Source organism: Gorilla gorilla, chromosome 5, assembly GCF_029281585.2.
Source record: "Gorilla gorilla gorilla isolate KB3781 chromosome 5, NHGRI_mGorGor1-v2.1_pri, whole genome shotgun sequence".
Taxonomy (NCBI): Eukaryota; Metazoa; Chordata; class Mammalia; order Primates; family Hominidae; genus Gorilla; species Gorilla gorilla.
In genome coordinates, this window is record NC_073229.2 from 151,426,374 (window position 1) to 151,570,552 (window position 144,179).

A 144,179-nucleotide genomic window follows, 5' to 3' on the forward strand; every position below is an offset into this window, starting at 1 on the left:
TGCCAAGATCTTTCTGTCCATTGTTAGGTATCCTGTGTTCAGTCATCTTATACTATTTAGGGTGGGAAATCCCTTCTTCACCAGTGGGGTGAGTAGAAGGTCATCAAAACAGTATCAAAAACAGCCCTCCATCTGAGACCAATGTAGCACCACTAAAGTGATACCCTTTCAATAATTCTATCTGATGCTTCGTTTTACATGATCTTTACACATTCACTGCTAGAACCATGAACAGCTCTCAATTCTGTATGAATTGTAGAAATTATTCTACCTACCCCTTTATGGCGAATCTTTCTGTGATCCTCGGGTAGTTTTCCTTTCACTCATGTGTACATCACTTAGCTAAAGACTCAAGGGGCACCTCTAAAAATCCCTGGAACTCCTTTTGTGCAGTTTTCTCTTAGTAATCTCACTAGCAAATTCTAGCCAGCTCACCTCCCCAAGCTCAGATTTTTTTTTTAATTTTTTTTAAATTTTTATTTATTTATTTATTTATTTTTGAGACAGAGTCTGTCACTCTGCCGCCCAGGCTGGAGTGCAGTGGCGCAGTCTCGGCTCACTGCAAGCTCCGCCTCTTGGGTTCACACCTTTCTCCTGCCTCAGCCTCCCGAGTAGCTAGCAGGTGCTACAGGCACTCGCCACCACACCCGGCTAATTGTTTGTATTTTTAGTAGAGACGGGGTTTCACCGTGTTAGCCAGGATGGTCTTGATCTCTTGACTTCGTGATCCACCCGCCTCAGCCTCCCAAAGTGCTGGGATTACAGGCGTGAGCCACCACGCCCAGCCTTTTTTTTTTTTTTCTTTACAACTTAGCAAAACCACTAGGCTCTGTTTCGGTGTCTATACCTGTACAACAGCATGAAAACTGCCTCTAACCAATAAATTGGTAAAATCATAAGGCTCACTTTGTTTATTTCCTTTCTTTCAGGGATCACAGTACTGTGCTGCTTATTGTCCAATCTCTAAAAACTTCTGTGCCCCATGTATATATTTTTGTAGTTTTTAAAGGCAATAGATGTGGGTAAAATCTGGTCCCTATTAGTTAATCCTGAACAAATTCAAATTCACCAGAAAAGTTATAATTTAAAATTTTTGTGTATTTTTAAACAAATATTTGTTTGCTCATAAATCTTTCTAAATGTTTATTTTTCAAATAGAAATAAAAGCTAATTCCCCCTGAAGGAATGCTGAGATATTTATAGATGTATGAAGGACCTCGTCTTAAAGGCTTACTTTGAAACCCTAGAAACTCAGTTTTCACTAAGATTTGTTATTATTAGTGTATTTGTTATTCTTTAGCAATGCTTCCCATTTTTTCTCAATTCCATCTTGCAGATCTTTTGTCATCGTATATCACTGGATTATCTAATCTTTCTATTTCTATTCTCGACCCTATTTTCAATCTCTTGCTCATCAATGCCAAACAGATTATTATTTATCACTATCTTCACCATAATACTATCCTGTTCAAAACTGATAGTTTTCTAATGCTTACATAATTAAATCAAAACTTTAAAAAATTTGAGTTGCCTTATAACCTCTACCACAAAACAAATGTTATCTACTAGTAGTATTATATTCTGCCCACATTTCAAAACCCTACAGAATGTGTTTCTAACTTATTTCTGCTAGTAGTGACGGCCACAGATTTAATGGTATTAAACTAAAATATGGTTAGCTCCCCATTTTTAAACATCTACTCGTCAGTATTTGAATGCTGCTTTAAGGGATAATTCTTCTTGCTTTTTGATCTATCATTTATTGAATGTTCATTATTTGCCAATTGCTGTATTACATGATACATATATGACATATATGCATATTACATATATTATAATATGCATCTGTAATATATATTTGTAATATGTAGTATATGTCATATGTAATATGTATAACACTATATATTACATATGTATATTATATTACACATATAATATAGGTTATATATGTGTTAAAGTACTTTACATATAATAAAATGTTAATTTTAATACAACACTGTATAGTAGATTCTATATCCATCTCCATTTTATGGTTGAGAAAATAGACAATTAAAGACATACACCAATATACACTGTAAATATATCACGGGACTTAAGATGTGTATATGGTTTCTCTGTTTCCAGAGTTGATCATCTTAACCAGCATGGGCAATGTAAACAGAATATGTAAGTGGGTAATGTAGAAAATATAAAGGATGCAATTTTTATTTATTTATAGAATCTTATATTCTATAAATAAATTCTATTATAATTCAAGCAACAAAAAGTAAGTAGAAAAAGGGTGATGTATGTGATAAAGAGTAAAAGCTCCAATGACTACTTAATAGTCATGTAACTTTACATACCATTGCATCTCTTACATACCATACCACTTTTTTCTAACTTTTAAGTTTAGGGGTACATATGCAGGTTTGTTATATAGGTAAACTTGTGTCGTGGAGGTTTGTTGTACAGATTATTTCATCACCCAGGTACTAAGTGTAGTATCCGTTAGCTATTTTTCCTGATCCTCTCCATTCTCCCAACCCTCTGATTGGCCCCTGTGTCTGTTATTCCCCTCTATGTGTAATGTGTTCTCATCATTTAGGTCACTCTTATAAGTGACAACATGTGGTATTTGGTTTTCTGTTCCTGCATTAGTTTGCTAAGGACAATGACTTACAGATGCATCCATGTTCCAGCAAAGGACATAATCTCATTCTTTTTTTATGGTTGCATAGTATTTCATGGTATTCTACTTTTTAACTAATATATCTAACTACCATTTATATAAATACTGTTTATTTAAGTACCATTAAATATATAATGCAAAAAATAGTTAAAATTAAATAATAAATTTTTAGAAGTACAAAAGGAGTAAATAAATGCACCATGTCATTCTTAAGTCATAAATGGTCAATTAGATCAAACATTATGAGTATAGGGTGTACCTGAATAATTTTATAAATAAGATTCATTTAATAGCTATGTATTGACTAAATTCTGCAGAAATTACACTGCCTTTTCAAGCATCTTTGTAATATGAAAAAAAATTTTGAATGCAGGATTTTGCATTAGCAAAACCTTAACAGAATGAAAAAATTGGTACAGAATAGACATAGATATAATGTGACACTAAGCAAATGATATTCAAAACATATGCCCCTCCTTAAAAAAGTATTTATAGAGAAATCAATAGTCTTAAGTGCCTTTATTAAATTAAATACAAGGCTGGGTGTGGTGGCTCATGCCTGTAATCCCAGCACTTTGGGCAGCTGAGGTGGGCAGATCATTTGAGGTCAGGAGTTTCAGACCAGCCTGACTAACATGGCAAAACCCCATCTCTACTAAAAATATAAAAATTAGCCAGGTGTGGTGGCATGTGCCTGTAATCCCAGCTACTCAGGAGGCTGAGGCAGGAGAATCGCTTGAACCTGGGAGGCAGAGGTTGCAGTAAGCCGAGATCATGCCACTGCAATTTACCCCAGGTGACAGAGCAAGACTCCGTCTCAAAAATAAATAAATAAGTAAATATTATATACAAAGTAACAAGGAAATAAGGGTTTACATCTAAGAAATTAGAAAAAAAGAATAGCAAATGAAAAATAAGAAAGATGCTGAGCATTAAGGCATAGGGAAAATAAGAAAATAAATAAAAAATAAAAATAAGAAAGATACAGATGAAAGGAATTAAGAAGGCTAAAAGTTGGGATTTTTATCTCAGTAAAAAGATGAAATGGCAGAATTGGAAAGCATGAGAAGAGCATGAGCAAATAAAGCCAGAAGAGCTGGTACAGGTGCTTCTCTCTGACTATAAACGTAGAAAATTGTGGAAGAAATAATTTTTTAAATGGCTTAATACAACTCTTAACTTGAAAGACTCTAGGAACCATAAATTAAGTAAAACAATTACAGAGAAGGAAGATGAATCTAATATCCCAGCCCATGGAGTATTCAACCAGGTATTTCAGTAGGGCCTGTTATTCTAAGGCAAACAAGCTGACTGAAGTATGACAAGGTGTCTAAACAGTGAAAAAATCTTCACACACTCCTCTCAGAATCTGAGAGTCAAAGCAGGTACATTTTTTAAGGATAAGAAGTTTTGAGCAACAAAATTTATAATTTAGAGAACAAGTAGGGAATGCAGATTCTTTTTGAGCTCAAATGAGACATTTTTTAAAGCTGACTAGTTTCTAAGCCACAAAGTAGTCTCAACGAATGCCAAAAAACTGATAAGGTATATACCACATTTTATAACTACTTGGCTCTAAAACAAAAGTACTAATGAAAAGATAGCCTTAAAAAACAAGCAAACCAACATCTTAGTGGAAAACATCTGGGCATTTAAAAGAGCAAAGTTCTGGACAGGCCATGAGTCAAAGAAGAAATCATAATGGACAGTGGTTATTATTAAACATTAAGTCATGAATTACAATTAAACTCCCATATAGCAAAACTTGTGCAATGTAATTAAGGCAGTTTTTAGAGAAAAATGTAGTCTTAAAATGCATGTATTACAAAATAAGAAAAACTAAGAATTAATGAATAAATAATCCACCCAATGACTAAAAATAATAATAGGGTAAATCCTAGAAATAGAGCAAATAGAATAATAAAACTAAAATCAATTAACAGTTAATATTAAAAACAAAGATACAAAACACAGAATAAAATAAACCAAAAATTGTTTTTGAAAAAACTAATATAATAGAAAAATCTATAACAAGTTTGATGAGAAAGAGAGAGAGAGAGGAAGACAAGCAAGAAGAAGGGAAGGACAGAAGTAGACAGCAGTAGAGTTGTGCTGGTAAACCTTCTCTCTCTAGGGTGGGGAATAGGTTCCTATTCATAGGGGTCTCTGATTTCCATAGTGTAGATCCTGCCACAAATGCTGATTTTAATCTACCAACATGATGCCACTGAATGCAAACTGGGGAGAGATTCATAGACACATGGCTCTGGGCAGCCAGAACAAGTCAGCTCCAGCACACCACTGGAAAGGTCACAAAGAAATAAAATTAGAGTGGAAAAACAGGAGCTAATGGAATAAAAATTTAAAATATTATAAGAATATTCAGAATAACTCTGTCAATATAAATGAAAACTTGGACAAAATGGACAATTTCTTAGAGAAATGTAACTTACCAAAATAGATTCCAATGGAAACCTGACAAAAAGAAAATTACAGCTAGATAAGAAGAATAAGTTTTAGTGTCCTGTAGCACTGTAGAATGACTATAGTTAAGAATAATATATTATATAGTTTCAAATAGCTAGGAGGAGGATATTGAATGTTTTCAACACAAAGAAATGATAAATGTTTAAGATGATGGATAGGCTAATTACCTTGATCTGGTCACTATTTATTATATGTATCACAACATTGCTATGTACCCATAAATATGTACAATTATTACATACTGGCACACAAATATGTGCCATTTTAAAAAACTTTTTAAAAAACCAGATCATTAAGATAGTGAATTAATAGCTTAAATAGTGAAGATAGTGAATTAACAGTTTAAAATACACCAATTACTTAACAAAACAAGCAAAATAAATGGGCCCATCAGATTTTTAAAATGAGCGTTACCTAATTTTATTTTATTTTAATTAATGAATTTATTTATTTTTGAGAAGGAGTCTTGCTCTGTCACCCAGACTGGAGTGTAGTGGTGCACTCTCAGCTCACTGCAACCTCCGCCTCCTGGGTTCAAGCGAATCTCCTGCCTCAGCCTCCAGAGAAGCTGGGACTACAGCTGCACACCACCACACCCAGCTAATTTGTTGTTCTTTTTTTGTACTGGAATTACTGTTTGAAATAAAAGATCAACCCCAAATTATACAAACGATTTAAGAGGATATAACAAGAAGAAATTTCCCTGTAGTGATCTCATTTTGTCAGGCCAAGATAGCTTTACCGCAGAATCAGACATAAATACTATGAGAAAGGAAAATTTTAAGTCAGTATCACGTAGGCCTCTAAATAAAATCAGCAAATGGAACCCTTCAATGTTTGTTCATATGTCTCCATCTGAGTATACCATAACTAAGTTGGAAACATCTATATCAAAAGTTTTTTTGTATCGGTAAATCTATTACTGTAATTTCCACATTAACAAATTAAAAGAGAAAAATGATATGATGTCTATAGGTACAGAAAGCATTTTTGATAAGTTTCAATAATCATTCATGATGATAATAATAATTGTAAACTCTTAGCAAACTAGAAATAGAAAAGTATTAGCCTGACCAAAACTATATATTAAAACTTTTAATAAATATAATATCTTTAAGGAAATTATAAATATGTTCCTTTTAAGTTAAGAATAAGACAAGATGTCTGCCATTACCACTTGTATTCTGCACTGTACTAAAGGTTGTAATCTGTATAGTAAAATAATAAAAAGAGACAAAATGAATATAGAATAGAAAGGAAGAAATATAAACTTATTATTTTTAAGTTATATTATTGTGAATACAAAACTTTTAAAGACCTAATGAACAAATTAATTAAGTACAATAAGGTTGCTATGAGACCACTATAAAAAATGAATAGGGTTCCTTTGCAATAGCAATAGATCCCATTCGCAATAATTTTAGAAATGTTAAGTCACTTCGGAATAAATCTAAAAAAATAAGCAAGATATACAATCCAAATTATTTAGTGATATAAGCCCTAAATAAATAGAGAGTACATCAAGTTTGTGAAAAGGATGACTCAATATTTGAAAGCTGTTATTTCTTCCTAAATTAGAGTTGCCATGTTTGGCAAATAAAAATACAGAAAAGCTAGTTAACTTTCGAGTTCAAATACATGAATAATAATTTTTCAATACAAGTATGTCCCAAACATTATTGCATCCTGTTGAATAAAAAATTATTGCATAGGATAAACAGGCAGATAGATAGATAGATAGATAGATAGATAGATAGATAGATAGATAGATACATACATACATACATACATACATACATATATACATAGATACATATAGACACGTAGATAGATAATAGATAGAGGTGGAGATAGTTATATATAAATATACAGATACACAGTCATGTGTCACACAACAACAAGGATACATGCTGAGAAATGCATCATTAGGTGATTACATCATCTTGTGAACATCATACAAGAACCTAGATGGTATAGCCGACTACACACGTAGGCCATGTAGCATAACTTTTTGCTTCTAAGCTACAAGTCTGCACAGCATGTCACTGTATTAAATATTGCAGGCAATTGTAACACAATGGTATGTATTTGTGTATCTAAGCATAGAAAAGATGCAGTAAAAATACAGTAGTATAATCTTATGGGACTGTTCTTGTGTATGCAATATGTCATTGACTGAAATGTCATTATGTGGCACAGGAGTGTATATAAAATATGTTTACTTGTATTTCAAATTTAACTGGGAATCCTGTATTTCATTGGGCAACTCTATGCTAAATTAATCTATCAATTCAGTACAATCCCAACATAATTTTTTGTAGAATTTAAAAATAATTCTAAAACTCACATGGAAGAGTAAGGCATGTAACATATAAATACAAAAATTGCTTTTCCAAGAATAATGGGTAGTTTTTTGCCTTAGACCTGTATGTTTAAAGAGACACTTCTAGGAAGTCTAACCCCAAACACAGGAGTATCTTTCTCAAAGATAAATTCAATATTTCACCCCGGACTCAGAAACCTTAGCTCTGTTTATAACTGCATTGGACTATTGATTCCTTCCAGGTTGCAACAAGAGGGGAAAGGAGAACCACCATGTCACTGGTTCTTTCTTTAATTCATATTCTCTTCTCTTTCTGTCAAAGAATCAGAGTGCTTCCAAGTTGATGCAATAAAATACAAATATAAAACTACTCATTTTAATTGAAAATGAGTCATGGCAATCATTTGACCTCAATAACCACATTTCAGGTGTGATCCTGTCCTATTCCCTACACTGCTATTAGATGCAGCATCTCATGAGAAAAGTAGACCAGATAGACAGCTGATATTGGTAAGAAGGTAGAATTATTTTACAGCTCTATCCTGGTAGATAGGTGAAACCTAGTAACAGGAAATTTGGGAAAATAATACGCTTACCTAAAAGTGCAATCATGGGTAGAACTTGTATCAGTTAGGATTCCTTAGGTGTAAGAAACAGAAATCAGCTCGGCCTATCAAGCACATAGGAATGCATAAGAGGATTGGAGAATATAGGACACCTTTACACAGTCTTAGGATCAGTCCTGAAGAAGTCATGAGCCAAAGTATCTCTGGGGAGAGGAGAAACTAATGGACAGTCACGGCCAGCTGGGATTAATCATCACAAACTGCTTTCTCCATCTTTTTCTGCATTTCACATGAGCTCCAAATTTCAAGGAGAGAAAAGCATCTGATGGTATCACTTGGGTCACATGTCTATCCCTTGGCTAGGAGAAATGGGGACATCTTGATCGGCAGTTCTATGGCTGCCAATAGTGAAGGAGTAGCTTTTCCAATATAAGTTCAGGGCATCATTTCAAAAGAAAGGGAAATGAATTTTTGGCAGGCATAAACAACAGATGTCCACTGCATGACTGAATAACACAGATTTTGGGAAATGCATCCATGTAGAGCAATGTTACGATTACCAGTTGAACCTTGGTACAGAAACCCTCTTTTTTGATAAAAGAAACGATTCTCTCAAGATGAATCATTCTGGGAAGTGGTTAATAGTAGATTAAGAAATGAGGTGGGCCTTTATCTGGGGGAGGAGGGGTCTTTCTTCATTCCCTGGGGCTGCAGGCATTGTGCTGAAACCAAGATGTTCTTCTAAAGCTGCCCCTGACCACGGTGGCTGCTGAGTACCTCTGTTTACTGTGCGAGTAGCAACAACATCAACCATGAAGAAAGATAAGCTACTTTTTGGAGCTTCCAATATCCATGACAGTGTTTGTGGAATCCTCCCATGTCGAGAAAAGGTACCTCTGAGTGAGTGGTGGATAACTGGTGCATGCTGCTCCCCACACTCCAAAAAAGAAAAAAAAACCGACACTGCCCTTCCCATCAAAAAACAAAACAAAAAATAGTCATTTGCACTCTAGGAGAAAGTTTTTGTTGCCCAAGATCAAGATGAGGTTTCACTACTGGTGAGCAGGGGAGAATCTGGCCAGCAGAGTAACCTTCAAGAGAATCAGCAGCAACAGTAACATAGTATAGATGCAAGATGAGAGTGCTAGAGTGAAAGAAAGCACTTCTTCCAGAGCAACTTCTAAACTCCACATATTCAGTGAAAATCCATTTAACCATTCTTGTATAATAAGGTAATACAAAACCCTATTACATACAAAAACACTAAGAGGAAAACAGAAATACATATATGTGTGTGTTTGTGTGTATATATATATAAATAAATAATAGTACAAGGGTGGTGGCCAGTTTTCAATCTTTTGTTCATGTATATACATATATACACACATATATGTACACACACATACATATAAAGTTTTGAATCATGTTTTATTATATGTAATAGAACAAGAGAGAAATTTCACTTTGGAAATATTTGCTACTAATATTTTCAAACAATTTTTTATTCCCTTTTTATTTAAGGTATTTTTGACGTGAAAAAGCTTCCAATTTTGTGACATCAATAACATATCCTTTTCCTCTGTAATTTCTTCCATTTCTTCTATGTTCAGAAAGTACTTCTGTTCAAAAGGCCAATGCTGTGGTCTCTATAATTTATTTTTTTAAACTTTGGCATAGACAATGTGCTATTATTTACGGGACAATTGATTTAAGCTATGCTTTATATGGGATCATTTGCCCTAATCAGGAATGCTCATACAAAAGGCGATTATTTAGCATTTAATCAGAAAGGCTACATTTCAAAGACTATAAGTACTGCATCTAATTTATCTTTGATGAAATCGGTACTTACTGATGAAATTAATGGTATGGGAGATACATACATTGAATAAAAGATTTCAGAGACACTTCCACAAGAATTCAGGGAGTCATATCCTACTCACTTAAGGATGGCACCAAGGCGTGATCCCTACTGAGATTTTTTTGCATGCTTTCCAATGGATGTATGGGTGGCAGAATTTGATCTGCATTTGCTTTCTTCATAACCTGATAGGTTGTGGGGAAGTAGTTAAACTTCATCCACCTCTAAACATTGGAGGCTACTACTAGATTTTAAAAATAACCTAAGAGTTATGCAAGATTGAATTGGCTTACACCAGTTCATGAGAATCAGTTAAATAGCCACCTGTATCTTCTTCTCACTTATTTCTGAGTTTTATCTTTTATAGCCAACTCTTGACCCACCTGAAGTTTTGAATCTCAAATGGCTACAGGAGCGGAGCCATTCACATAAATGTGTGAGGCAAACTGGCATAAAACAGGAGGTGGGAAGAATTGTGCCAAATTGCAGAGCACCAGGGGAGCTGACACTCCTCTGTTCTTGCCAAATGCTGCCATCTGGGAATGTGAGTCCAGTGTTGCTATATCTTCTGTTTTACTTTTTCTTCCCATATTAAAAAAGAAAAAACAAAAAAAATTATAGTTTGTTGTAATTTTTTTTGAGTTTTATAATACCATGCAACAAACCATGTACATTTGTGGCTCAGTTATATTACAAGGGTGGTCGCCAGTTTGCAATCTTTGGTTTATAGTATAAGAGGTGAATGTTTTATACATATATATGTATGTGTATATATATATATACACACACACATATATTTATCTCCAAGTAGGCAATTTTCCCCCGAAATTGTTGGAAACAGTCTTTCTCATTAAGATCTTGTCCTTCCACCACCAAACACTGTATACTTGTATACTAGCAGCTGTCCTACTAATGAGTATATTCTTCCACCACTTCCATATTATTTTCATAATAATAAATTCCACAATTTTAACTATTATTATTTTTGGAAGCATTTTAAAAACTATGAAAAAATCCTCATCCATTTAAAAACCAGCAGCCCTCCACTGGCATCATTTTTCAAATTTTTCTTTCCTGTACACTTAAGTAAATTTAAGAATAACTTTGTGCATCTTCAACAACATCCTTTGATATTTTAATTGAAATTTTATCTCCTAAATGGTTATTGCCAATATATAAATATTCTTTTTATTTATTTTGTATCTGAACATTTGACTTATATTCTGGTTTTAAGAATTTTAAAGTGTATTCTTTTAGGTTTTCTAAGCATATCATTATCTGGTCAATTGATAGCCCATTTTCTGGGCTATCGAACATTTTACATAACATGAAGAGTTTTGAGTTATAGAGAGCTTGAAAGTGTTTGACAGCAAACTGTCGTGCCTGAAACTATTTTTTTGAGGTAATACCATGATTATTGGATATATTTTTTTGTGATTCTACTCATGTTTATTTCCTAAAAATCTATTTACTTAAGACCTTTATTGATACCAAGTATGTGTCATTGTTCTATGTGCATTGGGTAATAAAGACACACAGAGGGGCCTTTCTGTGTGTCCTTATATATGAAAGGAATATATATTCTCAGAAGAGAAGACAGATAATAAACCAACACATAAAATTTTAAAGTATCAGCTAATGATAAATGCCCAGGTGAAATTAAAAGAGTGTGATATTGTGCTGAGTGACAGGCTGAGGGATGTTGAGAAACTATGGGTAGTCAAAATAAAAACCTCTGAGAAAGTGACTTTTAAGATGAGACATCATTGACAAGAAGGAACCATCAAAAATCCAAGGAAAGAGATTCCATGTAGATAGAAAGCACAGTTAGTCCAGAGTGTAGGAAACATTTATTTGTATACAAACATTGGCATGCTCCAAGTTACCTATGTGACTGGAATTTTCAAACTTATTAGTACAATGTAATTCAATACTATTAACTTCCTCCATGTCTTTATTTTTTCTTTTTCATCCTTAATAATGCTTGTCTTTGACATCATTCTTAATAAAATGTGCCTATGATATAGCTGCTACATTATGCATTTATTTTTAAATTAAAATAAAACTTTTGGATTATCAATTCCACTTTGATTTTTATATTTAGACTTTTTCCTCTATTTTTGTTTCCTATTTAAAATTCTTCTTATTTTTAGTAATAAACATTTTTTTACTACCAATATTCCCTGAGGTAAGTTTAGTCCACGGTAAAAAAAGAAAAATGCTAATGCCTTGTGTTGTTTCTATTCTTGTTTCAAAATTGTCTCATATTATAATATTATTTTTATCATTGGCTAAGATAGGAGATTTTACTTTGAACTTTTAAATGATAAGATATTTTATTCCCATCTAATAAATTAATATCCAGTGAATTCTATCATGGTCAGAAAATATGAATTTTTGATTTGAGAAATGTATTGAAGTATTCCTTTCAGTCTAAGTACATGAGTTTATTTTTTTCTGTCTCTTTTTGGTATTACATGGGCACCTAAGTAAGTTATATTCTTCTCTTGTGGATATAAAGCTTTAAAACTTATCGTATATCTATTGATTTAGCCTTATATTATCACGCAATTTCTTCTTGTCATCTTTTTTTTCAACTACTTACTCTAACAAAGGTTGAGAGATGCATCAGTTACCCAAAATTTTTTTCTTCAAATTTGCCTTATATTTTTAACAGTCTAGTAGGAATGAGAAAATACGAGAGCCAGAAATGTGAAAGTTTGTAGCTACAATATGAAACTATTTGTAGCCAGACCTAGGACCTGCAACACGTATAAGGATGTTTCTTGTTGTGAACACTACATGAAAAGCTAACTCAAGCTGACTTAAACAATATTGAGGCTGTATAAGCTCACATAATTGAGAAGTTTAGAGAAAAGGCAGCTTTTAATTGTTTTAATGAGGCCTCCCCATTCTTAGCCCCGCTGTTCTTCATGTATCAGTTTCACCTTCAAGTGGTGTTCTTCACAGCAGCAATATGAATGAGCCAGCTCCAGGCGTGACACCTGCACTTGCTGCTAACTAGAGGAGAAGAGAGTCTGTATCCCAAATTATTTACAAAAGTTCAGGAATTTCACATGATAGCAGAGGTCAAATGGTCACATCTTTATAGTCACTAGCCCAGGGGTTGGTATGCACTCACTGGCTTCATCTATTTTACATGCTCCACTTACAAGAATGAAGTATTGTTTCCCAGAATGTCATGGCCCCTCAATGGAAATCAGGGACAACAGGTGTATTAGTCAGTGTTCTTCAGAAAAAAGAACCAAATGGCTATAAATACATATATAGAAAAAAGATATATTATGAAGGAGTTCCTCATACAATTATGGAAGCTGAGAAGTCCCACCATCTGCCATCTGCAAGCTGGAGGCCCAGGAAGCCAGTAGTGTAGTTTCAATCCAACCCCAAAAGTCTGAGAACTAGGAAAGCCAATGATGTAAGTCCCAGTCATGTCTGAAGGCCCAAGAACCAAAATCACTAATGTCATCAGGCAGGAGAAAATTAATGTCCTAACTCAAGAGGAGAGAGTGGATTTGCCCTTCTTCCACCTTTTTGTTCAGGCCCACAACAGATTATATGATGCCCACCTGCATTGGTGAGGGTGATCTTCTTTATTCAATCTACTGATCCAAATGCTAATCTCTTCTGGAAACACCCTCACAGACACACTCAGAAATAATGTTATACCAGTTATGTGGTCATCCATTAGCCAGTAGAGTTGACATATTAAATTAACTTTCACAATAGGGAAGAGAAAAGGGGAAAACCAAATTTTAGTCAGTGGAATAGAAAATTCCTAGGTCCGGCAGGGTGCAGTGGCTGTAATCCCAGCACTTTGGGAGGCTGAGGCGGGTGGATCACGAGGTCAGGAGATCAAGACCATCCTGGCCAACATGGTGAAACCCTGTCACTACTAAAAACACAAAAATTAGCTGGACATGGTGGCACAGGCCTGTAGTCCCGGCTACTCTGGAGGCAAAGTCAGGAGAATCGCTTGAAACCGGGAGGCGGAGGTTGCAGTGAGCCGAGATTGTGCCACTGCACCACAGCCTGGCAACAGAGCAAGACTCCGTCAAAAAAAAAAAAAAATTCCTAGATCCTTGGGCATGGGCCTCTGAAGTTAAATAGAGAAGAAAGTCATTACAGTTGTGAATTTTAAGGAGCTTTGTATTTAGAATACTATAGTTATTAAAAATTGCAGGGTGATCATAACTAAAACAGACCAGGACAGAAACTAGAGAGTACCAATACTACTTAAAAGCTTTTTTTTTTTTTTTCCTTGTTAAGGATCTGACTCTGTTGACCAAGATGAATTCTACCTATTACTGGCCAGCCATGGTGGCTCACGCCTGTAATCCCAGAACTTTGGGAGGCTGAGTGGGGTGGATCACCTGAGGTCAGGAGTTCAACACCAGCCTGGCCAATATGGTAAAATCCCATCACTACTAAAAATACAAAAATTAGCCAGGTGTGGTGGCAGACGCCTGTAATCCCAGCTACTCGGGAGACTGAGGCAGAAGAATCGCTTGAACCCAGGAGGTGGAGGCTGCTGTGAGCCGAGATCACACCATTGCACTCCAACCTGGGTGACAGAGCAAGACTCCATCTCAAAAAAATAAAAACAACAACAACAAAAGAAAAATCTACCTATTACTTCAAGAAAACTGATAATATTCAGTCTGAAGTAATTTGGAATAAAGCTTGACTCATCCAAAAATTTGAGCATTTTAAAAAATAAGAAGATAGCAAAAGTTGCAGGTTACCCATATTTGTTATTTAATAATACATTATTCCCTTCCCTGGTACAGGGATGTGTGCAGTCCTATAATTGCAACAGGTCCAACATTTACTTGAGCCATGCATTTCAAAAAGATAATTTCTGAGGGGTGGGGGAAGGAAATATTGCCCTAGAATAGCAATAGCACAAGTTAAATCTGAAAATCTCTAGCATGAGCCAAGATTACAACATCAAAGGTGATTATTTCCTTAATTCTGTCACAGTAGCTAATATTGTCTAAAGAATAATAATGACAAAGTTTAAGGGTGGATTACCATGACAATTCTGTTTATGAGCATTCCATATTATGCAAAATAAAGTTTATTTTTAGGTTTTCCTGAGTGCAGACAGACGTTAGATACTCCTAAAGAATCTTCCCCAAACTGAAATTAGCAGAATTAAAATTGAAACTTTCTATATTGAAGATGCATCCTAAACAATGTAATTACTAAGGTTTAAATCTTATTTATGAAATCTTATTTATGAAACTAAAATGTATAACCTATATTACTGAAAATGTCAAGAAATTAGATAATGGATTTTACTCAAAAAAAAAAGAAGAAGAGAAAAAAAGAAAGAAAAGAAAAAGGCCGGGCACGGTGGCTCATGCCTGTAATCCCAGCACTTTGGGAGGCTGAGTCAGGTGGATCACCTGAGGCCAGGAGAGCGAGACTAGCCTGGCCAACATGGCAAAACACCATCTCTAGTAAAAATACAAAAATTAGCCAGGTGTGTGGTGGGCACCTGTAATCCCAGCTACACAGGAGGCTGAGGAAGGAGAACCACTTGAACTCGGGAGGCAGAGGTTGCAGTGAACCAAGATTATGCCATTGCACTCCAGCCTAGACAACACGGCAAGACTGTCTCAAAAAAAAAAAAAAGATACAGATTTTAAATTTATATTTCTTGGGAAATTATATTTCAGTTTAGAAAATAATTTATTGGTCCATTCCAAGATGGCTGAATAGAAACAGCACTGGTCTGCAGCTCCCACCATGATCAACACAGAAGACGGGTGATTTCTGCATTTTCAACTAAGGTACCTGGTTCATCTCACTGGGACAAGTTGGACAGTGGGTGCAGCCCATGGAGGGTGAGCCGAAGCAAGGCGGGGCATCACCTTACCTGGAAAGCGCAAGGGGTTGGGGGATTTCCCTTTCCTAGCCAAGGGAAGCCGTGACAGACTGTACGTGGAAAAACGGACACTCCCACCCAAATACTGCACTTTTCCAATGGTCTTAGAAATGGCACACCAGGAGATTATATCCCATGCCTGGCTCAGCAGGTCCCACACCCACGGAGCCTTGTTCACTGCCAGCTCAGTGGTCTGAGATCGACCTGCAAGGCAGCAGCCTGGCAGGAGGAGGGGCGTCTGCCATTGCTGAGGCTTGAGTAGGTAAACAAAGTGGCCAGGGAAGCTCGAACTGGGCGGAACTCACCGCAGCTCAGCAAGGCCTGCTGCCTCTGTAGAATCCAACTCTGGGGGCAGGGCATAACTGAACAAAAGGCAGCAAAAACTTCTGTAGACTTAAAAGTCCCTGTCTGACGGCTCTGAAGAGAGCAGTGGTTCTCCCAGCACAGTGCTTGAGCTCTGAGAATGGACACACTGCCTCCTCAAGTGGGTCCTTGACCTTTGTGTAGACTAACTGGGAGACATCTCCCAGTAAAGGCTGATTGACACCTCACACAGGCAGGTGCCCCTCTGGGACAGAGCCTCCAGAGGAAGGATCAGACAGCAATATTTGCTGTTCTGCAGCTTCCAGTGGTGATACCCAGGCAAACAGGGTCCGAAGTGGACCTCCAGCAAACTCCATGAGACCTGCAGCTGAGAGAACTGAGGGTTAGAAGGAAAACTAACAGAAAGGAATAGCATCAACATCAAAAAACATCCACATCAAAACCCCATCTGTAGGTCACCATCATCAAAGACCAAAGGTAGATAAAACCACAAAGATGGGGAGAAACCAGAGCAGAAAAGCTGAAAATTCTAAAAACCAGAGCTCCTCTTCTCCTCCAAAAAATCACAGCTCCTTGCCAGCAATGGAACAAAGCTGGACTGAGAATGACTTTGATGAATTGACACAAGTAGGCTTCAGAAGGTCAGTAATAACAAACTTCTCCAAGCTAAAGGAGGATGTTCGAACCCAAAGCAAGGAAGCTAAAAACGTTGAAAAAAGATAAGACAAATGGCTAACTGAATAAACAGTATAGAGAAGACCTTAAATGACCTGATGGAGCTGAAAAGCATGGCACGAGAACTATGTGATGCATGCACAAGCTTCAATAGCCGATTCGATCAAGTGGAAGAAAGGGTATCAGCGATTGAAGATCAAATGAATGAAATGAAGGGAGAAGAGAAGTTTAGAGAAATGAACAAAGCCTCCAAGAAATATGGGACTATGTGAAAAGACCAAATCTACGTCTAATTGGTGTACCTGAAAGTGACGGGGAGAATGGAACCAAGCTGGAAAACAATCTTCAGGATATTATCCAAGAAAACTTCCCCAACCTAGCAAGACAGGCCAACATTCAAATTCAGGAAATACAGAGAACACCACAAAGATACTCCTCGAGAAGAGCACCCGAAGACACATAATTGTCAGATTCACCAAGGTTAGAAATAAAGGAAAAAATGTTAAGGGCAGCCAGAGAGAAAGGACGGGTTACCCGCAAAGGGAAGCCCATCAGACTAACAGCAGATCTCTCAGCAGAAATTCTACAATCCAGAAGAGAGTGGGAGCCAATATTCAACATTCTTAAAGAAAAGAATTTTCAACCCAGAATTTCGTATCCAGCCAAACTAAGCTTCATAAGCAAAGGGGAAATAAAATCCTTTACAGACAAACAATGCTGAGAGATTCTGTCACCACCAGGCCTGCCTTACAAGAGCTCCTGAAGGAAGCCCTAAACGTGGAAAGGAACAACTGGTACCAGCCACTGCAAAAAACATGTCAAATTGTAAAGACCATCGAGGCTAGGAAGAAACTGCATCAACTAACGGGCAAAATAATCAGCTAACATCATAATGACAGGATCAAATTCACACATAACAATATTAACCTTAAATGTAAAAGGGCTAAATGCCCCAATTAAAAGACACAGACGGGCAAGTTGGATAAAGAGTCAAGACTCATTGGTCTGCTGTATTCAGGAGACCCATCTCACATGCAAAGACACACATAGGCCCAAAATAAAGGGATGGAGGAAGATCTACCAAGCAAATGGAAAGCAAAAAAAAAAAAAAAAAAAAAGCAGGGGTTGCAATCCTACTCTCTGATAAAACAGACTCTAAACCAACAAATATCAAAACAGACACAGAAGGCCATTACATAATGGTAAAGGGATCAATTCAACAAGAAGAGCTAACTGTCTTAAATATATATGCATCCAATACAGGAGCACCCAGATTCATAAAGCAAGTCCTTAGAGACCGACAAAGAGATTTAGACTCCCAAACAATAATAATGGGAGACTTTAACACCCCACTGTCAATACTAGACAGATCAACAAGACCAAGGACTTGAACTCAGCTCTGCACTAAGTGGACCTAACAGACATCTACAGAATTCTCCACCCCAAATCAACAGAATACACCTTCTTCTCAGCACCACATTGCACTTATTCCAAAATTGACCAAATAGTTGGAAGTAAAGCACTCCTCAGCAAATGTAAAAGAACAGAAATCACAACAAACTGTCTCTCAGACCACAGTGCAATCAAATTAGAACTCAGGATTAAGAAACTCACTCAAAACTGCACAACTATATGGAAACTGAACAATCTGCTCCTGAATGACTACTGGGTAAATAATGAAATGAAGGCAGAAATAAAGATGTTCTTTGAAACCAATAAGAACAAAGACACAACATACCAGAATCTCTGGGCCACATTTAAAGCAGTGTGTAGAGCGAAATTTAAAGCAGTAAATGCCCACAAGAGAAAGCAGGAAAGATCTAAAATCGATACCCTAACATCACAATTAAAAGAACTAGAGAAGCAAGAGCAAACAAATTAAAAAGCTAGCAGAAGGTAAGAAATAACTAAGATCAGAGCACAACTGAAGGAGATAGAGACACAAAAAAACCCTTCAAAAAATCAATGAATCCAGGAGCTGGTTTTTTGGAAAGATCAACAAAATGGATAGGCCGCTAGCAAGACTAATGAAGAAAAGAGAGAAGAATCAAATAGACACAATAAAAAATGATACAGGGGATATCACCACCAATCCCACAAAAATACAAACTACCATCAGAGAATATTATAAACACCTCTACACAAATAAACTAGAAAATCTAGAAGCAATTGATAAATTCCTGGACACATACACCCTCCCAAGACTAAACCAAGAAGATGTTGAATCTCTGAATAGACCAATAACAGGCTCTGAAATTGAGGAAATAATTAATAGCCTACCAACTAAAGAAGATCAGGACCAGACGGATTCACAGCCGAATTCTACCAGAACTACAAAAAGGAGCTGGTGCCATTCCTTCTGAAACTATTCCAATCAATAGAAAAAGAGGGACTCCTCCATAACTCATTTTATGAGGCCAGCATCATCCTGATACCAAAGCCTGGTGGAGACACAACAAAAGAGCACTTTAGACCAATATCCCTGATGAACATCGATGCAAAATCCCCAATAAAATACTGGCAAACCGAATCCAGCAGCACATCAAAAACTTATCCACCACGATCAAGTGGGCTTCATCCCTGGGATGCAAGGCTGGTTCAACATACCCAAATCAATAAATGTAATGCCATCACATAAACAGAACCAATGACAAAAACCAGATGATTATCTCAATAGATGCAGAAAAGGCCTTTGACAAAATTCAACAGCCCTTCATGCTAAAAACTCTCAATAAACTAGGTATTGATAGAACAGATCTCAAAATAATAGGAGCTATTTATGACAAACCCACAGCCAATATCATACAGGATGGGCAAAAACTGGAAGCATTCCCTTTGAAAACTGGCACAAGGCAGGGATGCCCTCTCTCACCAGTCCTATTCAACACAGTGTTGGAAGTTCTGGCCAGGGAAGTCAGGAAGGAGAAAGAAATAAAGGGTATTCAATTAGGAAAAGAGGAAGTCAAATTGTCCCTGTCTGCAGATGGCATGATTGTATATTTAGAATACCCCATCGTCTCAGACCAAAATCTCCTTAAGCTGATAAGCAACTTCAGCAAAGTCTCAGGATACAAAATCAATGTGCAAAAATCACAAGCATTCCTATAACATCAATAACAGACAGAAAGCCAAATCATGAGTGAACTTCCATTCACAATTGCTACAAAGAGAGTAAAATACCTAGGAATCCAACTTACAAGGGAAATGAAGGACCTCTTCAAGGAGAACTACAGATCACTGCTCAATGAAATAAAAGAGGACGCAAACAAATGGAAGAACATTCCATGCTCATGGATAGGAAGAATCAATATCATGAAAATGGCCATACTGCCCAAGGTAATTTATAGATTCAATGCCATCTCCATGAAGCTACCAATGACTTTCTTCACAGAATTGGAAAAAACTACTTTAAAATTCACATGGAACCAAAAAAGAGCCGGCATTGCCAAGACAATCCTAAGCAAAAAGAACAAAGCTGGAGGCATCACGTACCTGACTTCAAACTATAGTACAAGGCTACAGTATATACAGTCTACAGAGATATAGACCATTGGAACAGAAAAGAGCCCTCAGAAATAACACCACACATCTACAACCATCTGATCTTTGACAAACCTGACAAAAACAAGAAATGGGGAAAAGATTCCCTATTTAATAAACGGTGTTGGGAAAACTGGCTAGACATATATAGAAAGCTAAAACTGGATTCCTTCCTTACACCTTATACAAAAAATTAATTCAAGATGGATTAAAGACTTAACTGTTAGGCCTAAAACCATAAAAACCTTAGAAGAAACCTAGGCAATACCATTCAGGACATAGGCATGGACAAGGACTTCATGACTAAAACACCAAAAGCAATGGCAACAAAAGCCAAAATAGACAAATGGGATCTAATTAAAGAGCTTCTGCACAGCAAAAGAAACTACCATCAGAGTGAACAGGCAACCTACAGAATGGGAGAAAATTTTTGCAATCTACCCATCTGACAAAGGGCTAATATCCAGAATCTATGAGGCACTTAAACAAATTTACAAGAAACAAATAAACAACCCCATCAAAAAGTGGGCAAAGGATATGAACAGACACTTCTCAAAAGAAGGGATTTATTCAGCCAACAGACACATGAAAAAATGCTCATCATTGCTTGTCATCAGAGAAATGCATATCAAAACCACAATGAGATACCATCTCACACCAGTTAGAATGGTGATCATTAAAAATTTAGGAAACAATAGATGCTGGAGAAGATGTGGAGAAATAGGAATGCTTTTACACTGTCAGTGGGGTGTAAACTAGTTCAACCATTGTGGAAGAGAGTGTGGCGATTCCTCAAGGATCTAGAACTAGAAATACCATTTGACCCAGCCATCCCATTACTGGGTGTATACCCAAAGGATGATAAATCATGCTACTATAAAGACATGCACACGTATGTTCACTGCAGCACTGTTCACAATAGCAAAGACTTGGAACCAACCCAAATGTCCATCAATGATAGTCTGGATTAAGTAAATGTGGCACATATACACCATGGAATACTGTGCAGCCCTAAAAAAGGATGAGTTCATGTCCTTTGCAGGGCCATGGATGAAGCTGGAAACCATCATTCTGAGCAAACTAGCACAAGGACAGAAAACCAAACACCGCATGTTCTCACTCATAGGTGGGAATTGAACAATGAAAACACTTGGACACAGGGTAGGGAACATCACACACTGGGCCCTGTTGTAGGGTGGTGGTTGGGGGAGGGATAGCATTAGGAGAAATACCTAATGTAAATGACGAGTTAATGGGTGCAACAAACCAACATGGCACATGTATACCTATGTAACAAACCTGCACGTTGTGCACATGCACCCTAGAACTTAAAGTATAAAAATATATATATATAGACTCTATAAAACAGAAAAAGCAAATAATTTATCAGTTTTTGCCAAAAGACAATAGAAGTTATGAAATTATAGGTATTTATTCTTACGCTTTCTAGTAGACTGAATGAGAGGCTCTGGCGGAACTAGCTCAGAATTTGAGACAGGTCAAATAATGTAATTGTAATAGCTAAGGTTTTTCAACCTTGGCCAAGTACTTTATCTTAAATTTCATTATCAAATCTCTGAATAGAGGTGATAATTTACCCGTTTTATGGCTACATATAAAAAAATTGACATTTGGATACAGTAAGTAGCATGCCTGAATTAGTTTATGGCGCTCCTGATCCTAGGACTCATCGTGTCTTTACCGAACCTTTACTGATGCATGTCCATATTCCCCTCAGCTGGTCTCTCTCTCTTCACCGTGGTTCTACTCTGGGCTACCTGTGAACACTGGTAACCTCAATGAGTTGCAGTTGTCTCATAGAACAATGATGAAATGATATTCGTGGACCTGGATCATTATGGTGAAAAAAATGGTTTGTTAAGAGCTTAGAAAATAATAGGCAATCAACTATTCTAGTTCTTTCCATATTTCAGAATATATATCACCTTGAGCAATATAATAAATCATTTTTCAAACTTTTTGAACCAGATATTTGATGCCCAGTCTCACAATGGCATTTCTATGTTCTGCTTTATATCTAATGGAGCTGGAAAAAGTTGTTTTTGAGAATCCTTTGACAGATGGTTTCTTGTTTAGTTTTGTCAACTGAAGGCAATCACATGGAAAAAGTAAGTGGAAAGGAGAAGGTGATTTCTTTCCTATTCGTTTCTGGTTCGGACATTGGAGTGGTAGGTGACTGCTTATGGCTGTGAGTTCCTGGACTTCTGCAGGCTCAGTGTGCATATGGGACCCTGACTTCCTATTATAGCAGTTCATAAAAAGTGCTCTAGCATCCTCCAGGAGCTCCCAGAACACCCTTTGCTCCTCCAAACTTAGATGAGCTAGTGACTTTCTGCAGTTACTGATTTCAAGGTATCTTCATCTTTCTTTTTTGGTTCCTACAGTTTTCTAACACTTTCACCACCATTTCACTACATTAGAGTCTCTGTCTGAAATACTTAAGGTGGTTTTTGTTTTCCAAAGAGAATCTTGCTTGACAAACTTCTGTGAAAATACTTCAAACTTTTAGGTTATAATTATATTAAACTGATACAGGAAAATGTGACATTGCAAAACATAGTTGCTGCCTTGATGACCTTAAGCAATTTCCTTTATGTGATGGAGTACATTGTTTAAGGGACTATTTTGTTAAAATAATAAGCTAGCTTAAAAAACCTCCACTGTTAAAATACAGCATTTATTCTTATCTTTTAATACTATGGTCAATGAAAGGTTATGTCATTTAATGAAACAAGCATGGACTTTGGAGACATCAAAGCTACTACTGTCAATATAAGACATCTAAAAATTAATAAACACATATTATATACATACAACCAGGTTAGGAAATAAATGTATGGTTGACTTTATAGTCAAACTATAAAGTTTGACTCAGTGACTCTTGGGGCTATTTTCTAGCCATACATTATCCTAATTCAGTTGTAATGTCTGTGGGCAACGTAGGAACATTAAGAACCATTAGAAGAGAAAGCATTGATAATCACATTAGGTAAAAGAAAAACACAAGCTAAACTGGCTAGTATACTATTATTTGCAAAGGAGTTCTACTAGAAAATAATATACTGTTTGATTACTGTAAGCAGAACATCAAATGATAGGACAGAAACCAACCTATGTATCAGCTCTGGAAACAAAGTTTTTAATTAAAATAAACAAAGTTTGCTTTCCAAAGCTTCCTCTTGGTTTGATTTCCATTCATCTGCTAGCTATAATGACTGGTACATTCCTGAATCTGGTTTGTTCTGTTTCCAGGCATATGAGAAAGTTGTGTCCACAGCTATCAGATGGTTGCTGGCATGTGAAAAGGGAAGAAATTTAACTTAGAGTTGGTAAGCAAAATAGCCCCAGACAAGCATTCTTATTTGGTCTCAGGACCCTTTGACAGTGCTAAGTTATAGAAGACCCCAAAAAACTTTTATGAGCTAATCAATATTTACCAAATTAGAAGTTGAAATTGAGAATGGTTTACAATATATACTAATTCATTTAAAAATAAGACTCATTGTATTAACATACTTTATTAAAAAAAAAACACTACATTCTCCAAAACAAAGCTAACTGAATGAAAGAAGAGTGCAGTTTTCCTTTTTTTTTTTTTTTTACATCGTTTTAATGACTGGTTTAATAGATACAGTCAAATTCTCATATCTGCTTCTATAATCAATCTATTGCTACATCACATACCATGTAGCTTCTGGAAAACTCCACTGTACATTTGAGAGTGCAAGTAAACAAAGCAACTAGAGTCTTAGTATTATTATAAGAACAATTTTCCCTCAGACACTTCGCAAGAGTCACAGGACCCCTATGGGTCACTAGATAACACTTGGAACACCGTCGCCCTAAACTAGCCACATCAGTGGTTTCAACGTACATTCTATTGTAACACATCATTTTCTCATGCATTTTCATGGATGTCTTCAGATATTAAGTAAACAAAAAAAATGCTTTGATCCTTAAGTAAAACAAATAACACTGGACAATTTTTGAGTGTTGGAAGGATAAATGGAGAAGAGTAGGCGCCTGGAGATGTGTGGTATTCAGGAAAGTATTTTGTAAGTTGTGGGAAACAGACAATAAGCTATAAGCAAACAGGCAACTGGGTAATTCCTAGCAGTCAGCTGCAACTTCTTTACCTTTGATTCAATGAAGCAAAATGGAATCCCAGTGACAGTAACATTATTACAGAAATACATTGAAACTGTTAGGCTCTGATTTATTTAAGCAAATAATTTGAAGTTTTGGTACTTAAAATTACTGGAAACCAGTTACTCTTAATTACTGGAAACCAGCACTCTGACAATGTTGAGAGGTGCTGTCCTGTGTTATTCAAAGATATAAACTTCTATCTTTCTTTCAAGTGGCTGATGGAGGTAGGGTGTATAGTATTCCATCCATTCAATTCTGCTTTTCATATGCAACTACTGAAAAATGAGAAGTTCACTTTTATTCATATATATATATATAAATGGGGATATATATATATTCATATATATATATATATATAAATGGGGATATATATACACACTCACATACACAAATGTGGTTTTTGGGGTTTTTTGAGACGGAGTCTTGCTCTGTTGCAGTGCAGGCTGGAGTGCAGTGACACGATCTCGGGCAACTTCCGCCTCCCAGGTTCAAGCGATTCTCCTGCCTCAGCCTCCCGAGTAGCTGGGATTACAGGCGCGTGCCACCATGTCCAGCTAATTTTTTTGTGTTTTTAGTAGAGACAGGGTTTCACTGTGTTAGCCACGGTGGTATTGATCTACTGACCTCGTGATCTGCCCACTTCGGCCTCCTAAAGTGCTGGGATTACAGGCGTGAGCTACTGCCCGGCCATGTGTGTATTCATTCATTCATTCATTCATTTACTCATTCATGTAACACATATTTACAGAGAACCTCTTTAAATGTGTCAGGCACTATTCCTGGCGGTTGAGATACAAAACAGAACACACATTCCTGGCCTCCTGAGTCTTGCGTCCTAATGTGATGAGAAATATGATGAAGATTAGTAAGTAAAATAAATTATCCATTACACTGTGATAAGTATTAAAAAGTAAAGGAGGAAATATGAAATATTGGGAATGGGAAACATCATGATTTAAATTATGCTGACAAGTAGAGGGACTGACTGAAGAGTTGGACATCTGAGCACATATGGAGGGAGCATGATGGGGAAGAGTGTTCTAAGCAGAGGAAACCACAACTACAAAGACTATGAGGTTGGCAGCTTGTGGAGAGCTTTCTGGGAATACAAAGCTGGGTAAACAGTCTGTGGGGTCAAAGAGGTAATGAGGGGAGGATTTTAAAGCCATCGTTAGGACTTTGGTTTTTACTTGTGTTGGGAAGCCATAGGAGACTTTGAGCAAAGGAGTGGTACGATCTCACTTCTTTTTAAGTAGATTTATTTAGGATTCTGTATTAAGGATAGAGTCAAAAGACTAGTTCTTGGTCTACCGTAACACTATAATCCAAACAAGAGATGATGCAGATTGTAGCGGAGGTGGTAAGTAGTTGGATATACTTTGAAGGAAGAGCCAACAGGTTATATGCCAAATGCATATAAGACATAAAAGAGAGGAGTTAAAGATGGGTTTCAACAAGGAAAGATGCAGCCATTTACTGAAATACAAAGACCTTGGGTATGAGCGAGAAGGGGTTGAACTAGCTGACATCTTACAATCTGTGCCTGGATTCAAATCTCAGCTGTGTGTGTCTCTCTCTCTGTAAAATGGGAATAATAATAGTGCCTACCTCATAGTTTATTATGAGAATTAAGTGGGTATATATGAATAAAGCACTTAGAGCAACACCTGGCACATTGTTAGTTAATATTAGCATTACCTCTTCAAGCTGGAATCTTCGAGCACATATCAAATTTTAGCTATTCTCTGTTCATGGGCTGTGTAGGATAGAGGGACAAAACTGAGTGGCTAATAAGAAGATAAAGATAGAAAACTAAGCTTAAAATTAAAGGATATACACTTCAATATTTCTACATGTATAGAACAGTATTGCATACACGCGCAAGCATCACTGAACTAGATGCACCCTTCAAGAGACTGGGTTACATATTGATATATATGAATGAGAACCCTGAAATAAACTGATTTCACAGGAATAACAGAAAACATATACATTTCTATACCTATAAGGACACTGAAAACTTCCAATCCTGAATCAGTTAATGAAATCCCAAAATGCAACACTAATGCAAATGAGAAGACGCTGTCATAGAATGTTGAAATACATACTCTTCTAAAGATAAAAGGTCTGCTCTTGCACCCTCTTCATTTTCCTACAAATTAGGAAAATTTAATCAGTTCTGAAAAAGGAAATGTACATGCTAAAATGGTGAATTACTGCTAGAGTTCTGATGTTTAAAACCACAGGCTTGCGATCAAAATAACCTCTTTAATTTTAGATTATCATGCAGATTAATTTCTTTCTTCAGTTTCTCAGGCACTATTCTGTTTTTTTAAAAAAAGGGGGGATTTCAAAAGAAAACTAATACTCATTTTTTCCCCGATTAAATTGCTCAACCATTAAAAAGGAGAACAAATTGGAAAGTCCTACAGTACTCTCTCCCCTCCGTCCCCCCCCCTCCCTATTTTTTTTCTTGAAAGGGAACAAGCAGTACTTTTGCTAAGGGATCTTTAAGCCGAAACTCAGCTAGGCGCCCCAGAGCTTCCTCAGGATAGCAAAGCTGGATTTTTGAGCAGCACCACCTGCCGGTCCTACACACGTTTTACTTCCTCCACCCCAAATCTCTTTCTGCTGGAACTGCATTCTTTCAGAGCCTCTGGGCCCTAATACAAAGCAAGCACACTCTAAAGAAGCCAGAAGAATGCAAGCAGAGAAGTCGCCGCTCCCCACAGGTAAGAGAGTACCGGCAGGCAGCGGCGCGAGACAGGGGCAGAACGATGAGGCGCCGGAGCGAGCTCGCCGGTGCGGGTACGGGTGCGCGGCGCGTCGCGGCCCCTCCTCCGCGACGCGCCGGGTGGTCACGTGATGGCCGCGCGCGTTCCCGGCAGCTGCGAGCTCCGAGGCCAGAGAGAAAAGACTGCGAGGTGGCCGCAGCTGTGGCCGGAGAGGTGGGAGTCGGAGCGAGGCCCTCTCGGGGGAACAGGGTGAACGCCGGCCACTCTAGGATCCTCACTCGGGGAGAGGAGGCATAGCTCGCGGTGTCACCTCCAGCCGCAACGTACTCCGGGTCGGCCTTGCGCTCGGGGCCTGAGAGGGGCGGCGGCGGGGTCAGGGGCCGGTACGTAGATGGACGCCCTTGGGCTGGCGCGGCCCCGGCTGTCCGCGCAGAGGCGGGATGGGACAGTTCAGCCCTTTCCGCCACCCCCGCCTTGGCTGCTGGGGCAGGCAAGACGACCGTGACAGCCCCTGCGCTGCCCGAGGGCGCCGCAGCCCCTGCCCTGGGTGACGGCCGGAGCTGGTCTCGGTCCGGGTACGAGGGGCGGAGCAGCGGCCATTACTGCGCAGCCTCTTCCGCCTGAGCCCGCTTCGCTGCCTCGGGTGGCAGGCGGGTCCCTCTCCTCCCCTCTGGGCCGTGGTTTCAGGCCTTTACCCGGGGACCTTCTGGCCTCGAGGTGTAGGGGCGGCGATGGTTTTTCGGCGGTAGACTGCTCCATGTTTTCCCGTGTGGGGTCAGACAGTTTGGGCCTTGGGTCAGATCGAAGCCAGGGCGTACAGTCTGCATTTTTGCCTTTTCCCGGAGTGTCTCTGGCTGCTGCTTTCTCTTCTCTCGCTCTTCCTCCTTTTTTTTCTCCTGCTCAGTGTCTCGGTCTTGCTTAAAACGAAGAGAGCAATCCCTGCACCTTGTCCTAGTGAAGCCCAGCGCTGCATATTCTTAGTTGTTTTTGACGGCTGTTGAAGCATCGGAACAATTAAGAGATCTCAGAATATCCCTTGAGCCTCCAAACCGTCTGCATCTTAAAAGCTGAGGCTGTTGCTTTGTTCTGATTGTTGGGTGGGGAGTTCTCTTCCTACCCTCCATCCCGTCTGAAGGAGTGTGGGTCTTCCATTGTTGTCGCTATTTATTTTGCTAAGGCTTCTAAAGAATGTAAAATTGTTTTAAGAGTGGAGACGGAACCGTCCTCTCCACAGGTAAAACCTACAGGACTGTAAGTTTACACACACATCCTGGCAACTAGAATCTTTTCTCGTTAATCATTTTGGTATATGTTTTAATTTCTTTTCTCTAAGTGCCATTTTAGTGAGCACTTATTTCTCAAGTTTTGAACATTTTGTTTAAGTAATATTTTTGTAATATCGAAACAGTGTAGAACTGAGGAGAGAAGAAAGCCCAAAGATGATAGGGAACGCTTTGTTCTTTGTATGATTGGCATTTCAGGTAGTGGGCACGTCACCCCCACCTCGTGTGTGTACTTTTCAAATGGGATGTGAACGTATAATATTGGCATTCAATCCAGTATATAATTATAGAATTTGGAAGACTTAGGACATTTTAGTCAGTGAATCTATATTTAGACTTTTCAAAGACATGGCACGTAAGGACACGTGGAGAAAATGTCCCACACAAATAACAGGATTTGTGATTTTGGCTTTGCTGTTTTATGACTAGCAAATATTGTTTGTATAGAGTGTCTGGGTGCCCTAAAAACACATGAAAATAGGTCAACTAAATCTCGTTTTAAAGAGAAAACCGGAAGAGTGAACACCACTCTAAAAATAGATTTTGGATGTGTTTGTTTTGGTGCCTTGTATATCTTAAAGTGGAGGATGTTGTTCAGCCCAATCTTTCATTTAGAATTTGTGTCTCAAATGAGCCAGTGTATCATGTGGGCAGAATGGAAATACATTTAAATATTTTTTTTCTTCGCTGGTTGTTCAGAACTTGGTAGAATTATAATTATCAGGAAAACTCTCTCCAAATAGCTGGTCTTTTAGACAAGAGAAGAAAAAAGAAATAACTTTTTTTAAAAGGAGATGTCAACTTACAAAGTGTTTTGTTTCAGTCTCCACCAACCTAACTTGTCAGAGGAAAGGAACAGACTTTTTTTTTTTAAAGGATCCAAAACGATATTTTGAGTCAAAAGAAGAAAAGGATATTAAATCTTTTGTTTTCACAATATCGATCTTTTTAAAGAATATTATTTTATATGTTAACCATATACTACCAGGAAACATCTAACAGCACTGACAGTTGGGAATTCGAATGCGTATTTTTCTCCCTTGTTAGTAATAGAAGGTACTGAGAGCCTTTTCCATTCTCTTGGTTGCCTTGTGCCTGAGGAATCTGAATTTGTGAAACAACATCTTTGTGGATATAGAAACTAATTTATGTAACACTTGGCTACAACCACCTGTGCTTACTTACGGACTATCTTTAGTTTTCATGGCGTGTTACCTTTTGGGTTAATTCAAATCCAAAATGTTGTTAACGGACTGCTAATTAAAGCATTTAGAACTTAGAATTACAGAATTATAGAGTAGGATGAGATAACAAAAGACTGGGGGTTATGACTTGACCAAGGTCACACAGATAATTTGCCAAAGAGCTTTCTTATTTATGAAATGGTTGCTGGCTAAGAAACATCTGTGTGTGATATGATTAAAAGACAATATTTGTTCACTTTTACATCTCATGTTTTGAAATAAAATGCAAAGCTCACTTTTTTGTTGTTATGAGAAAAATTAAAGGGTTTAATGCGCTAGTATAAAGATTGTGAAGGCAGTAAGTAGACTGCCACATAGTAACGTCTTAAAGGGAAATGATTCTTTAAAGTATCAGACCCCATTTAGTTGAAATGAGTTTTGTCTGAAGTTTCCAAGTATGACCTATGCTTTTTCTTAGCTAATTTTTAGCAGGAGATGATGAGGGCTAAAAATTGAGACATTAGGGCATTTAGTTACATATCTCAATTTGTGACTGGTTTATAAAAAATACTAAGATGTGTCTGCTAACTCACACCTGATTTATCTACTCCTTTTATGTATATATAATTTTTTTTGAGTTGTGTACCAAAAGTTGGAACATTTCAAGTACTTTTTCTTTCTGTCACTGAGTGATTTCATGTAGAACATTTACTGTTTTGTGTATTTTGAATAAATGGCAAAAATCTTATTAAACATTAGCTGTTAATAATTGGAAAAATACAGTAAGTCTTCAAATATTTATAATTGATATTTGTCTTTGTTTTATATGTATTTATATTGATCTTATATGCTCATCTTTTTCTTTGATTAAAGATAATCGCTTGCTTGAATCTATTACCTGAAAAAAACTCTTGACTTTGATCTTGTGACTGACTTGAAAAGTGGGAGTATGAGTATTTTGAGTTGTTACAAATTATAAATGGTACAATATTGCTTCATTTTTAGTTGTATTTATTTTTCACTTATTTGAATGGGTCAAGATTTAAATTCATTGATAATCCCTAAACCCCTTTGTGTATTTTTAAGTTTTACCTGTCACTGTTTTTTTTCTCCAGAATTGTTAGGGGCAAAGTATCTAATTTGGTTTTAGACTTTTTCTTTTTTTTATGTTACCTTCTTCATACATCATCATATTAAGTTTGGTGTAAAATTTACAGGTCATTCATTCCAGTAGGAATTATGTATGTTTGAGTTATTTATGTTTGGCAAATTAATTCTGGCCTGTAGTTGAAATCATACTGTTCTGTTTTACATCCCCCTATTGGTTAAAATAAAAGCATCCCTTCTCCTCCAACTTTAAAAAAATCTTTGGTTTCAAATAATGTGGGAGTTTTCTGAGGGCTTCTTCACATGACTGTTATAAGTATTACATGTATGCCCTATTTTGTGCCCAGTTGAAATTATAGTTGACTATTGAACAAAGGTTTGAACCGTGTAGTTCCACTTATATAATACTTTTTTTTTCTGCCCCTGCCACCCCTGAGAGAGCAAAACCAATGTTTCTTTCTCCTTCTCCTGAAAAAGATGAAGGCCTTTATGATGATCCATTTCTACTTAATGAATGTAAACATGTTTTTCTTCCTTATGATTTTTTTTTTTTTTTTTGAGATGGAGTCTCGCTCTGTCATTAGGCTGGAGTGCAGTGCTGCGATCTTGGCTCACTGCAACCTCCACCTCCCAGATTCAAGAGATTCTCCTGCCTCAGCCTCCCAATTAGCTGGGACTACAGGTGTGTGCCACCATGCCCAGCTAATTTTTGTATTTTTAGTAGAGACGGGGTTTCACCATGTTGGCCAGGATGGTATTGATCTCTTGACCTCATGATCTTCCTGCCTCAGCTTCCCAAAGTGCTGAGATTACAGGCGTGAGCCACCGCACCTGGCCTCCTTACGATTTTTTAAATAATGTTTTCTTTTTTTTAGTTTATTGCAAGAAAACAATATATAATACAACATACAAAACATATATTAATCCACTGTTTATGTTATCAGTAAAGCTTCCAGGCAATAGTAGGCTATTAGTAGTTAAGTTTTTGGAAACTGAAAAGTTTACATGGAATTTTGACTGCACAGGGGGTAGACACTCTTAACTCCTCACATTGTTCAAGGGTCAACTGTATAAATTCTCAGAGTTAATAGGTGATGGGTCAGTTTGGCAGAATTGGGGCTACCTAAACCCATTAACTTTGATTATAACAGAATATGCAGTTTTCTTTTTTAATCTGTCTTCGGCAAAAGTCTAGGTAAATTAACATTGAATTCATTGTCTCTATTAAACAATTCCTGTAGTGACTTGTCAGTTTTGTATTTAACAAGATTAATATGCAAGACATTCTAGACCAGCATTGCCCAGTAAAGTAGCCACTAGCCACATGGAGTTATTGAGCACTTGACATGTATCCAGTCTGAATTAAGTTGTGCTGTAAGTGTAAAATACACACTGGATTTCAAAGAAGTATGCATACGCTTAGCCAAGAACATAAAATATTACATTAACAATTTATATTGAAACATACTGAAGCAGTAATGTAGAAACGTTGGATTAAATAAAATATTATTGAAATTAATTTTACCTGTTTGTTTCTATTATTATTTTTGTAGAAATGGGGGTCTCACCATCTTGCCCAGGCTGGTCTATAACTCCTAGGCTCAAGCCATCCTCTTGTGTCACTACCCACAAAGTGCTGGGATTACAGATGTGAGGCACCATGCCCCGCCTCTTTTTATGATTAATGTGGCTAATAGAAAATTTGAAATTGCGTACGTGGCTTGCATCATATTTCTATTAGATAATACGTGACCTTTTCTGTGAGAGACAATACATTGTAGAAAGACATTTTTAAAGGTAAATTTGAATTTGAATCACATCTCCCAATATTGATGGCTTTGACTTTGGGTAAGTCATTTAACTTCCTGAGCTTAGGCTTCCTCATTTGTGAAATAGGTATAGTCATATTTCACAGGGTTGTTTTGAGGATTCAGTGACATGGATTTGGTAGTGTTTCACTAACTAATATATGCGAATCACTTGGAGATCTGGTTCTGTAGGTCTAGGGTGGCACTTAGGATTTTCATTTGTGAAGAGCTCCCAGGTAGTGCTGATAGTACTAGTTGGGAATCCCAGTTTGTTTGTATAGCTAGGATCTAGAGCATTATGTTAGTTTTAATTCATTTTCCTTCCCCAGCGTTTATCCAGTTAGTCTGCACTTTGAAAAAATTATTCATGAGGATATAGAAATTGAAAAAGTCACCAAAGCATGCAAGATTTACTAAAATTATATGAACTATGGACTCTTAGGGCTGCTGTAGGATTCCTGTTTACATCTGTTAAGTTTTTTTGTCTGCTTTTATCTGGAGTCACTTTTATTGGTTGCATAAGATGGCTAAATCTCGGCCAAGAAGAACCTGGTTATGTTGTTCTACACAAATGTATTTTTAAAAGATAATGCATAATTAGAGGTGAAATAAAAGAATGCTCAAAGATAATAAGAGGGCAGTACAATTGACCCTTGAGCAACACGGGGTTAAGGGTGCCAACCCCTTGCACAGTTGAAAATCTGAGTATAAGTTTTGACTTCCCCAAAATTTAACTACTAATAGCCTACTGTAAAGTCAGTTAACACGTTGTTTGTTATATGCATTACATACTATATTCTTAGAGTAAGCTAAAGGAAAATAAATTCCTAAGGAAGAAAAAATACATTTACAGTACTGCATTTACCGATACTGTGTTTATGTTACCTGTTTATAAGGTGTCTGTCTGAAATGATGGGTAACTGCAGCTGCAGACCCATCTAGGGTGTGTACCAGGTAATTTAACTTCTTGTAATGGCATGACTTTTCTTGGCTTCTTGGGAGCACTTCTAGCATCACTAGTGGCACTTCACATGGGTCCCATGGTGTTATTCAAGGTTTATGGTATTGTACTAAACATGAAAAATACACAAGAACAAGAGATTACGTTTTACTCCAATACATGCAGAGATGATTAGTATCCACAGCATTTTAAGTGGAAATTCATAATAGCAATAGGAAATTATTACAGTATGTACTACAATTAATTTTATACAGCTATGATTCATACTGCATCTTTACATTTGTTTAAATTTCTTGTACCACCTCAAGTGGCACCATATGTGTCTGTGTTTACTAAGTTTTGATACACTTTAACTTCTTATAATTTCTCTATATTTTATAATACTAAATGATAAAATAGACTATATATGTTTTATGCATTCATAATATACCTAATTTTTTCTTTTCCTTTTTTTGATGTTTCAAGACTACATGATTCATCTGCAAGTTTTTTCAAATTGTCACAAATCTCCAAAAAAATTTCCAACATATTTATTGAAAAAACTGTACGTATATAAGTCAACTGGTTCATTTCCAACCTGTGTGGTTGAAAGGTCAGCTGTATGAGGTTATCGTCAAAGATCTTTAAAGAAAGAAATGAAATCATCAATATTTTGAAAATTAGAGAAAGCCATTTCTAAAGGAATCCTAGAAATGACTTCAGGCCAGAATTAGAAAAAAAAAATTGAAGAAATAGGCTAAATAAATATGTTTTTGGCTGTGTTCTTTTGAAAATGGCATTAATGTAAAGAAAGATACTGGAATGTGAGTTATGGTCACTGATACATTCTTTTGTTTACTGCTAAACAGAACTGGACTAGAGGAGTGTAATGAGGGCAAGGATGTTCTTTCTGTTGAAGGAGAAAGTTTATATTGATGGAAAGTCATTATTCATAGATACTTTGCTGTTATTTCAGTACTATTAAGTAAATAGTTCTCTGCTCCTGGGTTTGTGTGTGTGTGTGTTTTCTTTATAAGGGGCTTTTTCAAATAATTTTGCTATTGATAAGTTACTTGAATTTAATCATTAGTCTTCAAATAAGGAAAGCAGAATGAGAGAATGCATCTCCTTGAATTAACCAGATTTTTTTTTAGTACCTTTGTTCTAGTGGATATGTAGCAAAGCTTTTACTTTAATATTTGTGGCTATAGCTTTATTTCAGCTATGTGAAATAGTTTTATAGGAAAGATCACAGCTTATTTGGGTGTTCAAATATGGGTTCTTTAGAGGATTTTTTTGTACTTATTTTGAAGCTGCTTTGTTTCAGTTAACTTAGATTCCTTTAAGAATCAACTTTTGTTTCGGAGATAAAATATTTATGGATAAGACCTAAGTAAAGTAAGTGAATAGAGAGGAATAAATTAGATTGGTTACAGATAATGTGTAAATGCATTCAGGAGATAAGGAGAATTAGAAACAAGGACTTTTTTGTGTATTTCTTAGGAATAAAATGGTACCTTCTACACATCTCAATTATTAAAGTACAAATAGTGATTAAACGAAATTTTTAGAAGAAATGTTTTAATTGAATCTTCACACTAGAGGTTTTAACATTCAATCAATTAGGTTCTGAGAAGGATGGATTGGTACATCTTAAAAGACTTGTAAGATAGCGAAGGATAGGCAGTGCTAATGACCAACAGCAACACTCAGCAGGACTTTGTGGACCAAAAAACTTCAAGTTAGAATTGTGGGTAAAGGCTGGGCGTGGTGGCCCTCACCTGTAATCCCAACACTTTGGGAGCCTGTGGTAGGAGCATCACATGAGGCCAGGAGTTTGAGGTTTAAGTTACCTGCAATCATACCACTGGACTCCTGCCTGGTTAACAGATGCTGTCTCTTAAAACAAAACAAAAAACAGAATTGTGGGTAAAGTAAGAGCAAATTGACTTTTGAGTGATGGTCCAAAAACCTTTGTGATGGGTAAAGGGTAGAATGTCTGTATAATTTTTCTGAACTGGAACACTTGTTGGGAGACCAAGGGCAAACTGGACAGATGCTGGGCTGACCTATGTGGTCATCCTAGTGAAGAATCATAAGCTTTATTGGGGAAAGAGCTTTGTGAAGCTGTTTTGGCTGTTCAGAAACCCATCTTGGTTTATGCTTAGATTTTTATCTCCATTTTGGAGAATTCATTGACAATGAACAATAGCTGGGTAAATGATTTTCTTGCCAAAAGATACAAAGATGGGTTGAATTTTATATTTGTAAATGTAGGAACTCCTTTAGATTTTAAGTTATATAAAGCAAGGATTAGAACTTAGATATTTTTATGTATCTTACAGATTCCAGCTTGAGTTCACAATTAGAACTCAAGTGTTGTGTTATTTGAATAAATCTAATCCTTTGATATTCTGTTCCTCACAATAGTTACTTTTAGGAGTTGATTTTTCATTCATCCAAAAAATATCAGTTCAACAAAAATTGATTGACAATTTACTAGCTATTTAAAGATATAAAAAGCTCCCTATCTTCGGGGGATTCATGATTTCACAGAAGAGTCAGACTTCACAAATGAATTGAAATTAGTGCATGTGATAAATTCAGTAATAGAAAACATACAAAATATAGAGGAGAGAACAGTTAACTTTCTGGAGGTAGTCAGAGAAAATGGTAGAGATAACCATTTCTGTGTAATATATTAAAGAACAAGTAGGCATTCATAAGCTGTAAAAGGGAATAGATTGTACCAGGCAGGAGGAAATACAGAGCTACAAAGGGAGGTTTGCAGGACTATGAGTAATTTTATACAACTAGATTATTAATCTATGGGTGGTTGTTGAAGATAAAAAAGACTAGAGACTAGTTATTTACAGTTTAGATCTTTAAAACCTTTTAATGTTGTCCTAAGGAGCTTTGTCTTTATTGTGTAGGCTGAGGACCCAATATTGTGCTTCACATATGGAAGAAACCTGGTCCATTTTGCCTTTTAAATATATCAGTCAGTCCTAGCTACTTGGGAGGCTGAGATGGAGGATCGCTTGAGCCAAGCAGTTTGAGGTTGTAGTGAGCTATGATCATGCCACAGCATTCTAGCCTGGGAAACAGACTGTAGAGTGAGTGTGTGTGTGTGTGTGTGTGTGTGTGAGAGAGAGAGAGAGAGAGAATCTCACTCAAAGGCTTAATAAATGAGGGTGATACTGACACAAGATAATCAGGCTGAACAGTAGTCCAGGTGAGAGTTACGTGGGTTTAAACTAGGGCACTAGCAATGGGTAGAGAGTACAGGATAGATTCCAAAGGGATTAGGAATAAAAGTTGACAGAATTTATGGTGTGGTTGGTTGGGGTGGGGGAGCAGGGGGCTGTGTGGTGAGAGAAAGGACCTTCTCTTTTTCTCCATGAACACAAAGTAGTTAAGGCATGAAACCTGAGATGTCATATTGTAAGAATTATGCAGAAATGGGGGTTTGTAAAATGTGCGTATGTGAGATAAAGATATGAGGGGGCCAAGGGTTCTGTTAAGAAGTGAAAAAGATTGGGTTGCAGAATGGGCAGGAAAGGAAATGAGATCAGGAACTGGATAAAGGAAAGGAGATGGTCAAGAGATGGTAGGTCCCCATGAAATTGAAGAGCAGGTGTGGGAATGAGTAGGCTGGAAGAACCAGAGCTTGTGATCTGAGAGTCGGATTAAGATTTCAGAGAGGCAGCAGTTTAGGTGACAACTAGCTTCAAATGTGATTATAATATTTGGTTGCTGGAGAGTAGATTAATTTCTTCAAATTTAGGATTTAAGGAACTGAAAATTGAGGATGGTGTTTCTCAGATTGTATTTGAAGGACTAAGGCATGAGTACCACCTGGGGTGAGATTCCTAGGTTTAAACCTATGTCTGCTGGCCTAGAATTTCTAAGGGAAGGGGCTGAGAATATGTATTTCTAACAAGCAATTTCAGTGATTCTGATGAATAGAAGTTGGGACAAGTTTAAGAACCTGTGCAATAGGTGTTGGATGGTTCATTTTCAAGGCTATTTAAATAGGCTGATAGTCATGTCAGGAGTTAGGATGAAGAGGATGATCAGTAGTGAAAAGATGACATTAATCCCTTACAGGTGGTGAGAGAGCAGTTTTAGGGGATTATGGGGTATGTTAAAGTCAGTGTGATAGAGACTTGAAAGAAAAAGTAATGATGTTGGAGCAGTAAATTGTCTCCTCCTGTCCTATATATAGGGAGTGTATGAAAATGTGCAGTTTCTGTTTGGTGTAGGCTGCAGCAAGGAAATGAACATAGACTTCTTTGATGCCATTGAAGTTGTAGGCTCCTTGAAGTTGGTGAAAGGGTTGAGAGGAAAGTCAAAATAGTGGAGTCCATTTCATCTAAAGTCAGAGTAAAACAAAAAGGTTACTTATAAACCTTGTTTAGTCAGTATATTAGGCAGTGTTCTCTAGAGGGACAGAACTAATAGAATATATATATGAGTTTATTAAGTATTAGATTACACGATCACAAAGTTCCACAACAGGCTGTCTGCAAGGAGCAAGGAGAGCTAGTCCGAGTCCCAAAACTGAAGAACTTGGAGTCCGATGTTCGAGGGCAGGAAGCATCCAGTACAGGAGAAAGATGTAGGCTGGGAGGCTAGGCCCATCTCTCTTTTTCACATTTTTCTGCCCGCTTTATATTTGCTGGCAGCTGATTAGATTGTGCCCACCAGACTAAGGGTGAGTCTGCCTTTCCCAGCCCACTGACTCAAATGTTAATCTCTTGGCAACACCCTCACAGACACACCCAGGATCAATACTTTGTATCCTTCAATCCAATCAAGTTGACACTCGGTATTAACCATCACAGTCAGTTACTTTTGAAAGTTCTCTGATTTTAAAACAAATTGTTTGTTCTGTTAAACATTTGGTAGGATAAGTCAGCTTGTATTTAGAGGCCACATAATGGCATTAAGAATATGTTTCTTTAAACACTAGAATCTTAAGATACCGTAGGGAGATAGATGCCCATAGTATGAGAGCCACATGGAAATAAAAGAAGATTCAAGTCTCTTCTATCTTGTGTTTACTGTGCGATCTATCATTTCTTTAGTTATCATGTGTTCTTGATTATTCTGTGTAATATGATGTGCGTCCTGTAGTGGACATGGTGAAGTGGAGATGGAAATACTAAATGAGAAGAAAGAAGATTAATGACTGAGATGGTACAGGTTTTTAAGAGTACAATTCCATGTAGTTAATTTCATTTACAATGTTATGCAACCATCACCATTATAGATTTTCCACAACTTTTTTTTAGCATTACAAACAGAAACTCTGTACCCATTAGGCAATAACTCTCCACTTTCCTTCCTTCAGTCTCTGGTAACTTCTGATACCTTCTGCTTCTATGAATTTGCCTATTCTTGATATTTCATGTAAGTGGAATCATACAATACTTTTCTGTATGTGGCTTATTAGTATGTTTTCAAGGTTCATCTATATTGTAGCACATATTTCTTTTTATTACTGAATGATGTACTGTTGTATTTATAGACCACATTTTGTTTATCCATTCATCTGTTGGTAGATACTTGAATTGTATCCACCTTTTGCCTAATATTTCCGCAGTGAATATTGGCATACAAGTATCTGAGAACCTCTTCAATTCTATTGCTATATCCCTGGGAGTGGCATTGCTGTGTTGGCTTTTTGAGGAAGCAACAAATTATTAATTCACAGCAGCTACACCCTTTTACCTTCCTACCAGCAGTTTTCAAAGGTCCTATTTTTCTACATCCTCACCAACACTTATTATTTTTACCTTTAAAAAAGTTGTAGCCTCCTTATAGATGTATCATTGTGATTTTGATTTACATTTCCCTAATTACTAATAATGTTAAGGATCTTTTTGTGTGTTTATTGGCCATTTGTATATCTTCTTTAAGTTCTTTACTCATTTTTTGCTCACTTTTTAATTGGTTTGTCTTTGTTGTTGAGCTGTAGTTCTTTACATATTCTGGATATTAAACCTTTATCAGATACATGATTTGCCAAGATACTCTCCCATTCTGCAGTTTGTCTTTGTATTTTCTTAACAGTGTCTTTTGATGCACAAAAATTTTAAACTTATATAAAGCCCAATTTATTTCCTGTGTTTCTCATGCTTTTGATGTCATATCTAGGAATCCATTGCAAATCTAAGGCCATGAAGATTTGCTCCTGTGTTTTCTATTAAGAGTTTTATGGTTTTATTTCTCATATTTAGGTTATTGATTCATTCTGAGTTAACTTTTATATATAGTATAAGGTAGAGGTCCAGCTTAATTATTTTACATGTGGAAATCCAGTTGTCCCAACAACATTAGTTAGAGGTGCGTCTTTTCCCCCATTGAGTAGACTTGACACCCTTTTGGAAAATCAGTTGGCTATTGATGTATGAGTTTATTTCTGGACTCTCAATTCTATATCATTGGTGTATTTATCTATCCTATGCCAGTACCAAACTGTCTTGTTACCTTAGCTTTGTAGTAAGTTTTGACATTGGATTTTTCAAAATTGTTTGGGTTACTTAGGGTCCTTTGCAATTCCATATGAATTTGAGGATTGCTTTTCCATTTCTGCAAAAAAGGTTGTTGGAATTGTGATAGGAATTATGTTGAATCTGTAGATCACTTTGGGTAGTATTGTCATTTTAATATGTTAAGTCTTCCAATCCATACATCACTTGTCTATTTACTTAGCTCTTCTTTAATTTCTTTCAGTAATGCTTTATAGTTTTCTGTGTACAAGTCCTTCACCTCCTGGGTTAAGTTGATTCCTGGCTATTTTATTCCCTTAGTTACTTTATGAATGAACTGTTTTCTTGATTTCTTTTTTGGATTGTTGTCTCCTGGTGTATCAGAACACAACTGATTTTTTTGTATGTCAAACTTGTAACCTGCAACTTTGCTGAATTTGTTTATTAGCTTTCTTGGGGATTCTATGAGATCTTCTATCTAGAGAGAATAGACATAGTTTTACTTCCTCCTTACCAGTCTGTATGCCTTTATCTCTTTTCCCTAATTTGCTCTGCTAGAACTTACAGTCATGTTGAATAGCAGTGGTAAAAGCATGCATCTTGTCTTTAATTTTTCCCACTTTTAAGATAAAGTTTTCCACTGAATTTTGTGAAAGGATTATACATAATTAACTGATTCTCTTGATCTTAATTACTCTTTTTTTCTTTTGCAGCACAAAGAATGAACCAGCAGTGGAAGAGAAAATGCTGTAAGCTGGCTGACTGCTGGTGAAGAAAATGCTTTATTTTTGTGGCAGGCATCTGTGGGATCTGTAATAGAAATGTAAGTGTAGCATCATGGTTTTTTTCAGTGCTGCAGTAAATTAAATGGATTGGTTTAAAGTGTGGTAAATTGAGTATCTGTCATATTTAGTTTTAATTATATTAAGTGAGCATTTTCTTTTGACTTATAGGTGCTTTATTAACAATTTATTTACATTAAGTTATCATTAATGTAGATTTCCAAGTCTCCTCAAAAGGAAAAGTCTCTATAAGAAAAACTGAAGACACAGGAGTTTGCTCAAAGAACGCTAAAATACTGCAGAGATCTCCAGGTCCTCTGGGTTCTACCTTCTTTTTACATAATAATTTTCTTAAATAACTAAGCTAGGCAAGTAGTACTAGCTTTTATAAATAAGACAGACTACTAGGTTATAAAAACTCTAGTTACTAAAAACTTGTTTCACTAAATTAAAGGAATTTCTACATAATTGATTTTTTTAATGTAATAATACATCATTGCATTTTATTCATATCACTTCACTCTGATCCCCAGTTTTACTAGTTGTGCTTTCATCATTTATCTTTGCATGGTATGCTTTAAAGTGTTACACACTACCTTGGATTTGTCCATATTTAACTTCACCATATTGATGAAACATTTTTCACTATGAATATATTTCTGTTTTCTAAATTCATATAAGCCCTATGCAACTTGATGTCATTCATGAAAAATGTAGTGAATATTTTATTGACTTTTAATTACAGTGTTTTTCTTATTAGAGCAAGAGTGACCTTGGTAGATGCTATTTCACGTTTTCCTAGTTTGACATAAAACTCTTGCTTTCTACTCTTCCAGTATGATACTGGTTACATGTAATGATACGTATTAACAATAATTAATTTATTATTAAAAGTATGACCATATTATTTTTATTCAGTATTGAAAATTTGATAATTGAAAAATGATACTAATAAGCGTTTGTCTTTAAAAATATATATTTTATTTACTCCTGTCCATTTATCTATCTGTATACATTTTTTAAAATCTTAATAGGTCAGATAGTCTAAGTGCTGGTCATCAAGGAACTTACTGTGATCCAGTAAATGAGACATGTATGTAATTAACAAACAGTGGAATAGATGCCATATTAAGGTAACAATAAGATGCTATTGAAACTGAACAGAGGAAGAGATTAATTTCATCTGAAGGGTTCAGAATGAACAGAATAAGTTTCACCTTGCCTTCAAAGAATGAGTAGAATTTTAACAGTCAAAGAAAATTAGGAAATATTTTTCAAGCCAAGGGAATGAGGAGGGAAACAGCTGCCTAATCATCAACACATTTTAGAGGAGTCAGGGAACAGTAATATGTGGGAAGGCAGGGTAGGAGAAGGAGACTTCAAAATAAGTGCAGGGAATGAACATTTATTTAGTACTTACTATATTACCAGATTTTACATTTATTTAACATACAATCAATCTTAATTGATTTCGATACTTAGGGACAGAGTATATTGATCAGTCTTGGAGGAGTTAGGGGACAGTACTAACTAGATGTTGAGGGGTTAGCTTTGTAAACAAGTAGCAGTACCCCATATTGAGCCAGGAGGAATAATGATAAGACAGAGTAAAGGTAAAGATAGATTTTCAGGATTTATTTTTGACTTACCTAATTTCTCAGTGATACAGGTGTTAGTATATCGATAAACTAGGAGGGAGAAGTTTTATGATAGTCTCTGGGGAATAGGGAAAGAAAGATGTCTTGGCCGAGTAAAAGTTTACTGGGATTGATGGTGTTTAGGAAATCAAAATAGCTATTAAGTGTGTGGGGTTCACAACTTTTGCACCACACAAAACTGAATTGTATGGTGAAATTTTTGTCACTTAGAGTAACTTGCTTGATTATTCTTTTTTGTGAATGTCTCCCTTGTTGGCTTTTGTGGTGGTGGTCTATCTTTATTTCCTGTTCTTCTCTGACCATTCCTTACACCCCTTCCTGGCTATTTTACCTCACAGATATTGGAGTAATTCAAGATTCTGTGGTTGGCCCTTTTGACTGCTCTCTCTACAGGTTTAATTTGGGCATTTACTCATTTTCATGGCTCCAAGGACCATGTATGTGTTGGTGAGTCACCAGACTTTTTTCAGCTCAGATTTATTCTTGGAGTATCAAACTAGTAAATTCAGCTGTCATCTACCTATCTCCACCTGGAGACCTTAATAAAATCATTATGTCTGAGACAGAACTCTCCTCAAATTCTGAATTTTGGTGAATGTGTCACCATCCATCAGTAACCAAATGCTTTCATTTCTTTTTTCCTTAGCATTCTTCTATTCTATTGTTGGAAACTTACATCAGCACCCTCCCTCTAATTATCTTATACTTGCATTACTACTTGGATATTCTAGTTTCCCTTTCGCCATACCTCCTCCTGCATTACCAAACTTTCCTCCAACCTGCTGTTCAAATGGTCTGGAAGCTACTAAACTGGCTGTTATTTCCTGACGTAAAACCTTTCAGTGAACTCCTCTTGTCTCATTAGTGGTTCATATGTGGACCAGCTTCATAGAAATCCTTAAGCCCCTTGAAATTATATGTAGGATTGTTCCCTTTTTGTGTGTCTGTAATTGGATTCTAAATTCAGACTTTAAAAATCTGATTTTTAATATTTGGAGTTTTTATTGCTAGCTAAAAATTTCTTGAATACTACATATACTAAAGATCTTTTTTGCTTATAATAATTTTGCCTTTCATTTGACTAGTTGTCCAAGAAGTTTCAAGGAAATCTGAGTTCTTGGAGATTTCCACTAACTCTGCCCATACCCCTCTATATTTTGTCTTCTTGAGAAGAAGACTTAGTATTAATAGACTCTTATTAGTCTGGCAGAAATATTTCACATGGTTTATCTATTGGAAGAAGGGAATTTATACTTAAAAGTTGGAATATCACATGAAGAATTCAGTAAAAACGTCTTTGAAAGTAAATGATGTATTATACTTATTAATAGAATTGGACTAACGTCACTCCAAATTTCTGTGTATTAAATTCTTAGTTTAGTAAACTGGAAATAAATTCCCTTTTTCAAAATTAGAATTTTCTGAGACATTTATGAGATAGGGAATACCTCTTTTGATTAGCATTAATACTTGGCTCTACACAAAGGGAGGGGAAAAGCTTTCTTATTTACATACTGGTATGATCATCTGCATACATTTAGTCTCCCACCTATTTTAAGATCATTGGAACTGCAAAACAGAGACTGTGTAGGGTAGATTAAAATGGTTTTTTAAAAAACCTTGAAGTATGTCTTATAGGTAGACTAGCAGTTTGGCGTTACTTTGTGTCTATCTTGTTACACATTTTATCTCTCTTACTTATTGCATGTGCCTCATTCAGAATTAAATAAGAAATATCACTAAGTTTTTCTGCCCATTTGTTAGTTGGTGATAGACTAACAGTATACTTGATGGGCTAAACAGAATCAGAATTTATAAATTGCTATGGCAAATTGATAGTTAAGAGTGCTTCAGATGAAATAATGACCATTTAGCTGTTTGGTGTCCATTGTTTGCAGATTAACTTTGTCCAACTTCACTTCATTCTGATGATGGAACCAAAATACCTGCACAAACAGGATTGTTTTGCCTTTCCAATTATGTTATTATAATTCATGCCTTCTCCTGGGATGATTGTAATTGCTTTCTTAGTTTTGAAATTACGTGTTTCGGTTTATTCATAAATGCAAAAGTAAGAGTCATGCAAAATATTAATCATATTAAGTAGGGTGGAGGATAATGTTTTTAGGTTGAAAACTTTTTTTTTCTGTAGATAAACGAGCTGTATGTGATGGAAAACTGACTTCTTGGGCCCATTTTACTTAAAGCAAATACAATAGGTTTGGAATTATGTATTTAAAAGCATGGCATTGGTCCACGTGACATGTTGGGTGTCTTGTTTACATTTTACCAGACTCTGTTTTTATTTATGTTTTCAATTTATGAGCCTGTCCTTTGTTCATAAGGTACTTAGATGGTTTAAGATGTAGACTTCTTATATGAAGATGTTGCTGTTGTTTTTCCAAAGTAATGGTGGTCATCAGCCCATTTTTCTATTTAGTCTCATGAATAGAATCATGAGTAGAATCTTTCTTAAATTATTACTTGTAAATGGATCACTTTCTTGTTTTCTTTTTCTTAATCGGAGCTTTAAATAAATATGGAACTTGGAACAAAAAGATTTTCAGGAATTTTATGGAAACTAACTTTTTTGACCTAAATTGAAAGGGATGAAAGTTTCTGAAAACCTAACAAAATGTGTGCACAGCCAATTCTTTTAGGGGAGGAAATAGGCAGGGAATGTTAATTGGCTATTTTAAAAACATATGCCTTCTTTTGTAACTTATTGTTGTTTCAAGTTATAAGATCTTGAAGGCAAGTGTTTATCTCAAAATATTTGAAAGCTTTTATAGTGCTTAACATGCTAAGACGTCCTATTAGGGTTTACTTAGAACAAGCTTATCCAACTTGTGGGCCACATGTGGCCCAGGATGGCTTTGAATGCGGCCTAACACAAATTCATAAGCTTTCTTAAAACATTATGTGATTTTTTTTTTTTAGCTTATCAGCTATCATTAGTGTTAATGCATTTTATGTGTGGCCCAAGACAATTCTTTTTCTTCCAGTGTGGCCCAGGGAAACCAAAAGATTAGACACTCCTGACTTAGAACTTTCCATAGGTTAGGAAAAAGTTGTACTTTCTTGATGTCTATAACCTAGAATTTCTGGTAAAGGAATTGATTGGAAATGTTATTAAAAGTTGAAAATAATTTGGAAATTAAACATTTTAGTGATCAGTTCTTCCATTGAGACTGTGTTGGTTCCTTTACTAGATATGTGCCATCTTTTTAAAAACTTACTGTGTTGCTTCCTTTATTAGAAAATTGCCATCTTTTTGAGCCTTGTCTATTGAGGAACCAAGAACACAGAAAAGGCAGTAAAAAGAAAAAAAAGGATTGTTTTAAGATTGAATGTGCTGTGATGATAGCCTAGGATTATTGTTTTTCAATTTTTGATGAGCATAAGCATTCTTGTTGACTATATCTTTTGTAACTACTGACCCATTTAGAATGGCAGAATTAGCTGGCAGAGAGATTGTCATTCATTTTAAGCTTCCAATCTCTGACATCTTCATCTTCATTTCTCAGTCTTTTTTACTTATCAGTGGTTTACTCCATTATTTTCTCCCCTTTTAAAATGTCTTTTTTTTTTTTTTTTTTTACCATGGGGAAAAAAATTAGATGTTTCCTTGGCAGGGCACAATAACACAATAAGGCTTTCATGACTTAGCTTTTGATTACCTTTACACCTTCATCTCCTGCTCTTCCATTGCTTGTATGACTATTTGACTCAGTGTCTTGCATGTGCTTCTGCCTGGAATCTGCTCCACTGCCCAGCCCCTCTGAATGAACACTAAACTTTCTAACCTATGTCCATCCTCTCATCTCTCTCTTACTGTTATTTTAGTAAGTATGTTAACACATTTTGATTATGCAGGAATCAGGCCATATTGTAGTTATCTGCATGTATGTTTCCTTATTTAACAGAGTAGTTGTGTGTCTTATTTATCTTTAGACCCATCAGTACTTAGTATTGTATCTGGAACATGGCAGGTGTTTAGTAAATGTTTATCTGAATCAATAAGGCAGAAATTATAAATTTTATGTCAGTGTTTAAGCTAGATACATCCAATTTGACAAATCTTTTTTCTTCTTCCTCTTCAGGGGATCTTCAATATTCATGTTATTTTCTCCTTTGGTCTTATATGATTGTTACCTTTATGAAGCTTTAGTGATTACAAAGCACTTTTTTTGTCCATTTTTACCTGAGCTTTGTAAACTCTGATTTGCAGGTAAGGAAATTTAGACTAATGGTTTAACTGAGTGCCTAAGAGCACATAATTAATAAAGGACTCTAAAACTCAGATTTTTAGATTTCTTGTCTAGCATTCATTTCACTGTATAATAGCTGCCATGATTCAAGGTATCCTTTTCCCCTCACTGGATGCAGCTTTTCATTATATAGTTCTTCAGTGTGTTTCTCCAGGGCTGATCTGTAAGTGCACTGATGGAATTTTTATACATTCCCAAGGTATGTACAAGTAAATGCTTACAAAAAATTTTCATCGGTTGGAGAGTTTTTCCTCTACTTTCATCTTCATATCCCCATTGTCTAGTATGTGGCTTGCATATAATGCACATCATAGGTGGTTAGTGTTTTCGTAATTGTTAAATTAAGATATTGCAAGAATTAAAACATGACTTTAATATTATATGTATTTTTTCTTAGGATGGCTGGCTGTGGTGAAATTGATCATTCAATAAACATGCTTCCTACAAACAGGAAAGCGAACGAGTCCTGTTCTAATACTGCACCTTCTTTAAGCGTCCCTGAATGTGCCATTTGTCTGCAAACATGTGTTCATCCAGTCAGTCTGCCCTGTAAGCACGTTTTCTGCTATCTATGTGTAAAAGGAGCTTCATGGCTTGGAAAGCGGTGTGCTCTTTGTCGACAAGAAATTCCCGAGGATTTCCTTGACAAGCCAACCTTGTTGTCACCAGAAGAACTCAAGGCAGCAAGTAGAGGAAATGGTGAATATGCATGGTATTATGAAGGAAGAAATGGGTGGTGGCAGTACGATGAGCGCACTAGTAGAGAGCTGGAAGATGCTTTTTCCAAAGGTAAAAAGAACACTGAAATGTTAATTGCTGGCTTTCTGTATGTCGCTGATCTTGAAAACATGGTTCAATATAGGAGAAATGAACATGGACGTCGCAGGAAGATTAAGCGAGATATAATAGATATACCAAAGAAGGGAGTAGCTGGACTTAGGCTAGACTGTGATGCTAATACCGTAAACCTAGCAAGAGAGAGCTCTGCTGACGGAGCGGACAGTGTATCAGCACAGAGTGGAGCTTCTGTTCAGCCCCTAGTGTCTTCTGTAAGGCCCCTAACATCAGTAGATGGTCAGTTAACAAGCCCTGCAACACCATCCCCTGATGCAAGCGCTTCTCTGGAAGACTCTTTTGCTCATTTACAACTCAGTGGAGACAACACAGCTGAAAGGAGTCATAGGGGAGAAGGAGAAGAAGATCATGAATCACCATCTTCAGGCAGGGTACCAGCACCAGACACCTCCATTGAAGAAACTGAATCAGATGCCAGTAGTGATAGTGAGGATGTATCTGCAGTTGTTGCACAGCACTCCTTGACCCAACAGAGACTTTTGGTTTCTAATGCAAACCAGACAATACCCGATCGATCAGATCGATCAGATCGATCGGGAACTGATCGATCAGTAGCAGGGGGTGGAACAGTGAGTGTCAGTGTCAGATCTAGAAGGCCTGATGGACAGTGCACAGTAACTGAAGTTTAAATAAAAATGTCTTCAGCTCCATGCTCAAGGTTGAAAGGGTTACCTGTACATTTCTGCCCACATAACATTATACTCATCCCTAGTAGTGCATTTTGGGAGTTGGGGTGGGAAGGGGTATGGGAAGGATAGACTCATAATTAAAATGTCTAACATGTCTCTGTTGAGAAATTTATTTAATGTAAGGAACTTGGGTGTTAATAGTTGAGAGCTGTTTAGTAATAACCCAGTTTTCCTGAGGTCTGTTTACTTTATACTTTTTAAGAACTTCTGTAGTTCTTTTGGCCAGTGTGTTTGTATTATCTGTGCATTAATGGTCCTCATCTGACTCCTGCGTTGTGTCTTATTTTTCTGCATGGATTGGCATAAGACCATTACTAAAATTTGGCACCTGTGAGATGTTTGATATTATGAGCAGGAAACATAATGTACGAATAGATGTGAATTTGGGATTTCAAAATAGATGAATAACAACTATTTTATAGTAAAGTTATTGAAATGGAAATGAAAACAGCCAGTAACTTATGTTTCAGAATGTTTGTAACACACTTCATGGCGTTCCCATAGGCTTTGCTGTCTAGTCTTACAGTTTGAGGTTTTTTTGGTCTGCATTTTTCTTTTTGATTACAAAATTTATAATTTAATAAATACTAGAGTTTATCAAAAAGTTTGTCTCTTGCTTGAGGGTGGAAAGGGTGTGGAAACATTTTGACATTTGTGACCAAAGGTCACTTAAAAAGTGGTGATTTTAATTGGTTGTTTTCAGCTTAATCACCTGCTCAGAAAAGTTTGATTTTTTTCTTAGAGATTATTTAAACAGAATCTATAGGCAGTGTGTATATAATAAATATGTATGGAAATAAAACTAAAGCCTGTGAGACTTAAAATTCCTCAAATAGCATATACCATTAATATTTTATATTTTCCTTACCATATTCATTAGTAGTCTAACACTCTGGATTAAATGGCAGACTTAACGGTGTTAGCAGACATGAATTCACTTTACACAAAATGTTGTAGACCACAAAATCCACTTTTATTTGGTAGTTTTTACATCTATGGTCAAATAGTATTGGGTTGACACAGTAATCTAGAGTTTACCTCTGAAAAAAAGTAATGTGAGTCTGTCTAACCATATTTTCCTAACTCAACAGTAGGATCATGATGGTAAGGCAAATGCAAGTTATTTTTACCATGGTTCTCAAATGTGAATTGAATGTTACAGTAGCAAATACTTTTGATCTCTTGTGATAAGTCAGAACTAGAACTTAATTCTTTGACTTTCACATTTTTTAAAAAGTGTATTGCTGGGATCATAAACATTTTATGTTGTGCATTTTTATTACATTTACTTTTGAAAGATAGTTGTTAGAAGGTTAGTTGTTTTTCAGGAAAAAAAGAAATCTGATCTAAAAATGCAAATTTATGTTGCAGGATGCTTCATGAGTCCCTTCGAGTGGTTTAAAACTACATCAACAGTAGTTGTTTATTACTAGTTGGAAATTCCAGGGCACACAAATGAATGTCCAATTGTAGAATCAGTTGACTTTCCATGTCATGGCTACCACTGTTTAGTAGATAATTTACAATAGAAAACTAATTATTGAAAAGAACAAATAAAGTTCCAAATTTGTAGTGGGTAGTGAGGTACATCTTTTTTTAAATGAAGGGCCATTTCCCATGAATTTTACTCCGGCTGTTTGGAGCAGAAGAAAATGATTGATCATACCCTTTCTTGTTTTCTTGTTCCCTGATACCTCCCCACTTTTGTTCTTTAGCAGCAACACTCAGTTATTTTGGTAAATTATTTCCAGGTAAAACAGAACAAAAATTTTATGAAAAGTAACACCAGGAATAGGTTTTGTAGAGAAGCTCTCCTTTTAAACACTGCTCTTTGGTTATAAGCTAAGAATTATTATTGGAATTGACAGCAATAATTTTTAAGCCAAAAGTGTATATGTTAGCTAAATGTTCCAGATTACGCAGTAAATACCCAAGTGAGTAATTGGCAAGAAATGAGGTAAATGAGTTCAGATATTCAAATGATTAAAAATAAGTCTGCATATTAATAGCCTTCAAAGTAATTCTGATGTTCATATTTAATATCATTTAACATTTATACATATTAGTCACTGGAGCTTTACTTGGAGTACATCCACACGAAAAACCAATTATTTATTAAATTTTCCTTTCTTAGCAATAGCCTCTAAATTTGCAGGCCCACCCCAAACTGTTCCTAAAAGATCTCTTTCGTTCTGTAATGCTTCCTCCAAATATAGCTCTCTGCCTGAACAAACAGATTTTTTCAAAGCTCTAATTACTTCCGGTGGCCCTTGGATGAATTGCTTTAGCCATTCTTGTGCCTCTTCTAGAGATTTAGTTTCATCTGAAGACTGCAAGACCTCTTCAACCATTCCTATGTTTAGAGCATTTTTTGAATCCAGTTTAAGGGCCCCACTCAACACTTTGAGAGCTTGTCTACTTCCGATTATTTCAACTAGCCGGGTGGTGCCACCCCAGCTTGGTATTATGCCCATCTCTTTGTGGACGAATCTGATCTTACTCTCTGGAGTCATTAACCTGTAAAAGAAAAAAGAAAAGCTTAATTGTAACTCTCTCTGTATGCTCTAATCATAAAGTACTACCCATTCATGATCTGATGTGAATTCTCCATAGATCTTTATAGGCAGGTATATTAAAAACAATGTTTGAAAAATATGGCTGTTTCATCTAGAATTTAATTTACTAATAGTATTTAAAACTTCCCTTTGAAAACAGTATCATTTTTTGTTGTGCTTGTTTACCCTTTGCAAACAAGAACCTTCTGTTTCTAAAAGCCCAAAGTTGATCTTTCTTAAGTGAGTGGTGACCTAATGAGAGGATGTGGATCAAGTGAAAGTATGGGAGTAGGAAATGTTAGGTGCATACTAAGAAAAACAAACCGAAAAGCATAGTAAGTTAAGCTTCTCAAAAGTCCTTAGGGGGGAAAAATGCTTTTTAAATACAGCATCTATTCAGCAAGTATTTACTAAGAACTACCAGTGCCAGGTGGTGGTTTAGGTGCTGAGACTACAGGAATGACCAAAACAAAACCCTTGTGCTCAGGAGCTGTTTTCAGTTTGGAGAGAAAGGCATTAAACCATATAAAGTCAGTGGCAATGAGTGCTTTATAGCAAAAAGAGAAAAAGAAAATGAGGCAGGAGACAAATGACTTGAGGATATGTGTGCTGGGGGTGTGCTATTTTCGATGAAGAAGGACACTGAATATTTGAGCAGCCACCTGAGGAAATGAGCAATGCAAAAATCTGGGAAAAGATGTTCCAGGAAGAAGGAATTGCAAGTGCAAAAGTCTTGAAGTAGAGAACTGCTTAGTATCTCTGGGGACGAGTACAGTGTAACTGGAACATGGGGGATAAAATGAGAAGCATACTTAACAGGCCTTAGTAAGGAGTTTGGATTTTATTTATTTTTTAAGTGTAAAGTTATTTAGAGGAGGTCAACCAAAGCATTAACATCTGACATTTTACAAGGGCTGCTCTAGTTGCCATGTGCATGAAGAGCTTATTTAGCATTTCAAAGCTCTTATACCTTTTTTTTTTTTTTTTAAGGAACTGGCAATACAGCTATTGCAGAGCTAGGATTTAAACCCAGGCAGGTTGGCTTCAGTTATCTTCATTGTACACATAATAGCTAGATGAGGTGGAAGCAGGGATACCAGTAAGAAAGTTATTGATAGTGGCTTGGATTAGACTGATAGCAGTGAGTTTCCCTAACGGGTTCATTTTCCCCAATCATGGGATTTTTATGAATAGGATGATTAATAAGAAAGTATAACAATAAAGGGGAGTTAACATTTGCCAGTTCAACAGACTGAGTAAAGCTACACGATTTAGCTTTACTAAATAAACGCCCATGCGTTTTATTTTGACTGCATGCTTCAAGAAGCTTTCACTTTCAAATTACTCATTACAAAAAAGAAGACCTTAAGTTGGGTTGGCTTTCCAACGTGTTAAATACTCAAATGCAGGTGATTTGGTTCTGTTAGCACTAAGAACAAAAAACTCAGTCTTTGACCCGAGAGAATTCTGACAAATGCCCACTTATTAACTCACTGGGAAACTTTCTCTTCACAGTTGTGAATTTCTACAAAGGAAAATATGCCTCCATTATGAACAATTGCTTCTAGAGGCAAATAGCTATGAAAAATAATAGTTTTCAAGAAATAATTTTAAAATTGGGAGGAAAAAAGAACAAGTCTTATAAAAATCTGAATTTATCACAATATTGTAAGAGGAGTACTGCCTTGTTAAAACAATATCAAAAGGAATAGAAATTACAGAAATAATGTCTAATATTCTTAGGAATATTGTCAATATTGAACCCAATCCTATAAAGCTTTTTACATAATACATTAAATATGTAACTGTTCTGAATTGAATCCTAGAATTGGTTCAGAGCTGTGCCTATAATGGAGTAAAGGACTATGCCAGGAATAGATTCATTTAGAATCAGCTGAACATAAAAACTGGTTAAAGTCCTAGATGTTGCAATAATGTAGATGAGCTTATGACAACAAAAGTTATTACCTATTTAAGCACATTCATATTTGGAATTATTTGCTTCTAAAGAAAAATCATCTCTATGGTGATTTTTTTCCATTTGCCTTATTTTGTAAGGTAAAGTGTGTCTTTTGGAATCATATTTTACAACTCCAACAAATCTTGAGGTTATCTTTGTAAAAATACCTTTTGTGATCAAAATCTAACATCCATTCTTTGCAAATTGTATACCTCGGGTGTGCTTATGTACTGATATACATTAAATATATATTAAATAAATATGACCAAAAAATTCATTGGTGATAACACAAGTAGTTTCCTCTAATAAACAGAGCATTCAGATGGTAACCTTTACAGGACTCTTTTAACCTAAAAATGAAAGTTTAAATATAAAATTTAAAATGCTGAAAAACCTAATTTAAGAAGGACATTATTATATTAACAACAAGATATATCCCAAAATAGTTTCCTGATAGACCCTACAGGATTATACACTAATTCTTTCTAGAGTTTAGATGCAGTTACCTAGTAATATAATTATTGCAAGGGATAATCTATGTAGAGTAATGGAAGACTTAGCTCTTATAATTTTGAAGACTTATGACAGACTCAATTTATAAAACCATATTAAACTTGCTTATTTTGACAAGTAAAAGAATGATAAGTGTCTTCTGACTGTTTAATAGCATAATCATTGGCAATGTTTAAAATTTTCTCTGACATCCTGGGGCAAAGGAGATGAGATTAATCAAATGTGGATATATTTCTTGTTACTACTGTCTGGATGAAACAATGTTATAAGAAAGACTACTCATAACTGGGGAAAGAGTTTCACCTTTGACAGGTGATACAAAGTCAAGTGTTGATGATACCAGGAAGGACTGTTCAGTGAGTTACTATTTCTTGATGAGTTAACTCTTAAGTTTCAGGTCTTGAACAAATGTATTCAAGAACATTCTAAAAAGAAATTACCAAATTTTACTAAAATAGGAAGTTTTTAGTGGAAAAGTTGCAAAAAAACAGCCTTTTTGTAATGTTGATTATTAAAGCAAGGTACTTCTAGTAAATTCTATGATGAAGGATGGAAATATAAATAATTGAATTGGAAGAGTGTACAGCTTTGATGTGAAGTGAATACACTCAGAAGCCAGACTGCTGGGCTTGAAATCCTAGGATGGCCACTAGACTGGCTACATATCACACATTGTAAAATACAGCAAAGGCAAAAGAAACGTGGTACAAAGAGGAGAGGAAGATTCATCTCTAGATCTTAGGAAGTTACTTAACATCTCTGCGTCTCTTGACAGATACTTCGAACATATGTACTCCACAATTCTTTTATAGATAGTGTCTGTATGTTTTAAAAAATTGTGTGAAATTGCCTCAAACACATCTACAAGAGAATACAGTATTACCTACTTTTATTTGGAAATATAAAAGTTGTATATACTTTGTAGTCTGATACATAATAAACTCTGTATACTAGCTTTTAATACTATTAAGTTGGTGGTATTGATAGGTCCGTAAAAATAACAGTAGTGTTTCTGCTAGTGAAGTAGTATAAAGTTGTCCCCTGGACTAAAATCACATAATCTCTAAAATATTCAGAGTAAAAGAGCTATACTCAACACTGTATAACCAGCAAATACTCTTCTTCTTCGATGTTGGTTTTATAAATGGAGAGCACAAGAAATATTCAATTTTTATATTGCCAAATAAAGTTAGAAATAATACTGTATTCTAATACAGATATGGTTGAAGCAGAAGATTGCAAGCTGATCTTTTTTAAAAAACAGGTAAGAGAGTTATCCCTCTAAGATTTCTTAGAACTGTCCAATACAAGTAACAAGATAAATATCTTGAAATTTTAAAGAAAACCATTGATGTTACAAAATTAACATGATGTTATACATTTAAAGTTTGGAATCACTGATTTAAATATAAATAAGCTTTAGTGTAGGGCCAGAAACTGCTAGTCCTTTTACACTGATTGCATAAAGGGCCAAAGACAACAAAGTAAACTTGCTCGCATGGGGAAATATAGCATAGAAAATTATAGAATTAGCAACAGCATCTCTGACCACAAACAATACTTTAAAATTATGCCTCGAACATAAACTTACTTGTTCACACGTATATTTTCCTGGCACTTTCTCTCTTTTGTTTTCTACCATCTATAACATCACAAAACAAACTATGGAAAAGAGAAAGAACCCAAAAATTCTCCCTATAATCTCACCTTTCTGATTTCCAAGTCTCAGATGATTGGCTTCATGAGTTTCCATTCATTATATGCAAACAGACTGCTTGAGTAAGAAGGTATATAGTCGAATGTGTGAAAACTTTTATTTGTTGTGTGGTTGTGAGGGGGGAGCAGATATAAAAATGTTTTGTGATACTGAAGTCTGATTTTAACATTTAGTAATCCTGGCATGATCAGAGGTAAATTTTCTTGATGTCACAGCTCTAAAGTAAGAACTTCCAAGTAATGTGGTAACTACAAAACAAAGCAACATGGGCAGTGTGACTACTTCCTGAGGTGGGCATCTCCTATTCAGAGTAAAGTTACTTCCAAATCAAAAATGGGATTTGTTATTTTCGAATTGGGGTGGGGGCGGGATTGTGTGTGTGCATGCATTTATTTGTGTGTGCAAGTGTGTGTAATATTGTACTTTATGAAGCCAGTATTTTTTTTTTTTTTTTGAGACAGAGTCTTACTCTGTTGCCCAGGCTGGAGTGTAGTGGTACAGTCTTGGCTCACTGCAACCTCTGCCTCCTGGGTTCGAGTGATTCTCCTGCCTCAGCCTCCCAAGTAGCTGGGATTACAGGTGCCCGCCACCATGCCCAGCTAATTTTTGTATTTTTAGTATAGACGAGGTTTCACCATGTTGGCCAGGCTGGTCTCGAACTCCTTACATCAGGTGATCCACCCACTTCAGCCTCCCAAAGTGCAAAAGGCTACCTTGTAAGTTCCCTTGGGATAAGAATGTTTACAGCTCCCTTTCTTTATAATATACTTTGAACTAATGGCCAGCAGCTGGAAATGCTAATACCTTGGCTGAGGGTTATTTATATTCATGAAAACAGCATTAGAGGTTGAAAACAAATTAGATAGGCAGGCTCTAAATTGGATAGTTGAGAATTTTATTTCACTAGAGAGATAAAGGAATAAAAATGTGCTTTTCATTTGGTGTATAAACAGCTCAATACCCCAAAGGAGAAATGGGAAAAGAAAATGCAGAGAATTCATACACATATAAATCAACCAACATATGAAAATTTATGCATCACCAAAAATCTCTAAAAAGGCAAATTTAAATATAATTTTTGATTATCAAAATTATAAAAGATATCTTAAAAGATTATACTCCTTGTAAGAAAGGATGCTCTCAAATAGACACTTATTTTCTGCTGGTGGTAATATAAATTGGTAGAATCTTTCCTAGAAGATAACGTGGCTATTATCAAAAGCCTTGAACACTGCATATCCTTTCATTAAGTATTTGTGCTACTTACATGATTTTTTCAGGAAATAATCTGAAATGTGGATAAAGCCTTTTGCATAAGGTAATTATCACAGCATTAATCATTTTAGAGAAAAATTGGAAACAACAGACCAACAGAAAATCTCTCAACAGACCTAACTGCAAGTGGAAATCTAGTACATGATCAGGTGTTACCTCAAATCACTGGAACACAGAAGGCAGAAGGCTTTCTAAAACAAATAGTGTTGGGACAAATTGCCATTTGGAAAAAAGATGAAATAAGATCCATTACTCACAGCATACATGAAAATAAGCTCAAAATGGATTAGATATATAAATGTAAAACAAAACCATTCAAGTACTAGAAGAAACACGCATGAACTTTTCTATAACCTTGATATATGGAAAGGCTTTTAAACTACCACTTGAAATCCAGATGCAACTTTTAAAAAGATTGATAGATATGACTACTTTTGTGTGTGTGTGTCTGTTTTTTTTTAGACAGAGTCTTATTACTCCATTGCCCAGGCTGGAGTGCAGTGGCACGATCCTGGCTCATTGCAACCTCTGGCTCCCAGGTTCAAGTGACTCTCCTGCCTCAGCCTCCAGAGCAGCTGCAACTACATGTGCGCCACCACACCCAGCTAAATTTTTATATATTTTTAGTAGAGACAGGGTTTCACCATACTGGCCAGGCTGGTCTCAAACTCCTGATCTCGTGATCCGCCTGCCTCGGCCTCCCAAAGTGGACCATGTTTTTTTAAAAAGGCTTGTGTGGCAAAAAAGAATAAAAACAAAAAACAAGCACAGTCAAAAAACAAGCTGAGCAAATATATGCAAAACACTTCACAGATAATGACATTATCCCTAATACTTGAAGAACTTTAAAAAACTGAAGGAAAAAAACAAATATCCTGTTGAGAAATAAGCAAAATATGAATAAATAATTCACCAAAAAAAATTTTTTAATGGTCCTTAAGACATATGAAACTATAATCAACTTCACTTTAATATAAATGGGCTGTGCACAGTGGCTCATGCCTGCAATCCCAGCACTTTGGGAGGCTGTGGATCACTTGAGCTCACAAGTTTGAGACCAGCCTGGGCAACATGACAAAACCCCGTCTCTACAAAAAATACAAAAATTAGCCAAGTGTGGTGGTGCACGCCTGTAGTCCCAGTTACTCTGGAGGCTGAGGTGGGAAGATGACTTGAGCCCTAGAGGCAGAAGTTGCAGTGAGCAGTGATCGTACCACTATACACCCCAGCCTGGGTGAGACAGAGCAAGACCTTGCCTCAAAAAGAAAAAAAAAGAAAAAAGAAAAGAAAGAAATGCATATTAAAACTATGCTGAAATATTGTTCCTTACCCATGAAATTGGCAAATTCAAAAGCTTAATAGTAGGCTCTGTTGACAAGGCTAAGTGAAACAGACTAGAGGGAATGCAAGACTTGTCTATCTCTTATGGAAGAAAATTTGGCAATAATTAATAAATATTCATTAACTCATTAATATTTATTTAACTTTTGATTTAGCAATCCTATTTCTAGTGTTTATCCTTAAGATATGCCATTAGTATTACTAAAAAGTATACATAAAGTTATTCACTACAACATTCTAACATATTCAAGACATAAAATAAGGCTGGAAACAAGGGAAAAAATTTGAACTGAATGCAAAAACTAAAGCAAGGTATTTTCAAATGAAATCACATTGAGGGAGAAGAAAAGGAAAAATCAGGCAGACAGCTAAGGCTAGTCCTTGGAGAAACAGCCTGAAAAATCACAGCTACAGGCACAAACAGAACAGCCTGGGGAAAAACTAAACTGCAACTACACTAATAAGAAAGCAAGGCCCAACAGAGAAGCCTCTTTTCCTTTGTGTGATTAGCGGGCTTCCAGGAAAAAGGTTCCTCCCCTTTTCAGGCATATACATGGTAGGCTCTGTGGGAACCTGCAAAGGAATGGGGGTGGGCTTACCTGAAACAGACCTGCAGTTAAACAAACAAGAGAAGCTTCACTTTGTGCTTACCCAAGAGATACCCACAGCTGCAGAGATAAGGAGAGTTACACAAATAGCTACAGAGATGAGGGGAGTTTCTTATAAAAGCTTTTGAATTCAACTGTAAAAACAGCAACCCACTCAGGCCCCCTCTCCACTACAAAGAGCTTTCTTCTTTCACTTATTAAACTTTGACTCTAACCTCCCCCTTGCATCCATGCTCCTTAGTTTTCTTGATTGTGAGACAAGGAACTCGGATAACACCTCAGACAACAAGACCATTCACCCAAGACCATTTCAACATCAAAGAAGGAGAAACAACAAAAACAACAGTGAACTAATGTAAGTAACTTTTGGACACAGTACAATACTTTATTTACCCTTAGTCTGGGTGAAAAAAATATATGATACACAAAGATAAAACACAATGGCAAAATGTTAAAAATTGTTGGACCTGAATGAATGGCACAGGGAAATTATTTGTATTACTGTCATGCCTTTCCTGCAAGTTTGTAATTATTTCAAAATTAAAAATTAAAAAATACAATTCCAGTTTCTCTCTCACACCAAATTCAATAGTAAAATATTAAATATTAGACATATAAAAATGTGTACATGCTTTTTTTGCCAAAAGTTGATGCTAAAAGCCAAGCAGTCTGAGTTTGTCATTTTCTATTTTCTAAGGTAGTTTTGAGAGATTTTTCTCTATTTTCCCATGTTTTTAGAATAACTGGAATTAGAAAGTAGAATCAAGGAATGAGTGTTTTAAGTACTTCCTGAAGCACATTCTGGAATCTTGATCTTGAAACCAAGCTAACCATCCATACTACAGGTATAATTATGTTTAAAATAATGTCTATATCAGAGAATCCTTTATAAATCAGGTATACAGTCATGCACTGAATAACAACATTTCAGTCAGCAATGGACTGTATGACAATGGTCCCATAAGATTATAATGGGGCTGAAAAATTTCTATAGCCTGGTGACATCATTGCCATTGTAATGTCATAGAACAATGCTTTACTCACATTTTTGTGGTGATGCTGTTAAAAACAAACTTACTGCACTGCTACCTGTACAGAAGTATAGCACATACAATTATGTATGTTACATAATACTTGATAATAATAAATGACCATGTTAATGGTTCGGGTATTTACTGTACTATACTTTTTTTTTTTTTTTTTGGGAAAGGGTCTCACTCTGTCCCCCAGGCTGGAGTGCAGTGGTGCCATAATGGCTCAATGCAGCCTTGACCTCCTGGCCTCAAGCGATCCTCCTGCCTCATCCTCCCTCAGTAATGGGACTACAGGCGTGTGCCACCATGCCTGGCTATTTTTTTTATTTTTTGTGTCTCACTATGTTGCCCAGGCTGGTCTCCAACTCCTGAGCTCAAGCAATCCTCCTGCCTTGGCCTTCCAAAATGCTGGGATTGCAGGCATAAGCCACCACACCTGACCTATACTTTTTATGTTATTTTAGAGTGTTATTTTACTTTTATATGTAGAAAATTAAATGTAAAATAGCCTCAGGCAAGTCCTTCAGGAGGAATTCCAGAAGACAGCATTATTATCATAGGAGATCACAGCTCCATGCATGTTACTGCCCCTGAAGATGTTCCAGTGGGGTAAGATGTGGAGGGGTAGGACAATGATATATGTGGAGGGGTAGGACAATGATATGGATGATCCTGACTCTATGTAGGCCTAGGCTAATGTGTGTGTTTGTCTTAGCTTCTAATTAAAAAAAAAAAACTTTTAAAAAAGATGAATAAAATAAAAATAGAAAAAGCTTATAGAATAAGGATATAAAAAAAGAAAATACTTTCGTACAGCTGTAAAATGTGTTTGTGTTTTACATGAAGTGCTATTACAAAAGAATAAAAAAGTTTTTCAAAATTAAAAAGCTTATATAGTACAAAAGTTACAGTTAATGCTGTCTTCTGGAATTTCTTCTGAAGGACCTGCCTGAGGCTGTTTACATTTAATTTTTTATGTATAAAAGTAAAAGGAGTACATTCTAAGTGTACAGTAATGTCCTAGGCCTTCACATTCACTTGCCACTCACTCACTCACTTACCCAGACAGACTTTCAGTCCTGCAAGCTCCATTCACCATAAATACCCTATATGAGTGTTCAATTTTTTATCTTTTATACAGTATTTTTACTGTACTTTTTCATTTAGATACACAAATACTTACCATTGTGTTACAACTGCCTATAGTATTCAATACAGTAACAGGCTTTACAGGTTTGTAGCCTAGGAGCAATAAGCTATACCATATAGCCGAGGTATGTAGTAAGCTGCGCCCTAGATGGTATCATTAGGTTTGTTTAACTACATACTATGATGTCTGCACAACAACAAAATCACCTAATGACACATTTGTCATAATGTGTTCCTATCATTAAGCAATACATGACTGTATGTGGGTACTATTAATGTTTTCTAAAAAGTATCTAAGCAAGCATTTAAAAAATTAAAAATACAGTTTACAAAATTAACTTAGAGTAACAAAGTTATCACTTTTCACTGGCAATCAAATAGAAATATAAAAGTTAGCAACAAATCTGACAATTAAATTCCCTATGCCAAGCCCATACGTGGTAGGTAGATTGGCCCCGAAGAGATGACCTAATCTCTGGCAACTGTGCATGTGTTACCATACATGGCAAAAGAGACTGCAGATGTAACTAAAGTTAAATCCTTAAAACAGGAAAATTATCCTGCATTATCTGAGTGGACCCAATCTAATCATGAGAACACTTAAAAGCAGAGAAATTTTTCCAGCTGTAGTCAGAGAAATGCAGCATAAGGATAAATAAGAGAGATTCAAAGTATGAGAGGAACTTGACTCACCACTGCTGGAAGAGCCACGTGGAAAGCATGAGAAGGAATTCAGAAAGCCTCTAGGAGCAAAGACTCATCCCCGATCTGGCAGCAAGGAAACAGGGACTTCAGTCCTTCAAGTGCGTGTAACCAAATTCTACCAGTTGGAACCTGGGTGAGCCTGGGAGTGAATCCTCCCCTAGAGTCTTCAGAGCCCACTGCAACTGACACTTAGATTTTGGTCTCATGAGACAAGGTTTAGAAAAACCAGCTGAGCCCAGCTAGACTTCAGACCTATACATCTGTGAGATAATAACATGTTGTTTTAAGCCACAGAATTTGTGGTAGTTTGTTATAGCAGCAATAGAAAACTACTACATGTATTAGCATTTTCTTAATTTATATTTCATTCTAAATATCTTTAATTTGTCAAGGTGGATTAAAAAATGAGAGGCTATATTACCACATTTCTAGCTTTTCATTTCCTCACATTAATTTTGTCACTAAAATGGAAACATAATGCTTGACTAGATTCTGACCATTGAGAAATACCAATTTTTAATTCATGTTAGTCTTTTGCTTTTAAAAATGCTTTTTAAAAGCCATTTTCTCTTGGAATATTTTACATGAAAAGTATGACTCAAGTGAGGGTCTATCTATGCAAAGTAGAACTGAGTGTTCTGACATACGTATACATTACATCTATTACCAGCTGGTGCTCACAGGGTTTTGCAGGAAGGGGACAGTGTTAGAATGCTACATGAGTTCATTTCTTTTATATATTCATATTAAGTGTATCTCCATCTGCTGAAGTACTTCCATTGGCATGGATGAAAATGTCAGTTGAGTGAATTCCAGGCAATTCTCCAAGGTAAGAAAGTTAAACAAGCGAAAAGGGCCAACACCTATAAAGAAGGAACTTATCTTTTTAGCAAACGCTATGAAAGCTTTTGGTGTTTTTTCAGAACAAGCAGACATTCTTAGGAAATAATTAAAACAATCTGTCATAGAAAGTAACTGATGAGGTACTGATAAAATTAAGGGGAAAAAATCAGCTAGAGGAACTTGTACTGATTTATCACTTCCTGGAAACTGGGGCTAGTAATGTAGTTCATTCAGTATGCAATCCTCTCTATTAGCCTCTAACATTTAAGAACTATAGTTGCTTTTGGTATGTGGGTTTTAAAAGGGCTGAGTAGCCTAGGACAGTGCTTGTCAAATTTCTCTGGTCAAGGATCAATTTCTTCTTCATTTTTAAAGAAACTTTCTAATTGATTGCAGACCAATAATTTTGTAAAATATAACAAAAACATATTACTAGAAAAATGAAACAAAAAACCAAGACACAAGGTTTGTGAATGGCTGTGCCTAGCACATGTGGGTGCTGAAATATGTTTAATAAACAGACACCACTTTCAGAAAAGCTGGTTCAAAAATGGATAGGTTTTCATCAGAAGCTTCTCAACAAAAGCACCTGGTATTTCCAGATACTGAGAGTAGGCAGTACCCTCAGACATCTTGTAACAAATAAAATTAAATATTTATTGAAGCTCTAGGATGCATTACATTTTCTTCAATTAGAGAATGACAGCTAGGCAATTTAGCAGTATTAAAGGATTAAATAATCTCTGATTATTTTTCCTGCTATTGTGCTTTTTTGTCCTAAACCCTAACTACACTTAAACATAGATGAGAAATCAATATGAAGAATGGTACAAAAGTCTAATAAAGGTGAACACCAGAATCTGTGTTAGAGGGTTTTCACTTGTTCCAAATAACATCTAAAAAGTCTTAATTTTCATTTCCTTTTACACAGAGGATTTTTCAGTGTAATAATGCACACTTGCATGTAGCTTAAGATTCGTTTTTTTTTTTTCTTTTTGAGATTCGTTTTTTTTTTATCTTTTTGAGACAGAGTCTCGCTCTTGTTGCCCAGGTTGGAGTGCAGTGGCGCGATCTCAGCTCACTGCAACCTCTGACTCCCGGGTTCAAGTGATTCTCCTGCCTCAGTCTCCTGAGTAGCTGGAATTACAGGTGCCCGCCACCATGCCCGGCTAATTTTTGTATTTTTAGTAGAGACGGGTTTTCACCAAGTTGGCCAGGCTGGTCTCGAACTCCTGACCTCAGGTGATTCGCCCACCTCGATCTCCCAAAGTGCTGGAATTACAGGCCTGACCCACTGTGCCCAGCCTTAACATTCTTTTAATTATATACTTAGATGTACGTTTTATATTTATATATGTATTGAAATTATATATTTCATAACTACCTGTATTCAGTGTAAAGTGAGGAATGCATTTAATACTTTCACACATACAGCATTTCCTGTTTAGTCTCATATCAAGCATAAAGCCAATGACTGCTTCCTCCTCACAGAATAAAATGTAATAATAGCAGCATTCTAATGCAATCTGCACTGATGACAGCAGAGGGCACTGTCATATAAAATAACTTTTTTTTATTGTGCATAAGAATTTTGTGCATTATTGAACACTAGTTTTCAAGAGGCTAGGATTTCTGTAAACTGTCTTATATACCAAAAAAACTAGAAAATCTCTATTTGTGTGAGCATGAAGTGACATATTTTAACTGATGAATTGAAACCTGAGTCATAAATTATAAAAAGAAAAATTAATATAAAATTTACTGTTTTTCATAAGTTAGCATACTGAAGCTTTTCTCATTCTATTTCTACTACTATATGATGCCATTTATATGAAGTCAAAAAAATAAAAAATATATTTATTATAGAATATTTAGCTTATAAAACTATAAAGGAAAGCAAGAAAGTAATTACCATAAAATTCAGGGTAAAAGCCAAGTTGTGAATACAACAGGAAAGTTCTTGAAGGAAATTCAAAGTGCTAATCCAGTGAACACATGAATAATAAGGAAGCGAAACAGTCTTATTGCTGATATGAAGAAAGTTTTAGTGGTCTGGATAGAAGACCAAACCAGCCACAGCATTTCCTTAAGCCAAAGGCTAATCCAGAACAAGGCTCTAACTCTCTTCAACACTACAAAGGCTGAGAGAGGTAAGGAAGCTGCAGAAGAAAAATCTGACGCCAGCAGAGGTTGGTTTATGAGGTTTAAGGAAAGAAGTCATCTCCATAATATAAAGGTGCAAACTGAAGCAGTAAGGGGTAACACAGAAGCTGCAGCAAGTGATCCTGAAGATCTAGCTAGGGTTATTGATGAAGGTGGCTACACTAGATAACAGATTTTTACTGTAATATTAATGATCATTTGGCAGTATTCCCTGTGAGCCAGTGGTGACAGTGGCCATGGGGCGACACTCCTCCACCTTTGGAAAGGGGAGAAAAGACTGGAAAGGTCTACGTCTTGTGGTCTGAGTTACAGCTCAGACAAGTCAGAACACCAGCTAGACTTCTAAAGTTTTTGACTCTAGTGTCAGGCTCCCAGACAGCACCTCTGGACTTGTCCAGAGCCTAGTGGAAATCACCACCCTGCAGGGAAGAACACAGGCCTGGATGGCTTTGCCACTTGCTGATTGTAGAGTCCTAGTCCCTCAAGTGAACATAGGCAGTATCCAGGGGGTGGTTATGGAAGGCCTTGGGCAAGACCCAGTGCTGTGCTAGCTTCAGATGTGACCCAGCACAGTCCTAGTGGCGGTGGCCATAGGGTTACTTAGTTCACTCCACCCTCAGCTCCACGGGGCTCAGCAGAGAGAGAGAGAGAGATGTCATTTGTTTGGGAGAAAGTGAGGGAAGAGAACAAGAGTCTCTGCCTGGTAATCCAGAGAATTCTTCCGGATCTTCTCCAAGACCATCAAGGCAGTATCTCCAGAAGTCTGCAAGAACCAGAGCATTACGGGGCTTCAGGTGCCCTCTAAAGCAGATATAGCTTAGATCACAACACCTACGTCCTTCTGAATATCTAGAAAGCCTTTCCAAGAAGGACCACTACGAGCAAGCTCAGACTGTGAAGATTATAATAAATACCTAATTCTTCAATGCCCAGATACCAAAGAACATCTACAAGTACCAAGGCCACCTAGGAAAACATGTACCCACCAAATGAACTAAACAAGGCACCACAGACCAAAACTGGAAAAAGAGATACGTGACTTTTCAGACAGAGAATTCAAAGTAGCTGTTTTGACAAAACTCAAAGAAATTCAAGATAACACAGAGAAGGAATTCAGAATCCTATCAGATAAATTTAAGAACAAGATTGAAATAAAAAGAACCAAGCAGAAATTCTAGAGCTGAAAAATGCAACTGGCATACTATTGAATGCATCAGAACTTTTTATGGCATAACTTTTTATGGCAGAACTGATCTAGCAGAAGAAAGAATTAGTGAGCTTGAAGACAGGCTATTTGAAAATATAGTCAGAGAAGACAAAAGAAAAAAGATAAAAAAGCATCCCTACAGGATATAGAAAATAGTCTCAAAAGGGCAAATCTAAGAGTTATTGGCCTTAAAGAAGAGGTAGAGCAAGAGACAGGGTTAGAAAGTTTATTCAGAGGAATAATAACAAAGAGCCTCCAACACCTAGAGATACAAGTACAAGAAGGTTATAGAGCAGCAAAGCAGACTGAACCCAAACAAAAGTACCTCAAAGCATTTAATAAACTTCCAAAGGTCAAGGATAAAAACATGGTCTGTAATAAAGAAAGGATCCTAAAAGCAGCAAGAGAAAAGAAACAACACACAATTAAGCTCCAATATGTCTGGGAGAAGACTTTTCAGTGAAAACCTTACAGGCCAGGAGAGAATGGTACGACATATTGCAAGTGCTGAGGGAAAAATCCTTTTATGCTAGAATAGTATATTCTGCAAAAATACCTTCAAACATGAAAGAGAAATAAAGACTTCCAGACAAACAAAAGCTGAGGGATTTCAACACCAGACCTGTCCTACAAGAAATATTAAAGGGAGCACTCTAATCAGAAAGAAAACGATGTCAATGAGCCATAAGAAATCATCTGAAGGTAAAAAACTCACTGATAATAGTAAGCATACAGAAAAACACAGAATATTAAAACACTGTAACTGTGTCTTATCTTAAGTAGAAAGACCAAATGATAAACCAATCAAAAATAATAACTACAACTTTTCATGACATAGACAGTATACAACAAAAAATTAAAAAGCCAGAGGATAAAGTTAAGGCATAAAGTTTTTATTATTTTCTTTTTGCATGTTTGTTTGTTTATCCAAACAATGTTCAGTTGTTATCAGCTTAAAATAATGGGTGATAAGATAGTATTTGCAAGCCAAAAAATGTAAAAGATACACAAAACAATTAAAAGCAAGAAGCTAAATCAAATCACTGAGAACATCATCATCACAAAAAGGAAGAAGAAAAGAAAGAGAAGACCACAAAACAACCCAAAAAACAAATAAAATGGCAGGAGTAAGTCCTTACCTACCAATAATAATATTGAATGTACATGGACTAAACTCTCCAATCAAAAGACACAGACTGGTTGATGGATTAAAAAAAAAAAAAAGACCAAATGATCTGTTGCGTACCAGAAACACATTTCACCTATAAAGACACATGAAGACTGAAAATAAAGAAATGGAAAAAGATATTCCATGCCAATGAAAACAAAAAGAAAACATGAGTATCTATATTTATTTCAGACAAAATAGATTTCAAGACAAAAATAATAAGAAGACATGAAGAAAGTCACTATATAATGATAAATGGGTCAATTAAGCAAGAGGATATGACAATTTTTATGCCACCCATCACTGGAGCACCCAGATATATACAGGAAACATTATTAGAGCTAAAGTGAGAGATAGGCCCCAATACAATAATAGCTAGAGACTTCAACACCCCACGTTCAGCATTTGATACGGTTTGGATTTGTGTCCTCACCCAAATCTCATGTAGAATTGTAATCCCTAATGTTGTAGGAGGAGGTGATTGGATCATGGGGGCGGCCTTCCCCCTTGGTGTTCTTGTGATAGTGAATGAGTTCTCATGAGATCTTGTTTAAAAGTGTGTAGTACCCTCCCCCTTTTCTCTCTTTCTCCTGCTCCAGCCATGTAGGATGTGCCTGCTTCCCCTTCATCTTCTGCCACGATTGTACATTTCCTGAGGATTCCCCAGCCATGCTTCCTGTACAGCCTGTGGGACTGTGAGCCAATTAAACCTCTCTTCTTTATAAATTACCCAGTCTCAGGTAGTTCTTTATAGCAATGCAAGAATGGACTAATACAGCACTGGACAGATCTTAGAGACAAAAAATCAACAAAGAAACATCAGACTTAATCTGCACTATAGAAACAAATGTACCTAATAGATATTCATGCAATATTTCATCCAAGAGCTGGAGAATACACATTCTTTTCCTCAGCACATGGATCATTCTTAAAAGTAGACCGTACGTTTGGTCAAAAGACAAATCTTAAAATATTCAAAAAATTAAAATAATAAACATCTTCTGTGATCACAATGGAAACTACAAATCAATAACAAGAGGAATTTTGGAAACTACACAAATACATGGAAATTAGACAATATGCTCCTGAATGGCCAATGGATCAATTAAAAAATTAACAAGGAAACTAAAAATTCTCTTAGAACAAATGATAATGAAGTACAGCATACCAAAACCTATGGGATACAGCAAAAGCAGTACTAACAGGGAGTTTATAGCTATAAGTGCCTACATCAAAAAACAAGAAAAATTTCAAATAACCTAATAATGCATCTTAAAGAACTAGAAAAGCAAGAGCAAGCCAAACTCAAAATTAGTAGAAGAAAAGAAATACTAAAGATCAGAGCAGAAATAAATGAAATCTAAATTAAAAAAATATTGACTGGGCATGGTGGCTCACGCCTGTAATCCCAACACTTTGGGAGACCAAGGCGGGCAGATCACGAGGTCAGGAGTTTGAGACCAGCCTGACCAACATGGTGAACGCCCATCTCTACTAAAAATACAAAAATTAGCTGGGCATGGTGGCATGCACCTGTAATCCCAGCTACTCAGGAGGCTGAAGCAGGAGAATCACTTGAACCTAGGAGGTGGAGGAGGTTGCAGTGAGCTGAGATTACACCACTGCACTCCAGCCTGGGTGACAGAGTGACACTCTGTCTCAAAAAAAAAAAAAAAAAAAAAAAGACAGAAAATAATACAAAAGAGCAATGAAACAAAAAGTTGTTTTTTTTGAAAAGTTAAACAAAATTGAAAAATCTTTAGCCAGACTAACAAAGAAAAAAAAAAGAAATTCCAAATAAATAAAACCAGACACGAAAAAGGAGACATTATAACTGATACTGCAGAAATTCAAGGATTATTAGTGGCTACAATGAGCAACTACATGTCAATAAATTGGGAAATCTAGAAGAAACGGACAAATTCCTAGACACACAAAACCTACCAAGATTGAGTAGGAAGAAATTCAAAACCTGAACAGACCAATAACTAGTAAGGAGATTGAAGATGTAATAAAAAGTCTCCCAGTAAAGAAAAGCCCAGGATGCAATGGCTTCATTGCTAAATTCTGCCAAACATTTAAAGAAGAACTAATTGCAATCCTACTCAAACTATTCTGATATTCTGAAAAATAGAGGACAGGATACTTCCAAACTCATTCTCTGAGGCAAGTATTACCCTGATACCAAACCAAATAAAGACACATCAAAAAAAGAAAACTATAGGCCAATATCTCCAATGAATATTGGTGCAAAAATCATCAACAAAATACTAGCAAACTGAATTCAACAATATATTAAAACATGACCAAGTGAAATTTATCTCTGGGATGCAAGGATGGTTCAACATACACAAATCAGTCAATGTGAAACATCATACCAACAGAATGAAGGACAAAAGCTATATAATAATTTGGATTCATGCTGAAAAAGCATTTGATAATATTCAATATCCCTTCATGATAAAAAAAACTACCAAGAAACTAGGTATAGAAGGAACATACATCAACATAATAAAGGCCATATACATATATGACAGACCTTCAGTTAGTATCATACTGAATGGGGAAAAGGTAAAAGCCTTCTCTCTAAGATCTACAACACAACAAGGATGCCTACGTTCACAACTGTTATTCAACGTAGTACTGGAAGTCCTTAGCTAGAGCAATCAGACAAGAAAAAGATATAAAGGACATCCAAATTGGAAAGGAAGAAATCAAATTATCCTTGTTTGTAGATTATACAATCTATGTCTGGAAAAAGCCTAAAGTTGCAAAATAAAAAATCAACATACAAAAATCGGTAGCTTTTCTATATGTAAACAGTGAACAATTTGAAAAAGAAATCAAAACAGTAATCCCATTTACAATAGCCACACATAAAATTAAATACCTAGGAATTAACCAAGGAAGTGAAACATGTCTATAATGAAAACTATAAAACACCAATGAAAGAAATTGAAGTGGACATTAAAAATGAAAAGATATTCCATGTTCGTGGATTGGAAGAATCAACATTGTTAAAATGTCCATTCTACCCAAAGCAATCTAGATATTCAGTGTAATTCCCATCAAAATACCAATGACATTCTTCAATAAATCGAAAAAAAGATCCTAAAATTTATATGGAACCACAAAAAACACAGAATAGCCAAAACTATGCTCAGCACAAAGAACAGCCCTGGAGGAATCACATTACCTGACTTCAAATTATACCACAGAGCTACAAAAACCAAAATAGCATAAAAACAGACAACCAATGAAACAGAATAGAGAACCCAGAAACAAATCTACACATATACAGGCAACTCATTTTCAACAAAGGTACCAAGAACATACACTGGAGAAAACACAGTCTCTTCAATAAATGATGCTGGGAAAACCGGATATTTATATGCAGAAGAATGAAATTAGACCCCTATCTATCACCACATACAAAAATCAAATCAAAATAAAGAAAAAAAAAACCCCAGAAAACAAACAACAACAACAACACACACACACACACACACACGCACAGGAAAAAATAGATTAAAGACAAATTTAAGACCTTAAACTCTGGAACCACTACCAGAAAACACTGGCAAAAATCTTAGGATCACTGTACTTGGCAAAAATTTCTTGAGCAATATTCCACAAGCCCTTTCTCACATTGCTATTAAGAACTACTTGATACTGGGTAATTTATGAAGAAAAGAGGTTTAATTGACTCATAGTTCCACAGATTGTATGGGAAGCATGGCTGGGGAGGCCTCCAGAAACTTACAATCATGGCAGAAGGCGAAGCAGAAGCAGGCATATCTTCACATGACAGAGCAGGAGAGAAAGAGCGAAAGGAGAAGTGCTACACACTTTTAAACCACCAGTTCTTGTGAGAACTTACGCACTTATCATGAGAAGAGCAAGGGGGAAGTCTACCCCATGATTCAATCACCTCCCACCAGACCCCTCCTCCAAAATTGAGGATTACAATTCAACATGAGATTTGGGTGGTGACACAGAGCCAAACCATATCAACAACTGAATTCATGGAGATAGAGAGTAAAAAGATAATTACCAGAGTCTGGGAAAGGTAGTGTGGAGTTGGCAGGGGGATAGGGATAGTTAATGGGTACAAAAAAATAGAAAGAATGAATAAGGTCTATTGTACAGAACAGGGTGACTATAGTCAATAATATAATAATAACTTAATTATACATTTAAAAATAACTAAAAGAGTATAATTGGATTTTTTGTAACACAAAGGGTAAATGCTTGAGGGGATGGAAACCCCATTTTTCCATAATGTGATTATTACATATTGCATGCCTGTAGCAAAACATCTCATGTATCCCATAAATATATACATCTACTATGTACTCATGAAAGTTAAAAATTAAAAAAAAAAAAAAGTTGTTTTCAACCCTCACGGTTGGCTTTCAACCCTCAGGAAGATTTAAGGAGTTCAAGACTTCAATGGAGGAAGTAACTGCAGATGTGATGGAAGTAGCAAGACAACTGGAATTAGAAGTAGAACCTGAAGATGTAACCAAATTGCTACAATCTCATGATAAAACCTGACTAGATGAGGAGTGGCTTCTTATGGATGAACAAAATATGTGGTTTCTTAAGATGGAATTTAATTTTGGTGAAGATGCTGTGAACACTGTTGAAATGACAACAAAGGATTTAGAATATTACATAAATTTATATTTGATAAATCAACGGCAGAAAGAAGTTCTACTATGGGTAAAATGCTATCAAACAGCACTGCATGCTACACAGAAATCTTTTGTGAAACAGTCAATTGGTTAACAAACTTCATTGTTGTCTTAGTTTAAGAAGTTGTCACATCCACCTCAATCATCAGGAAGCACCACTCTGATCAGTTAGCTGCCATCAAAATTGAGGCACGATTCCCCACCAGATTACATCTCGGTGAAGGCTCAGATGATTGGTAGCATTTCTCAGCAATAAATTACCTTTTAATTAAGATAGATGCATTGTTTTTTCAAACATAATGCTATTACATACTTAACAGACTACAGTATAGTGTACACATAACTTTTATACGCACTGGGAAACCAAAAAGTTCGTGTGACTCACTTTATTGTGATATTAACTTTAGAGGGTGGTCTGGAGGAAACCAAACCTGTGATATCTACGAATTATGCCTGTACCAAGATGGCAGATTTAAACCCAATTATATCCATGCAACACTGACTATGTATATGGAACAAACACTCCAATTAAAAGGCAGAAATTGTCATACTGAATAAAAAAGCAAAACCGTAGTATATGTTGTCTACTAGAATCTACTTTGAACAAGGCAGCCAAGTTAAAAATGAAAGGACAGAAAAAGATACACCACAGAAATGTTAACCATAAGAAAACTGGAGGCCAGGCGTGGTGGCTCACGCCTGTAATCCCAGCACTTTGGGAGGCAGAGGCAGGCCCTGGATCACGAGGTCAGGAGTTCGAGACCAACCTGGCCAACATGGTGAAACCCCATCTCTACTAAAAGTACAAAAATTAACCAGGCGTGGTGGCAGGCGCCTGTAATCGCAGCTACTAGGAGGCTGAGGCAGGAGAATTGCTTGAACCTGGGAGGTGGAGGTTGCAGTGAGCTGAGATCGTGCCATTGCACTCCAGCCTGGGCGACAGAGGCTCTGTCTCAAAAAAAAAAAAAAAAGAAAAGATAAAAGAAAGAAAGAAAGAAAACTGGGATGGCTATATTTATATCAGAAAAAAACAGATCTTGACTGAATCCTGGACCAGAAAAAAAAAAAAAACATTAGTATGATAAATGAAAAAAACTGAATGAGGTCTGTAGATTAATTACAAGTATTGTATCAATGTTAATTTCACAGTTGTATAATTGCACTGCGGCTCTATAGGATACTAACATTTGGGGAAACTGATTGAAAGGTATATGGGAGTTATATGTATGATTTCATCAAGTTTTTCATAAGTGTATAGTTAGTGCAAATGAGAAGTTGAAAACATTTTAAAAATTCAAATTTCTGCTCTTCCAAAGATACTACTAATAAAAAAAAACCTCACAGGCTGGGAGAAAGTATTCTTTCTCCTAAGGCTGTGAATAATAGTATTTAGTATTACAGTAGAGATAGACATAGACACACGAGCATACTTCACCTCTGCTACTATAATTATTGCTATTCCAAGGAATTTTATACAGAATATATAAAAAACTCCTACAGTTCAATAATAATAAGACAAATCAATTTCTTTAAAGAGTCAAAGGATTTGAAACAACAAAGAAAAAGAAGATATATCTAATGGCCAATAAACACAAGGTCCTCAACACCAGTCACTGTGGAAATTCAAATCTGAAATCACAATGAGCTCTCACAATGGTTCCCACCCGTCAAATGGCTAAATCTAAACAGCTTGACAGTACCACATGTTGGTATTCATGTGGTGCAGCTGGAACTTTCTTCCATTGCTCATGAGAATAAAAATTATACAACCCACCTAGAAAATTTAAGAAACCAATATATTTGCTGCTTAAGTTAAACATACACTTACCAAATCACCCCAGCAATTCCACTCTTAGATTTTCACCCAAAAGATAAGACAACATATGCCCACACAAATACTTATACATGAATGTTCACAACAGCTTTATTTATAATAGGCCAAAACAAGAAATAGCTCATGTGCCCATTAATGTATAACACTTACTGTGCTATATAGGCATAGAAAGCAATACTACTAAGCAATAAGATGAACAAACCACTGGAAAATGCAAAAACACAGATAAATCTCAGAAACAAACTTGAATATCCACACAATAAAATACTTTTCAACATTAAAAAGGAACAAAGTATTGACACATGGTACAACATGGATGACTCTCAAAATAATTACACTGAATTAAAGAAGGCAGACATTAAAAAGTACATACTCTATATATTTATGTAAAAATGTATTTATGTAAAGTTATTTTTTAAAAATCTACTTTAAAGTGAGAAAGTGATCAGTGTTTACCTTGAAATAGAGATATGAACTGACTGGGAAGAGGCATATGAAAACATAGATAGGGGTGATAAAAATGTTCTCAATCTTGATTGTGGAGGTGGTTACATGGGTGTATATATTCATCAAAATCCATTTACAGCACACAATTAAAATGGATTCATTTTATTGTATATAATTTGTAGCTCAACAAATTTATTTATTTATTTATTTATTTGAGACAGAGTCTCACTCTGTTGCCCAGGCTGGAGTGCAATGGTGTGATCTTGGCTCACTGTAACTTCCACCTCCCAGGTTCAAGCAATCCTTCCACCTCAGACTCCCAAGTTGTAGGACTACAGGCATGTGCCACCACACCTGGCTAATTTTTGTATTTTTAGTAGAGATAGGGTTTCACCATGTTGGCCAGGCTGGTCTCAAACTCCTGACCTCAGGTGATCTGTCTATTTCAGCCTCCCAAAATGCTGGGATAACAGGCATGAGCCACCACGGCAGGCCTAAAAGTTTTTAAATGTACAACATGATGTTTTGAAATATGTAGAGCACTACATGCCAGCGCAGAATGACTTTCTCTTCAGTGTCTGAAACTGAGACAAAAAGTTTACTAGAAGTCTTCTCTTAATGTATACTCCAATATTTTTCTTAGCTAGGGTCAAGCATATAATGAATTTTTAAAAAAATGGCAAGGCCAGGGTTAGCCCAGAGACTGAAAAACATCCCAAATGAAAAGACAATGAGTTTCAAAGTATGCCAGAATGTCATCATATTGGCATTGGTAAGAGACAGTTGTATAAGATAATCTTAAAACTCTAAGCCACAATATTATGTGAATATTGATGTAAACTTTAGGTTAAACATTATGCTAAAACCTATATTTTCACTATCTTATTTAAATCTATTTATAAATATTTAAGGGAGATACTTCCATTTTATAGATAAAGAAACTGAGATGAAGAAAGGTAAAATACTTGCTCAAAGTCAAATAGATAAAAGTGTCAAACTGGGATTCAGCCTAGGTCTACTAGACGTCAGTGCTCAGGCTCTTTACTGTTTTGCCATTTTACCTCTAATTGTGCTATATTTACTACCTTTTGCATTATAAAGAGGCTCCAGTATGTGAACCTGTACAGATAACTTACAGAGCATTGTACTGGTCTCCTTATAGCTAGCTGTGTTAGTAGGCCTTGGGAATGGTACTGAGAAAGCAGTTTAAACCATGTCTAAAGCATTAGATTTTACAAAATGTCATTTCTATATAATATAGCTATCAAATACTGAGAATAATTATTGGGAGTGAAGAGCTATTGGTCCCAAAGAACTTTCTCTATTTTTAGTCCCTAATCTTCCTGAAAGTCCCACAAAGTTGCTAGAAATCACAGCAAAAAGAAGACAAAGGGATCTCAGAAAATCTCTTTTTATTGGTGAGAAGACAGCTACAGCAGTCTCTCTTTCTGCATTCTATTTTTCTTTTTTAATGTTGCTTACCTTTGTTTGTATAATTCTTTTGGATTTTAAAGTTTCATATATTTCCTTAGCTTTCCTTCCAGGAGTTTTGCTAATATGGATTTGCTCTATTCAAAATCTCAAAACCATGTGTTTTAATTTTTTGAAAATGCATAGTAATGAAGTGATCATGAAATTTTATTAGATTAAAATTATCTACTTTAATGACTGACAAAAAGAAAACATTCAGAAAAGAAAATAGGTTTATCCTATTTAAGAATATATAAAATATTGATATTAAGGCAAAAATGAATTTGAGCAAGTTAATTATATTTGTGCAAGAAATTAATGAAATTTTCATCCTACCTGAAATCACATGCTGTAGTAAATTCTGCTCCTCCACCCAATGCCCAACCTTGAACCAGCGCAACACTTATTAAAGGAAGTCTGTATATTGAAGAAAAAACTGATGTTACTATTTTTAATTTCAATATTCATTGACAAATGTTATTTTTTAAAAAATCTTAAAATGCAGTGGAAACAAAATTATTGCACTGTCTTCATAAAAACAAACACACATCAAAGGATAGCAGAAGCTTGAACCTTTATATCATGAGAAGAAAAACAGTGTAATACTAAACATACAATAGTTCACAATAAATGCCACATAAGTTCATTAAAATACCTCCCTGAATCACTATATATTTTTAAGCTATAGCCATATTGTAACTTACTCCCAAATAAATGGATGCTTTTGTCTAATTTACAGCTCCTGGAACTTCTCAGCAGCTGGCTCTTCAGAATAATTCCATGTGATATTATCTTTGTCCATTTTTATTGGTATCAGGTTAAAAGTTGGAAAATCAAGGCTATTTCCAAAGGTTGGAAATGTGTTACAGAAGATAGAGCTCCAAAACTGTGTTATGAAGGTTCCTTCAAAAATCTACTCATTGTTGCCTGAAATAATCCACAGACTAATCCTATATAAAGGCATGATTTTGCAGTAAAAATAAATCGTTTACCTTTCCTGTTTGCAAAGACCCACTTTGCAGGGGTGTGTGAATACAAGATAAATCTAAAATGTTTTCCAAGTATGGAATTTTTGTAGGTTCTGACCTACAATGCAAAGGTGCAGGTCTAAAGTAATTGAAAATTTCCTAATATACACTGCTCCCATGTAGAAAGGATTATTTTTAAAAAAACTTCAGATTTATCTAAGAAAAAGTCAAATGCAATAGGAAAAGGAGGTGAATAGGGTTTAAACAATGAAGATACTATTTTAGAATAGTAATGTTATGATTCTATTACTCTCTCTAGACTCTCAGATACAATAAGTACCAAAAATACAGTAGTGTCCAATTAATAACCTTGCTTAAATAAGAATTTCCTTACTTTTCATAATTTTAAATTTGTCTACATTCGGAATGTGAAAGTAGAAAGCTAATCAGCCAAAACATGTCAGTTTGTAACCTCAAACATACCTTGATAGGCCAAGAAGAATTTTTCCTCTTTGCTTCTTTATCTAGGTGCAAAGTCAACTCATATTCCTCAGAAAGCTGTAAAAACTTTCCAATCCATAGTTCTTTTTCTCATCTCCTCTGGATACAGACCACTTCACTACACATTCTACTAATATGGAATATTAGGTAAACTTTATGTATCATGTCTTGATCAGTGTCTTTATTATTATGCTCTAATACCAGTATTTAACTTTCCCAGTATCTATTCCTAAATACAGCTAGTTATATAAGCCCTTTAGGGGATATGTCTTAAATTCTTCTTATCTTTCATTTCTCTTATTTTTAAAATACATATGTATATACTTCATTAACATGTAATTAAATGATTATCCTCTATGGCACAAAAAAATAGTACATCATTAGAATAGATGTAATTTGAAAATTAGCTATTATTTCTTAACTAGTACAAATAATGGAATAGCAAAAAGCTATTTTTGGTCTTTTAGAAATCATATTTTAAAAAGAAGGCTGCATTACCTCATAAATCTTGTTAAGGTGTTTTGCATGAACATGCATACGGCCATTCCATCCTTTAAATAAAAATAAGCAGAAACACAAAGGTATAATGCAAATATATTACATTAAATTTTTTAAATTAAGGTTTTTAGAAAGTAATGAAGCCAAAAATATGTCTTTTTTAAACAATGACGTTTCCATTTAAAACTCTTTGATGTTGTCTGAAATGCAAATAATGCTGTATTTGACTCTGTTGATATCCTAGGGCTCCTTGAGCTCAGCTTTGCATAAGGTATTAGCAAAGATGTAGGGATAAGAGACAGATCACATACCCTAGATCACTATGGAGTTCTACTCAGGGTAATGACAGGGGAAAAGCATAAGATATACCCATCTGTTATCCTTAAGATGATAAACATATAAGAGAAGAAGGGAAAGAAGGGAAAAGTTATGTTAAGCTTTGATTTTTAAAAAAATATTTCTAAGGCTTTATCTTGGTATTGCCACAACTTATAATTTTCACAAACAAATTTCCTAAGAGTAGTCCAAACTCATTGCCTTGTCTTTTTTTAGCTCACATACTTTCTTCAATCCAGTGTAATCTGGCCCTCTGCCTTATCCCAAAATCTCTCCTCAAAAGCTTTTAATAATCTCCTACTTGTCAAATTAAATGACTTTTCCTTATTCATCTTTTCTCTCTCCATAACACGTAGTACCTTTCTGTAATCAGTTTCTTCATTCTCATATTCGCTCTCACTTTCTAGCAACATTTACACTCCAGGTTCTCTTATTTCTTTGTTTGTTCTTTTCCAGTCTTCTTCCTTGGCTCTTCTTATCCAGCTAATCCCCTAAATCCATGCAGTTTCAAAAATCTAATCCATGATTTTCTCTCTTCTTTATTTATAATTTCTTTTTTTTGGAAGTCTCATCTACTTCCATATAAAGTGCTAAAATCTACTAGACATTTTCACATTCTGATAGCACCTCAAACTCAGCACGGCAAAACCAACTGAAAGTAAAAGAACTAAGTCTGAATCCTAGTGCTGCCACTTAATAACAACATGAAATTGAGCAAGTCATGACTACATAATTCAGTTTCCTCATTCATAAGAAATGAGAAATTAAAAAAAATTGCACTATTTGACTTAAAGGATGTTTAGAAAGATGAAAATATACCTAGAAACTCTATAAAAGATTGCATAAGTGTTCTGTGTTAGTGGAAAAAGTTAGTGTAAGAGTTCTGAGCTAGCGGTCAATAAGGCTCAGATTTTTGGTACTATGTTTGACTTTCCCATTTCACAATTCTCCCACACTCAGTTAGTTACCAAGTACTTCCCCTCGGATCTACCTTAGAAATATTTCAAATATCAATCCCTTCTTTTATATTTTTGCTGCTGCTGCATTAGTTCATACCTGTGTTACTCAAGCCTTGATTAGTACAGTAAGATGGCTTTGCTTTCTCCCACCCAAGGACTAATCAGACCCAACACTGATTAACTTCTGAGATCGGCAAGATTGGGTGCATTCAGGGTGGTATGGCTGGAGACAACAGCTTTGCTTCCTGATTTCTGTATTTAATTTCTTTTTCCTCTTACATATAATCTTCCATTCTGCTACCTGATAAACCTTCCTGTAGGATGATGATGTCTTATAGAATAAAACCTAAATTTCTTGGCAAGGCCACTTGATCCCAAACTATCTTATCAACTTTATTGATTACCATACCCCTCCTCCAAGCATCCTAATTTCACCACACAAACTATTTGCCATCCCTCTAACACCTTACACTTATTGTGGCTCCTGTGTCTTTGCTTTTATCATTCCTACTAGTTGTAATAGGCTGTCCTTCTCTCTACCTATTTCAAGGAATGCCCAGATCATATAATATTTTTCCATCAAGATTTTCTAAATCTCACAATAACAATTTTCTCTTTTGTGTTTCAACAGTATTTTTATTTTTATGCCTTAATTATAGTACTTATAAATTATGTTGTATGAATATGTGTTTAGATGCATTATCAGACACATCATCTCTACAAGATGGGGACTAGAGAACCTAAGAAGTTCTCAATAATTTTGCCAGAGATACAGAAATACAACTATCAAAGTACAAGTATTATACAAAGTGCTTGAACAAACTCAGAAGAGTGTCAAAGAAGAAATTATTCATTTCAATTGGGATGGGGGTAGTTAGACAGGCTTTAGAGAGGAGAAGGGAAGGTGGCATTTGCTAGGTCTAGACAGTAAGTCCCTTGATGGTGACAGTATGCCTTCCCCCTCCTCAGACGCTAGTAAAATGTTTTGCACATAGTGTTTGTTGAACTTAAAAAAATTAGATGAATTTTAGATGGAGAACTATGTTGATTTATAAAACAAATGCAGTCAAGAAAAAGTAAAAGCCAATGTGGAAGGAATTTCCTAATCCAAAGCTGTTATCAGGAAGATCAGTGTATCTCACAAAGTGATGAGAAAATTAACACAGGCACGAGGAGCTAAAAAGCTTTCAAAGTAAACTGGTTTATTCTCTGCTAAAAACCTTTCCAATAAAATCTGTTCTATTACCTATATCAAGTAATTTTAATATGCATATTTGCTCTTGCTACATTTAGATTACGTAAAATTCCAATGAAGCATCTAGAATTGGTAGAAATAAAGGTGAAGCAAATTATTAGCCTGTGTACTATTATAATTTTCATTCAAAAGACAAAAGGCACACTAAAAATGTCTATTAGAAGCAGTATGAAGTAAACGGTTAGGAGCACAGTTTCTAAAGCCAATCTGCCTACGTTTGAATCTGGGCTCTAGCACTTTCTAATTAGTTTGACTTTGCCCAAGCTGCTTAACCTCTCTGTCCTACAGTCTCTTATCTGCAAATTGTGCTAACAGTAGTATCTATTTTATTAAGGGAGCTAGTAATGATTAAGTTATGGCACAAAATGAGGTTAGAACAGTGTCTGACATACAGTAAGAGAATAAAAGTTATCTATCATTATTATTAATATTACTAACAATACTGGCAATAGATAATGAGTATGTTTTGATTTTAAGTGTATCATAAAACAGAAGTTTAAGCAGTATTGGCCAACATGCCCTAGAGATGAGAAAGATTTCATTAAATTTGTCCTCCAAAGTTATTAAGCCCACAATGGTTAAATGCTCTGTCCTCTCACTGGGTTGAAGAAAGCAAATAAGCCAGTAAGAGATATCTGTGATAGAGTAAGCTGTGGGTGAGGAACCAGTAAAAAGCTAGACCTGCTCTAATGTATAAAAGCTGGAAGCTGAGAAGTACTAAAACAAGGTTTTCAAAGTTGCTGCAGACAGTGATATTTTCATGCTATCTGGATGATACCTGAGATCCAACCCTACTCCTCTAGCTCCTTCTCGTAAAACAAGGATAAGAAGAACAATGCTCAACCAAAATGCCAAAATGAATGATTAACATCATATGTACTCTAAGCCATGTTTAGAGTGGAAAAATGCCCAGCCTGTAGAAGTATCTTATTTAGAAACAAAAATAAGCCTCTTTCTTAAGGGCTTGTTGTACGGATTTATTAATTTCCTCAAAATACATGGAAGAGCTTAGAGAAAATTAAAATAGTTTTTTTTTTTTTACTAGAGTATTGCTCTGTCACCCAGGCTGAAGTGCAGTGGCGTGATCTTGGCTCACTGCAACCTCCGCCTCCTGGGTTCAAGTGATTCTCCTGCCTCAGCCTTCTGAGTAGCTGAGATTACTGGCACCTGCCACTATGGCCGAGTAATTTTTGTATTTTTAGTAGAAACGGGTTTCACCATGTTGGCCAGGTTGGTCTCGAACTCCTGACCTCAGGTGATCTGCCCACCTGGGCCTCCCAAAGTGCTGGGATTACAGGTGTGAGCTACCGTGCTTGGCCGCTTGTCTGTAAATTAATCAGGCTATGGTACAATAGTAGTAGCAAACACAAGGAAGTCAGACAAGAACTTTGAGGTCACTGTAGAAACATAAGCAACAGAGATCGAAGGAACAATAGATTGGGAGAAAAGTAACAAGGAAAGTTAAGGGACAAAGGAGGATATAGTCTTCAAAGTAGATTAAGAACAGAAAGGTTTCTAAATGCCAGACTTTTCCTTGAGGCATTATACCCATCCATTGAAGACTAAGCAGGTTTTTATTTCTCCATATTCTGAAGCTTATAACTGCACTTTGATTACTTATTCCCTCTGAAAAGAAACTTCTTATAGCCTACAGGACATCTGTGGCATCAAATCCAAGTCTTAATATTTAAATATATTTTTTTCTATTTTATTCCTTTGTCTTTCCAATACATAACTTTTCAGCAGGGTTAATGTTTGTGTTATCCTAGTGGATCTCCTGGCCTCTACCATCTGAACCAAGAATTAACTGCCTAATAGGGACAGTTGGAGCTCTTTTCCTGCACAATAACCAAAGCATACCAAGACGCGATCAACTTCTTGTGGGATCAGTTACACTTAAAAGAAAACAAAAGTGGAATAATAGATAAGAAATATAATAAAATATTGATAGGGTTGATGCTCTTATGGGTACATGAGGGTTTCACTGTATTAGTCTCTGCTTTTACCTGTATTTTGTAATTTACATTAATAAAAAGCTTTTTAAAACTGAAAAAATACAGTAGTAAAAACATCAAAATAATTATATTTTTATGATAAAAAAGCCACTTAATCACTTCCAAGCATTTTATCACTATTAGAAGGGAATACAATCTAACTGCTAAAATTGTCATATATTTCAGTTATCTCATCATCCTCAGAAAGCAAATTCAGCAAGTAAGTAGATGCTAGTGATGCATCTGTAACAACAAAGAGTAAGTATTTGGATAAAGAAGAGCCTCACTAACAGACAAACTGTTTATAACTTAAAGCCATGATAAGTTTCAGAATGTTTCAGCCATGAGGGGTAGATGCATTTATATGTTGCAGCCGTAACTCATATATAATACATGTATAAGCCTCAAAAGTCCTGAGGCCATTTTAAATTTCAGCTTTACACAGATTTATAGTTCCTTCTCAAGTATATAGGAATATAGTTTATAGGAAACATGGAAATATCGGGAACTTTACATAAACTATTTCTAGTTCTTGTTAATTTTAAAATCATAATGTGATAAACACACTCCATACTTTATATGTAGTTACAATTCTTAAAATTATCCATAAATATTCAAAGTGCTTACTTTTATGCTATATATTTCTTATGCTATGACTTCAGAGATTTCATAAAAGGATAATAAAGAATTCATCTACCCTATAAAATGCTTTTTTAAATAGCTGGACGTCGGGCCGGGTGCAGTGGCTCACGCCTGTAATCCTAGCACTTTGGAAGGCTGAGGCAGGTAGATCACCTGAGGTCAGGAGTTCGAGACCAGCCTGGCCAAAACGGTGAAACCCCATCTCTACTAAAAATACAAAAATTAGCCAGGTGTGGTGGCGGGTGTCTGTAATCCCAGCTACTTGGGAGGTTGAGGCAGGAAAATTGCTTGAACCCAGGAGGTGGAGGTTGCAGTGAGCCAAGATCACACCACTGTACTCCAGCCTGGGCAACAGAACCAGACTCCACCTCAAAATAAACAAACAAAAAAGTAGCTAGGCCTGGTGGTTCGTGCCTGTAATCCTGGCACTTTGGGAAGCCGAGGAGGGCAGATCACTTGAGGTCAGGAGTTTGAGACCAGCCTGTCCAACATGGTGAAACCCTGTCTCTACTAAAAATACAAAAATTAGCTGGGCATGGTGGCCCACGCCTGTAATCCCAGCTACTTAGGAGGCTGAGGCAGGAGAATCACTTGAACCCAGGAGGCGGAGGTTGCAGTGAGCCGAGATCGCTGCCACTGCACTCTAGCCTGGGTGACAGAGCAAGACTCTGTCTCAATAAAATAAAACGAGATCAATGTTTTAAATAAAATAAGATTCTGATCTGAGTTCTAGGCATACTCATTGTAAAGCAGATTCACAAGTCCACATTTCCTTGATAAGACTGACAGATGTATACAGCAACAAGTGACGAACACTTGCAGTAATACTACTCCTCAGCTGTTAACCAAGATTTACTTCAGGCATTGAAAAGAGCAGATTACTTGGAGAATGTAGGTACTAGAAAGAATAAACTTTACTAAGTGATTCCTTATTTGAAGCTGGAATAAAAACTCTCTCCATGTTTTCCTGCATGACTTAATGCCAGACCAATGATGTATATATACTATATATATATGTGTATATATATATATACAATGATGTGTATATAAAACAATAAGCATGTTTCCACTTCCATCTCTAAATATATAGAAAAAGAATTGTGGTCACATGATCTAAAGAGACAGAAACAACCTTCTAACTAAAAGAAAATTAGAAAGTAAAATAACCACTCACTTTTTAGAGAAGTTTTCCTAACCAGCTTATATCAAACCCACAACAGTCTATTATATCATTCTGTCTTTAACAGTGTCTTTCATGAACTAAGGTGAACAGTGATACAACCATTTGAGAGATGAAAAGTACATATATATAGGTTGAGCTATGAAAATATGAAATCTAAACACTCCAAAATCTAAAATCTGAAATCTAAACGCTCCAAAATCTAAAACTTTTTGAGTGCTGACATGATACTGTAAGTGGAAAATTCCACACCTGATCTCATGTACACAAACTTTGTCTCGCGTACAAAATTAATGAAAATACTGTATAAAGTTACCTCCAGGCTGTGTGTTTAAGGTGTATATGAAATATAAGTGAATTTTTTGTTTAGAGTTGGGTTCCATTCCCAGGATATCTCATTATATATATATGTAAATATTCCAAAATCTGAAAAAATGTAAAATCTAAAATACTTCTAGTTCCAAGCATTTTGGATAAGGGATACTCAACCCGTATAATCAAATGACTTGCAGGTGACATAGCTAATTATTAGATCTTGGAGGGAAAAATCCGTCTTTTCAAATTTCCAGCTTAGTGCTATAACCGTTCAGATACATCACAAATTTAAGTCTAGTGGGGTGCTACAAATTATGCATCATCTCATTAATGATAATGTTTATTAATCTCAAGATCTTTGAAATAAAAATAATAGTTACCTTTTTCAGATACGGTGCTAGTAGGCACTTTATATATATTATCTTGAATCCTCACAATAGCTCCGCGAAATATCCACTATACTCCTCATTTATAGATTAGGAAAATAAGATTTAGAAAGATTAAGTGACTTGCCCAATCACTTAGCCAGAAACTATTGAAACCAGCTTTCAAATCCAAGTTTATCAAAGCCAATGTTCTGATTAACCAAAAGATTCTTCCTCACATGTGCAAATAATAATCATATACTACATACAGTGGTATGAGACTTATGGAATATCATGAAAACTTTACTTTTTTCCCTTTCTAATTTCATTTCCTTCCTTTCTTTTCTTTTCTTTGTTTTTCCTAGAAGATGTGGTAGAGGGGGAAGGAGCACTAAATTCATGAAAACAAGTTCCTTGGAGGATTGATAAAGGAAGATGATAGTATTTCTACTCTATCAGGGTAATTCAAAAGCATATTTTAAAATTTGTTACTACTTCTTGAACTTTACTATGTGCCAGAACTAGGTGATTTACATACATAGCTCACGTAAAACTTCTTATCATGAGATGCTAAAGAGCTTCCACTTAAAGGAATTCAAATTCTTGCTGATTTTAATGATGACCACTTTCGTTCATTGCTAATCTTCCTGTCCTTCATTTTCTTCAGCCCTTCACACTACTGCACCCTAATCTTTAAAAAGCAAAACAAATAAACAATAACAAAAGTACTGACTTCACATGACTGCTAAAGGAAAAGTGATGATATTGAATTTGATCTATCATCTTAATATTACTAATTTATATTACCTATTTAAAATGTTACAGTAGCTCCCTCTAGTTTACAAAGCACTTTAGAATACATTAGCTAACTCAATCCTCAAAAACGCCTGTGAGATAGATTTTATATATCCCATGGAGCTAAGGCTAAGAGGAAATAGAGCAACTTTCTCATTTAGTTGAGTGGCAGACCTATGTCTAAACCCAAGACTTCTCACTCTGCATTAAGAGCTTTTCTTTATCCTATTTTAGTCACAGGTAGGCTCGACTAACCCAGGAATGTGCTATATCAATGTACTTGAAAAACAGAAACACCTAACACCTAGATCTTAGTTTCTAACACCATCCTCTACAATTTTCCATAACCAGGACTCCTTGAAGAAATCACCAATTATATAATTGGAGCAGGGAAAATAAAAGATTAACTTGGAGTATCTAATAATACTAGAAAGTAAGGGAGTACTCAAAAAACAAAAGGATAGGGGAGTGTCAAAGGAAGACAGGACTTTGGGTCTTTGGTCTTTGGGCTTCCAATGGCCAAAGCTGGAACAATTTGAGCAACAAAATGAATAACGCATATAAAATAAATATCCATGAGTGCATATTGATATAAATAACTGAATAAATAAGTATGTGAATAAATGGGGAAGAAGACCCAAATCCCCCTTACATAAGAATAATGGACATATATGTCCCCCCTCCAGGAGATGGAATTTATTTTCCCTTCCCCCTTGAGTGTAGACTGAACTTAGTGACTTGCTTCCAAGGAGTGGAGTACGGAAAGTAAATTTAAAATAGAGTAACCAGGCAAACACTATCTTCGCCCCGTGACCAAGGTTAACATCATTAGTGATAAGTCACCTTGACAGCATATTCCCTTGATGTGATGTGATGAAAATAGAAGCTTACCTCTGGTCTTTCTCTCAGAATCCCACAACCCCAGCCTAATATGAGAAAAACACCAGACAAATTCCATTTGAAGGATATTCTACAGAATATCTAACCAGCACTCTTCAAAACTGCCAAGGTCATGAAAAACAAGGTAAGTCTGAGAAACTGTCATAGGTAAGAGGAATCTGAAACAATGACAGCTAAAGGTACCACAGTACCCCAGATTTGATCTTGAAGCAGAAAAGGGATACCAGTAGAAAAAGTACTGAAATATGAATGAAGTGTGGAGTTTCTTTTTTCTTTTTAACACTTTGTTGAATTATGACTAACAGGTAAAAAGCTGTACATATTTAATGTATACAACTTGATGAGTTTGTAGATAAGTATACACTCATTAAACCATCACCACTGTCAAGGCCCTGACATATACACTACCTCCCAAAGTTTCCTCCCACCCCTTTTATTATTATTAACTTTGTGTGTATGTGTAACAAGAACACTCAAGACCAATCCCTGCCCATCCCCACCACCAAGCCCCTGATAATCACCATTCCGGTCTTGGCTTCTCTGAGTTTCACTATTTTTTTTTGAGACAGGGTCTCACTCTGTCACCCAGGCTGGAGTGCAGTGACACCAACATGGCTCAATGAAGCCTTAAGCTCCTGGACTCAAGCAACCTTCCCGCCTCAGCCTCCCAAGTAGCTGGGACTACAGGCATGTGCCAGCACACCTGGTTAATTTTTTAAATTTTTTGGTAGAGACAAGGACTGGCTATGTTGTCCAGGCTAATGTTGAACTCCTGGCCTCAAGCAATCCTCCATCTCAGCCTACCAAAGCACTCATATTATAGGTGTGAGCCACCATGCTAGGCAGAGTTTCACTATTTTAGATTCCATATATAAATGAAATCATACAGTAGAGTTTCATTAATAGTAAAGTAACAATGTTGGTTGATATGGTTTGACTCTGTGTCCCCCAACCAAATCTCATGTCAAATTGTAATTCCCAGTGTTGAAGGATGAAGGAGGGGCCTGGTGGAAGGTGACTGGATCATGGGGGTGGATTTCCCCCTTGCTGTTCTTGTGATAGTGAATGAGTTCTCATGAGACCTTGTTGTTTAAAAGTGTGTAGCACTTCTCCCCGCCCTCTGGCTCCACCATGGTAAGATGTGCTTGCTTCACCTTTGCCTTCCACCATAATTGTAAGTTTCCTGAGGCCTCCCAGCCATGCTTCCTGTATAGCGTGCAGAACTGTAAGTCAATGAAATGTCTTTTCTTCATAAACTACCCAGTCTCAGGTAGATCTTTAGAGCGGTGTGAGAACAGACTATTACATCGGTTCATTAGTAGCAATAAATCTATGTACCATAGGAATATAAGATGTTAATAAAAGGGGAAACTGGATGCAGGGTGTACAGGAACTCTGTATTCCATCTGCAACTTTCCTGTAAATTTAAAATTATTCTAAAATTAAAAATATTTTTTAAAAAAGAAATCAATACACCTTAAAAATAAAGAGACAAAGTGGGGCATTTGAGGGGGCTGGAGTAACATTAACAGCAAGAGAGAGAGAGAATCCCACCCTCCAGAATATCTAACACAACTGAGAGTGTTCTGCTAAACTAGAAATAATAGTAATTTCAAAGCTTTTAACAAGAGCCGTTCGCAGATATACTACTAGTAAAACCTCAGAATCATTTGCTTGTTATATTGTTCCTCCTATAATTCTACCAAAAACAAAACAAACCAAAAAATCCCCATAATCCTTTGAAAGTTATTAAAGTCATCATAATAACCATTAGTAAAATATAAATGTATCTGCCATACATGTCTAATAAACATGTAGAATCTAATGCATAATTCATGTAACACTTGCCTCTGGAGTTCCTAGTGATTTCACAGCATTCAGATCAGATCCTGAAGAGAAAGTATTTTTTGCCCCACGGACAATGAGGCCTTTCCCCTCTGTCCAATTTTCCAATTCAATTACTTTTTCCAGAAGTTGTAGCATCATAACACCTGCCAGAGATGGAAGTGGGAAATCACAAATATATAAAGGTGACTGGAAAAACAGAAATAATTTATAAATCACAAGGTGTCAAGTATACTCTTAGGTCCTATATTTTATAAATATTTACTGAATGTCTATCAAATGCCTACTGCACTGGCACTATGGAGTATACAGAAGAGGTATACATGGCAGGCCCTGCATTGTAAATGTAAATTTATTATGTGTCTATCTCTCCATTTATCTTAAGAAATCACACAAATATATGATTATGTAGAAGAATAAGAATATACTATGCTGTCCTAAGAATAAGAAAATGATACGGTAATAAGAAAAAATTATTTCTTAGGGTAAAGATAAGACATAGACCTGACTTCTCAGCAATACATGTCTCAGTCAATAAAGCTTTATGGGTATAACATGACTATGAGATCTTATGATATATTGGACATATGGTATACAGAACAAAACACAATTCCTATACTACTGACATCAGAATTAGTATAATAGGATGTTAATTGAGGAAATGAGTAATAAATACCATCTTGTTCCATGGTTAACAAACTGTCCTCTGAGGGGCTTGAGGTATACGATGGAAGTTCTTCACAGGCCTACCAACCATTGATTCTATGATTTATAGATTGTTACCTTGATATTACTCCAAAATTCTATTGGAGCTTCTTTATAATAGACAAATTTAACACAGAAACAGCTGGGACTGGCATTTTAAGATCTAATCAATAACTTTTAGATATGCTTATCTTTGGTGATCTTCTAAGTTCATAAAGTTCATGGTTTTCAACATGACTAGTTTTATTTTCCTCTGCCTAGGCAATGCTTTAGAAGCCAATGTATAAAGATCATAACAGCGGGTTAAAACTGGCAAAAAATTTGTACCACAAGGCTCCAAAAGATGGCCCCATTAAATTATGTACACTTCTTTGGAATTTAAATCCCACAATGTCAAGAACTATTATTTTCTTTGCCATTTTCTGAAGTAGCCAGGAGTGAGGTGGCTCCACAGTAAATGTTATATTAATGATACTAACTCACAAATGACTAATGCAGCTATCCTTTCTTATGGCTAATTATGACCGACAGTCATGCACCAACAATGTATCACATATACCATGGTGGTCCCAAGATTAAAATAGGGCTAAAAAATTCCTATCACCTAGTAACCATCATAGCCATTGTAATGTAGTACAATGCATTATTCACATGTTTGTATTACAGTTGCCTATAGTATTTAGGAAGTAACACACTGAATAGGTTTGTAGCCTAGGAGCAGCAAGCTGTATCATATGGTATAGGTGTGTAATAGGTTATACCATCTAGGTGTAAGTACACCCTACAATGTTCACACAATGACAGAGTCACCTAACATATTTCTTAGAATACATCCCCATCACAAAGCAACAAATGACTGCACTTAAAACTGTAACCCTTTCCAAGGATGTCCTAGATGCTTTAGAAATATCGTTCTTTTGCTTTCAAGTGATTTATAGTCTAGTAAGGGAAAGAAGAAACCCATACTTTTAGTATAAGAATAAATCTGTATAGGTTAATATGGGCCTTTAATCACTCACAATATTTAAGGTTCTAAAAAACAGGCCGGGCGCAGTGGCTCACGCCTGTAATCCCAGCACTTTGGGAGGCCGAGGCGGGCAGATCACGAGGTCAGGAGATCGAGACCATCCTGGCTAACACGGTGAAACCCCTTCTCTACTAAAAATATAAAAAAACTAGCCGGGCTGAGGCAGGAGAATGGCGTGAACCCGGGAGGCAGAGCTTGCAGTGAGCTGAGATCACGCCATTGCACTCCAGCCTAGGCGACAGAGTGAGACTCCATCTCAAAAAAAGTAAAATAAATAAAATAAAAATAAATAAATAAAAAAAACAATGTTGGCCTTTGTTTTAAAACCTTTCCTATGGTGCTGATTTTTTTTTAAACCTTTCCTATGATGCTGAAATGCTGGCCACGAGAATAAGAAAAATCCATACCAGTAGTTACTGTTAAACTAATCTTTTCAACTTTGCAAAGTAAACCTCAAAAGATGGAAGAGACCTTAAAGAGTATCTAACTGAATGATTTTTAAACAAGGGCCTTGAGTGCTCATTCATCCTCTCCCAATCCAACTCCACCAAATACCATTACCCAAATCAAAGCATTAGTTTTATATATTATGCATCAAAATAATATTTGTTTATAATTGAATAAAAAATTATTTGTAACTTTTCAGAAATAAATCATCACTATTGATCCAATTTAACCTTCTAGAGAAATTTTACCTTTCAATTTCTATTTTTCCTGGACTAATATTAAATTGGTTTTTATTCCCTAAACCAACTGAACATATAGAACTACAAAGTCTAATAAGGTAGTCACTAGTCACCTGTGTATTGAGCACTTGATATGTGGCTAGTCCAAATTGAGATGTGTCATAAGTATAAAATAAATACCAGATTTCAGAGACTTAGTATGAAAATAAAAAGAAAAATATTTCATAATTGTTTATATTAGTGACATATTGAAAAAAATATTTTGGATATACTGAGTTATAAGTGAATTGTTAAACTTAATTTTACCTTTTTTAAATTTTTTAAACTATGGTTACTAGAATATTTAAAATTGCACATGTGGCTCACCTTTGTTTCTTACATTATGTTTTCATTGGTCAGCACTGGTATAGAGAAATCTCTCTGAATTCTGGTAAGTGGAGAGAAAAGTCATCTTGGGTTTAAAGACTCACCACTGGTAATTTACAAAGGGTTTACAGACTATTGAATTATGTCTATAGTACAACTGTATATAAAGTAGATACATGAAAATTTTGTGAGATTTTCTGAGCCTCAAATTTCAAATGCTACTAAAGATTATAATCATGAAGTGCATAACTGAAAAGGAGAGATTACTAAAATCAACTTGAAAATAGGAGTGGTGAGTATTCAACAAGGCTACTCATTAGCTCTTGCATAACATAGTGGTAGTGTAGTTCAAATTTGAGCTTCAGCAAAAATTACAAAGTACCACATGTCCTGCATCTTCAGTTCTCTTAAATATAAAATTCTTATATGCTAAGAGTGTTGACTAGAAAATAGAAGGCATTCACCAGTATCTAAGAGTTACGGAAGATTCCACAGCTGGACAAGTGCCGTGTTTCTTCTGTAACCATGGAATTAAAAGGTTAAAAACTAACAATGATTTTATTTCAATTCACAGAAAAAAATTAAGCTAAATAATTCTTTTCATTAACAGGCTTTTCTCTAAAAGGTTAAAAACTAACAATGATTTTATTTCAATTCACAGAAAAAAAATTAAGCTAAATAATTCTTTTCATTAACAGGCTTTTCTCTTTAGTTTCAGGAACTCTTTCAAACCTCTTTCTCCTTGTTTCCTAGTAGCATTAGCTGAAAACAAATGAAGTTATTAAACAGTTAATGAATTTCAGTGGAAAATATAATCAAGATTAATTTAGATTTCCTTTTTATCAATATCTGTATCAATGAGTTTTCTGAAAACATTCAAATATCCATAATCATTAAAAGTTACTTAAAGTGTTTCTAGTTCATATTACAGAGTTGTTGTTTTTGTTATTTTTCTCATGTTCTACCAAGAGTACCAGGACTTTAAAACATTCTGTCACCACAGCAAGGATAAAAAAACTTGTGATAACAGTTTAGATTTAGTGTCATTCTTTAGGAATAAAAAGATCCCTAATACCTGAGAAGGCATTCATTTTACTTGGATTGTTCAGAGTAAGAATGCCAATGCCATTGTCTTCCTTCTGAAGGTCAATGGATCCACCAGGAAACTGCTGAAGTGTTTTTTTCACTTCTTCCTCATAAAATCCATGGGATGTACTATAAAGTGACAATCCTGTTTGATGTAGCAATTTTGTCCTTCCAGACAGAGAGGAAGTCTTCAAAAGACTTTTCGCCATTTCTGGAAGACAGAAATAAGTATGCGGTAGTATAGATGAATAGGCACTCACTTTTCTAATATTATGTGTTAATAGGCTGTAGTAATGGACCCTTCTGTTGAGTTGGGAATACTTCCCCATTTCTTTTTTTTTTTTTTTTGAGACAATTTCACCCTGTTGCCCAGGCTGGAGTACAGTGAAGCTCTCAGCTCACTGCAACCTCTGCCTCCCAGCTTCAAACGATTCTCCTATCTCAGCTTCCCAATTACCTGAGACCTCAGGCACCCATGACCACGCCTGGCTAATTTTTGTATTTTTAGTAGAGGCAGGGTTTCACCATGTTGACCAGGCTGGTCTCGAACACCTGACCTCAAATGATCCACCCACCTCAGCCTCCCAAAGTGCTGGGATTATAGGCGTGAGCTGTCCCGCCTGGCCACTTCCCCCTTTCTAAAAGCACTCTTTCAGGAAATGATCAGTATGGAATTCCTTTCATTTTTCCCTCCTTCTCAAACCAAATAATTCACAAAGCATATCATTTCAGTATATATCACTAAGAGACAATGGCATAATTACAGTATATTTACTGTGCTCCAATACAATAGGAAAGCTTAGAAAAAATGCTGCTCTGTATTTTGCACCATCTCCTGCCTCTAGGTAGTCTTTTGCATCACATGCTTCTTCATTCTCCAACTCTTAACTTTTTTAAAATCTAAGAATAAATATAGTCCAAGTGTCCCCTTGGAAACAGCCTCTATGCAGAAATGCTACAAGACCAATCCCACTCTCTAACAGAAGTTTTATTCTTAGCATTATTCTTACCTTCTGCAAAGCTTTCAGGCAAAAAGCTGGAAAGGGTCCTAAGAAAAATGGGGAGGGAAATAGGAATGTGTGTGTGGTTTTTCTGTTCCCCAAGGTTCTGTCACTTTTCTCCTCTTAATTTTTACCTCCTGAGTAATCTCATCTCTGCCCATAAGCTTTTGTCCTATGTAAACATTCTTGTTGATATAAGATTATATGCAAAAAAGTATACAAAATATAAGTTACAGTTCAATGAATTTTCACAAGGTGAATACATTCTAGTAAATGGCACCCAAATCAAGAAACAGAACATAACCTGAAGCTCACAAGATCCTCTGTGTCACCTTTCAGTCAAAACCCCTGAAGTAAAAGTAACTTCTTGACTTCTAATACACGAGATTACTTTTGAACTTTATATAAATACTATATATTGTGTGTCTGGTTTCAATTTTATTAGCATCCATTAGTGTTATGTGTAATCAGAGTCTAAATAGTCCATTATTCTCATGGCTGTATTCTATTTGTGAACCCAAAATATCTGAGACAGGTCTCAACCAATTCAGAATATTTATTTTGCCGAGGTTAGGAACGCACTCAAGACACAGACTCAGGAGGTTCTGACCACATGTGCCCAAGGTGGTCGGGGTATGACTTGACTTTTACACATTTTGGGGAGACATGGGACATCAATCAATATGTGTAAGATGTACACTGGTCTGACTGAGGTAAGGCAGGACAACTCTAAACTTCTGTGGGGGAGGGTGGTGGGGAGGCAGGAGGCGGATGTAGGAGAGTTCTTCCTGGTCACAGGTAGATAATAGACAAAAGGTTGCATTCTTTTCAGTACCTCATCAGCCTTCTACTGAATACACAATTTAGTCTGGCTCAGTGAATCTGCATTTTTACATAAACAATAGGGCAGAGGAAGTAATCAGATGTGCATTTGTCGGAAGTTAGCAGAGGGATGACTTGCTTTTTGGGGGCAGGGGAGGGGTGTTTGAGACAGTCTCTCCTTTGTTGCCCAGGCTGTAATGCAGCGGCACCATCTCCACTCACTGAAACCTCAGCCTCCCAGGTTGAAGTGATTCTTGTGCCTAAGCCTCCCGAGTATCTGGGACTATAGGTATATGCCAACATGCCAAGCTAATTTTTCTATTTTTGGTAGAGACAGAGTTTCGCCATTTTGGACAGGCTGATCTCAAGTTCCTGGCCTCAAGTGATCCACCCACCTTGGCTTCCCAAAGTGCTGGGATTACAGGTGTGAGCCACCACACCCAGCCCAGAGGGATGGCTTTCTGTCCAGCACCTATGAACATAAGCTATCGGTTTAAATGTCAGAGTGAAATTCAACAGAAGTTAGTTTTAGGGTAAAGATCTTAAGGATCACAAGGAATTTCCTTATGGACAAACTGGGAAGGAGGTATGTAGCTCTTTTATCTTTTCAGCCATCTTATTTAGGAATAATACAGGAGTTAGGTTTGCCTGATGTAGTTCCCAGCTTGACTTTTCCCTTGGCTTAGTGATTTTGGGGTCCTGAGATCTATTTTCCTTTCACATATAAATATACCACAATTTATCTATTCTAATCTTAATAGACATTTGGATTATTTCTAGCTTTTGGCATGACTATAGAGTAGTTATGAACATTTTAGCATGTGTCTTTTGATCAATACATACCCATGTCTGATGGGTATGTATCTAGGAATGAAATTGTTGGGTTGGTGTGCTGCGGCCCAGTCTACACTGATGATTAAACATTTATTTTGCAAGTTGGTTCTTTAAACTATCAGTAGCTTGAAATTGACCATGGTGGGACTACATGACATATCAATCATGCTCTCTTTCTCTTACACACACACACACACACACACACACACACACACACACACACACACACACACACAGAGTTTACCAGTATACCACCAGTTATAATGTATGCATTTGTTCAACCTTAGAATATACTGTCAGTTTTTTAAAATAGCTGTACAAATGTATATTCCCACAGGCAGCGAAAGCTCCAGTTGCTCCAGAAGTATCACTTCTTCTTTGTTTTTTCTATTTTAGGCATTCTAGTGGATGGTATCTTACTGTGGTTTCATTTTGTGTTTCTATAATGTCTAACGAAGATAAACCCCATTTTCTTATGCTTATTGGTCATTTGCATATCATCTTTTGTGAAGTTCCTATGCAAGCTTTTTGCCCATTATTTCTATTTATTTGCCTTTTTATTAATTTGTTAGAGATCTTTTATTCTTTTGCTCACAACTTTCCTAAAACCTACAAGACATGAATCTCACATTTCTATCTCTAATTCAGACCTTATGCCTGTACTCCTTAGTACTGCCTAACAGAAATGCAATCCCTTACCCCTCATTTCTAGATTTATCATAGGCTTCTCAAAATCATTATTTAATCCTGAACTCATACTGCACGTAAAACCCATTACTCCTTCTTAATTCTTTCCCTGAACTATTCATTGTATCATCAACCCTGTAATCTATGCCAGAAAACCTCTAAATCAACCCAGTCTCCTTCTCTACCACTATTTGGAGGTCCGTATGCAATGGCCCTCCAAAATGGTTTCTTCCTTCTGATCTTTCCCTCTCTTATTACTAATATAGTTCAAACTTCATTACATATAATCTGGATTAATATAACAGTCACCAATTAGTAGCATACTGTTCTTTAGAGTAATGTGGATATAATTATAATCCAATCAGGACATTTCAAATTTAAGGTTTCTCAGTAGCTGTCTACCAAAAGGATCAAGTCCAAAGCTCTTTTTAAATTCTTACCTAAATCCTGAATCTCTTCTCTTCTGATATCTCTACGCAATCAATACAGAACACCAAATAACCAGAGTCCCACAAATTTACCATGCTATTTTGTATTATTGCTTCTCCCCTATATTGTTCTCTCCTCCCTCATTAACCTGGTAAATCCCCAATCATTTTTAAAAACTGAATTTCTATATTTCCACCTAAAAGTGATTCCCCAAGTAATCACTCCCTTTATTTATCCCAGCTCAGTATACTGCAATAATGTTCCATTTTAACACATTCCTCAAATCATTTCAATTTTTCATTTGTTTTTCTCAGTTGGCAGGATGCTTCCTGAGAGTATTCTGAGGTACATACTTTGTGTCACTAGTGGCTACAGTACTTAATACATAAAAGGTACTTACTTAATAGTTAATGAGGGAGAATGTAGGCAAGTAAAAAAAATAACTCATCAGGCAGCCAAAAGGAATGCCACAAACTTGTTTTATAGCTTTAAAAATGTATCTAATATGTGAGTTATAAAATGGTATCAGAAACTGACAGAGAACATATAAAGGTTACAATACAATATCCGGTTTCCACTTTAAGTCACATGGCCTTCAAGTGACATTTTTTACCAAAGTGTTTCCAATGAATACTTACCTGAACACACAGTGGGATGTAATCCCCTCAAACACATATATTTCAAAAACTTGAGAACAGTATTTCAAAACTTTACCAACTAAGGTGGCTTATAACTACAATATTGAAGATACCAAGACCTTTCTTAAATCTCCTCAAGGAGACTGAAGTGTAACTCAGATAAATTGTGACCTAATGCATTATATTTTAGAGTTTGACAAAAAAAGTAGCGAGGTGCTTGTCATCTTAAAAAATGGTATCTAAGAATAAAAACTTGATGTTATTTTTCCAAGAAAAAAAAGATGTTCTAACTTGCCACCATAAATCTTTGATAGGACCCGCTTTTAACTGTCATAACTTTATTCTTTCCATTAATTTCAAATCTGTTATCGTCTTTCTTTGTATCCTCCCTCCCTCCCACCAAAAAAGTCACCAGTTGCCAGCAGCTATGGTTACCGAATAAAGAATAATGAAAGCACTGGGTGACCTACTTAATGAATTGTGATTAATAAGGTTTGGGTCAATGTGATATACAAAACTAATAAGCAACTAATAAGGAAAGTGGTCAAATGTTACAAGTTGCAAAATATCTAAATATTTAGTATTTTCAATACTTTAATGTCTTCATCTATCGGCAATTCCATACTCCTTTTCCAAAACTCATACAGTATAACTTATGAGACATCTTTCCATCCCATCACCTGTTCTGTCAAATTAGAAAATGATACGGTATTAACTGATTCTATGGTATCAACAGATTTTAAGGTATCTAAGGCCTCCTGAAGAACTAGAAAGCTAGAGGGAACAATGATCTAACATGGATTTTGCAACATTCTAGGATATTTTCAGTTAACTCAAGGGACCCTGCAAGATTTTTTAAATAAACTTCAAAATAAAAGAATCTAATTAGAACATGGAAATGTTTAGTGACACAATAAAGGCAGAATGAAAGTTTACATCACAGATGTTCTCACAACCTAATTTAGTGCAATAATAGGTACTTTACCAGTACTACATAAAATTACCGGGCATGTAGAAGAATGAGAGGATACTGTGAAACTAAATAAAATTTTTAAATGCCAAAAATTACTGCCATATACTTAAATAATAGATTATTTAATTTTAAACAAATGATTCATTTGAAATAATGTTCCTGCAAATATTATTTTCATTCACTGAATATTATTCCCCATATTTAACTTATCTCTTTCCCTTATATAGCTCCATTACCCAAAACTGCAGTCTGGTTCAAAGACCTATTTCCCTGCTTTCCCAAAGGGAAGTAAAAGTTCTGTCTATGGAAAGGAAGTATTTCTGAAATTATTACCATTAGTTATCTACCACTATTGGAAAATGAGCTATCCTGGTCAAATAAACTATCTCTTTAACTGGAAAGCAAAACTTTCCTGGGCAAGGACAAATTCTTTGGTTGAGAGTTTTCTTGCTCTAAGGCACACAGACCTGTATTTTTATATATTTTACCCTGAAGGAGAAATAAAGTGATAAGCATAGAAAATTCAGGTCTACGGAAAATGGAAGCGGGGAAAAGTTTTACAAATAAAATGTTACCAATTACAAAGTGTGAAGTGGTTATGAAAAAAACACCAAGGATTTTAGACACTTTCTAAGTTATCACTCAAATGTAAATATCAAGTTGCCTCAAAATCTCTTAGCTAGTGGAAGCAACTTAAACTAAAAATTTCAGACTTTATTGAGAAATGCCAAGCAATGGGGCTTGAAACAAATTGGTTAACAACACTGAGGACTAAGCTCTGATTTTTTAATCTTGCCCAAATTCCCACCTAAGGGGTCTGGGGAGTCATGCCCTACAAACCATAAATTCTCATCAGATGGGTTTTATTTAACCCTATATATTGTGACTTACTTTTCAATCTGACTCTGGCATAACATTCTAAGACAAGAAGAAAATATTTAACTCCTAAATACATTTCCTTGCCATACCCTGAAATTGCCCTGCGAAGTTTCTTGTGGGAAAAATCCACATTCTACAGAGCCTCCCCTTCCCGCTTTGTTTTCCTTCCTTTCTTTCCAGATCCAGGAGATAATCAACTAAGAGCCAAGCACCCTTCTAGGTCTGACAAGAAACATTTTACAACCTGCTCTCTCTGAAGTCTGCTGAGAGATTCCTCTGCACAAAAAAACCTGGTCTCCACAATCCTTTATCTTTAACCTGAACATTCCTTTCTATGGATCCCAGGTCTTTAGACAAACTCAACCAAATGTCAACCAGAAAGTTTAAATTTACCTATACCCTGGAAGCACCCCGCTTTAAGCTGTCCCTCCTTTCTGAACCAAACCAATGTATTTCTTAAATGTATTTGATTGATGTTTCATGCCTTCCTAAAATATGTAAAACCAAGTTGTACCCCAGCCACCTTGGGCACATGTTCTCAGGACCTGAGGGCTGTGTCACAGGCCATGGTCACTCATATTTGGCTCAGAATAAATCTCTTAAAATATTTTACAGAGTTTGACTGTTTGCATCAACAACACCTATATTCTCATGACAGGATGTATTTATGTTTGTAATCTCCATTCATAATCATAACCCTCCCATACTCAACCATTATTCTTTCTGTTTCACCTCCCCTTTCACTACCCTTAGACCGAAGTTCAGTGGTCAAAGTCTGTGAGAAAAATAGGAAAATATACCAAAATGTATCATTCAAAATGAATTCTGAAGCTTTCTTTACTTTTTTAAAGGCAAATTTTTAAAAGCATAGTAACTGGATTAGCAATTAAGACAAATATTTTCAAACAGGATGGTATTCTTTATTGGATTATTTAAAGTAGGTAAGTAGATATTTAGCTGCATTCTCAGAAATAAAAACAGTTATTAGTTTCTTGGCATATGGACCATTAAATTTACATTTATATGTAGACTTTTCTGGCCAAGAAATGGGATCCAAGTGTATAGACATATATGCATATGTTAAGAGCATTTGGTAAGAGGTAGTTCTGTAGCAATTCAATGGCTATTTACTGAATTCCTATTAGTGATCACCCCATTGTTAGCGATTTCAGAGAGAAAGCATCTTTAAAAGTTTTCAGTTTTGTCAGAGAAACAAAATATGCACACATAAAGCAAAAATAACTCAAATATCCAATTGAAAATAGAGCAAAGTATCTCCTTTTATTGAGCTCTACTAGAGAGTTCCATTAAATTTAATGTATAATCTTAACTTCATAAAAGGATATCTTTTTTTTTCCCACCAGTAAACCTTTATCATGTAGTCTAAGGATTTTCTTTAGGTACAAATGAATCCAATAACATTAAATCAGTGCATGGAATTATGATGCTTTATTGCCCTTCATTCTTTCTAATTTTTAAAATTCTAAGCAGAAGCACAACCAAAATCAAGCAACATACCAGCTCTGCTAGGGAGTAAAGTAAATATCAAATGTATATACTCACATACACATACATAAAACCAGAATTATCCTACATACGTGTAACCAGAATTTTTATGGTTATGAAACAGTGCAATACTAGTGTTTCACAGCTATATATTACTTCTATAACAAATGACTTTTGTTCACTGAGTTGAAATTTATGTTACATTGCATTTGGCCAGAAAGAAAAGAAACACAGATGTGATGAATGAAGAAAAATACCAGTTGAGTCACCTAACCAGTACTGAAAAAGTTAAGTTTCAAAATACGGGTATGTTCTATTTCTTAACCTAGATAATGCATCCACAGTTATTTCTTTTGTTGTTGTTCTTTAAATTCATCTTATACATTTTACTCTCTATGTATGTGTGCTACATTTACTTCTCAGGAAACTTTTTCTTTTTAAATAGAAGAGTATCATTCCAAATACTGACAGATGTCCTGTCCAGGAATTCCTTCCAATCTCCTAACCTGCCAGTTGCAAAACTAGTTTCTTAAGAACTCTACTTTACATATTGCATCAGTAGCCACTAACAATAGTTATAGCCTACAGATGTCTGAAATTTCTTTGTTGACAAGTCTGGCAGCTAAGCAAAGGTCCTTATTAAAGGTAATGATATTTCTTAAAAAATCATGCACAACCAGAAAACATAACAGAAAGGTACATACGAGATAAGCTGTAGCATTTTAGGGGTGATCAGGACAGGGACTGCATCTTACAGCTCTTAACGCAGAATTTTACATTAAACTTTTGTGGAACTAAATGACACATAATGTGGTTATTACTATATAGGTATTACGGTACCTAGTCATCATTTTCTAAACTAAAGATAATATCTATATTTACAAAATAAGAAAAAAAGAACTATTTCAGGCCAGGTGCGGTGGCTTACGCCTGTAATTCCAGCACTCTAGGAGACCAAAGTGGGCAGATCGCCTGAGGTCAGGAGTTCGAGACCAGCCTGGCCAACATGGCGAAACCCCGTCTCTATTAAAAATACAAAAATCAGCCAGGTGTAGTGGCACACACCTCTAATCCTAGTTACTCAGGAGGCTGAGGCAGGAGAATCACTTGAACCCAGGAAACGGAAATTGCAGTGAGCCAAGATCGCGCCACTGCACTCCAGCCATGGTGACAGAGCGAGAGACTCTGTCTCAAAAAAAAAAAAAAAAAAAAAGAAAGAAAGAAAGAAAAAGAAAAAAGAACTATTTCACTGTTGGGGTTTTTAAAAAATGCAAACCCAGGGGGTGTGGCTACAAGTGAGGATATCATAGTCAGCCAAATAAATAAATAATCTTTCACTGGCCTCTGGTCAGCTTGCCAAAGAGCCACATCTTCTCCATCACTCCTAGCTGAGGAATCTCTGCTCCTCTTCAGAAAGGGAAGGCAAGAGCTCCTTGTCTGGTTTTATTCATATTTACAAAATGGGTTTATATGCAACATAATCTCTATTGGATCACTAATAAAAATATTGACACTTTTTAAGAAATGAGGTTAATAGACAATACAAAGTCATTCTACATATCTACATATAATACATATCGTATAAGGGTCTAGCTAGTAGTATTCTTCCTACTTTAACTATTTGAACAGATTTTCTCACAAGAAGGATAACCTGATGCATTTTCTATAACTTTCTCAGAATGAGAGGCAATTTACCCAGTAGGTACTGAGATAAGACTTGACTCACTGTGTCCTTCCCTTCTTCATTCTATTTACTGAGGATGAAGGGAACTTGCTTTCTCCCTCTCTCCCTTTCTCCCTCCTCTCTCCTCTCTGCAACCTAGGGCTGCCTTCAATTTGGGAAGTATCCCATTCTAAGAAGGCCAAATAGCCTAGAGCTCAGGGTTCCTTAGGAATGCTTCTAGTCTAGGGAAAATAAGCTGTCAAGGTCATGTACCAGTTCAGCTAATAAACCTGGGAGGCCTACATATTCGGAGCCAAACATAGTATGCCTAGGGTCTTGCTTTTGCCTAGAATATGCCGTTAATCAGGTATGAAGATACAACTCAATGAAGCAGATACATGTGGGGCAGATGCCCCAATTTTCACCTTGATAACTTTAGAATAAAAGTGCTAAAGAAACTTGATAAGGACTTAGATGGTTGCTTTAAAAGTTTTTATTTTTTATTTATTTATTTTTTGCGTGTCTTCCATAATCCTCTGTTTAGAGGAAGAAACAAGGAGTTAATCTAGAAAATAAGGAGGAGGGACTTATAAAAGCATTAGCATTTTGTGGGAAAGTAGAATCAGTAAACATCTTCTGCTCTCATTGTAAAGGGTCTGTCTGCTCTGTCTTGATACATTACCCCTCTCTCCAACATCAACACTACAGCAATTAGTATGAACGCCATCAGATCTATACCCTTTTATCCTCAAATCTTTAAAACATTAAATATTTAAGTAATAGTAGTATTTTGCCTCATTAGACATCTTTGATCCATCACTGAAATGCCAATTTTTCCAAGAAAATCTTGTAATACTTCATGTATCCTTTCTCTATTAATTCCATATTTTCTCTCTTCTCTCATTCTATTCCCTCCCATTACTGTCTCTCCTTTTCTCTCCTCCTCTTATATTCCTTGTCTGTGCCAGAAAAACCTGAGAACACTGCTTAAGCCTGCTAGATTCACTGACCCAAGTTTAGAAATCCAATTCTAAAAATTTTATAATAGCCTATTATGTACACTTTCGTCCCAGTTCTAAATTCAGAGACTATCTTAGACAAAAGCTCAGTGATGAGATGACAAGGTGTTAGTCATTATTAACCTACTATAGTATCTAATAGTATAAAGTGAACAAAGCTTAAGATTCAGGTTCTGTAGAAGCATGTAGTTAAACGATTGGTTTATTTTGGATTTCTTCCAGAATCAGAGGAAGATGAAAAGGTTCTGAAGCATTTACAATTTTATAAGCTTTCTTCGGGGTAAAACTTATGTTTAAAACTTGCCATGCAGGATGTCTTGCAGCCCCACCACAAAGAAGATTCAGTGGAGCTGAACAAGCTCACTACCAAGCCACTGAAAAGAGGAAAGAAAGTCCATCTGAGATCAAAGGTCGCAATTCCCATTTTTTTCAAGTTCTGCAAAGGTGATCTGTTCCCCTTTAGTGCACAGGAAATAAGTGAGATGTTCTCTAAAAGCCTTTACCTGTTTCACCTTATACTGTAATCACTAAATCCAGAAGACTAACGCAAACTCATACTTAAAAAGAAAACAATTAGCCTAGAGCACGTAATAGAAATCAGAAGCATTTGATTTCAGACTGTCTGTATATCGCCTGTTTGTAAAAGTTCTGATTCGGTTGTAGGCTGTCATAACATAAACTACCTTTCAAGGTTCATTACATGCCACCCACAACTCTCTCCCTCATACAGCCAAAATGCACAACTTTCAGTTCCTGAAATCCTTTTGATTTTTTCGCCATTTCAAGCTTTCGCATATGCGATCTACCTGTTACATTTTTGTCTTCCTCAGAGTAACTTCAAATCATCTCCTCTAACATAGGACTACATAAAGTCCCCTTATTGTCTGCTCTCACAACATCTGTATCTCTCATCACCACTCTCACTCACTCTTTGCTGTAATTAGTTTTTTAACCAGTTCTTCCCATTAGTCTTAGCTGCAAGAGGGCATTTGCAGTGCCTAAAGATAATTTTCTTAAGACTAAACGGGGGCTTAAGAATCTGGCCACAAATCAACTCTCCAACTACCCTGTTTATAATTCTCACAACTCACCCCGTTTCCAGACCATGCTTCTTCACAGGCTGGCTTCCCTTCCTGGAATGTTAATCATTGCAGGAATCCCAGCTGATTATACAGTCGCCTTTCAGGCCAGAACCCAATAAGAAAACAAGAAAGGATCACCCGTTCTATTACTGCGCTGCTCCCTCCCCTCGTAGATTTCACAAATATACTTCTCACCACAAGCTTGTCTGTTCCAAGAGAATGCTAGCTCTTCGAAAGAAGGAGCCCTTTGTTTTCCTTGCCCTTGTCCAGTTCCTCTGCATACCTCTAGCACCTAGAGCAACAACTGCTATACAGGAGGCGCCCAGATGTGGAACAGAGCAAAGAACTGAGTGTTGATTTAATGTTGCCTGAAGTCCTTAACAGCCCCTTCAACCTATAACTTAACTGTGTTTTTAATCCCCTACACGTGTAATCCCTGTATGTGTGCGCAGCGTTAAAAGGATTATTGTAGCTCAAAAATTCTCCAATGAAAGAACCTCTACCAGAAAGGAGTTGCTCATCTTTCGTTCTTGAAAAGTTGGCTGCACGATACAAGTAAGAAAAGTTCTAGTTAGGCAAGACAATTTATACATAAAAGACAATTATAGAGGTCACAGGGAACATTACCTAACTTAGCACAGGGCCTCGAATGTATTCCGAAATTAAATCAGCATGTAGAAAGCAAGCCTCCTCATGCGTTTTAAAGTGTAATCTCGCGACCTCGCGGCGCGCTCTGGGAAGACCGATTCATCTCTTCCCCTCGCCCTCTTTCCCCGCCCGGCGCACAGTCGGCCCGTGGCGCTCGGCACCGCGTCTCCACGGCCAGCGGGGGGCAGGCCTGCGCGGCCCTTGCAAGGGACAAGCCGCGGAGCCGGCGAGGCTCGCCATCTGGGACACGTTTGGAGAAGCGAGCGGTACAGTCCATTCCACGGCGACATTTTAGGATTCTCCCACTGACAACACTAAACTGAAGCGCTAAGACCAACCCTTACGACCACTTACCGTCGCAGGCCGCGGTGGTGACTTCCTTTTCCGCTCCCCTACACACGCTTTTCCGTTTTGCGTGCCTTTGTTTCCGCTCCCCCCGGGACCATTGTGCGCCCCTGTCCTCCGTTCTTGTAGGTCCTCTCCTCTTCTCCGCGTCTTCTCCTTTACTATCCCACGCTCCCCTTTACTTTCTCCGGGAACTTTATCCCGTTCCCCTGCCGGTTCCCGTGACCTCGGAAATCCCGCCCCTGCCGCGAGGCGCCCTCTGCTTCGCGCTCCCTCGTGTCACGAGGGAGCCAGGGTGGGCGGTCTCCTATTGTACTTGGCTTTGAATTTTCGCTTTTGCAGCACAAAGTTAGGGCTGGGAAAGGAGGCTGCCGAACCGTGCTTGTTTTCGCTCCGATAAACGTGAGAAAAAGGGGAGGTGAGGAAGCCAGTGTAGGCAAATAGCGAGAGGGGAGAGGACAGAAAGGTACCGAAGGTCGACCTTTTTTAGGTATCTTATCCGAGTTATTGAGGGGAATGGGTATTTAGCCAGTTTTTTGTTTGTTTGTTTTTATCCAAATATCCAGTGTGTGTCTTGAATGTGTGAATGTGACGTGTTTATAAAGCTCAGTAAGCTTAAAATTCCGTGCCAATACATTTTGTATGCCGCAGACAGGAAGTGCTTTGGGAGACCCTTGAAAGGGGAGGTCGTTTTACACCAATATTGAGATCATTTTGTCAGAGTCGTGGGACTAAAGGTAGACCTAACGTAGTCGATGTCAAAGATAAGCGCAGCTGGACGTTAAAGCGGTGAAAACATTCAGTTAACTACTGACAGGAAAGAGCTGAGCTCTATTTCGATTCGTGCGGAGATCATCCGGGCATTTTTAAAGGGACGTTTTAAAAGGAGAAAGGGGATATGCGGGCGCTCAGTAGAGAAAGTGAACCTACAGTTGTTAGTGTAAATGTGATTAGGCCAGCTGTGTGTTTGTGTGTGCGCGCGTTTTAACAGTTACCGCAGGATTCTATTCTCCTACGGAGGATTTTATCCTTCTTGATTATATTTCAAAGGAATGACTCTCTGGTCCTTGAGAGAGAACTTCTGAGTGGCAAGAAATAAGTCTTTACAATTGCAAGCCCTTTAGTAAACGTTCTAAGAAAGGGATGTCAGAGACCTATCATCAGTTGTGTGCTGGTTACATCACGTAGTTAAGCTTTCTGAGGCAGTCGCCCTGGGCACAGGGTCTTATACTGCTAAAGCTGTGCTAGAGTTTGATCAAGTCTCTGAACGCAGGGGTTTAGATGGGATGGTCATGTTCCTGGAGTTCTGCAGTGGTCATAGGTTTGATTTGAATAAATACAGGGAATATTCTAGTCGGAGGAACAGAATGTGCCAACGCGCCGAGCAGGAAGGATAGTTTTACGATACGGAGATGTGTATGATAGGGAATAAGTGGGAGCCCAGTTTGGACTAATTGGAAGAAGTCATTATTAGAAGTACTGTATTTAATTCTAGTTTGTTATAAAATGAGACTCCAAGATCACTGAGCCATTTCACTGAGACTCCAACATCACCCCAGTGCTAGGCTAATCTCCATGGCGCCTAGATCTATGCCCACTCCATTCCCCATGTTGGTCCCCATAGTTTCAGGCACCAGGCTCCAACACCAGGTTGGTCCCTACAGCCTCAGTCTCCAGGTTGGCACGAGTGGATATAGGCTTTAGGTCCACTCACTGCTGGTCCCTACAGCCCCAGGTTCCAGTGAACCCAGGTTCCAGGCCTGCTCCAACAAACCCAAGGTCCAGGTCTACCCCAGTAGACCCTGGCACCAGAACTACCCCAGAGGGCCTAGCCTACAGGCTACCACCCACAAACCCAGCCTCCATGATGGCCTCTGAAGAATCAGGCTTTAGGTCTTCCCCAGCACCAGACTAGACTGCTAGACTGATGTTCCACTTTTGTCCCCATGGACCCAGGCACCAGGCCCATCTGAGAGGTTTCTTCAGTTTTATTTTTCAGTAATAACTTTCATTCTTCTTTCTCAGTAATAACTGTAGTACTAAGTGGGCTTTCTATTTCTGGCTCCCATTTTCCATCTTTCTTTTTAACACTTTGGGAAAATATCCAAGTTAAACTCTATATAGTGGGGTAGGTGGAAAATGAAAGATAAGTAAGTAAATACGTAATATGTATAATCAACGGAGTGAAAAGACAGCCTGCAGAATGGGAGAAAATATTTGCAAACTATATATCTGACAAAGGGTTAATATCCAGAGTATATGAAGAAGTCAACTCAATAGCCAAAAAAAAAAAAAAAAAAAAAAAAATCCAATTTAAAAATGAGCAAAAGGCCTGAATGGACATTTCTCAAAAGAAAACATGATGATGACTAACAAATATATGAAAAAATGCTCAGCCAGGCACAGTGGCTCACACCTGTAATCCCACACCTTGGAAGGCCAAGCAGGTGGATTGCTTGAGCCCGGAAGTTCAAGACCAGCCATGGGCAACATGGCAGAACCCTGTCTCTACAAAAAATCACAATTGGCTGGGCAATGTGGCATACACCTATAGTCCTAGCTACTCAGGAGCCTGAGGTGGGAGGATCACTGGAGCCCAGGAGCTCGAGGCTGCAGTGAGCCATGATCACACCACTGCATTCCAGCCAGGGGGACAGAGCAAGACTGTCAAAAACAAATAAATACATACATTTTTTAAAAATTAAAAATAAATAAAAATAACTAATCATAGGGGAAATGCAAATCAAAACCACAATGAGATATCACCTCATACCTGTTAGAATGGCTATTATCAAAAAGACAAAAAATAACATGCCCATGCATATGTGGAGAGAAATACTTATACACTGTTGGTAAGAATGTAAATTACTGGCCAGGTGCAGTGGCTCACGCCTGTAATCCCAGCACTTTGGGAGGCTGAGGTGGGCGGATCCCGAGGTCAGGAGGTCAAGACCATCCTGGCCAACATGCTGAAACCCCTTATCTACTAAAAATACAAAAAAATTAGCCAGGCATGGCAGCACACGCCTGTAGTCCCAGCTAAACCTGGGAGGCAGAGGCTGCAGTGAGCCGAGATCACACCACTGCACTCCAGCCTGGGCGACACAGCGAGACTCCATCTCAAAAAAATAGTAAATAAACAAAAGAATTTGAATTACTCTAGCCATTATAGAAAACAGTATAGAGGTTCCTCAAAAAATTAAAAACAAAACTGCCATATGATCCCACAATCCCACGCCTGGGTATATATCTGAAGGAAGTAAAATCAGTATGTTGCAGAGATATCTGCACTCTCATGTTTATTGCAGCACTGTTCATAAGAGCCAAGATATGGAATCAACCTAAGTGTCCATCAGTGGATGAGCGGATAAAGAAAATGTGGTATATACATACAATGGAATACTATTCAGCCATTAAAAGGAATGAAATCCTGTCATTTGTGGCAACATAGATGGACCTGGAGAACATTAAGTGAAATAAGCCAGGCACAGAAAGACAAATATCACATGATCTCATGCAGGTGTAGAATCCAAAGAAGTTGATCTCATAGAAGTGGGAAATAAAATGATGGTTATCAGAGGCTGAGAAGAGATTAATCAGTGGGTACAAAGTTACAGTTAGGAGGAATAAATTCTGGCGGTCTATTGCACAGTAGGATGACTGTGGTTAACAACATTGTTTCAAAATGGCTAGAAAAGATTTTGGTTGTCCTCACTACAAAGAAATGGTAAATACATGAGGTGATGGTTTTGCTAAATAACATTAAAATATCACCATATCCCATAAACACGTAAAATTGTTATGTGTCAAAAATGAAACAAAAATATATAATGTTGGGTGGTATTAAGTGCTATGATGACAAGTGAAACAAGTTTGGCATAATTTTGGGAGTTGGTATATTAGGTTAAGGTAAAGCCAGTTACTTTTGTTATGTTTATGAATTCCTAGGCCTCTTGACAAACACTGAGGTTCTCAAACATTGGCAAACACAAGTCACATTAGGTAAACATACAAATTCTTGGCCTTAGTTCCATATATTTTATTCTGAACAAATAGCCCTTAAGTCAAAATTGAGAAACAATGATTAGTAATAAGTTTTTACACTTCAAGTATTTCCTCATTCTGAACAAAGGATGTCGACATGTATTTACACACTTGAATGTTTCGACACTATCGTGTGATGTGATTTTACTTTTTTTTTTTTGTATTTCAGCTTTGAGTATCATGTATTCTATTTTCAATCTGCTGTTTGTGGCCTAGACTCAATGCAATAAGTTTTAAGGGGTTTTCTCTCTGAAGCACAAAATACCTTTTTACTCTAAAAAGCGGGGATGGGAAGAAGATAAACCAGACTCAGATATTATGATTTTCTTCACTCGTCCCTGGTATGAGTTTTATGAAAACATTTGTAACCCAATCACAGCTATCTTTCCCCTGAAACAACACGTACTTTAGACTGAATTGGTTATAGTTCTAGGTATGAGAAAGAAATATCAAAATGTTATACCACAATGTATATCATTTATTGTTGCATTATATTCTATCATGATAATTTTTATTAATGTAAGCTTATTGAGTTCAAATGCCTTGTTAGCCTTATTTTTCCTCCTTCCCATCCTTTCTTTTTTTCCTCCTCAGTTCTTTCCTCTCTTTATTTCTTTTGAGAATGTAGTTAAATTTTTTTCTTAAAAAATGCCATAGAAAAAATACTAGAATGAATATCTCATGCTGTTAATAGTTATCGGTAGTAACTTGGGGGAATGTAGTGTTTGTTTTGTTAGTTAAATATACTTGGTTTTCAGATTTCTCAAAATGAATGAGAACACTTAATAACATGGTAAAATGTTGAAACTATAGTATTACTTTCAAAAAGGCTATCTAGAATGGAAGAAGGGTGATGGAAGAAAGATGGCAGTACAGCACTTCCCAGTACTTGTCCCTTCACAGAAACATCTATTTGAACCACTATCCTTTTTTTTTTTTTTGAGACAGAGTCTTGCTCTTGTTGCCCAGGCTGGAGTGCAATGGCGCGATCTTGACTCACTGCAACCTCCACCTCCTGGGTTCAAGCAACTCTGCCTCAGCCTCTTGAGTAGCTGGAATCACAGGCACACGCTACAACGCCCGGCCAATTTTTGTACTTTTAGTAGAAACGGGGTTTTGTCATGTTGGCCAAGCTTGTCTTGAACTCCTGGCCTCAGGTGATCCACGCGCCTCAGCCTCCCAAAGTGCTGGGATTACAAGCGTGAGCCACCACGCCCGGCCTGAACCACTATCCTTTTATGAAAACACCTTCACATGAACTGAGGAATCCAGATGAGAAATTATAGCACCTAGATGTAGCAGAGAATTAAGGAAAGACACATTGAAGGTAGTAGGAAAGAGTCAATCCTTTCCTAAGCCTGGGTAGCACAGAGCTGAGACATATGGTCCGTGTGGGGAAAGGAGAGTGAGGTAAGTGCCAGCTTTGCTGCAGACTCCAGCACCAGGCCTGCCACAGTGAAACTTGGCACCAGGCTGACTACCATGGCCCTAGACTCTAGGCTGATACCCATGCACTGAGACTCCAAGATCACCCCAATGCTAGGCTAATCTCCATGGCGCCTAGATCTATGCCCACTCCATTCCCCATGTTGGTCCCCATAGTTTCAGGCACCAGGCTCCAACACCAGGTTGGTCCCTACAGCCCCAGTCTCCAGGTTGGCACGACTGGATATAGGCTTTAGGTCCACTCACTGCTGGTCCCTACAGCCCCAGGTTCCAGTGAACCCAGGTTCCAGGCCTGCTCCAACAAACCCAAGGTCCAGGTCTACCCCAGTAGACCCTGGCACCAGAACTACCCCAGAGGGCCTAGCCTACAGGCTACCACCCACAAACCCAGCCTCCATGATGGCCTCTGAAGAATCAGGCTTTAGGTCTTCCCCAGCACCAGACTAGACTGCTAGACTGATGTTCCACTTTTGTCCCCATGGACCCAGGCACCAGGCCCATCTCAGTACTGGGCAGGCCCCCGTCCTGTGAACACAGGCTCCAAGCCAGACCCTGTGGACCTAGATGCCTAGCACACCCACCTACCTATCTGGTCACCAGCCCTGTCTATCTGAGGGTACCAGCAGCAAGGCCACCCATAAAGCCCACAGATGACCTACCCAGAGTCTTGATAGGGTGACTGTGAGCAGCATTCCCTGCTGAATCCAGTCTATAAAGACTGGAATGAGTGCCCGCATTTCAATAATGCAAGGAAGAGGAATAATCAGGGAAACATGATACCACCAAAGGACCAAACACCAGTAAACAACCCTAAAGAAATGAAGATCTATGAACATCCTGAAAAATAATTTGAAATAATTCTTAGAAAAGCTCAGTGACTGCCGGGCGTGGTGGCTCACATCTGTAATCCCAGCACTTTGGGAGGCCGAGGCAGGTGTATCAGAAGGTCAGGAGATCAACACCAACCTGGCTAACACAGTGAAACCCTGTTTCTACTAAAAATACAAACAACAACAACAAAAAATTAGCCAGGCATGGTGGCACATGCCTGTAGTCCCAGCTACCTGGGAGGCTGAGGCAGGAAAATCACTTGAACCTGGAAGGCAGAGGTTGCAGTGAGCTGAGATTGAACCACTGCACTCCAGCCTGGGCAACAGAGTGAGATTCTCAGAAAAAAAAGAAAAAAAAAGAAAAGAAAAGCTCAGTGACCTACAAGGGAGCTCAAATAGGCAGCTAAATAATATTAGGAAAACAGTAAACAGACAAAATTAGAAATTTGACAAAGAGATAGAAACCATAAAAAGAACTAGGAAAATTCCGAAGCTAAAAAACACAGTGACTGAACTGAAGAATTCCACAGAGAGCTCCAACAACAAAATCAAGCAGAAGAAAGTATCCGTGAACCTAAAAATAGGTCATTTAAAATTGCCCAGTAAGAGGAGAAAAAAGAAAAGAAAAAGAATAAAAAAGAGTAAAGAATATCTGTAAGACTTAAGGGTCACCATCAAATGAACTAATTAATGCACTATGGAAGCTCCAGAAGGGGCAGAGAAAGGGAAAGGGGCAGAAAAACATAATGACAGAAAGCTTTCCAAATCTGAAGAGGGAACTAAACATCCAGATCCATGAAAGCCAAAAAATCCTAAATAGATTAAATACAAAGAGATCTTCACCAAGACACACTGCAATTAAATTTTCTAAAGTCAAAGACAAAGAAATGCAAAAGCTGCAAGAGAAGAGCAACTTCTATAAGGCTATTAACAGATTTCTCAGCAGAGACCTCGCAGGCCAAGAGAGAATGGCCTGCAAGGTGCTGAAAGAAATAAACTGCCAATGAGGACTACTATACCTGGCAAGGCTGTCCTTCAGAAATGAAGGACAAATAGGGAGTTTCCCAGACATAACAAAAGGTGTTCTTACCCGTAGACCTGCCTTACATGAAATGCTAAAGGGCGTTCTTCAGGTTGAAAGGGCCCTAAAAAACAATATGAAAACACAGGAAAGTATAAAACTCAGTGTAAAAGTAAGAACATAGTTAAATTCAGAATACTCTAATTCTGTAACAGTGATGCATAAGTCATTTTAACTCTAGTGTAAAATTAAAAGAAAAGTAATTATAATAATTTGTTCATGGAAACACAATATATAAAAGTTGTAAATTGTGACACCAATAGCATAAGATGTAGAAGTTAAAGTGTAGACTTTTGTATGCAGAAAAAGTTACATTGTTCGAGCTTAAAATAGACTTATAACTATGATCTTTTGTGTAAGTCTCATGATAACTCCAAAGTAAAAAACTGTAATAGATACACAAAATATGAAGAAAAAGAAAAGCAGTCTACCAATATAAAAAAATAAATAAATTATATAGGAAGGGCCAGGTGCAGTGGCTCAACGCCTGTAATGTCAGCACTTTGGGAGGCCGAGGCGGGTGGATCACCTGAGATCAGGAGTTCGAGACCAACCTGGCCCACATGGTGAAACCCCACCTTTACTAAAACTACAAAAATTAGCCAGACATGGTGTCATGTGCTTGTAATCCTAGCTATTCAGGAGGCTGGGTCAGGAGAACTGCTTGAACCCAGGAGGTAGGGATTACAGTGAGCCAAGATCCCACCAGTGCACTCCAGCCTGGGCAAAAGAGTGAGACTCCATCCCCCTCCCCACCCCCCAAAAAAAATCACATAGGAAGACATCAAGAGAGGAAGAATGGAATAAAGAAATTACAAAACAGTCAAAAAGAAAATAGTAATTCCTTACCTATCAATAATTACTTTAAATGTAAATTAAATTCTCCAATCAAAAATAGAGTGGTTGAATGGATGCAAAAACAAATAAAATTCAACTATATACTCAGTCTCTAAGAGTCTCATTTTAGCTTTAAGGACACACATAGTCTGAAAATAAAGAGATTGAAAAAAACATTCTGTGTAATCAGTAACCAAAAGAAAACAGGGATGCTAAACTTATGTCAGACTATGTGTGTGTGTGTGTGTGTATATATATATATATATATATATATATATTTTTTTTTTTTTTTTTTTTTTTTTTTTTTTTGAGATGGAGTCTTGCTCTGTCGCCCAGGCTGGAGTGCAGTGGCGCAGTCTCGGTTCACTGCAAGCTCCGCCTCCCGGGTTCACACCATTCTCCTGCCTCAGCCTCCCAAGTAGCTGGGACTACAGGCGCCTGCCACCACGCCAGGCTAATTTTTTGTATTTTTAGTACAGACGGGTTTTCATCGTGTTAACCAGGATGGTCTCGATCTCCTGACCTCGTGATCTGCCCGCCTCGGCCTCCCAAATTGCTGGGATTACAGGCGTGAGCCACCGCGCCGGCCTTTTTTTTTTTGAGACAGTTTCACTCTTCCGTCCAGGCTGGAGTGAAGTGGTGCGATCTTGGTTCACTGCAACCTCCGCCCCCCAAATTCAAGTGATTCTCCTGCCTAAGCCTTCCAGGTTAGCTGGGATTACAGTTGTCTGCCACCACACCTAGCTAATTTTTGTATTTTTAGTAGATACCGGGTTTCGCCATGTTGGCCAGGCTGGTCTCAAACTCCTGACCTCAGGTGATCCACCCACCTCGGCCTCCCGAAGTGCTGGGATTACAGGCGTGAGCCCCGGTGCCCAGCCATGTCAAGTAACTTTTTCAAACACAGTGATATAAAACTAGAAATCAATAACGAGGCAAATTGGAAAATTTGCAAATATATGAAACTTAAACAAGACACTACTGATGGGTTACAAAAGAAATTTTACAGTAGAAAAAATAATATTGAGACAAAGTAAAGTGAAAAAAAATTTATGGGATACAACAAACATAGTTCTAAGAGGGGAGTTTATAGAGACAAATGAATGCCTATATTAAGAAAAGAGGAAGATCTCGAACAACCTATCTTGACGCCACGGGGAACTAGAAAAAGAAGAAGCTAAGCCTAAAGTTACAGAAAAAAGGAAATAATAAAGATCAGAGCAGAAATAAAGGAAATGGAGATGATAAAAATAACAGAAAAAAATCAAAGAAACAATTGGTTTTTTGAAAAGATAAACAAAAATTGACAAACCTTTAGCTAAACTATGAAAAAAATGAGAGAAGACTCAGAATTATAAATGAAAGAAAGCATTATAACGGATATAGAAATATAAAGGATCCTAAGAGACTATTATAAGCAATTATACAACAATATATTGGGTAACCTAGAAGAAATAGATAAATTTCTAGAAATATACAATCTACCAAGATTAAATCATGAAGAAAGAGAACATTTGAACAGAACAATAATGAAGGTTAAATTTATAATCAAAAAGCTACCAACAGAAAAATCCGGGACAAAATGGCTTCAGTGATTCTACCAAACACTTAAAGAAGAATTAATGCTAATTGCTCTTACTCTGTCAGAAAATTAGAGAAGACAAGACTTCCAAACTCATTTTATGAGGCCAGCATTACTTTGATAAAAAAGCCAGGGAAGGAAAAAAAGTATAAGCCAATATACCTGATACTGTCTCAACAAATTAGGTATGGAAGGTGTCTTGGTTTGTTTTCTCTTGCTTATAACAGAAACTGAAACTGGGTGATTTATGAAGAAAAGAAATTTATTTCTCACAGTTATGGAGGCTGAGAAGTCCAAGGTTAGGGTGGTGTATCTGGTGAGTGCCTTCTTGCTGATAGGAACTCTGTATTAACCAACACAGAACATCGCATGGTGAGGAGCTGAAGATGCTAGCTCAGATCTCTCTTCCTTTTTTTATGAAGCCACCAGTCTTACTCCCATGAAAATCCATTAACCCATTAATTGATAAATGAATTAGTCTATTCATGAGGGCTCTGCCCCACCGCTCAGTACTGCCACAGTGAGGATTAAATTTCACCATGAGGGCCCGGGCAGGGTGGCTCACGCCTGTAATCCCAGCACTTTGGGAGGCTGAGGCGGGTGGATCACGAAGTCAGGAGATCGAGACCATCCTGGCTAGCACGGTGAAACCCCGTCTCTACTAAAAATACAAAAAATTAGCCAGGCGTGGTGGCAGGTGCCTGTAGTCCCAGCTACTTGGGAGGCTGAGCCAGAAGAATGGTGTGAACCTGGGAGACGGAGTTTACAGTGAGCCGAGATCACGCCACTGCACTCCAGCCTGGGTGACAGAGCGAGACTCCATCTCAAAATAAAATAAAATAAAATAAATTTCACCATGAGTTTTGGAGGGAAAAAATATTCAAACCATAGCAGAAGGAGTGTATTTCAACATAATGAAGACCACATGTGACAAGTTCACAGCTAATATGTCATATTAAGTAGTGAAAAACTGATAGTTTTTCTTCTAAGATCAGGAACAAGATAAGGGTGTCCACTCTTGCCCCTTCTATTCAATATAATACAGGAAGTCCTAGCCACAGCAATTATGAGGGAAAAAAAGACAAGCAGATTGGAAAAGAAGTAGAGAAATTGTCTGTTTGCAGATAACATAATCTTGTATATAGAAAACCCTAACAACTCCACCAAATAACTCTTAGAACTAACACACAGATTCAATTAAGTTACAGAATAAAAATCAACATGCAAAAATCAGTTCTTTTTTTTTTTTTTTGAGACGGGGTCTCTCTCTGTTGCCAGGCTGAAGTGCAGCAGTGCGATCTCAGCTCACTGCAACCTCCCTCCTGGGTTCAAGCAATTCTCCTGCCTCAGCCTCCTGAGTAGCTGGGACTACAGGTGTGTGCCACCATGCCTGACTAATTTTTTGTATTTTTAGTAGAGGCAGGGTTTCACTATGTTAGCCAGGATGGTCTCGATCTCCTGATCTTGTGATCCACCCGTCTCGGCCTCCCAAAGTGCTGGGATCTTAGGCGTGAGCCACTGCGCCTGGCCAATCAGTTGCATTTTTATTCACTAACAATGAGCTATCAATAAAAAGAAATTAACAACACAATCCCATTTGCAATAGCATCAGAAAGAATAAAATACTTAGGAATAAGTTTAACCAAGGAGATGAAATATCTGTACACTGAAAATGATAAAACATTGATGGATGCTGTTGAACAAGACACATGTAAATGGAAACATATTTCACTTTCATGGATTGGAGATATTAATATTGTTAAAATGTTCATACTACTCAGAGTAATCAGGAGATTCAATACAATTCATACCAAAATTCCAATGGCATTTTTTCACAGAAATAGGAAAAACAATCCTAAAATTTGTATGGAACCATGAAAGCCTCAAATAGCCAAAGCAATCATAGGCAAAAAGGAATAAAGCAAGAGGCATCACACTACTTTATTTCAAAATGTACTACAAAGCTAACATAATCAAAACAGCATGGCGCTGATATAAAAATGCACATGTAAACCAATACAGCAGAATTGAGAGCCCAGAAATGAATCTACACATTTTTGGTCAATTGATCTTTGACAAAGATACCAAGAAGACACAGTGGGAAAAGGGCACTCTCTTTAATAAATGGTGTTGGGACGACTAGATAATCACATACAGAAAATAAAATTGTACCCTTATCTCATACCATAACCAAAAATAAAATTAAAATGGATTAAATACTTAAATGTAAGACATGAAACTGTAAAACTAAGAGAAAAAAAACAGAAAAAAAGGCTTCTTGATAAGGGTCTGGGTTGTGATTTTTAAAAAATATAACCCCAAAGGACAGGCAACAAAAGCAAAAGTAGACAAATGGGACTGCATCAAAATAAAAAGCATCTATCTGCACAACAAAGGCTCAATAGAGTGAATAGACCAGCTATGGAATGGGAGACAATATTTGCAAACCATACTTCTTATAAGGAGTAAATATTCTAGTTTATAAGGAAATCAAGCCCCTGACTGCCACCACCGCTGCCGCCCAGAGACTACTGAGCCCTTGTTGGTCTGCCATCACCACCCACTCCAGAAACAGAACATCCAGTCATGGAAAAAATGAGCTGGTTCAGAAGGCTGAACTGGCCCAGTAGGCTGAGAGATATGATGACATCGCAGCCTGCATGAAATCTGTAACTGAGCAAGGAGCTGAAATTATCCAATGAGGAGAGGAACCTTCTCTCAGTTGCTTCTAAAAATGTAGGAGCCTATAGGTCATCTTGGAGTGTTGTCTCAAGTATTGAACAAAAGACGGAAGGTGCTGAGAAAAAACAGCAGATGGCTCGAGAATACAGAGAGAAAATTCAGACAGAGCTAAGAGATATCTGCAACGATGTACTGTCTCTTTTGGAAAAGTACTTGATCCCCAGTGCTTCACAAGCAGAGAGCAAAGTCTTCTATTTGAAAATGAAAGGAGATTACTACTGTTACTTGGCTCAGGTTGTTGCTGGTGATGACAAGAAAGGGATTGTGGATCAGTCACAACAAGCATACCAAGAAGCTTTTGAAAGCAGCAAAAAGGAAATGCAACCAACACATCCTATCAGACTGGATTTACTCCTCTGAACTCCCCGGGGAAAGGCTGCCCTTGGCCGGGCCCAGTGGCTCACGCCTGTAATCCCAGCACTTTGGGAGGCCGAGGCAGGTGGATCACGAAGTCAGGAGTTTGAGACCATCCTGGCCAACCTGGTGAAACCCCGTCTCTACTAAAAATACAAAAATTAGTGGGGCGTGTTGTTGGGCACCTGTCATCCCAGCTACTCGGGAGGCTGAGGCAGGAGAATTGTTTGAACCCGGGAGGTGGAGGTTGCAGTGAGCCAAGATCATGCCATTGCACTCCAGCCTGGGTGACAGGGCAAGACTCCATCTGAAAGGAAGGGAGGGAGGGAGGGAGGGAGGGAGGGAGGCAAGCCTGTTCTCTTGCAAAGACAGCTTTTGATGAAGCCATTGCTGAACTTGATATATTAAGTGAAGAGTCATACAAAGACAACACGCTAATAATGCAATTACTGACAGACAACTTGACATTGTGGACATCGGATACCCAAGGAGACAAAGCTGAAGCAGGAGAAGGAGGTGAAAATTAACCCACCTTCCAACTTTTATCTGCCTCATTTTAAAATTTACATAGTAGACCATTTGTCATCTATGCTGTCCCACAGATAGTTTTTTGTTTACAATTTATGAGAGGTTTATGTTACTTCTATTTGAATTTCTATATTTCCCATGTGGTTTTTATGTTTAATATTAGGGGAGTAGAGCTAGTTAACATTTAGGGAGTTACCTGTTTTCATCTCGAGGTGGACACTATGGGGATGTGGAATTTTTATACAAGTTATAAATGTTTGGCATAGTACTTTTGGTACATTGTGGCTTCACAGGGGCCAGTGTTAAAACTGCTTCCATGTCTAAGCAGAGAAAACTGCGTACATATTGGTTTGTCCTAGTGGGGAATAAAAGAGATCATTGGTTCCAGTTACAGGTGTAGTAATTGTGGGTACTTTAAGGTTTGGAGCACTTACAAGGCTGTGGTGGAAACAGATATCCCATGGATACCACATGTTAAACTATGTATAGCTGTGGAATACTTAATCTCAATGTGCACACCTTTGACTATGGCTGCAGAAGTGTTCCTTTAGACAAAGTTGTGACCCATTTTACTCTGAATAAGGGCAGAAATGGTTCACATTTCATTATTTGTAAAGTTACCTGCTGTTAGTTTTCATCATTTTTATTACACTCATTTTATTTGTATTTAAATGTTTTAGGCAACCTAAGAACAAATGTAAAAGTAAAGATGCAGGAAAAATGAATTGCTTGGTGTTCATTACTACATGTATATCAAGCACAGCAATAAAACAACAACAACAACAAAAAACATGTATTTAACTTTTTTTAGGTTTTTTTGCTTTTGTGGTTTTTCTTGATACTTGCCTAACATGCGTGTGCTGTAAAAATAGTTAACAGGGAAATAACTGGAGATGATGGCTAGCTTTGTTTAATGTCTTACGAAATTTTCAAGGACAGTCCAAGCATAATTGTTAAGAACATGTGTATTAAATTCATGTCAGTGGAATAAAAGTTTTATGAATGTACTTTTCAACTACTTTCTCTACAGCTTTTCATGTAAATTAGTCTTTTGGTTCTGAAACTTCTCTAAAGGAAATTGTACATTTTTTGAAATTTATTCCTTATTCCTTCTTGGCAGCTAATGGGCTTTTGTCAAGTTTAAACACGAAGTTTATCATAATAACAAAAATTCTACTAATATAACTACTGTTTCCAACCATGTCCCATTATCCTGTCTCCTCCTCCCCACCCTGAAAAAAATGAGTTCCTGTTTTTACTGGGAGAGGGGGAGATTGATTGGGAAAAAAAGTAATATGTTCCGTTTAAATTTTGGTATATGGCATTTTCTAACTTAGGAAGGCACAATGTTCTTGGCCCATCATGACATGGGGTAGCATTATCTATAAGTTTTGTGCTTCCAAATCACTTTTTGGTTTTTAAGAATTTCTTCATACTGTTAGAGCCTGCCTTCGATTTTGATCCTTTATTCTTTCTATTTGTCAGGTGGCACAAGATTACCTTCCTTTTTTAGCCTTCTGTCTTGTCACCAACCATTCCTACTTGGTGGCCATGTACTTGGAAAAAGGCCGCATGATCTTTCTGGCTCCACTGAATGTCTAAGACACCCTGCTTCCTTTGCTTGCATTCCACAAACTATTTCCCTCATCCTATTTACTGCAGCAAATCTCTCCTTGGTTGATTAGATTTTGTTTATCTCCCTTTAAAACCCTATGTATCCTGAACGGCCTGTCATTGTCTGTCTTTCAAATCCTTTCTCTTTCTCTTCCTCTATTCTCTAAATAATGATGGGACTAAGTTATACCCAAAGACACTTTACAAAATATTTCCTCAGTACTTTGCAGAAAACACCAAACAAAAATGCCATTTTAAAAGAGGCGTATTTTTTCTACACCTCTTTAGAATGTAAGCTTCTTTTCTACACCTTTTTAGAATGTAAGCTTCTCAAGAGCAGGGACAGTGTTTTCTGTATGTTCTATTGTGCCTAGTACAGTGTAAATGCTCAATAAATATTGATGATGGGAGGCATTGAGTCTTGATGATATGGGTGAGAAACTGAAATCCACCCCCCCAAAAATTCTAGTATATAAGGAAATCAAATAATAGCAAGAAAGCAAGCAATCTGATTTTAAAATGAGCTAAGGTCTTGAAAAGACTTTTCTGTAAAGAAAACATACAAATGGCCAACATGTATATGAAAAAATGCTCAACATTGCTAATCATCAGTGAAATGAAAATCAAAACCACAAGAATCTATCACCCCACACCTGTTAGAATGGCTATCATCAAAAACACAAAAAATAACAAGTGTTGGCAAAGATGTGGAGAAAAGGAAACTCTTATACACTGTTGGTGGGAATGTAAATTAGAACAGCCATATGAAAAACAATATATGGAAGTTCATGAAAAAATTAAAAATAGAATCATCATATGATCCAGCCTTTTTTTTTTTTTCTGAGATGGAGTTTTGCTCTTGTTGCCCAGGCTGGAACACAATGGGACGATCTCAGCTCACTGCAGCCTCCGCCTTCCCAGGTTCAAGCAATTCTCCTGCCTCAGCCTCCCAAGTAGCTGAGATTACAGGCATGCACCACCACGCCTGGTTAATTTTGTATTTTTAGTAGAGATGGGGTTTCTCCATGTTGAGGCTGGTATCGAACGCCTGACCTCAGGTGATCCGCCTGCCTCAGCCTCCCGAAGTGCTGGGATTACAGGTGTGAGCCACCGCGCCCCGCCTGATCCAGCATTTTTACTTCTGAGTTTTAAAAAACCTATAGTATATACACAAAAGGAAATAAAATGTATTTTCTTTTCTTTCTTTTTTTTTTGATGGAGTCTCGCTCTTATCGTCCAGGCTGGAGTGCAGTGGCATGATCTCGGCTCACTGCAACCTCCACCTCCCAGATTCAAGCAATTCTCTTGCCTCAGCTTCCCGAGTAGCTGGGACTACAGTTGCCCACCACCACGCCCAGCTAATTTTTGTACTTTTAGTAGAGACGGGGTTTCCCCATGTTGTTCAGGCTGATCTCGAGCTCCTGACCTCTGGTGATCCACCCGCCTCGGCCTCCCAAAGTTCTGGGATTACAGGCGTGAGCCACCGGACCCGGCCTTATTTTCTTTATTCAAAAGAAATAGAATCAGTATGTCAAAGAGATATCTGCACCTTCATGTGCATTGTAGCATCATTCACAATAACTAAGATATGGAATCAACCTAAATGTCCATTCAGGGATGAATGGATAAAGAAGACGTGGTATATATGTACAATAGAATAGTATTTAGGCTTAAATAATAAGAAAATCCTGTTATTTTCAACAACATGAGGGAACTTGGCAACATTATGCTAACTGAAATAATCCTGGCAGAGAAAGACAATACTGTATGATATTACTTATATGCAGAATCCAAAAAAGTTCAACTCATAGAAGCAGAGAGTAAAATAGTAGTTACCAGGGGCTACGGTGGGGATGAGATGGAAGAAAATGTCGAGATGTTGGTCTAAAGGTACAATATTTCAATTAGGATGAATACGTTATGGAGATCTATTGTACAGCATGGTGACCATAGTTAATAATGTATTGTATACTTGAAAATTGCTAAGAGAGTATATTTTAAATGCTGTCACCACTAAAAAAGTGATAAATATATGCAGTGCTAAATATGTTGATTACTTTGGTTTAAACATTTCACAGTGTATACATATATTAAAACATCACATTGTACACCATAAATATATACAATTTTTGTCAATTATAGCTTAAGAAGCCAGAGGGAAAAAAAGACTATCTTTGAAATGAATGAAAACAAAACCCAACACAACAAAAAAATTATGGGATATGGCTAAAACAATGGTTAAAGGGGGAATTTATAGCTGTAAATATCTATTAAAAAAAAGAAAAAATCTCCAATCAATAATAAGACCTCCAATTTAAAGACATTGAAAACAAAACAGTCAACTAAATCTAAAGCAAGCAGAAGGAAGGAAATAAACAAGATTAGGATGTGATACGGGTTTGGGTCCATGTCCCCACCCAAATCTCATCTTAAATTGTAATCCCCACATGTCAAGAGAGGGACCTGGTGGGAGGTGATTGGATCATGGAGGTGGTTTCTCCCATGCTGTTCTTATGATAGTTAGGGAGTTCTCACAAGATCTGATGGTTTTAAAAGTGGGAGTTTTTTCTGCACCCACCAGGTCTCTCCTGCCACCTTGTGAAGAAGGCATCTGCTTCCCCTTCACCTTTCTCCATGATCGTAAGCTTCCTAAGGCCTCCAAAGCCATGCAGAACTGTGAGTCAATTAAACCTCTTTTTGTTTATAAATTACTCAGTCTCAGGTAAGTATCTTTATAGCAGTGTGAAAATTGACTACTACAGAGAATTGGTACTAGGAGTGCGGTAATGCTATAAAGATAACCTGAAAATGTTGAAGTGACTTTAGAACTGGGTAACAGGTAGAGGTTGGAATAGTTTGGAGGGCTCAGAAGAAGACAGAAAGACATGGGAAAGTTTGGAACTTCTTAGAGACTTGTTAAATGGTTTTGACCAAAGTGCTGACAGTGATATAAACAATGAAGTCCAGGCTGATGTGGTTTTGTTACTGGAAAGGGGTCCTGATCCAGACCCCAAGAGAGCGTTCTTGGATCTCGTGCAAGAAAGAATTCAGGGTTATTCCACAGTGCAAAGTAAAAGCATGTTTATTAAGAAAGTAAAGCAGTGAAAGGACAGCTACTCCACAGACAGAGTAGGATGTTCCTGAAAGTAAGAAGAGGAATGCATCCACCCTAGGTACAATGCTTGTATATTTATAGGATAAAAATAGTGCTTGGGGAGATGTGCTCTGTTACAAGGGTTTGTGATAAAGGATTAATTTTCTTAATTACTATATTTTGCAAGAATCAATATTGTTATCTTTATAGCAAAATTGGGAATGTCCTTATTCCCCAGATATCAGGATATCTGGACACTCCCAAGTCTGGGTCTGTTTCAGTAAACATCATAAATGTGTTCCCTTAGCCATAAACATCTAGAGGCTAGGAATGTCTAATTTTCTGGAAATGTAGCCCAGCAAGTCTCAGCCTCATTTTCCCAGCCCTCACTCAAAATGGAGTCACTTTGCTCAAAAGCCTGTGACAGTTTTAGATGGAGATGAGGAACCTTTTGGGAAATGGAGCAAAGGTTACTTATGCTGTGCTTTAGCAAAGATACAGGCAGCATTTTGCCTCTGCCCTACAGATCTGTGGAACTTTGAACTTGAGAGAGATTATTTAGGGTATCTGGTGGAAGAAATTTCTAAGCAGCAAAGCATTTAAGAGGTGGCCTGGCTGATTCTGAAAGCATTCAGCTATATGCACTCACAAAGAGATGGTTCAAAGTTGGAACTTAGGCTGGGCGCAGTGGCTCATGCCTGTAATCCCAGCACTTTGGGAGGCCAAGGCAGGTGGATCACGAGGTCAGGAGATCGAAACCATCCTGGCTAACATGGTGAAACCCATCTCTACTAAAATTAGCCGGGTGTGGTGGTGGGCGCCTGTAGTCCCAGCTACTCAGGAAGCTGAGGCAGGAGAATGGCGTGAACCCAGGAGGCGGAGCTTGCCGTGAGCCGAGATTGCGCCACTGCACTCCAGCCTGGGCGACAGAGCCAGATTCTGTCTCAAAAAAAAAAAAAAAAAAAAAAGTTGGAACTTACGTTTAAAAGGGAAGCAGAGGTCTCTGTTCTGCAGGATGGGGTTTATTAAAGTTGTTAACAATAAGGCCTACTTTAAGAGATACCAAGTGAAATTTAGAAGACGATGAGAGGGTAAAAATGATTATTATTCTCAGAAATGCTTGGTGATACAGGATAAAAATAAATACAACACACCCAAATACAGGATGATAGTTCATGTAACAAAAAGACATATCATTTGTCAGATTGCTTATGTCCGTATAGAGGGGGATATGATAGTCTGTGCAGCATATGCGCACAAACTGCCAAAATATGGTGTGAATGTTGGCCTGACAAATTATGCTGCAGCATATTGTACTGGCCTGCTGCTAGCCCGCAGGCTTCTCAATAGGTTTGATGTGGACAAGATCTATGAAGGCCAAGTGGAGATGACTGGTGATGAATACAATGTGGAAAGCATTGATGGTCAGCCAGGTGCCTTTACCTACTATTTGGATGCAAGCCTTGCCAGAACTACCACTGGCAATCAAGTCTTTGGTGCCCTGAAGGGAACTGTGGATGAAGGTTTGTCTATCCCTCACAGTACCAAACGATTCCCTGGTTATGATTCTGAAAGCAAAGAATTTAATGCAGAAGTACACCAGAAGTACATCATGGGCCAGAAAGTTGCAGATTACATGCACTACTTAATGGAAGGAGATGAAGATCCTAACAAGAAACAGTTCTTTCAATATGTAAAGAACAGCATAACTCCAGACATGATGGAAATATATAAGAAAACTCATGCTGCAATATGAGAAAATCCAGTCTACAAAAAGAAGTCCAAGAAAGAAGTTAAAAAGAAGAGGTGGAACTTTCCCAAAATATCCCTTGCTCAGAAGAAAGATTGGGTAGCTCAAAAGAGGGCAGACTTCCTCAGAGCTCAGAAGCAGACTGCTGAGAGCTAAACCACTTTTCTGTGAGGGTTTTTCAGATAAAGAGAATAAACTTATGGACAGAAAAATAAAAGGGAAGTAGAGCATAAAAGTTTGGAAAACTTGCAGCCTAACTATATGGTAGAAAAGAAAAACCCATTTTCTGGGAGGAATTTAAGCCAGCTGCAGAAATTTGTATAAGTAATGAGGAGCTGAATGTTAATAGCCAAGACAATGGGGAAATGTCTCCAGGGCATGTCAGAGATCTTCACAGCAAACCCTTCCATCACAGGCCCAAAGGCCTAGGAAGGAAAAATGGTTTCCTGGGCTAGGCCCAGGGTCCTGCTCCTCTGCAGCCTGAGGATCCAGCACACTGTATGTCAGCCACTCCAACTCCAGCTGTGGCTAAAAGGGGTCAAGGTACAGTTCGGGGCCATTGCTTCAGAGGATGCTATCCCCAAGCCTTGGTGGCTTCCATGTGGTGTTGGGCCTGCAGGTGCACAGAAGACAAGAGCTGAGGTTTGGGAGCCTCCACCTAGATTTCAGAGGATGTATGGAAACATCTGGATGTCCAGGGAGAAGTCTGCTGCAGGGTCAGAACCCTTATGGAGAATCTCTGCTAGAGCAGCGTGGAAGGGAAATGTGGGGTTGGAGCTCCTACACAGAGTCCCCACTGGGACACTGCCTAGTGGAGCTGTGAGAAGAGGACCACTGTCCTCCAGGCTACAGAAAGGTAGATCCACTGACAGCTTGCACCATGCACCTGGAAAAGCTGCAGGCACTCAACACCAGCCTGTGAAAACAGCCACAGGGGCTGTAGCCTCAGAGTCACAGGGGCAGAGCTACCCAGGGCTGTGGGAGATCACCCCTTGCATCAGCATGCTTGGGATGTGAGAGATGGAGTCAAAAGAAATCATTTTGGAGCTTTAAGATTTAATGACTGCCCTGCCAGGTTTTGGACTTGCATGGTGCCTGTGGCCCTATTGTTTTAGTCAATTTCTCCCATTTGGAATAGGAAAATTTACCCAATGCCTGTACCCCCATTGTATCTTGGAAGTAAGTAACTTGCTTTTGATTTTACAGGCTGATAGGTGGAAGGGACTTGACTTGTCTCAGATGAGACTTTGGACTTGGACTTTTGGTTTAATACCATAATTAGTTAAGACTTTGGGGGACTGTTGGGAAGGCATGATTGTGATTTGAAATATGAGAATGACATGAGATTTGGGAGGGTCTGGGGGCAGAATGATATGGTTTGGCTCTGTGTCCCCACCCAAATGCCATCTCAAATTATAATCCCCATGTGTTGAGGGAGATACCTGATAGGAGGTGATTGAATCATGGGGGACAGTTTCCCCCATACTTTTATTGTGATGGTGACGGGGTCCTCATGAGAGCTGATGGTTTCAAAGTGCCAGTTTTCTTTGCACTAATTTGAACTTACTTCAGTTGTCTAAAAGACACCCTAATTGTGAATCCTCTGGGATGCTCACTGTTGTCCCCATGTCCACTAAGAGTCTCTACAGGGGGTTTTAGTTAGCCTAAGTTTAGCAAATGCCTAGTTGCTTTTCCTTTTTTAAATTCACACTTTCTATAGATAGCAAGGTGTTACAAAAATGGATTACAAACTACAAATGGCAGTTGGATGTTGAGCCTAAATTCCATAGAGAGTGAGTTATATGAGGGGGACTAACAAATAGTGACTGTAGAAAGGAGGAAGGGAAGGGTAAACTGCATTGCCCAAGGGGAGACTTCAGAGGCCCTGACTTGCTGGAGAACCTACCCAGAAGTGGAGACACCAAAAAATATTCAGGTGGCCACTTGCCTATCACTGTAGGTGCTGTTCATCAGGCCAGGAGTCTGGGAAATCTCAATTTCTTTGACCAAGAAGGGCTTGAGCAAGGCAGTTATAGGACAGCACATAGGAAGGGGCTTACAGCTGACTATTAAGAAAATAATATTTTCAACTTTAGGGCAGAAAATGGCAAGACCAATAGTCCCCTAGGGTGAGGGGCTATAACCCACAATCCTAGAAGGAATGTCAATGCCGAAAACCCCAGAGCATCTGTTGGGGTGACCAAAAATACCTATGCTGAAAACCTGGAGTGTCCGAAGTTCAGCCAATGAGTGTTCTCTCACCAAATCCCAAAAACCTTGGGGCACCCCAGGCGTGGCCAAGAGTGAACCCCAGACCAAGCTGGGATCACAGAACAACTTGACTCTGGTGTTCTAGAGTCCACACAATGGGGGATCTCTCACAACCAAGTATCCTGCCTTGAACAATTGCCCAAATACAGTTAACAGAAAGTCAAAAGCAAACATGACTGCAAACAAACAACTGAAATCAAAACATACATTTTTAGGACTGAAAATAAAACAAATGGTGGAGCAATAAAATGAAGTCAGAGGAAAAGAAAAAACAAAAACAAAAAATGGGAAAAGTGGTGACAAGGATATGCTTCAGAGCATCTAAACCACGGGTAACTTTTAACTGACCACTTAGCCAAAGGCTTTCATTTCCTAGCTTACCTAATATTATGGTTGGGAAGGAGAAGAGAGGAGACATTCACCCGTTGCACCAACTAATCTCCCACGCAGGACTTGGGTATAGGTCTCTCCAGGTTCCCCCAGCTTGAGTGGGCTCAGCTGCCATATTGTGAGAGGGGCAGCACAGGGACCTGTAATCCACTGACCTGCTGGTTGGAGCAGTGGGTCCCACACAAGGCAGCAGCACCATGGCCACTTGATCCTCCACTTTGCTCTGCTGCCTGCCAGGGAAAGATGACGGCTCTTAAAAGAGTCTTTGGTTAGTGTTATAGCTGTGTAGTGTTAGAAGCTATTTATTGTTACAGCCTCAGTGTTACAGCTCTTGCAGCCTCGAGATCAGACATTTTTGCTGTCTCTCTCCTTGTGGTATTGCAGATTGCCATGTTTCACTCTCACGGACTGCTGTCTCTTGTTATTTCAGTCTCTCTGACTGCCATCTTTCATTGTCTGTCTCCAGTCGCTGCCTCTCTGTCTGTACTGTCTCACCATCCAGGTCTCACTGTCTCCACCAATCAATCACTGCCATTTCCACCAATCACTACCGTCTCCACTGTCTTCCTCCCTTCGCTGGTCACCAGATGATGCAAGACAGGCAAGCCCCAAAATTGAGTCTTAGCCCGGGAGGGTTCTTGGCTTAGCCCAGGAAATAATTCAAGGGTGAGTCGGTGGTATTAAACAGCAACTTTTATTAAAGTGGCAGCATACAGCAGCAGCAGAAGTACTGCTCCTTGCAGAGCAGGGCTACTCCATACTCCCAGAATAACAGCTCAGAGGCAGTTTTGCAGTCATATTTATACCCACTGTTAATTATATTAAAATTAAGGGGTGGTTTATGCAGAAATTTATACGATGAGAGTGGTAACTTCTGGGTTGTCAGGTCATTGCTATGGAAAGGAATGTTAACTTGTTGCCATGGCAATGGTAAACTGACATGGCACATTAATGGGCATGTCTTATGGGGAGGTGCTTCTGCCCCAGACCTGTTTTAGCTAGTACTCAGTTTGGTCCAATGTCTGAGCCCTGTGTTGAGTCCTGCCTCCTAGCTCATTTTTAAGATTCATTTAAGCCATAGCATGTATCAGTACTTCATTCCTTCTAAATGGCAAATACTATCCCATTTGCGGCTAAATCATATTTTATTTATCCATTTATCAACTGATAGATATTTGCACTGTTCCACTTTTTAGCTGTTACAAATAAAATGCTCCTATCAGCATTTGTGGATAAGTTTTTGTGTGGACATAAGCTTTCATATCTTTTGGGTACAAACCTAAGAGTGGAATTGCTGAGTCATATGGTAACTCTATATTTAACCTTTTGAGGGACTACCAAACAGTTTTGCAAAGTGGCTGTACCATTTTACATTTCCACCAACAGTGTTTCAATTTGTCCACAACTTCTCCAACACTTGATATTTCAGTCTTTTGTACTATAGCCATGTTAGGGAGTGTGAAGAGGTATCTCATTGTGGTTTTCATTTGTGTTTTCTTTATAGTTAATTGATTTTGGCATCTTTTAACGTATTTATTGGCCATTCGTATATCTTATTTGGAGAAATGTTTACGTACATCTTTTGCCTATCTTTTAAATTACGTAATTTATATTTTAATTATTGACTTGTGAAGGTTCTTTTTATATTCTAGATACAAATCTCTTCTCAGATATATGACTGGTAAATATTTTTTTCGCATTACATGGTTGTCTTTTTACTTTCTTGCTGGTGTCTTTTGAAACACAAATATTTTACATTATGATTAAGTCCAATTTATCTGTTTTTCTTTTGTTGCTTGAGCTTTTAGTGTCACATCTAAGAAACTTTTACCTACTACAAGGTCATGAAGATTTATTGTTATATTTTCTTCTAACAGTTTTATACCTTTAGCTCTTACATTTAGGACTTCGATTCATTTTGAGTACATGTTTGTATGTGGTATGATGTAGGGGCCTACATTCACTCTTTTGCATGTAGATATCTCACCATCCCAGAACCACTTTAAAAAATTTTTTATTTTTAATAGACACATAATGATAGTACCTATTTATGTGGTAAAATGTGATGTTTTGATACCTGTATACATTGTACAGTGATCAAATAAAGGTAATTAGCATACTCATCACCTCAAATATTTATCATTTATTTTTGGTAGGAACATGCAAAATCCTCTCTTCTTGCTCTTTTGAGATATACAATACTTTTTTGTTGATTATAGTCACCCTACTGTGCTATAGGACACCGGAACTTTTTCCTCCTTTCTAATTGTAACTTAGTACTTGTTGACCATCCTCTTCCCTTTCCCCCTTACCTCTACTCTCCCCAGTTTCTGGTGACCATTATTCTGTTCACTACTTCTATGAGATTAACATATTTAGATTATGCATATGAGTAAGAACATGTGGTATTTGTTTTTCTGTGCCTGGCTTATTTCACTGAACATAATGTCTCCAAGTTTATCCATGTTGTAACAAATGACGAGATTTCCTTCCTTTTTATGGCTGAATAGTATTCCATTACATTATACCACATTTTCTTTATCCATTCACCCATTGTTGGACACTTAGACTGATTCCATATCTTGGCTATTGTGAATAGCCAATTAATGCAATAAACATGAGAGTGCAGATGTCTGTTCGACATACTGATTTCATTTCCTTCAGATATATAGCCAATAGTGGGATTGTTGGATCATATGATAGTTCTATTTTTAATTTTTCAGGAACCTCCATACTGTTTCCCATAATGGCTATACTAATTTACATTCCCACCAACAGTGTATTAAGGGTTCTCTTTTCTCCATGTAATTGCTAACACTTGTTATCTGTTGTCTTTTTTATAACAGCCATTCTAACTGGAGTGAGGGGATGTCTCATTGTTTTTATTTGCATTTCTATGGTCATTAGTGACCAGGGTCATTATCCCTGATGATAAGTGATAGTTAGCATTTTTTAATATGTCTGTTGGCCATTTGTATGTCTTCTTTTGGAAAATGCCTGTTAAGGTCTTTCGGCCATTTTTTGAATGAGGTTTATTTTTTGCTTGTTGATTTAAGGTCATTATATATTCTGAACAGTAATGTCTTGTCAATGTATAGTATCAAATATTTTCTCCCATCCTGTAGGTTGCCTCTTCACTCTGCTGATTGTTTTCTTTGCTGTGCAGAAGCTTTTTAGTTTGGCGTATCTCATTTGTCTATGTTTGGTTTTGTTGCCTGTGTTTTGAGGTCTTATCAAAAAAATCCTTGCCTAGTCCAATGTCATGAAGCATTTTCTCTATGTTTTCTTCTGTAGTTTCATAGTCTTGGGTCTTAATATTTAAGTTTTTAATTCATTTTGAGTTGATTTTTGTATGGTGAAAGATAGGGGTACAGTATTCTTCTGCATATGGATATCCAATTTCCTCAGCACCATTTATTAAAGAGATTGCCCTTTTCCCAGTGTGTGTTCTTGGCACCTTTGTCCAAAGTCAGTGGGCTGTAGATGTGTGGATTTATTTCTGGGCTCTGTATTCTGTTCCACTGTTTTTTTAATGCCTGTTTTTCTGCCAATACATGCTGTTTTGGTTACCATAGGCTTGTAATATATTTTGAAGTTAGGCAGTATCATGCCTCCAGCTTTGTTGTTGTGGGGCTTTTTTTGCTCAAGATTAGTTTGGTTATTCAGAGTTTTTTGTCATTCTATATGAATTTCAGGATTTCTTTTCTATTTCTGTGAAGGATATCATTGGAAATTTCACAGAGATTACAGCGAATCTCTACATAGTTTGGTATAATATGGACATTTTAACAATATGAATTCTTCCAATCTATGAACATGGATATCTTTCTATTTATTTGTGTCCTCTTCAATTTCTTTCATCAGTATTCTATAGTTTTTACCTCTCTGGTTAACTTTATTCCTAGGTATCTTATAGATTTTTGTAGCTATTATAAATGGAATTGTTTTATTTTATTTCTTTTTCAGATTGTTTACTATTAAGGTATAAAAATGCTATTGATTTTTGCATATTTACTTTGTATCCTGCAACTTTAGTGAATTCACTTATTAGTTCTAACAGTTTTTTGGTAGAGTCTTTTGGTTTATCTCTACATAAGATCATATTGTCTGCAAACAGACAATTTGACTTCCTCCCTTCCAATTTGGAAGACTTTTTTCTTTTGTGTAATGTCTATGGCTATGACTTCCAATATTATGTTGAATAGAAGCGATGAAAGTGTGCATTCTTGTCTTTCTCCAGATCTTAGAGAAAAAGCTTTTATCTTTTCTCTATTCAGTATGATGTTAGCTATGGGTTTGTCATATATGGCCTTTATTGCATTGAGCTATGAAACTTCTATACACATAATTTGTTGAGAGGTTATGTTTATCTTGAAGGATGTTGAAGTTTGTTTCTTTAGTCTCTATTTCTGCTCCAATCTTTATTATTATCTTTTTCTTCTGCTTTTTCAGGTTTTAGCTTTTCTTGTTCCATCTGTGCAATGTTAGGTCATTTATTTGAGATCATTCTTCATTTTTGATGTAGATGTTTATTGCTGTAAACTTCTATCTTAGAACTGCTTTCACTGTACCCCATAGATTTTGGTATGTGTGTTGTTTCTATTTTTGTTTGTCTCATAAAATTTTTTAATTTCACTTTTAATTTCTTCTTTGACTCATTGGTTATTCAGAGACACATTGTTTGATATCCATGTATTTGTAAAGTTTCCACAGTTCTTCCTATTATTGATTTCTAGTTGTATACTATTTTTACTAGAAAAGATACTCCGTATGATCTATAGCTTCCTAAATTTGTTAAGACATGTTTTGTGGCCTAACATATGACCTACCCTGGAGAATGTTCCATGTAAAGTTGAGAATAATGTATATGCCATGACTTTGGGGGTTAGGATTTCAGCATATAAATCATGGGGAACATAAACATCAAGTCAATTGCAGTAGTATTTCCTTATAATCCTTTTTAGTTCTGTAATGTTGCTAGCAATATTATCTCTTTTATTCCTGCTGTGGTCTGAATGCTTGTGTCTTTCCAAAATTTGTATGTTGAAAACCTGATCACTAATGTAAGTGTTAGGATGTAAGGCCTTAGGGAGATGATTAGATCATGAGGTCAGGATGGGTTTAGTGCACTTATAAGAAAGGTTCCAGAGAGCTGGTTTCCCATTTTCAGCATGTAAGGGCACAGCAAGAAAGTACTATCCATGAACGAGAAAATAGGTCCTCACCAAACACTAAATCTGCCTGTCTTGATATTAGGTTTCCTTGTCTCCAAAACTGTGAGGAATACATTTCTGTTGTTTTTAAGATACGCAGTCTATGGTAGTTTTTTAGAGCAACCCAAACAAACTAAGACAATTCTGAATTTTGATAACTTGAGTTTTCTCTCTTTTTCTTTTGGTCAGTTTAGATAAAGTTTTGTCAATTTTGTTGATCTTTTCAAAAAGCTACATTTGGGTTTCATTAATTTTCATTAATTGTCTATTTTTTAATTAATTTCTGATTCAATCTTTTTTTATTTCTTCTGCTTGCTTTAAATTTATTCTTTTTTAATATCTGAAGGTGATTATGAATTTCAAATCTTTCTTAATTTTTAAATATAGATGTTTATAGGCATAAATTTGCCTCCAAACACTGCTTTACCTGCTCTCCATAAATTTTGATATTTTGTGTTTTCATTTTTATTCATTTCAAAGTGTTTTTGAATTTGCCTCATGGTTTTTTTGACCAATTGATTATTTTGAAGTGTGTGGTTTAATGTCTACTCTTTGTGCATCCCTCAAATTTCTTGTTATTTATTTTCTCATTCTGTTATTGATTTCTTTATTCCAATGTGACCAGATAATAAACTTTGTATGATTTCAATTATTTTAAGTGTGTTGAGGCTTTTATTGTTGCCTACCTTATAGTCTATCTTGGAGAATGTTTCATTTTCATTTGAGAATAATGTGTCTCATCTAGGTATAGAGTGTTCTATGGGTATCTATTAGGTATAATGGGTTTATAATGTTGTTCAAGTCTTCTGTTTCCTTGTTGATCATCCTCATAGTTGTTTCTCCATTGTTTGAAAGTGGGCCACGAAGTCTCTGAATATTGTTGTTGAATATGTATTTCTTTATGTCTGTTTCTCCCTTCAATTTTGTTAACTTTTCTTCATGTATATTGGGACTGTTTTTAGGTGAATATGTGGTTATAAATGTTATATCTTCCTAAGGATATCTTTTTATTATTAAAGATGTCCCTCTTTCTTTCTTGTAGCATTTTTTAAAGTTCTATATGTCTAATATTAATACAGACATTTCAGCAACCTTATGGTTGCTATTTGCATGATATATTGTTTCCATCCTTTTACTTTCAATCTATTTGTATCTATAAATCTAAGGTGTGTCAACTCTAGACAGCATATAGTTGGTTCTTGTTTTTTCATCCAGTTTGATAATATCTGCCATTTTATTGAGGATTTTTTTTTTTTTTTTTTTCAGATGGAGTCTTGCTTTGTCGCCCAGGTGGGAGTGCAGTGGTGCAATCTCAGCTCACTGCAACCTCTGCCTTCGGGTTCAAGCAATTCTCCTGCCTCAGCCTCCTGAGTAGCTGGAACTACAGGCACATGCCACCACGCCTGGCTAATTTTTGTATTTTTAGTAGAGATGGGGTTTCACCATGTTGGCCAGGATGGTCTCTGTCTCCTGGCCTTGTGATCCACCCACCTTGGCCTCCCAAAGTGCTGGGATTACAGGCATGAGCCACCATGCCCAGCCTTATTGAGTTATTTAATTTACTTACATTTAGTGTTATTATTGATTAAACAGATTTAATTCTTCCACTTTTTGTTTTCTATGTCTCATGTCTTTTAGTTCCTTTGTTGTTTACTTTTGTATTAATAAATATTGTCTAGTGTTATACTTTTTATTTCTTTAACAATTTTTTTAAGTTTTTTGTTTTTTCGTGGTTGCTCTAAGACTTGTCACATGCATCTTAACTTATCAGAACCTACTACAGAGTTTTACTGACAAGTCCAGTAAGATATGGAAATTTACCCCTGCATAGTTTTTCTTTTTCTGCCTTTTGCTGCAGTTATCATTACATATATTACATTTAAGCATGTTACAAATGCAGCAATACACTGTTATAAGTATTAATTTATATAATTGTATGTCTTTTAAAGAATCAGAGAGCAAAAGAGAGCAAATGCTTATAGTTTTTGTCGTATTAACCATCTTATTTAGCATTTCTTCTCTTTGTTTATCTTGTAGATTTGGGTTATCATCTGGTATCACATCCTTACTCCAATACTGCTTTGCTCACACCCATATTCTTTGTAATATTATTAGTTTATATGTGTTATAGGCCTAACAATGAAATTATAAGCATACTGTTTTATTCATTTGTTTTGTAGATCAATTAAGAGAAGAATTAATATGCATTTATACTATCTTTACAACTACATAATTACCTTTAACCATGCTCTTTTTCTCTATTTTGCTTCCTTTTTTTTTTCCTTTTTTTTTTTTAGATGGAGTCTTGCTCTGTCACCCAGGCTGAAGTCAGTGGCATGATCTTGGCTCACTGCAACCTTTGCCTCCCGGGTTCAAGCGATTATCCTGCCTCAGCCTCCCAAGTAGCTGGGACTACTGGCACATGCCGTCATGCCCGGCTAAATTTTGTATTTTTAGTAGAGACAGGGTTTCACCATATTGGCCAGGCTGGTCTCGAACTACCGACCTCGTGATCTGCCCGCCTCAGTCTCCCAAGTGCTGAGATTACAGGCGTGAGCTACTGTGCCTGGCCTCTATTTTGCTTCTTATAAAATATGGTTTGAGGCCACTTGCTTTCATCCTGAGGAAGTTCCCTTAGTGAACCCCCTTTGCAAAAATTATATCAGTGGCAAAATTAGATAGTGAAAAAGACCTGATCTAGCCCACCCGTCCTCTTGCCTTTAGCTTTCAAGCTGCCTCAGTCATTCCTGGGCTTCGTCTGGGCTAACTTAGTCTGAGCTAACTTTGGAAGGTTGTTTGTTTGTGTTGTTTTGTTTTTGAGACCATGCCCAGTTAATTTTTGTATTTTCAGTAGAGACGGGGTTTCACCATCTTGGCCAGGCTGGTCTTGAACTCCTGACCTCATGATCCACCCGCCTCGGCCTCCCAAAGTGCTAGGATTACAGCTGTGAGCCACCGTGCCTGGCCAGAAGATTGTTTAAATAACAGACCTTCCCCCAAACTCATCTGCTTTTATAAAGTTAATGGAAGGCCATCAGGCTAGGGGGCAGAGAGGAGACTGATTCTGCTAAGGTGTAGACATAGATTGCCAACTATTCCTGCAGACAATACTACTATTGCCGATTGGCCTTTTGAGATATCTTTTCAGTTTTTTTTTCACGTCTAACACTACCTGGACCCTCCAACCCTGCTCCTGTGGCCCCACCCAGAAGTTATTCAGTACAAGAGGACAGCTTTGACCCCCTTTGATTTCATCTCCACCCCAACCAATCAGCACCAAGCCTAGCGACCTCCACCCCTTCACCCAAACTGCCTATGCAAAACCCCTAATTTAGAAGCTTTAGGGAGAATTATTGCAGTACTAACTCCATCTTCTGTGTGGTGTGGCTGGCCTGATGTCTAATTAAACTGTTTCTTTACTGCAATGCCATGGTCTGTCTTTGTGCAGGAGGCAGGAGGAACCCTTTGGGCAGTTACATTAGGATTTCTTATAAGATAGGATCACTAACAATTCTGTCAGTTTTTGTTTGTCTGGGATTGTCCTTGTTTCATCTTCGTTGTGCCGCTTTTAAGATGTTCTTTTTGGGCCCAGCGCAGTGGCTCACGTCTGTAATCCCAGCACTTTGGGAGGATGAGGTGGGTGGATCACAAGGTCAGGAGTTCAAGACCAGCCTGTCCAACATAGTGAAACCCCGTCTCTACTAAAAATACAAAAAATTACCTGGGCGTGGTGGTGGGCGCCTGTAATCCCAGCTACTTGGGAGGCTGAGGCAGGAGAATCCCTTGAGCCTGGGAGGCAGAGGTTGGAGTGAGCCGAGATTGCGCCATTGCACTCCAGCCCAGGCGACAGCACAAGACTCCATCTCAAAAAATAAATAAATAAATAAATAAAAATAAGTTCTTTTTGTCTTTGACTTTCAACCCTTTAACTGTGATGTTTCTATGTATAGCGCTCTGCTTTTCCTACTTGGAGCTTGTTAACCCTCTTGGATATATATATATTGTTTTTCCTCAAATTTGGGAAATTTTTAGTTATTATTTCTTTGAATAGTTTTTTTGTACTCTTCTGGTAATCCTATTATATGTATGTTGGTGAGTTTCTTAGTGTCACACATTCCTCTGGGACTCTTTTTATTTTTCTTTATTCTTTTTTTCTTTCTGCTTTTTGGATATTATTCTCTATTAGCCTGTCTTCATGCTTCATGTTTGCTCATTTCTTCTTCTGCCAGTTCAAATCTGTAGTTGAGCCCTATAGTGATTTTTAAATTTTGATTCCAGTCAGTACTTTCAACCTTTCAACTTCAGGATTTCTATTTGGTCTTTTTTTTTTTTTTCTTGACATGGAGTTTTGCTCTTGTTGCCCAGGCTGGAGTACAATGGTGTGATCTCAGCTCACTGCAAATTCCGCCTCCCAGGTTCAAGCAATTCTTCTGCCCCAGCCTCCCAAGCAGCTGGGATTACAGGCATGCGCCACCATGCCGGGCTAATTTTATATTTTTAGTAGAGACTGAGTTACTCTGTGTTGGTCAGGCTGGTCTCGAACTCTTGACCTCAGGTGACCTGCCCACCTGGGCCTCCGAAAGTGCTGAGATTACAGGCGTGAGCCACTGTGCCTGGTCCTTTTTTTTTTTTTTTTTTTTTTTTTTTTAGATAGTTTATCTTTAATATAGTCTCTCTTTAATGAGATATTACCATCATACATTTCTTTTTTTTTTTTTTTTCTTTTTTGAAACAGAGTCTTGCTCTGTCGCACAGGCTGGAGTGCAGTGGCACAATCTTGGCTCACTGCAAGCTCTGCCTCCTAGGTTCATGCCATTCTCCTGCCTCAGCCCAAGTAACTGGGGCTACAGGCACTCGCCACCATGCCTGGCTAATTTTTTTTGTATTTTTAGTAGAGACAGGGTTTCACCGTGTTAGCCAGGATGGTCTCGATCTCCTGACCTCATGATCCGACTGCCTCGGCCTCCCAAAGTCCTGGGATTACAGGCGTGAGCCACCAGGCCCAGCCCTGTGTGTGTGTGTCACACATTTTTGTTGCTTTTCATGTCTCTTTTTTTTCTTTCTGAAAACTAGACACTTAAATAATATATTGTAGCAATTGTGGATATAATTGTCCCTCATTTCATGGTGCTTGTTATTATTTGCCTGTTTTTTCATTTAGCTTCTGATGGCACTATTTTACTGGGAAGCCTTTGATGCTGCTCCTTAGAGGGCACAACCTTGGGCATGGGAACATTTAGCTGAGATGAGAGCAGCTTTAGCAGTGCTCTCTTTGACTCTTTCCTTCATCACACCCAGCTGTTAGCCTTCTTTAATTCCTGGCTGATTGCCTTTTTAAATTTAAGATGCCCTTGGGCTAATTTTTGTATTTTTAGTAGAGACAGGGTTTCACCATGTTGGCCATGCGGGTCTCGAACTCCTGATCTCAGGTGATCCGCCTGACTCGGCCTCCCAAAGTGCTGGGATTACAGGCCTGAACCACAGTGCCTGACCTCCTTTACTTTCTTAACTTGTTTTCACTTTACTCTATGGACTCACCCTGAATTCTTTCTTGCGTGATATCCAAGAACCCTCTCTTGGGGTCTGGATCAGGACGGCGTTCCTGTAGCAAAGGCAGTGTCATGAAACAAGCTACTGCAATGGGCAAATGGAGCCTAATCCCATGGTGAAGCTCTGGAAAGCCATGGAACACATGTGTAAAAGGCCGATTCTATTGAGGGCATGATGACAGCTGTGTTGTGACCCCACACAAGTGAGTCACTGCTTCAGGTCTGTTCCTGGAGACCATCAATTTGTGGGTACTTCTGGCTTGCCATGTTCTCCAGCCAAGTCTGAGGGCAGCTCTCTGATGCAAATGCAGTAACTAGCTGTCAGAAAACCTGCTGGCTTGCACGGAAAGTATGGTTCTGGACAGTGTGTCAACAGTGCCTGCTACACTGGGGAATTTTTCAAACAAACCAGCCCATGTCCTCCTCTTCCCCTCACTCACTAACGACCCTGAGTCCTGATCACCATTATGTACGGCAGAACAAAGAAGAGGTGTAGGTAGACATTTTCTTCATAAAGATGCCCCAATGATGAATAGCCAATGTTTATTGGTTATGACCATAGAAATGAAATGGAAAAGCTTCCACTGGGCCTGAAAGAGGCCACAGTGGGACTGGGAGACTGGAGAGGAGAGAAAAATCCTTTCTAAGGATTCTTGGAGGAATATGGTCGTGGGTCAATAAGAAATGAATTGAAAGATTGTTGGAATAGAGGTAAAAATGGCAGAAATTCTTCTAGTCCAATCAGCACTTTTTGTCTTGTGACATAAAGTAACATTAGGCATTCTAAGAAAAAGAAGTGAAGATTGTGAGTATGAGAATTAAGATTTATGAAGTGATTTTGTAAGTTGGTGTAAGGTTAAACAGTCTAGAGATTCAAAGGTGCTGGAATGGAGGGAAGCACTCCAATGTACAAGCATGGAATTAGGCCAAATAGGTAAGAGAAGCCACAAAGGGCCTAATATAAGAATAAGAATATAGAAGGGATAAGAGATCATCTGATGACAATGATAATGGCCATGAATGTGGGAGGAAAAAGAGCAGGTAGAAAGCACTAGACAGAGGTAAAGCCTTGAGATTTAATCTTCAAAGTGGAGCAATTCAGAGAAGACAGATGATTGAAGTGAAGTAGAGATAAAAGGTTATGGAAATACAGAGATTGAGAAATTATGAGGTCAGGCTTTCCAATTATTAATTAATTAATTTATTTTTGAGACAGAATCTTGCTCTGTGGACCAGGCTGGAGTGCAGTGGCACGATCTCGGCTCACTGCAACCTCTGCCTCCCAGGTTCAAATGATTCTCCTGCCTCAACCTCCTGAGTAGCTGAGATTACAGGTGCCTGCCACCACGCCCAGCTAATTTTCGTATTTTTAGTAGAGATGGGGTTTTACCATGTTGGCCAGGCTAGTCTTGAACTCCTGACCTCAGGTGATCCACCCGCCTTGGCCTCCCAAAGTGCTGGGATTACAGGCGTGAGCCACCGTGCCTGGCCTCCAATTATTTATTTATATATATAATGGCAGATGATGGAAGAAAAAAATTTCGACTTTAGTCTAAATTAAATTATAAAAGGAGATGATGTGGAATGTTTGTAACTGGGAGATGTTGCATTAAAGATTGGGAAAGGGGCTGGGTGCAATGTCTCATGCATGTAATCCCAGCACTTTGGGTGGCCGAGGTGGGTGAATCACAAGGTCAAGAGATTGAAACCATCCTGGCCAACATGGTGAAACCCCGTCTCTACTAAAAACACAAAACTTAGGCCGGGTGCAGTGGCTTACACCTGTAATTCCAGCACTTTGGGAGGCCGAGGCAGGAGGATCACAAGGTCAGGAGATCGAGACCATCCTGGCTAACACGGTGAAACCCCGTCTCTATTAAAACTACAAAAAATTAGCCGGGCATGGTGGCAGGCGCCTGTAGTCCCAGCTACTCCGGAGGCTGAGGCAGGAGAATGGCATGAACCTGGGAGGCGGAGCTTGCAGTGAGCCAAGATCGTGCCACTGCACTCCAGCCTGGGCGACAGAGCGAGACTCCATCTCAAAAAAAAAAAAAAAAGAAAAGAGAGAAAAAATTAGCTGGGCATGGTGGTGCGCACCTGTAGGCCCAGCTACTCGGGAGGCTGAGGCAGGAGATCACTTGAATCCTAAATTGCGCCACTGCACTCCAGCCTGGCAACAGAGCGAGACTTCGTCTAAAAAAAAAGATTTGGAAAGGATGCCATATTTTTCAGAGTTATGTGTTGGGTCAAAAGTATTTTGATATTCCATAGAGATATCAGTCTTTCTTTTTTTTTTTTTTTTTTTGAGATGGAGTCTCACTCTGTCACCCAGGCTGGAGTGCAGCGGTGCGATCTTGGCTCACGGCAACCTCCGCCTCCTGGGTTCAAGCAATTCTCCTGCCTCATTCTTCTGAGTAGCTGGGACTACAGGTGTGTGCCACAGCACCCAGCTAATTTTTATATTTTTAGTAGAGACGGGGTTTCACCATATTGGCCAGGATGGTCTCGATCTCTTGACCTCGTGATCTGCCGGCCTCTGCTTCCCAAAGTGCTGGGATTACAGGTGTGAGCCACCGCACCCGGCCCATCCGTTTTATTTAGTGTTATTCACAGCTTTAGTCTTTCTGACTCACAGAGAAGAACTTAACTAAGTAAGTCCTTTTGTTTCAACCATTATTCTAAAATTTGCTTATCTGAATGATAACTATTAAAATCTTATAGTAAGCTCCTATTCATAAAGTTAAACTGGCACTTGATGAATTCATCGGAGTTGACTGCACAACTCATTTTATTTCCATGAATTATTTGTTCCACTATGGAAACAGTAGTTTTAATATCCAGTCTAAGGAAATGTGTTAGGAAGGAAGTAATCTTTTATAATTGTAGCTCTCAGCAACTTAATTATTCAGAATTACCAGTTAAACAATCAATTAATGTGCCGGGTGCAGTGGCTCACGCTTGTAATTCCAGCACTTTGGGAGGCCAAGGCGGGCGGATCACGAGGTCAGGAGATAGAAAAAAAAAAAAAATTTTCCGGGCATAGTAGTGGGCGTCTGTAGTCCCAGTTACTCTGGTGGCTGAGGCAGGAGAATGGTATGAACCCAGGAGGCGGAGCTTGCAGTGAGCTGAGATCGCGCCACTGTACTCCAGCCCGGGGGACAGAGCAAGGATTAATGAAGTATAGCCTGCATTTTAACAACTATTTTAGGAAGTTCTGCATCTTAGAAAACCATATTCTAGGCAGACTGAGAAATATAATAAAAGTATTTATTGAGCACCTACTGTGTATCCAAGTAGTTAACACGTATTAACTCTAGTTGGTGGCAGTACAAAGTGGGCATTTGGTTTTCTGTGCAAATGTGACTTGAAGCCCTTACCCCCCAACCCCAGCCAACTTGACATCCCTATGCCTCTGCTATATGGAAATCCCCCACTCCACCCCCCCCACCCCACCCCGTCCCCCACCCCCAACCCCTCCCCCATCCCCCCACCCCCTACCTCCCTACCCCCTCACTACCCCACCTCACCCCCCGCTGTCAAAACGGACCTATCAGCTCTCTGTAAAACAGACCAATCGGCTCTCTGTAAAATGGACCAATCAGCAGGATGTGGGTGGGGCCAGATAAGAGAATAAACGTAGGCCGCCCGAGTCAGCAGCGGCAACCGGCTAGGGTCGCCTTCCACAATGTGGAAGCTTTGTTCTTTCGCTTTTTGCAATAAAGCTTGCTGCTGCTCACTCTTTGGGTCCACACTACCTTTATGAGCTGTAACACTCACGACGAAGGTCTGCAGCTTCACTCCTGAAGCCAGCGAGACCACGAACCCACCAGAAGGAAGAAACTCTGAACACATCTGAACATCAGAAGGAACAAATTCTGGACACGCCGTATTTAAGAACTGTAACACTCACTGCGAGGGTCCGTGGCTTCATTCTTGAAGTCAGTGAGACCAAGAACCCACCAATTCTGGACACATAGCTACAGTGGTTCAATTTATACCATGAAGGATGAGGTCATTGAAAGGCTATAAAAAACAAACTATTTAATGCTATATTTTGTTAAGTTGCCATTTTTTTAAAAAGCGTCTACTACATATTTATCATGGTATCACTCAACCAGATAGACATGAACAAATTTAGATTAAAGACAGATTCAAAGTAATATAACTACTGGCTTTGCTTTAACTTCCAAAGCAACCCTTTTTACCTTTAAGCCTTTCACAGGATGATTATGAAAATCAATGGAAAAATGTATGTAAAAGCTCCTTGTGAGCCGGAAGCTTCTTTCCAGGTGCTATGAATACCCAACTCAATCACTGAGAGGTAAGAGGAGTCATGACCACACACACTGTCCATCAGAAATGGCGCCTCTTCTCCTTCACGATTCAGTGTGGTTTAAACTATTTAACCTCTGTCTACCTCAATCTAATGACTGCAGCGTATCTCTGGATTGCTTGGGCATTGAATTACTTCTAGAAAGAGGAAGAAAGATGCGTGACATGTTTGTGGTTGGGTAGTGGTAGTGGTGTACACAGCGTGGAAAAGGGAGAAGAGCAATAAGGCTTTATTTTTGCCTGGACAACATGGTGAAACCCCATCTCTATTAAAAATACAAAAATTAGCTGGGTGTGGTGGCGTGTGCCTGTAATCCCAGCTACTTGGGAGGCTGAAGCAGGAGAATCACTTGAACCTGGGAGGTGGAGATTGCAGTGAGCCGAGATCACACCACTGCACTTCAGCCTGAGCAACAGAGCGAGATTCCATCTCAAAAAAAAAAAAAAAAAGTAAAATGCAACAATCCCTAGACAACAGTACTAAGGAGGCTGAGGCAGGAGAATCGCTTGGACCTGGGAGGCGGAGGTTGCAGTGAGCTGAGATCACGCCATTGTGCTCCAGCCTGGGTGACAAAAGTGAAACTCTGTCTCAAAAATAAATAAATAAATAAAGACCTTATTTTTAAATGATAGCATATATTCCTCCCTTGACCCACTAGGTAGCAGGATGTCCCCTCCTCTAAACTCATGTAGCATTTTTTCCATCCTTCTTTTCAGGTGCGTACAGTATTCTAATGGCTATTTCTCCTATTAAATCTGGGAATGTTGAGAGCCCAATAAATATTTGTCACATAAATGAAAAGGCTGTTCCAAAATTCAACAGTTTCGGGACTAACCAACTGACACCCAGAGCCAAAGTGAATAGTGGGATATAATGGCCATTTAATAATTTCAAAAGCTCTCATTAAACATTTTGTCATTGTTGTTGCTTTTTCAGGCACCTTGTTAGATACAAAGCAACCAACAGGATTTACAATGTACAGTCCTTGCTTTTAAGGAATTACGAATTTAGTAAGGCAAGTAGATTTATAATAACACAATTATACAAGGTAGGAAACCATGGAAGACTTAAAATTAGGGGAATCATGTGAACTGAGTCTTGAAAGATTAGCAGTATTTTTCTAGGCAAAAGAGTGAAGGGAAAGGCATTTCATATAGGGAACAGCCTGTGCAAATATACGGAAGTATGCAACAGCATGGTTCATTCAGAGAACTGAAAGTATAGCTGACTAGTTGAAGTGGGGGGAAAAACCCAAACACCTCAAATGCCTACTAAGCTGCCTGCATGTCTCCATTTTTCTTGACTATAATTATTGGGGATTTTCGAGTGTGGTAGATTAAATTATTGACCGCATTCTTTTTCTCTCCCTGTATCTGCTGCTTGGCCCTTTGCCACTCTAAAGCAAAGTGTCTATCCCAGCAGCTTTACTTTGGTCAATCGGATGTGAGTAGATTTAAGGCATATCATACACTTGAAATGTATTTGAGGAGGAGGGCTTGCCCTCTTGTACCTCTGCTCTTCTGCTCTTCTTATGCAGAAAGCTTCCCTTGGTAGCTGCTGTTTCTTTTGCTGAGACCCCAGAGTGAACACAATGGAGGCCGGGCATTGTGGCTTTTGCCTGTAATCCCAGCACTTTGGAAGGCCGAGGCGGGCCGATCAGGAGTGAGGTCAGGAGTGAGACCAGCCTGGCCAACATGGTGAAACCGTCTCTACTAAACAAATATTAGCTGGCGTCGTGACGCTTTGCAGGGAGGCTGAGGCAGGAGACTCACTCGAACCCGGAAAGGTGAGGAGCAGTGAGCCAAGATGGCGCCACTGCACTCCAGCCTGGGTGACAGAGCGAGACTCTGTCTCAAAAAAAAAAAAAAAATAAATCTAACCAAAGACCCAGAAAAGAGAATTGACGGACTAGAGGAGCTAGTGATGGAAAATATTCTGGAACTATTTAAAAACAAATCCACAGATCCAAGAAGGAAAATACATTAAAAATATATTACAAATAAATCCATACATAGACAAAGAATTGTGAAACTATTTGATATTAAAGTCAAAACACAAACTCTTAAAATTAGTTGAAAAGGAAGGACAGAAACCTATACATGATCACAAAAGCTTAAATTAGACTAACATAAAACACTGAGGTGGTGTATTAGTCTATTATTGCATTGCTATAGAGGCATACCTGGGACTGGGTAATTTATAAAGAAAAGAAGTTGAATTGGCTCACACTTCGGCAGGCTGTAGGAGCATGGCACCAACATCTACTTGGCTTCTGGTGAGGGCCTCAGGAAGTTTACAATCATGGTGGAAGGCAAAGGAGGAAGCTGGCATGTTACTTGGTGAGAGAGGTAGCAAGAGGGCAGGAGGAGGTCCAATACTCTTTTAAATAACAGATCTCTTGTGAACTAACTGAACAAGAACTTACTTATCACCAAGGAGATGAAGCTAAGCCATTCATGAGGAATCCACCCCCATGATCCAGTTACCAGGCCCTGTCTCTATCATTGGGGATTATGTTTCAACATGAGATTTGGAGGGGACAAACG

The 144,179-nt window shown here is 37.4% G+C and overlaps 2 protein-coding genes and 2 pseudogenes across 20 annotated transcripts; 3 read left to right on the forward strand and 1 right to left on the reverse strand.

Annotated features, from left to right (window-relative positions):
• The first annotated feature begins 27,136 nt into the window (after nt 1–27,136).
• RNF146 (ring finger protein 146) lies at nt 27,137–48,944 on the forward strand. 12 transcript variants are annotated; one of them, XM_063707842.1, is made up of 6 exons: nt 27,365–27,479; nt 40,799–40,908; nt 41,084–41,179; nt 42,864–42,972; nt 46,629–46,756; nt 47,194–48,944. In XM_063707842.1, the coding sequence occupies exon 6, from the start codon at nt 47,195–47,197 to the stop codon at nt 48,278–48,280; it is 1,086 nt and encodes a 361-aa protein (XP_063563912.1). In that variant the 5' UTR covers nt 27,365–27,479; nt 40,799–40,908; nt 41,084–41,179; nt 42,864–42,972; nt 46,629–46,756; nt 47,194; the 3' UTR covers nt 48,281–48,944. The 12 variants fall into 12 exon arrangements, with proteins under 12 accessions (XP_055247240.1, XP_063563912.1, XP_063563911.1 ...); XM_063707841.1 differs by lacking the exon at nt 41,084–41,179 and adding an exon at nt 44,678–44,744; XM_063707846.1 differs by lacking the exon at nt 41,084–41,179 and adding an exon at nt 44,678–44,744 and having other exon boundaries at nt 42,919–42,972.
• Nucleotides 48,945–50,358: 1,414 nt separating this feature from the next.
• Nucleotides 50,359–104,227, reverse strand: ECHDC1 (ethylmalonyl-CoA decarboxylase 1). 8 transcript variants are annotated; one of them, XM_055391269.2, is made up of 7 exons: nt 103,985–104,227; nt 92,460–92,497; nt 91,439–91,660; nt 87,583–87,725; nt 76,994–77,046; nt 75,363–75,443; nt 50,359–50,857 (listed from the first exon to the last, which is right to left on the reverse strand). In XM_055391269.2, exons 3-7 carry the CDS (start codon nt 91,656–91,658, stop codon nt 50,449–50,451), a joined length of 906 nt encoding a protein of 301 aa, XP_055247244.1. In that variant the 5' UTR covers nt 91,659–91,660; nt 92,460–92,497; nt 103,985–104,227; the 3' UTR covers nt 50,359–50,448. The 8 variants fall into 8 exon arrangements, with proteins under 8 accessions (XP_055247244.1, XP_018885054.1, XP_018885052.1 ...); XM_019029509.3 differs by lacking the exon at nt 103,985–104,227 and adding an exon at nt 102,992–103,038; XM_019029507.3 differs by lacking the exon at nt 92,460–92,497 and having other exon boundaries at nt 103,985–104,151.
• A 12,030-nt stretch (nt 104,228–116,257) lies between these two features.
• Nucleotides 116,258–116,897, forward strand: LOC101137466 (14-3-3 protein zeta/delta-like; annotated as a pseudogene).
• Nucleotides 116,898–123,003: 6,106 nt separating this feature from the next.
• On the forward strand, nt 123,004–124,033 carry LOC101137848 (large ribosomal subunit protein uL18-like; annotated as a pseudogene).
• The last annotated feature ends 20,146 nt before the right edge of the window (nt 124,034–144,179 follow it).

Excerpts from the sequence above, each read along its gene's own strand:
- ECHDC1 (XM_019029506.3), bottom strand. Across the intron at positions 75,444-76,993 it reads ACCTTAACAAGATTTATGAG|ACTTCCTTTAATAAGTGTTG; the intron begins GTAATGCAGCCT and ends TTCAATATACAG. Across the intron at positions 50,858-75,362 it reads ACTACAGCATGTGATTTCAG|GTTAATGACTCCAGAGAGTA; the intron begins GTAGGATGAAAA and ends TTTCTTTTACAG.